This window comes from Wolffia australiana, chromosome 8 (assembly GCF_029677425.1).
Source record: "Wolffia australiana isolate 7733 chromosome 8, ASM2967742v1".
In the NCBI taxonomy this organism is placed as follows: Eukaryota; Viridiplantae; Streptophyta; class Magnoliopsida; order Alismatales; family Araceae; genus Wolffia; species Wolffia australiana.
This window is the reverse complement of record NC_135842.1, coordinates 14160587-14304765: the sequence shown is the minus strand read 5'-3', so window position 1 is coordinate 14304765 and position 144179 is coordinate 14160587. Positions and strand designations below refer to the sequence as shown.

At 41.6% G+C, this 144179-nt stretch overlaps 4 protein-coding genes across 5 annotated transcripts; 1 reads left to right on the top strand and 3 right to left on the bottom strand.

Annotated features, from left to right (window-relative positions):
• Positions 1–44154: 44154 nt before the first annotated feature.
• On the bottom strand, positions 44155–73449 carry AARE (acylaminoacyl-peptidase-like protein). Of its 2 annotated transcripts, XM_078580341.1 has the most exons (18): positions 73216–73449; positions 69831–69995; positions 69397–69706; positions 69104–69322; positions 68621–68860; positions 68453–68530; positions 61421–61559; positions 60805–60956; positions 60647–60729; positions 60412–60533; positions 60247–60322; positions 58922–59126; positions 49508–49568; positions 49311–49433; positions 45425–45622; positions 45136–45204; positions 44815–44891; positions 44155–44400 (listed from the first exon to the last, which is right to left on the bottom strand). In XM_078580341.1, exons 1-18 carry the CDS (start codon positions 73346–73348, stop codon positions 44337–44339), a joined length of 2514 nt encoding a protein of 837 aa, XP_078436467.1. In that variant the 5' UTR covers positions 73349–73449; the 3' UTR covers positions 44155–44336. The 2 variants fall into 2 exon arrangements, with proteins under 2 accessions (XP_078436467.1, XP_078436469.1); XM_078580343.1 differs by lacking the exon at positions 73216–73449 and having other exon boundaries at positions 69856–69991.
• A 19934-nt stretch (positions 73450–93383) lies between these two features.
• On the bottom strand, positions 93384–100561 carry LOC144706448 (light-inducible protein CPRF2-like). The gene is made up of 6 exons (XM_078579403.1): positions 100118–100561; positions 97615–97711; positions 96529–96721; positions 95208–95283; positions 94991–95116; positions 93384–93926 (listed from the first exon to the last, which is right to left on the bottom strand). The coding sequence occupies exons 1-6, from the start codon at positions 100472–100474 to the stop codon at positions 93570–93572; spliced, it is 1206 nt and encodes a 401-aa protein (XP_078435529.1). The 5' UTR covers positions 100475–100561; the 3' UTR covers positions 93384–93569.
• A 19926-nt stretch (positions 100562–120487) lies between these two features.
• On the bottom strand, positions 120488–125474 carry IAA16 (indoleacetic acid-induced protein 16). Its single transcript, XM_078579979.1, has 4 exons — positions 124599–125474; positions 123464–123717; positions 122320–122470; positions 120488–120807 (listed from the first exon to the last, which is right to left on the bottom strand). Exons 1-4 carry the CDS (start codon positions 124841–124843, stop codon positions 120705–120707), a joined length of 753 nt encoding a protein of 250 aa, XP_078436105.1. The 5' UTR covers positions 124844–125474; the 3' UTR covers positions 120488–120704.
• A 12157-nt stretch (positions 125475–137631) lies between these two features.
• LOC144706855 (auxin-responsive protein IAA31-like) lies at positions 137632–139577 on the top strand. Its single transcript, XM_078579917.1, has 4 exons — positions 137632–137876; positions 137949–138014; positions 138097–138390; positions 139408–139577. The coding sequence occupies exons 1-4, from the start codon at positions 137647–137649 to the stop codon at positions 139481–139483; spliced, it is 666 nt and encodes a 221-aa protein (XP_078436043.1). The 5' UTR covers positions 137632–137646; the 3' UTR covers positions 139484–139577.
• Positions 139578–144179: the final 4602 nt, after the last annotated feature.

Genomic DNA, 144179 nt, shown 5'->3' with positions numbered 1-144179 from the left:
AAATTTTAAACCTATTTCACTGGCCAAGGAATAATAGAATTGAATCTGTTTCTAAGTCTGAGTTTATAAAGCTCTTTACCTAACACATTTTATGCTATCAAAAGATGCATTATCCTTTCAATTCTACGATATGGATATTGTGAACCGCACTAATTGGCGTAAATCAAGAGGGTTGGGATTTAATATTTATAAAAGGACGATAAATAGATAGTATTGTTAACCAATCTTCTGGAATGGCAGAAGGAAACTTGATCATACAATAAAAGTCTATTAGTGATCATCCATTTGAACCATGGGATCAGAATATGTGACAAAGATAATATGTATATGAAAATACTTCCACGGTGATAATCTCCCAACTAAGTGTGCAAGCCAAACAAAAAGATAAATTTGCATTTCATTTAATTCACACCAAACCGTGAATTTTGTGTTTTTGCACCCAATTGAAGATAATAACTCACCTTAGTAGTTAGTGTTTTAATGCCCACTTAAACGAAGGATTATTGATCCCTTTAAAAACTTAAAGTCAATGTAAAAAGATAGTGTATACATAATGTTTGATGGCTTCTTGCTTGCGATCTACAACATCAAGACAAGACCAATATAATATTAAAGGGAACTCTCAATCTCTGCGTCACTCTGTGTTTTTGTCTATCTTTCTCGCTCTTCCTGTCTCACTCTGTCCTAGTCGCTTGCACGGTTACGCTCCGTCGGAAAGAGACAATTTTGCATATCAAATAAACACAATTCATTTGTTGGATAATTCCCATATCAAATAAAGACATTTAATTTGGCCAGTGAAATGATTCCATTAATCTCATAGATATGAATTTTTAGATCGGTAGAATTATTCAATTCCTTCGTCAAGGATACAACATAGGTAGAGAGTTATAATTCTTTCACACGTTACTTAAGGAAACTATGTATCATTTATGACACTTGATAAATATTGTTTAGGAAATTCCAGAGAATTATTTGGTTTATTTTTTAAGTTTCCAAAGGTTTTGATAAGTTTCCAAATATTGTTTAGGAAAAAATTTTGTGCTCTAGTCGGTAAAGTAACACTAAAAAATATTCTGAAGGAAAAATATTGAGTCATATTAATGGGAAGAATAGGTCGGTCATTAATGTTTTAACGTCCACTTAAATGAAGAATTATTGCTTCCTTTGAAAACTTTAAATCAAAGGCAAAACATATTGTATAGATAATGTTTGATGGCTTCTTGGTTATGATCTACCACATATAGACAAGACTAATATAATATAAGAGGAAACTGAATGAGACCTTGCCTCTCTCTCTCTCAATCGCTCTGTCCCTCTTTGTTTTTGTCTATCTTTCTCACTATCTCTCTATGTTTCTTGCTCTCCCTCTCTCTCTCTCTCTCAATATCTCTCCCTCTCGCTTGCAGGTTGACTCTCTGTGGGAAGAGATGAAGAGATTGCAAACAAATCATTTTGATAATCGGCATATTAATCCTCTGTAACTGAGGAATGGATTGCTTATCATCTTCAAAATAAACATACTAATTATTTCTCTTACTGCTTCTGATACAAATACATTGTCGGCCAAAAGCTATGACGCTATTGATTCAGAAGCGAGAACTCTGAATATACAGGTCTCCTTCACCGCATCTCTTTGCTGCAGGTAGCGTGGAGGCGCGTTGGCTTAATAAAACTCTCCAACCTACAAAGATTGACAACGCAGTGAGAAAAATAATTTTATGCAAATTCGCAACAGAAAGAAGTACCACATATTGAATGAACAATGAAGCAGCCAGCCAAACACGCAAAATCGGAGTAAAGAGCTCACGCTATACCCTCAAACTCTAAATCCTTGGATTAAAGGCCATAGAAGGGCGCATTGCTTCATGCTACGCACTAAAGCCGGCAGGATTTCCAGGAAAATGACATGTCTGCTATTGCGCTGGTGTTTGATGATTGATCTGCCGTAGAAAAGTGCCAGGAAAGATGTTCGCGAGATGAATGCTCCATTGCCGGCATCAAAGTTTGCAATCGGATGTGCGGCATCCCTAATTTGGAAAAAAATAAACATTTGTAAGCAGGCGCATAACAGAAACTAAACCAGATGAATTTCTCTGAAGAACACGACGAGGAACAGAGACGAAATGAATATTACCGTAACAGCATAAACATTAAATATTAGTATTGGACAACATACGTGCACGCGTCGAGGTCGAATGGTGGGCAAGAACCAGTTGGAAAAGGCCTCTGCTCCAAAGCTTTCAAAAGGCCACTGTCGTTGGTATGGTGATGCCAGGAAGCTGAATCTTTACAACGGAGCTCTTGGCTCATGTCAGAATTCCCAGGAAATCCCACACCGTTGTTTGAGCTGCGTGCATGTTTTGTTTTACAAGAGAAGTGAGTGTCCAGACACTTTGAGATCAGAATAAAGGTGGAAGAAGGATGAAAAAAGAGAGGAAGATGAGGTTCAGCGGAGGACATGCGAATTACGAGTCAGGATTACCTGTTGGGCTCGAGCTCCGGAGGCGTGTGAGATCCCGCGGGGTCGGTGTTGGATTCAAGAGGCGAAGAATGTTCTGTCATTTCTGGGAGAAGTACTACAGGTTCCTCCTCCGTGAACGTTGCAAGGAGAGCCGCACTGCTTGTGAAATAAGACCGAGTTAACAAATTATGATAATGAAAGAAAAAACATGACACGCTGAATCAAGCAAATATTTTAAAACAAGAAAACGGAAATTCACAAGAACAACATAGACAGAGAAAGAGAAAGATAAAGAAAGCTTACAAATCCTCGTCCATGTCGTCCGGTGGGCCATCATCAGAGCTTTGATGCTCTACATTCCCGTCTGGCATATCTGCTGCGGTTGAGCCTGCTGAAGGCAGTTCGGACTTGAGAATGCTGCCCTCACCACCATAAAAGACGGCAAGGATGTCCGGGCTGCGACCCACAGAAATGAAAAGAAAACGGAATTATCGTGTGCCGTCGTTTCTATAGCTGAAAAGAAAACCCATTAAGCAACTCAGGAAAAATGGTTTAAAGTCAGGGGCTCACATTTGTTCCGCCAGAGCTTCAGGAACGATGGTGGACGTTCGGGCAGAGAAATTACCCTGCACGTGAAAAACAAGTCAATAAAACATCAGCTGTGCGATCGCAATACATAGTGAAAATCTCTCTCGATACGGGACGTAATGTCCTTAAAAAATACTTTAAAATCGCGGCACCATCCTTCCAGTAGCAGCTCTTTCGTGACATGAAGTCACTCACCTGGGTGGCCTCCTTGAGTTGTTGGATCAGATGACAGATGATACCCAGGGATCCGGTGACGGGAAACCTGGATCGGATCTCCGCTTCGTATGAGAGCGACAGAGCGCAGACGGAACGGACAGCCGGGTCCTGTTTTTCGAGGATCTTGCTGGTGTTGGCCACCCCAAAAATGTCGTGCACTCTCGCAAACTTCTGAGGATCCTCTGCAGGAAGTAGGGAGCGAGCAGGCACTCCTCTGTGCACTTCCTTTTCTGGAGTTTGCAACCAGCGCACGCTCCCGCTCTGGATCGCTTCATTCTTTTCTGGAGTTTCAAACAACGCCTCTTTGCGGCTCGCTCTCCTCTCTCCTTCTGTCTTCCTCTTAATGTTCAGGGGGACGCTCTATCGAGTTGTATATTAGCCATAGAAAGAGCGAAAGTCAGCAGAATCTGACAAACGTCACCGTTGTCCCGATCTCTCGCTCTCTATTTTCTCTCCTCTCTCTCCCTTTCCGTTTCTCTGTCTCCTCTCTTTATTCTCGCTATCTATTCTCTCTCCGCCCGCTCTCCTCAGGCTCGCTCAATTAACGACAGAAAGAGAGTGAGAGAGAGCGAATGTCAGCGGAATCTGAGGAAAGTCAGCTCTGTTCCCATCCGTTTCGCGAGTTCGTTTGGTTCGTTTTAGTATCCCATCTCTCCTTTTTTCTCGCTATCTTTCCTGTCCTCTCTAGTTTCTTTTCTGATATTTTTATTCTCTCCATCCCTCCCTCTCGCTTTCTTCCGCACCCTCCCGCACTGTCCTTATTTCCGTCGTCGTTCTCTCTCCGTCTCGTTCTCTTTCTCTCTCTATATTTTCTCTTTATTTTCTCTCTCGCTCTCAATCTCCTCTCCTTATTCTGTACCTCGCTCTCTATCTCCTCTCCTTATTCTCTCCCTCGCTCTCCATCTCTACTCCGTATTCTCTCTCTCCTCTCCTTATTTCCTCTCTCGTTCTCTCTCTGTGTCCCTCACCCTCGCTTTCTATCTTCTCTCCTTACTCTTTCTCCCTCTCTCTTTTTCTATCTCCTATCTTTATTCTTTGTCCCCCTATGTCTATTTCCTCTCCATATTTTCTGTCGCGCTCTCCATGTCCTTTCGTTGCTCTATCTCACTCCCTCTATCTTCTCTCCTTGCTCTCTAATCCGCTCTATATCTCCCTCCTTAGTGTCTCCTTGTCATACACACACAAACAGTTTATTCTCTTCTTTTTAATGCCTCACTTTGTCCCTTTGCTCGCTCTCTCGCTCTCTCTCTCTCCCTCTCTCTCTCTCTCTCTCTCTCTCTCTCTCTCTCTCTCTCTCTCTCTCTCTCTCTCTCTCTCTCTCTCTCTCTCTCTCTTCACTCCTTACTCTCTCACTCGCTCTCTATCTCTTTCCTTTGTGTCTCCCCGTCATAGATACACATACATTCTTTTATCATCTTATTCTTTCCTTACTGTGCCCTTCGCTCTCTCTCTCTCTCTCTCTCTCTCTCTCTCTCTCTCTCTCTCTCTCTCTCTCTCTTTCTACTCCTCTCTGTCTCTTCTCTCCTTACTCTCTCACTCGCTCTCTATCTCTCTCCTTAGTGTCTCCCCGTCATAGATACACATACATTCTATTATCATCTTATTCTTTCCTTATTTCCTCTCTCGTTCTCTCTCTCTGACCCGGTCTCTCGCTGTGTATCTTCTCTCCTTATTCTCTCTCCCTCTCTATCTGTTTCCTCTCAATTTTCTCTGTCATGCTCTCTATCTCCTCTGTCGCACTATCTCTCTCTCTATCTTCTATACTTACTCTCTTACCCGCGCCGTATCTATCTCCTTCGCCTCTCCTCCTACACACAGATACAGTTTCTTTTCTTCTTATTCTCTCCTAAGTCTATCTCTCACCTTATTCTTTCCACACTGTATCGCTCTCGCTCTCTCGCTCTCTCTCTCTATATCTATATATCTCTATCAATCTTCTCTCCCTACTTTCTCACTCGCTCTCTATCTCTCTCCTTAATTTTCCTCTTATTATTCTGTTTTCTCTCTCTCTCTCTCTCTCTCCTTACTCTCTCACTCGCTCTCTATCTTTCTCCTTCGTGTCCCCCGTCGTACACACACCTACAGTTTCTTCTCTTCCTATTCTTTCCTCACTCACTCCCTCTCTCGCTTTCTCTCTCTCTCTCTCTCTCTCTCTCTCTCTCTCTCTTTCTCTTTGTCCGCTCCTCACTCTCTCACTCGCTCTCTATCTCTCTCATTAGTGTCCCCCTCATGTACACAGATACAGTTTGTTCTGTTCTTATTCTTTCGTCATTCCTCTCTCACTATTTATCTCTCTGTCTCTCTCTCTCCCTATCTCTCCCTCGCTCTCTCTCTCTCTGTATCTGGTCTCCGTCTGTCTGTCGGCCTATTTCTCTCAGTCTCTTGGTCCGTTAGTCTCTCTCTCTCTCTCTCTCTCTCTCTCTCTCTCTCTCTCTCTCTCTCTCTCTCTCTCTCTCTCTCTCTCTCTCTCTCTCTCTCTCTCTCTCTCTCTCTCTCTCTCTGTATCTGGTCTCCGTCTGTCTGTCGGCCTATTTCTCTCAGTCTCTTGGTCCGTCAGTCTCTCTCTCTCTCTTTCTGTCTGCCTTTCTCTCTCTTTCTCTCCCTCGGTCTGTCTGTCTCGCTCTCTCCCTCTTTCTCCCTCTCCATTTCTCTGTCTTCTTTTTTTTTTCTCTCTTATTATCAAGCATCATTTTTTAGATTATTTCCTTGCATTCCGCTTAAGAATGACAACTGAAGATCTGTAGGTGATGCTTCCAATGTTATACACACATATTATACGTCTATCAAGTGGGGTTTTGTGATCTATGTTTTATAAAATTTCAAATATCTTTAAGAAATTATTAATCTGTGTAAATTTTGAATTATCTATATTTAATAAATCTCTGGTATTTGTGCCGAAGAACTCAAGCCTACAACTTATCGATATTTTGATGACTTTTAAAGAAATGTAAAGGTTTCGTGTTGACTCTGTTTTCTTATAGTAGAGCTTCCACTTTCTCCATTTTTATTTCAGGCAATAGCGTTATATGGCTTTAAATGAATTTATGTTCAATCGGATATCAATTTCTTCAACTGTCTTCCCACTTAATTTGAATGTCACTGATGGCATGCATCAATTTTTTTTCTTTAATAACCTCCATTGGTAGGTGAAAAGTATAATTTGAACGTCGTGGGGCGTTAATATCTTGCAGTCGATGTGATGGAGAGCGCCCAACCGATATCAACGAATTGTCATCGGAACCATTCTCACCGTCATTAGCATCTCCGCCAGTTCGTGTCCAGCTCGACGACACGACAAAGCACCCCTGAAGACGCCCGTGTTTAAATACCCCAGGTAGAACGCGTGCGTGCGTGGTCCTGTTTTAATTTATTTTTGTTCGTGCAGTTTGATGTTTCGTGTTCGTGACGATGAGTTCAGCGTAATCGCCGTGACGCATCCGTATCATCGCGTTTTTATGTGTCGTTTTATTTCAAAATGGTTTAAGCTTCCCTATGTTTTGCATTTTAAGTGCTATAAAGGGTCCTTATTGGGCCACTTATGTGAACCTTGTATTGGGCCCATCATGGCCCTATATAAGGCCATGATGGGCACGTTCACAGGCAGATCTAAAAGTTGTGTGTTACAGATATTTTCCGTCCGGGTCTCATCAAAGAGAAGATGGAGAGATGGAGAGGAGGAAGAAAAAGAAGAAAGAAAGAAGTAGAAGGGGATGAGAGCAGGATGGCGCAAGAAGGCGCGCTACCCGTTGTTGATGGTGGCCTTATCTGCCATCATGCGTGCGATCTGTCACGACGGTGATAGTGCACGGCGATTACTGCACCGTGTCGCGTGGGTTCTGTTTTCTCGCGCCGCGTGCGAGAGTGGGAAGATACAACAGATCGTCTTCGCCACTCGATCGCTGTGAAAACCCACGGAGCATTCTAGCCTATCGTCCGACAGCGGCCTGACTGAAGGGCCTGAACCGCCGAGCGGCCGTCAACCCACGCGGTATCCACGGTCAACATTCCATCGGCATTCTCGCGCAGACGCACCTTTTGGATGTCATAACCGCCGGCGAACATCGACTCGATCGTTGGGAAGCTGTTGAGCGACGAGTCTCGCCCGTCGCCTACGACCCCCAGCGCTCAACGTAACTGCACGCGGCCGACCGTGGCACCACCAGTGCGATGTCCTAAGCATGCAAAACTTATTACCGTGTGGTCCCATGCTGCTGTCGACGTATCAGTAGTCCTATCTGGTTCTCACTGGATCCCACGTGTGGCATTGCTGGCCAAGACATTGTTGTGTTGATGCGCACACCGGCCTGTGTAACGCACTAGTCCACGACCGACACACTCACCCAATATTATCGCTTTAGTTGTGCTGATTGTTGTCCGAGGTTATCTCTTCTGCCGGCACCAGTGTTAAGCTTGTATTCGTGATGTGTCACCCTGCGCCAACTGGTCGCCATCGACACCACAAGGTTGACGCTTGACCAACTACGCCCGCACTACACCTGTTCGGCTGAGTGTTACATCCCATCGCGACCTTCACTGGTCCTAAATCCCCGTGCCACCTCGCTACCTGACGGCCGTCGCACTGATTCGCCATCCCCCTTCCCCCCCCCCCCTCACAACAGGCCTCCGTATGCCCCTCGCAACTCCTACCTGACTCTGTCCGCACCAACTCATTGACTGGTCACTCTGCCAGGCATAGCCGATCGCTTGAGTCGCCTCCCCGTACGTCACTTCCAAACTCTTACTCGCCACCCATCAGAGCTCTGCTTCTGCGCCGCATCACCGTCGCCAGTTGAGACGTATTTGTGCCCATCAACGACGCGCTTCCACCCTCCTACCCGCACTGGCCTCGTGCACCGACGGATTCTCCGACGACGCACACCGCCACCGACGCAGTGCGCTCTCCTTTGCTCGTCCGTCTTGTTACTTTCTTTCATATATTTTCGACTATACTCCAGCGTGCTCGGGTTAGAAATAGGTGAGACTTTATAGAGAAAGTCACATCACGAGTGATATCCTATGTACGGGCCGAGAGCCCGCCCTTACAAGCGAATCCCTACGAAATTAGTCCGTTCGGCACTGTAGTCGCCGTCGTCCCTCCGACGAGGGTCAGAAGGTCACCGTCACCTTCAACAGCCATCCACTCGGATCTCAAGACTCGGCTAACTTCCCGAGTGAGGCCCGCACATACATCCACTTAGGATTCACGTCGTCACGTAGTTTTAGTCTCCTTGGTGAATTACCGGTTAGACGAAGTCATTGACGACGTCCAACATCAAGATGTGTGCCATGAAATATTTGAGTTGCGTGAATATTCACCGTGTGACATGAGAGTGAGCTAGTTATTACCGTCGAGGGCAAGTTTTCTTCTCTTATAAACCTTTACACATTGTATCACAATCTTAATAAATCAAAAGGTAACGATGGTTTACATAGGAAACAGGTTGGGTCCAAATATATTGTTGACCGATGTGTTTGACTCGTATCAGTTATTTTAAGATACAAAAATATGAATTTGACTCCTTCAAAGTTGTTGAAATAATCTAATCTCAGAAATTCTTGCTGAAACCAGTTCCATGTTTGCTTCGTTGCATCATCGCTCTCTATTCAGAAACTTTCCTGCGTTATTTTGTGTTCTTGGTCTTAAATTTGGGGATTTACAATAAGATAACCACATGATAGAATTTAAGGTATTTTTCTGTGATATTTGTTTATTCTTGCCAAATAATAGTCAATTAAATATGGGATTTCATATAGGACTTTAAATGTAGGACTGAGAGAACGATTAAATTTTAAACCTATTTCACTGGCCAAGGAATAATAGAATTGAATCTGTTTCTAAGTCTGAGTTTATAAAGCTCTTTACCTAACACATTTTATGCTATCAAAAGATGCATTATCCTTTCAATTCTACGATATGGATATTGTGAACCGCACTAATTGGCGTAAATCAAGAGGGTTGGGATTTAATATTTATAAAAGGACGATAAATAGATAGTATTGTTAACCAATCTTCTGGAATGGCAGAAGGAAACTTGATCATACAATAAAAGTCTATTAGTGATCATCCATTTGAACCATGGGATCAGAATATGTGACAAAGATAATATGTATATGAAAATACTTCCACTTGGTGATAATCTCCCAACTAAGTGTGCAAGCCAAACAAAAAGATAAATTTGCATTTCATTTAATTCACACCAAACCGTGAATTTTGTGTTTTTGCACCCAATTGAAGATAATAACTCACCTTAGTAGTTAGTGTTTTAATGCCCACTTAAACGAAGGATTATTGATCCCTTTAAAAACTTAAAGTCAATGTAAAAAGATAGTGTATACATAATGTTTGATGGCTTCTTGCTTGCGATCTACAACATCAAGACAAGACCAATGTAATATAAAAGGAACTCTCAATCTCTCGTCACTCTGTGTTTTTGTCTATCTTTCTCGCTCTTCCTGTCTCACTCTGTCCTAGTCGCTTGCAGTTACGCTCCGTCGGAAAGAGACAATTTTGCATATCAAATAAACACAATTCATTTGTTGGATAATTCCCATATCAAATAAAGACATTTAATTTGGCCAGTGAAATGATTCCATTAATCTCATAGATATGAATTTTTTTAGATCGGTAGAATTATTCAATTCCTTAGTCAAGGATACAACATAGGTAGAGAGTTATAATTTTTTCACACGTTACTTAAGGAAACTATGTATCATTTATGACACTTGATAAATATTGTTTAGGAAATTCCAGAGAATTATTTGGTTTATTTTTTAAGTTTCCAAAGGTTTTGATAAGTTTCCAAATATTGTTTAGGAAAAAATTTTGTGCTCTAGTCGGTAAAGTAACACTAAAAAATATTCTGAAGGAAAAATATTGAGTCATATTAATGGGAAGAATAGGTCGGTCATTAATGTTTTAACGTCCACTTAAATGAAGAATTATTGCTTCCTTTGAAAACTTTAAATCAAAGGCAAAACATATTGTATAGATAATGTTTGATGGCTTCTTGGTTATGATCTACCACATATAGACAAGACTAATATAATATAAGAGGAAACTGAATGAGACCTTGCCTCTCTCTCTCTCAATCGCTCTGTCCCTCTTTGTTTTTGTCTATCTTTCTCACTATCTCTCTATGTTTCTTGCTCTCCCTCTCTCTCTCTCTCTCTCAATATCTCTCCCTCTCGCTTGCAGGTTGACTCTCTGTGGGAAGAGATGAAGAGATTGCAAACAAATCATTTTGATAATCGGCATATTAATCCTCTGTAACTGAGGAATGGATTGCTTATCATCTTCAAAATAAACATACTAATTATTTCTCTTACTGCTTCTGATACAAATACATTGTCGGCCAAAAGCTATGACGCTATTGATTCAGAAGCGAGAACTATGAATATACAGGTCTCCTTCACCGCATCTCTTTGCTGCAGGTAGCGTGGAGGCGCGTTGGCTTAATAAAAACTCTCCAACCTACAAAGATTGACAACGCAGTGAGAAAAAATAATTTTTATGCAAATTCGCAACAGAAAGAAGTACCACATATTGAATGAACAATGAAGCAGCCAGCCAAACACGCAAAATCGGAGTAAAGAGCTCACGCTATACCCTCAAACTCTAAATCCTTGGATTAAAGGCCATAGAAGGGGCGCATTGCTTCATGCTACGCACTAAAGCCGGCAGGATTTCCAGGAAAATGACATGTCTGCTATTGCGCTGGTGTTTGATGATTGATCTGCCGTAGAAAAAGTGCCAGGAAAGATGTTCGGCGAGATGAATGCTCCATTGCCGGCATCAAAGTTTGCAATCGGATGTGCGGCATCCCTAATTTGGAAAAAAATAAACATTTGTAAGCAGGCGCATAACAGAAACTAAACCAGATGAATTTCTCTGAAGAACACGACGAGGAACAGACGAAATGAATATTACCGTAACAGCATAAACATTAAATATTAGTATTGGACAACATACGTGCACGCGTCGAGGTCGAATGGTGGGCAAGAACCAGTTGGAAAAGGCCTCTGCTCCAAAGCTTTCAACAGGCCACTGTCGTTGGTATGGTGATGCCAGGAAGCTGAATCTTTACAACGGAGCTCTTGGCTCATGTCAGAATTCCCAGGAAATCCCACACCGTTGTTTGAGCTGCGTGCATGTTTTGTTTTACAAGAGAAGTGAGTGTCCAGACACTTTGAGATCAGAATAAAGGTGGAAGAAGGATGAAAAAAGAGAGGAAGATGAGGTTCAGCGGAGGACATGCGAATTACGAGTCAGGATTACCTGTTGGGCTCGAGCTCCGGAGGCGTGTGAGATCCCGCGGGGTCGGTGTTGGATTCAAGAGGCGAAGAATGTTCTGTCATTTCTGGGAGAAGTACTACAGGTTCCTCCTCCGTGAACGTTGCAAGGAGAGCCGCACTGCTTGTGAAATAAGACCGAGTTAACAAATTATGATAATGAAAGAAAAAACATGACACGCTGAATCAAGCAAATATTTTAAAACAAGAAAACGGAAATTAACAAGAACAACATAGACAGAGAAAGAGAAAGATAAAGAAAGCTTACAAATCCTCGTCCATGTCGTCCGGTGGGCCATCATCAGAGCTTTGATGCTCTACATTCCCGGCTGGCGTATCTGCTGCGGTTGAGCCTGCTGAAGGCAGTTCGGACTTGAGAATGCTGCCCTCACCACCATAAAGACGGCAAGGATGTCCGGGCTGCGACCCACAGAAATGAAAAGAAAACGGAATTATCGTGTGCCGTCGTTTCTATAGCTGAAAAGAAAACCCATTAAGCAACTCAGGAAAAATGGTTTAAAGTCAGGGGCTCACATTTGTTCCGCCAGAGCTTCAGGAACGATGGTGGACGTTCGGGCAGAGAAATTACCCTGCACGTGAAAAACAAGTCAATAAAACATCAGCTGTGCGATCGCAATACATAGTGAAAATCTCTCGATACGGGACGTAATGTCCTTAAAAAATACTTTAAAATCGCGGCACCATCCTTCCAGTAGCAGCTCTTTCGTGACATGAAGTCACTCACCTGGGTGGCCTCCTTCAGTTGTTGGATCAGATGACAGATGATACCCAGGGATCCGGTGACGGGAAACCTGGATCGGATCTCCGCTTCGTATGAGAGCGACAGAGCGCAGACGGAACGGACAGCCGGGTCCTGTTTTCGAGGATCTTGCTGGTGTTGGCCACCCCAAAATGTCGTGCACTCTCGCAAACTTCTGAGGATCCTCTGCAGGGAAGTAGGGAGCGAGCAGGCACTCCTCTGTGCACTTCCTTTTCTGGAGTTTGCAACCAGCGCACGCTCCCGCTCTGGATCGCTTCATTCTTTTTCTGGAGTTTCAAACAACGCCTCTTTGCGGCTCGCTCTCCTCTCTCCTTCTGTCTTCCTCTTAATGTTCAGGGGGACGCTCTATCGAGTTGTATATTAGCCATAGAAAGAGCGAAAGTCAGCAGAATCTGACAAACGTCACCGTTGTCCCGATCTCTCGCTCTCTATTTTCTCTCCTCTCTCTCCCTTTCCGTTTCTCTGTCTCCTCTCTTTATTCTCGCTATCTATTCTCTCTCCGCCCGCTCTCCTCAGGCTCGCTCAATTAACGACAGAAAGAGAGTGAGAGAGAGCGAATGTCAGCGGAATCTGAGGAAAGTCAGCTCTGTTCCCATCCGTTTCGCGAGTTCGTTTGGTTCGTTTTAGTATCCCATCTCTCCTTTTTTCTCGCTATCTTTCCTGTCCTCTCTAGTTTCTTTTCTGATATTTTTATTCTCTCCATCCCTCCCTCTCGCTTTCTTCCGCACCCTCCCGCACTGTCCTTATTTCCGTCGTCGTTCTCTCTCCGTCTCGTTCTCTTTCTCTCTCTATATTTTCTCTTTATTTTCTCTCTCGCTCTCAATCTCCTCTCCTTATTCTGTACCTCGCTCTCTATCTCCTCTCCTTATTCTCTCCCTCGCTCTCCATCTCTACTCCGTATTCTCTCTCTCCTCTCCTTATTTCCTCTCTCGTTCTCTCTCTGTGTCCCTCACCCTCGCTTTCTATCTTCTCTCCTTACTCTTTCTCCCTCTCTCTTTTCTATCTCCTATCTTTATTCTTTGTCCCCTATGTCTATTTCCTCTCCATATTTTCTGTCGCTCTCCATGTCCTTTCGTTGCTCTATCTCACTCCCTCTATCTTCTCTCCTTGCTCTCTAATCCGCACTATATCTCCTCCTTAGTGTCTCCTTGTCATACACACACAAACAGTTTATTCTCTTCTTTTAATGCCTCACTTTGTCCCTTTGCTCGCTCTCTCGCTCTCTCTCTCTCTCTCTCTCCCTCTCTCTCTCTCGCGCTCTCTCTCTCTCTCTCTCTCGCTCTCTCTCGCGCACCCTCTCTCTCTCTCTCGCTCTCTCTCTCTCTCTCTCTCTCTCTCTCTCTCTCTCTCTCTCTTCCTCCTTACTCTCTCACTGCTCTCTATCTCTTTCCTTAGTGTCTCCCCATCATAGATACACATACATTCTCTTATCATCTTATTCTTTCCTTACTGTGCCCTTCGCTCTCTCTCTCTCTCTCTCTCTCTCTCTCTCTCTCTTTCTCCTCCTCTCTGTGTCTTCTCTCCTTTCTCTCTCTCTCTCTCTCTCTCTCTCTCTTTTTTGTCTCCCCGTCATAGATACACATACATTCTATTATCATCTTATTCTTTCCTTATTTCCTCTCTCGTTCTCTCTCTCTGACCCGGTCTCTCGCTGTGTATCTTCTCTCCTTATTCTCTCTCCCTCTCTATCTGTTTCCTCTCAATTTTCTCTGTCATGCTCTCTATCTCCTCTGTCGCACTATCTCTCTCTCTATCTTCTATACTTACTCTCTTACCCGCGCCGTATCTATCTCCTTCGCCTCTCCTCCTACACACAGATACAGTTTCTTTTCTTCTTATTCTCTCCTAAGTCTATCTCTCACCTTATTCTTTCCACACTGTATCGCTCTCGCTCTCTCGCTCTCTCTCTCTATATCTATATATCTCTATCAATCTTCTCTCCCTACTTTCTCACTCGCTCTCTATCTCTCTCCTTAATTTTCCTCTTATTATTCTGTTTTCTCTCTCTCTCTTTCTCTCCTTACTCTCTCACTCGCTCTCTATCTTTCTCCTTCGTGTCCCCTGTCGTACACACACCTACAGTTTCTTCTCTTCCTATTCTTTCCTCCCTCCCTCCCTCGCTCTCTCTCTCTCTCTCTCTCTCTATCTCTCTCTGTCTGTCTCTCTTTCTCTTTGTCCGCTCCTCACTCTCTCACTCGCTCTCTATCTCTCTCATTAGTGTCCCCCTCATGTACACAGATACAGTTTGTTCTGTTCTTATTCTTTCGTCATTCCTCTCTCACTATTTATCTCTCTGTCTCTCTCTCTCCCTATCTCTCCCTCGCTCTCTCTCTCTCTGTATCTGGTCTCCGTCTGTCTGTCGGCCTATTTCTCTCAGTCTCTTGGTCCGTCAGTCTCTCTCTCTCTCTCTCTCTCTCTCTCTCTCTCTCTCTCTCTCTCTCTCTCTCTCTCTCTCTCTCTCTCTCTCTCTCTCTGTATCTGGTCTCCGTCTGTCTGTCGGCCTATTTCTCTCAGTCTCTTGGTCCGTCAGTCTCTCTCTCTCTCTTTCTGTCTGCCTTTCTCTCTCTTTCTCTCCCTCGGTCTGTCTGTCTCGCTCTCTCCCTCTTTCTCCCTCTCCATTTCTCTGTCTTCTTTTTTTTTTCTCTCTTATTATCAAGCATCATTTTTTAGATTATTTCCTTGCATTCCGCTTAAGAATGACAACTGAAGATCTGTAGGTGATGCTTCCAATGTTATACACACATATTATACGTCTATCAAGTGGGGTTTTGTGATCTATGTTTTATAAAATTTCAAATATCTTTAAGAAATTATTAATCTGTGTAAATTTTGAATTATCTATATTTAATAAATCTCTGGTATTTGTGCCGAAGAACTCAAGCCTACAACTTATCGATATTTTGATGACTTTTAAAGAAATGTAAAGGTTTCGTGTTGACTCTGTTTTCTTATAGTAGAGCTTCCACTTTCTCCATTTTTATTTCACGCAATAGCGTTATATGGCTTTAAATGAATTTATGTTCAATCGGATATCAATTTCTTCAACTGTCTTCCCACTTAATTTGAATGTCACTGATGGCATGCATCAATTTTTTTTTCTTTAATAACCTCCATTGGTAGGTGAAAAGTATAATTTGAACGTCGTGGGACGTTAATATATTGCAGTAGATGTGATGGAGAGCGCCCAAACGATATCAACGAATTGTCATCGGAACCATTCTCACCGTCATTAGCATCTCCGCCAGTTCGTGTCCAGCTCGACGACACGACAAAGCACCACTGAAGACGCCCGTGTTTAAATACCCCAGGTAGAGCACGTGCGTACACGTGGTCCTGTTTTAATTTATTTTTTGTTCGTGCAGTTTGATGTTTCGTGTTCGTGACGATGAGTTCCGCGTAATCGTCGTGACGCATCCGTATCATCGCGTTTTTATGTGTCGTTTTATTTCAAAATGGTTTAAGCTTCCCCTATGTTTTTGCATTTTAAGTGCTATAAAAAGGGGGTCCCTTATTGGGCCACTTATGTGAACCTTGTATTGGGCCCATCATGGCCCTATATAAGGCCATGATGGGCACGTTCACAGGCAGATCTAAAAGTTGTGTGTTACAGATATTTTCCGTCCGGGTCTCATCAAAGAGAAGATGGAGAGATGGAGAGGAGGAAGAAAAAGAAGAAAGAAAGAAGTAGAAGGGGATGAGAGCAGGATGGCGCAAGAAGGCGCCGCTACCCCGTTGTTGATGGTGGCCTTATCTGCCATCATGCGTGCGATCTGTACGACGGTGATAGTGCACGGCGATTACTGCACCGTGTCGCGTGGGTTCTGTTTTCTACGCGCACGTACGAGTGGGAAGATACAACAGATCGTCTTCGCCACTCGATCGCTGTGAAAACCCACGGAGCATTCTAGCCTATCGTCCCGACAGCGGCCTGACTGAAGGGCCTGAACCACTTCGAGCGGCCGTCAACCCACGGTATCCACCGGTCAACATTCCATCGGCATTCTCGCGCAGACGCACCTTTTTGGATGTCATAACCGCCGACGAACATCGACTCCCGATCGTTGGGAAGCTGTTGAACGACGAGTCTCGCCCGTCGCCTACGACCCCCAGCGCTCAACGTAACTGCACGCGGCCGACCGTGGCACCACCAGTGCGATGTCCTAAGCATGCAAAACTTATTACCGTGTGGTCCCATGCTGCTGTCGACGTATCAGTAGTCCTATCTGGTTCTCACTGGATCCCACGTGTGGCATTGCTGGCCAAGACATTGTTGTGTTGATGCGCACACCGGCCTGTGTAACGCACTAGTCCACGACCGACACACTCACCCAATATTATCGCTTTAGTTGTGCTGATTGTTGTCCGAGGTTATCTCTTCTGCCGGCACCAGTGTTAAGCTTGTATTCGTGATGTGTCACCCTGCGCCAACTGGTCGCCATCGACACCACAAGGTTGACGCTTGACCAACTACGCCCGCACTACACCTGTTCGGCTGAGTGTTACATCCCATCGCGACCTTCACTGGTCCTAAATCCCCGTGCCACCTCGCTACCTGACGGCCGTCGCACTGATTCGCCATCCCCCTTCCCCCCCCCCCTCACAACAGGCCTCCGTATGCCCCTCGCAACTCCTACCTGACTCTGTCCGCACCAACTCATTGACTGGTCACTCTGCCAGGCATAGCCGATCGCTTGAGTCGCCTCCCCGTACGTCACTTCCAAACTCTTACTCGCCACCCATCAGAGCTCTGCTTCTGCGCCGCATCACCGTCGCCAGTTGAGACGTATTTGTGCCCATCAACGACGCGCTTCCACCCTCCTACCCGCACTGGCCTCGTGCACCGACGGATTCTCCGACGACGCACACCGCCACCGACGAGGTACGTCGCTCTCCTTTGCTCGTCCGTCTTGTTACTTTCTTTCATATATTTTCGACTATACTCCAGCGTGCTCGGGTTAGAAATAGGTGAGACTTTATAGAGAAAGTCACATCACGAGTGATATCCTATGTACGGGCCGAGAGCCCGCCTGGCGTAATCCTCACGAAATTAGTCCGTTCGCACTGTAGTCGCCGTCGCCCCTCCGACGAGGGTCAGAAGGTCACCGTCACCTTCAACAGCCATCCACTCGGATCTCAAAACTCGGCGAACTTCCCCCGAGTCGAGGCCCGCACATACATCCACTTAGGATTCACGTCGTCACGTAGTTTTAGTCTCCTTGGTGAATTACCGGTTAGACGAAGTCATTGACGACGTCCAACATCGAGATGTGTGCCATGAAATATTTGAGTTGCGTGAATATTCACCGTGTGACATGAGAGTGAGCTAGTTATTACCGTCGAGGGCAAGTTTTTCTTCTCTTATAAACCTTTACACATTGTATCACAATCTTAATAAATCCAAAAGGTAACGATGGTTTACATAGGAAACAGGTTGGGTCCAAATATATTGTTGACCGATGTGTTTGACTCGTATCAGTTATTTTAAGATACAAAAATATGAATTTGACTCCTTCAAAGTTGTTGAAATAATCTAATCTCAGAAATTCTTGCTGAAACCAGTTCCATGTTTGCTTTCGTTGCATCATCGCTCTCTATTCAGAAACTTTCCTGCGTTATTTTGTGTTCTTGGTCTTAAATTTGGGGGGATTTACAATAAGATAACCACATGATAGAATTTAAGGTATTTTTCTGTGATATTTGTTTATTCTTGCCAAATAATAGTCAATTAAATATGGATTTCATATAGGACTTTAAATGTAGGACTGAGAGAACGATTAAATTTTAAACCTATTTCACTGGCCAAGGAATAATAGAATTGAATCTGTTTCTAAGTCTGAGTTTATAAAGCTCTTTACCTAACACATTTTATGCTATCAAAAGATGCATTATCCTTTCAATTCTACGATATGGATATTGTGAACCGCACTAATTGGCGTAAATCAAGAGGTTGGGATTTAATATTTATAAAAGGACGATAAATAGATAGTATTGTTAACCAATCTTCTGGAATGGCAGAAGGAAACTTGATCATACAATAAAAGTCTATTAGTGATCATCCATTTGAACCATGGGATCAGAATATGTGACAAAGATAATATGTATATGAAAATACTTCCACGCGTGATAATCTCCCAACTAAGTGTGCAAGCCAAACAAAAAGATAAATTTGCATTTCATTTAATTCACACCAAACCGTGAATTTTGTGTTTTTGCACCCAATTGAAGATAATAACTCACCTTAGTAGTTAGTGTTTTAATGCCCACTTAAACGAAGGATTATTGATCCCTTTAAAAACTTAAAGTCAATGTAAAAGATAGTGTATACATAATGTTTGATGGCTTCTTGCTTGCGATCTACAACATCAAGACAAGACCAATGTAATATAAAGGAACTCTCAATCTCTGCGTCACTCTGTGTTTTTGTCTATCTTTCTCGCTCTTCCTGTCTCACTCTGTCCTAGTCGCTTGCACGTTACGCTCCGTTGGAAAGAGACAATTTTGCATATCAAATAAACACAATTCATTTGTTGGATAATTCCCATATCAAATAAAGACATTTAATTTGGCCAGTGAAATGATTCCATTAATCTCATAGATATGAATTTTTTTAGATCGGTATAATTATTCAATTCCTTAGTCAAGGATACAACATAGGTAGAGAGTTATAATTTTTCACACGTTACTTAAGGAAACTATGTATCATTTATGACACTTGATAAATATTGTTTAGGAAATTCCAGAGAATTATTTGGTTTATTTTTAAGTTTCCAAAGGTTTTGATAAGTTTCCAAATATTGTTTAGGAAAAATTTTGTGCTCTAGTCGGTAAAGTAACACTAAAAAATATTCTGAAGGAAAAATATTGAGTCATATTAATGGGAAGAATAGGTCGGTCATTAATGTTTTAACGTCCACTTAAATGAAGAATTATTGCTTCCTTTGAAAACTTTAAATCAAAGGCAAAACATATTGTATAGATAATGTTTGATGGCTTCTTGGTTATGATCTACCACATATAGACAAGACTAATATAATATAAGAGGAAACTGAATGAGACCTTGCCTCTCTCTCTCTCAATCGCTCTGTCCCTCTTTGTTTTTGTCTATCTTTCTCACTATCTCTCTATGTTTCTTGCTCTCCCTCTCTCTCTCTCTCTCTCAATATCTCTCCCTCTCGCTTGCAGGTTGACTCTCTGTGGGAAGAGATGAAGAGATTGCAAACAAATCATTTTGATAATCGGCATATTAATCCTCTGTAACTGAGGAATGGATTGCTTATCATCTTCAAAATAAACATACTAATTATTTCTCTTACTGCTTCTGATACAAATACATTGTCGGCCAAAAGCTATGACGCTATTGATTCAGAAGCGAGAACTACGAATATACAGGTCTCCTTCACCGCATCTCTTTGCTGCAGGTAGCGTGGAGGCGCGTTGGCTTAATAAAAACTCTCCAACCTACAAAGATTGACAACGCAGTGAGAAAAAATAATTTTTATGCAAATTCGCAACAGAAAGAAGTACCACATATTGAATGAACAATGAAGCAGCCAGCCAAACACGCAAAATCGGAGTAAAGAGCTCACGCTATACCCTCAAACTCTAAATCCTTGGATTAAAGGCCATAGAAGGCGCTGCATTGCTTCATGCTACGCATTAAAGCCGGCAGGATTTCCAGGAAAATGACATGTCTGCTATTGCGCTGGTGTTTGATGATTGATCTGCCGTAGAAAAAGTGCCAGGAAAGATGTTCGGCGAGATGAATGCTCCATTGCCGGCATCAAAGTTTGCAATTGGATGTGCGGCATCCCTAATTTGGAAAAAAATAAACATTTGTAAGCAGGCGCATAACAGAAACTAAACCAGATGAATTTCTCTGAAGAACACGACGAGGAACAGAGACGAAATGAATATTACCGTAACAGCATAAACATTAAATATTAGTATTGGACAACATACGTGCACGCGTCGAGGTCGAATGGTGGGCAAGAACCAGTTGGAAAAGGCCTCTGCTCCAAAGCTTTCAACAGGCCACTGTCGTTGGTATGGTGATGCCAGGAAGCTGAATCTTTACAACGGAGCTCTTGGCTCATGTCAGAATTCCCAGGAAATCCCACACCGTTGTTTGAGCTGCGTGCATGTTTTGTTTTACAAGAGAAGTGAGTGTCCAGACACTTTGAGATCAGAATAAAGGTGGAAGAAGGATGAAAAAAGAGAGGAAGATGAGGTTCAGCGGAGGACATGCGAATTACGAGTCAGGATTACCTGTTGGGCTCGAGCTCCGAGGCGTGTGAGATCCCGCGGGGTCGGTGTTGGATTCAAGAGGCGAAGAATGTTCTGTCATTTCTGGGAGAAGTACTACAGGTTCCTCCTCCGTGAACGTTGCAAGGAGAGCCGCACTGCTTGTGAAATAAGACCGAGTTAACAAATTATGATAATGAAAGAAAAACATGACACGCTGGATCAAGCAAATATTTTAAAACAAGAAAACGAAATTAACAAGAACAACATAGACAGAGAAAGAGAAAGATAAAGAAAGCTTACAAATCCTCGTCCATGTCGTCCGGTGGGCCATCATCAGAGCTTTGATGCTCTACATTCCCGGCTGGCGTGTCTGCTGCGGTTGAGCCTGCTGAAGGCAGTTCGGGCTTGAGAATGCTGCCCTCACCACCATAAAGACGGCAAGGATGTCCGGGCTGCGACCCACAGAAATGAAAAGAAAACGGAATTATCGTGTGCCGTCGTTTCTATAGCTGAAAAGAAAACCCATTAAGCAACTCAGGAAAAATGGTTTAAAGTCAGGGGCTCACATTTGTTCCGCCAGAGCTTCAGGAACGATGGTGGACGTTCGGGCAGAGAAATTACCCTGCACGTGAAAAACAAGTCAATAAAACATCAGCTGTGCGATCGCAATACATAGTGAGAATCTCTCGATACGGGACGTCATGTCCTTAAAAAATACTTTAAAATCGCGGCACCATCCTTCCAGTAGCAGCTCTTTCGTGACATGAAGTCACTCACCTGGGTGGCCTCCTTCAGTTGTTGGATCAGATGACAGATGATACCCAGGGATCCGGTGACGGGAAACCTGGATCGGATCTCCGCTTCGTATGAGAGCGACAGAGCGCAGACGGAACGGACAGCCGGGTCCTGTTTTTCGAGGATCTTGCTGGTGTTGGCCACCCCAAAAATGTCGTGCACTCTCGCAAACTTCTGAGGATCCTCTGCAGGGAAGTAGGGAGCGAGCAGGCACTCCTCTGTGCACTTCCTTTTCTGGAGTTTGCAACCAGCGCACGCTCCCGCTCTGGATCGCTTCATTCTTTTTCTGGAGTTTCAAACAACGCCTCTTTGCGGCTCGCTCTCCTCTCTCCTTCTGTCTTCCTCTTAATGTTCAGGGGGACGCTCTATCGAGTTGTATATTAGCCATAGAAAGAGCGAAAGTCAGCAGAATCTGACAAACGTCACCGTTGTCCCGATCTCTCGCTCTCTATTTTCTCTCCTCTCTCTCCCTTTCCGTTTCTCTGTCTCCTCTCTTTATTCTCGCTATCTATTCTCTCCGCCCGCTCTCCTCAGGCTCGCTCAATTAACGACAGAAAGAGAGTGAGAGAGAGCGAATGTCAGCGGAATCTGAGGAAAGTCAGCTCTGTTCCCATCCGTTTCGCGAGTTCGTTTGGTTCGTTTTAGTATCCCATCTCTCCTTTTTTCTCGCTATCTTTCCTGTCCTCTCTAGTTTCTTTTCTGATATTTTTATTCTCTCCATCCCTCCCTCTCGCTTTCTTCCACCCTCCTGCACTGTCCTTATTTCCGTCGTCGTTCTCTCTCCGTCTCGTTCTCTTTCTCTCTCTATATTTTCTCTTTATTTTCTCTCTCGCTCTCAATCTCCTCTCCTTATTCTGTACCTCGCTCTCTATCTCCTCTCCTTATTCTCTCCCTCGCTCTCCATCTCTACTCCGTATTCTCTCTCTCCTCTCCTTATTTCCTCTCTCGTTCTCTCTCTGTGTCCCTCACCCTCGCTTTCTATCTTCTCTCCTTACTCTTTCTCCCTCTCTCTTTTTCTATCTCCTATCTTTATTCTTTGTCCCCCTATGTCTATTTCCTCTCCATATTTTCTGTCGCGCTCTCCATGTCCTTTCGTTGCTCTATCTCACTCCCTCTATCTTCTCTCCTTGCTCTCTAATCCGCTCTATATCTCCCTCCTTAGTGTCTCCTTGTCATACACACACAAACAGTTTATTCTCTTCTTTTTAATGCCTCACTTTGTCCCTTCGCTCGCTCTCTCGCTCTCTCTCTCTCTCTCTCTCTCTCTCTCTCTCTCTCTCTCTCTCTCTCTCTCTCTCTCTCTCTCTCTCTCTCTCTCTCTCTCTCTCTCTCTCTCTCTCTCTCTCTTCACTCCTTACTCTCTCTCTCTCTCTCTCTCTCTTTCTTTTCTTTCTCCCCCTCATATATACACATACATTCTCTTATTTTCTTTTTTTTTCCTTACTTCCCCTCTCGCTCTCTCTCTCTCTCTCTCTCTCTCTCTCTCTCTTTCTACTCCTCTCTGTCTCTTCTCTCCTTACTCTCTCACTCGCTCTCTATCTCTCTCCTTAGTGTCTCCCCGTCATAGATACACATACATTCTATTATCATCTTATTCTTTCCTTATTTCCTCTCTCGTTCTCTCTCTCTGACCCGGTCTCTCGCTGTGTATCTTCTCTCCTTATTCTCTCTCCCTCTCTATCTGTTTCCTCTCAATTTTCTCTGTCATGCTCTCTATCTCCTCTGTCGCACTATCTCTCTCTCTATCTTCTATACTTACTCTCTTACCCGCGCCGTATCTATCTCCTTCGCCTCTCCTCCTACACACAGATACAGTTTCTTTTCTTCTTATTCTCTCCTAAGTCTATCTCTCACCTTATTCTTTCCACACTGTATCGCTCTCGCTCTCTCGCTCTCTCTCTCTCTATATCTATATATCTCTATCAATCTTCTCTCCCTACTCTCTCACTCGCTCTCTATCTCTCTCCTTAATTTTCCTCTTATTATTCTGTTTTCTCTCTCTCTCTCTCTCTCTCCTTACTCTCTCACTCGCTCTCTATCTTTCTCCTTCGTGTCCCCCGTCGTACACACACCTACAGTTTCTTCTCTTCCTATTCTTTCCTCACTCACTCCCTCTCTCGCTTTCTCTCTCTCTCTATCTCTCTCTGTCTGTCTCTCTTTCTCTTTGTCCGCTCCTCACTCTCTCACTCGCTCTCTATCTCTCTCATTAGTGTCCCCCTCATGTACACAGATACAGTTTGTTCTGTTCTTATTCTTTCGTCATTCCTCTCTCACTATTTATCTCTCTGTCTCTCTCTCTCCCTATCTCTCCCTCGCTCTCTCTCTCTGTATCTGGTCTCCGTCTGTCTGTCGGCCTATTTCTCTCAGTCTCTTGGTCCGTTAGTCTCTCTCTCTCTCTCTCTCTCTCTCTCTCTCTCTCTCTCTCTCTCTCTCTCTCTGTCTGTCGGCCTATTTCTCTCAGTCTCTTGGTCCGTCAGTCTCTCTCTCTCTCTTTCTGTCTGCCTTTCTCTCTCTTTCTCTCCCTCGGTCTGTCTGTCTCTCTCTCCCTCTTTCTCCTCTCCATTTCTCTGTCTTCTTTTTTTTTTCTCTCTTATTATCAAGCATCATTTTTTAGATTATTTCCTTGCATTCCGCTTAAGAATGACAACTGAAGATCTGTAGGTGATGCTTCCAATGTTATACACACATATTATACGTCTATCAAGTGGGGTTTTGTGATCTATGTTTTATAAAATTTCAAATATCTTTAAGAAATTATTAATCTGTGTAAATTTTGAATTATCTATATTTAATAAATCTCTGGTATTTGTGCCGAAGAACTCAAGCCTACAACTTATCGATATTTTGATGACTTTTAAAGAAATGTAAAGGTTTCGTGTTGACTCTGTTTTCTTATAGTAGAGCTTCCACTTTCTCCATTTTTATTTCAGGCAATAGCGTTATATGGCTTTAAATGAATTTATGTTCAATCGGATATCAATTTCTTCAACTGTCTTCCCACTTAATTTGAATGTCACTGATGGCATGCATCAATTTTTTTTCTTTAATAACCTCCATTGGTAGGTGAAAAGTATAATTTGAACGTCGTGGGGCGTTGATATATTGCAGTAGATGTGATGGAGAGCCCAAACGATATCAACGAATTGTCATCGAACCATTCTCACCGTCATTAGCATCTCCGCCAGTTCGTGTCCAGCTCGGCGACACGACAAAGCACCACTGAAGACGCCCGTGTTTAAATACCCCAGGTAGAGCACGTGCGTACGTGGTCCTGTTTTAATTTATTTTTTGTTCGTGCAGTTTGATGTTTCGTGTTCGTGACGATGAGTTCCGCGTAATCGTCGTGACGCATCCGTATCATCGCGTTTTTATGTGTCGTTTTATTTCAAAATGGTTTAAGCTTCCCCTATGTTTTTGCATTTTAAGTGCTATAAAAAGGGGGTCCCTTATTGGGCCACTTATGTGAACCTTGTATTGGGCCCATCATGGCCCTATATAAGGCCATGATGGGCACGTTCACAGGCAGATCTAAAAGTTGTGTGTTACAGATATTTTCCGTCCGGGTCTCATCAAAGAGACGATGGAGAGATGGAGAGGAGGAAGAAAAAGAAGAAAGAAAGAAGTAGAAGGGGATGAGAGCAGGATGGCGCAAGAAGGCGCCGCTACCCCGTTGTTGATGGTGGCCTTATCTGCCATCATGCGTGCGATCTGTACGACGGTGATAGTGCACGGCGATTACTGCACCGTGTCGCGTGGGTTCTGTTTTCTACGCGCACGTACGAGAGTGGGAAGATACAACAGATCGTCTTCGCCACTCGATCGCTGTGAAAACCCACGGAGCATTCTAGCCTATCGTCCCGACAGCGGCCTGACTGAAGGGCCTGAACCACTTCGAGGAACGGCCGTCAACCCACGCGGTATCCACCGGTCAACATTCCATCGGCATTCTCGCGCAGACGCACCTTTTTGGATGTCATAACCGCCGACGAACATCGACTCCCGATCGTTGGGAAGCTGTTGAACGACGAGTCTCGCCCGTCGCCTACGACCCCCAGCGCTCAACGTAACTGCACGCGGCCGACCGTGGCACCACCAGTGCGATGTCCTAAGCATGCAAAACTTATTACCGTGTGGTCCCATGCTGCTGTCGACGTATCAGTAGTCCTATCTGGTTCTCACTGGATCCCACGTGTGGCATTGCTGGCCAAGACATTGTTGTGTTGATGCGCACACCGGCCTGTGTAACGCACTAGTCCACGACCGACACACTCACCCAATATTATCGCTTTAGTTGTGCTGATTGTTGTCCGAGGTTATCTCTTCTGCCGGCACCAGTGTTAAGCTTGTATTCGTGATGTGTCACCCTGCGCCAACTGGTCGCCATCGACACCACAAGGTTGACGCTTGACCAACTACGCCCGCACTACACCTGTTCGGCTGAGTGTTACATCCCATCGCGACCTTCACTAATCCTAAATCCCCGTGCCACCTCGCTACCTGACGGCCGTCGCACTGATTCGCCATCCCCCTTCCCCCCCCCCCTCACAACAGGCCTCCGTATGCCCCTCGCAACTCCTACCTGACTCTGTCCGCACCAACTCATTGACTGGTCACTCTGCCAGGCATAGCCGATCGCTTGAGTCGCCTCCCCGTACGTCACTTCCAAACTCTTACTCGCCACCCATCAGAGCTCTGCTTCTGCGCCGCATCACCGTCGCCAGTTGAGACGTATTTGTGCCCATCAACGACGCGCTTCCACCCTCCTACCCGCACTGGCCTCGTGCACCGACGGATTCTCCGACGACGCACACCGCCACCGACGAGGTACGTCGCTCTCCTTTGCTCGTCCGTCTTGTTACTTTCTTTCATATATTTTCGACTATACTCCAGCGTGCTCGGGTTAGAAATAGGTGAGACTTTATAGAGAAAGTCACATCACGAGTGATATCCTATGCGGGCGAGAGCCCGCCTGGCGAATCCTCACGAAATTAGTCCGTTCGGCACTGTAGTCGCCGTCCCTCCGACGAGGGTCAGAAGGTCACCGTCACCTTCAACAGCCATCCACTCGGATCTCAAAACTCGCGAACTTCCCCGAGTCGAGGCCGCGCATACATCCACTTAGGATTCACGCGTCGCCACGTAGTTTTAGTCTCCTTGGTGAATTACCGGTTAGACGAAGTCATTGACGGCGCCCAACATCGAGATGTGTGCCATGAAATATTTGAGTTGCGTGAATATTCACCGTGTGACATGAGAGTGAGCTAGTTATTACCGTCGAGGGCAAGTTTTTCTTCTCTTATAAACCTTTACACATTGTATCACAATCTTAATAAATCCAAAAGGTAACGATGGTTTACATAGGAAACAGGTTGGGTCCAAATATATTGTTGACCGATGTGTTTGACTCGTATCAGTTATTTTAAGATACAAAAATATGAATTTGACTCCTTCAAAGTTGTTGAAATAATCTAATCTCAGAAATTCTTGCTGAAACCAGTTCCATGTTTGCTTTCGTTGCATCATCGCTCTCTATTCAGAAACTTTCCTGCGTTATTTTGTGTTCTTGGTCTTAAATTTGGGGGGATTTACAATAAGATAACCACATGATAGAATTTAAGGTATTTTTCTGTGATATTTGTTTATTCTTGCCAAATAATAGTCAATTAAATATGCGGATTTCATATAGGACTTTAAATGTAGGACTGAGAGAACGATTAAATTTTAAACCTATTTCACTGGCCAAGGAATAATAGAATTGAATCTGTTTCTAAGTCTGAGTTTATAAAGCTCTTTACCTAACACATTTTATGCTATCAAAAGATGCATTATCCTTTCAATTCTACGATATGGATATTGTGAACCGCACTAATTGGCGTAAATCAAGAGGGTTGGGATTTAATATTTATAAAAGGACGATAAATAGATAGTATTGTTAACCAATCTTCTGGAATGGCAGAAGGAAACTTGATCATACAATAAAAGTCTATTAGTGATCATCCATTTGAACCATGGGATCAGAATATGTGACAAAGATAATATGTATATGAAAATACTTCCACGGTGATAATCTCCCAACTAAGTGTGCAAGCCAAACAAAAAGATAAATTTGCATTTCATTTAATTCACACCAAACCGTGAATTTTGTGTTTTTGCACCCAATTGAAGATAATAACTCACCTTAGTAGTTAGTGTTTTAATGCCCACTTAAACGAAGGATTATTGATCCCTTTAAAACTTAAAGTCAATGTAAAAAGATAGTGTATACATAATGTTTGATGGCTTCTTGCTTGCGATCTACAACATCAAGACAAGACCAATGTAATATAAAAGGGAACTCTCAATCTCTGCGTCACTCTGTGTTTTTGTCTATCTTTCTCGCTCTTCCTGTCTCACTCTGTCCTAGTCGCTGCACGGTTACGCTCCGTCGGAAAGAGACAATTTTGCATATCAAATAAACACAATTCATTTGTTGGATAATTCCCATATCAAATAAAGACATTTAATTTGGCCAGTGAAATGATTCCATTAATCTCATAGATATGAATTTTTTAGATCGGTAGAATTATTCAATTCCTTAGTCAAGGATACAACATAGGTAGAGAGTTATAATTTTTCACACGTTACTTAAGGAAACTATGTATCATTTATGACACTTGATAAATATTGTTTAGGAAATTCCAGAGAATTATTTGGTTTATTTTTAAGTTTCCAAAGGTTTTGATAAGTTTCCAAATATTGTTTAGGAAAAATTTTGTGCTCTAGTCGGTAAAGTAACACTAAAAATATTCTGAAGGAAAAATATTGAGTCATATTAATGGGAAGAATAGGTCGGTCATTAATGTTTTAACGCCCACTTAAATGAAGAATTATTGCTTCCTTTGAAAACTTTAAATCAAAGGCAAAACATATTGTATAGATAATGTTTGATGGCTTCTTGGTTATGATCTACCACATATAGACAAGACTAATATAATATAAGAGGAAACTGAATGAGACCTTGCCTCTCTCTCTCTCAATCGCTCTGTCCCTCTTTGTTTTTGTCTATCTTTCTCACTATCTCTCTATGTTTCTTGCTCTCCCTCTCTCTCTCTCTCTCTCAATATCTCTCCCTCTCGCTTGCAGGTTGACTCTCTGTGGGAAGAGATGAAGAGATTGCAAACAAATCATTTTGATAATCGGCATATTAATCCTCTGTAACTGAGGAATGGATTGCTTATCATCTTCAAAATAAACATACTAATTATTTCTCTTACTGCTTCTGATACAAATACATTGTCGGCCAAAAGCTATGACGCTATTGATTCAGAAGCGAGAACTATGAATATACAGGTCTCCTTCACCGCATCTCTTTGCTGCAGGTAGCGTGGAGGCGCGTTGGCTTAATAAAAACTCTCCAACCTACAAAGATTGACAACGCAGTGAGAAAAAATAATTTTTATGCAAATTCGCAACAGAAAGAAGTACCACATATTGAATGAACAATGAAGCAGCCAGCCAAACACGCAAAATCGGAGTAAAGAGCTCACGCTATACCCTCAAACTCTAAATCCTTGGATTAAAGGCCATAGAAGGGGCGCCGCATTGCTTCATGCTACGCATTAAAGCCGGCAGGATTTCCAGGAAAATGACATGTCTGCTATTGCGCTGGTGTTTGATGATTGATCTGCCGTAGAAAAAGTGCCAGGAAAGATGTTCGGCGAGATGAATGCTCCATTGCCGGCATCAAAGTTTGCAATTGGATGTGCGGCATCCCTAATTTGGAAAAAAATAAACATTTGTAAGCAGGCATAACAGAAACTAAACCAGATGAATTTCTCTGAAGAACACGACGAGGAACAGAGACGAAATGAATATTACCGTAACAGCATAAACATTAAATATTAGTATTGGACAACATACGTGCACGCGTCGAGGTCGAATGGTGGGCAAGAACCAGTTGGAAAAGGCCTCTGCTCCAAAGCTTTCAACAGGCCACTGTCGTTGGTATGGTGATGCCAGGAAGCTGAATCTTTACAACGGAGCTCTTGGCTCATGTCAGAATTCCCAGGAAATCCCACACCGTTGTTTGAGCTGCGTGCATGTTTTGTTTTACAAGAGAAGTGAGTGTCCAGACACTTTGAGATCAGAATAAAGGTGGAAGAAGGATGAAAAAAGAGAGGAAGATGAGGTTCAGCGGAGGACATGCGAATTACGAGTCAGGATTACCTGTTGGGCTCGAGCTCCGGAGGCGTGTGAGATCCCGCGGGGTCGGTGTTGGATTCAAGAGGCGAAGAATGTTCTGTCATTTCTGGGAGAAGTACTACAGGTTCCTCCTCCGTGAACGTTGCAAGGAGAGCCGCACTGCTTGTGAAATAAGACCGAGTTAACAAATTATGATAATGAAAGAAAAAACATGACACGCTGGATCAAGCAAATATTTTAAAACAAGAAAACGGAAATTAACAAGAACAACATAGACAGAGAAAGAGAAAGATAAAGAAAGCTTACAAATCCTCGTCCATGTCGTCCGGTGGGCCATCATCAGAGCTTTGATGCTCTACATTCCCGGCTGGCGTATCTGCTGCGGTTGAGCCTGCTGAAGGCAGTTCGGACTTGAGAATGCTGCCCTCACCACCATAAAAGACGGCAAGGATGTCCGGGCTGCGACCCACAGAAATGAAAAGAAAACGGAATTATCGTGTGCCGTCGTTTCTATAGCTGAAAAGAAAACCCATTAAGCAACTCAGGAAAAATGGTTTAAAGTCAGGGGCTCACATTTGTTCCGCCAGAGCTTCAGGAACGATGGTGGACGTTCGGGCAGAGAAATTACCCTGCACGTGAAAAACAAGTCAATAAAACATCAGCTGTGCGATCGCAATACATAGTGAAAATCTCTCTCGATACGGGACGTAATGTCCTTAAAAAATACTTTAAAATCGCGGCACCATCCTTCCAGTAGCAGCTCTTTCGTGACATGAAGTCACTCACCTGGGTGGCCTCCTTCAGTTGTTGGATCAGATGACAGATGATACCCAGGGATCCGGTGACGGGAAACCTGGATCGGATCTCCGCTTCGTATGAGAGCGACAGAGCGCAGACGGAACGGACAGCCGGGTCCTGTTTTTCGAGGATCTTGCTGGTGTTGGCCACCCCAAAAATGTCGTGCACTCTCGCAAACTTCTGAGGATCCTCTGCAGGAAGTAGGAGCGAGCAGGCACTCCTCTGTGCACTTCCTTTTCTGGAGTTTGCAACCAGCGCACGCTCCCGCTCTGGATCGCTTCATTCTTTTTCTGGAGTTTCAAACAACGCCTCTTTGCGGCTCGCTCTCCTCTCTCCTTCTGTCTTCCTCTTAATGTTCAGGGGGACGCTCTATCGAGTTGTATATTAGCCATAGAAAGAGCGAAAGTCAGCAGAATCTGACAAACGTCACCGTTGTCCCGATCTCTCGCTCTCTATTTTCTCTCCTCTCTCCCTTTCCGTTTCTCTGTCTCCTCTCTTTATTCTCGCTATCTATTCTCTCTCCGCCCGCTCTCCTCAGGCTCGCTCAATTAACGACAGAAAGAGAGTGAGAGAGAGCGAATGTCAGCGGAATCTGAGGAAAGTCAGCTCTGTTCCCATCCGTTTCGCGAGTTCGTTTGGTTCGTTTTAGTATCCCATCTCTCCTTTTTTCTCGCTATCTTTCCTGTCCTCTCTAGTTTCTTTTCTGATATTTTTATTCTCTCCATCCCTCCCTCTCGCTTTCTTCCGCACCCTCCCGCACTGTCCTTATTTCCGTCGTCGTTCTCTCTCCGTCTCGTTCTCTTTCTCTCTCTATATTTTCTCTTTATTTTCTCTCTCGCTCTCAATCTCCTCTCCTTATTCTGTACCTCGCTCTCTATCTCCTCTCCTTATTCTCTCCCTCGCTCTCCATCTCTACTCCGTATTCTCTCTCTCCTCTCCTTATTTCCTCTCTCGTTCTCTCTCTGTGTCCCTCACCCTCGCTTTCTATCTTCTCTCCTTACTCTTTCTCCCTCTCTCTTTTTCTATCTCCTATCTTTATTCTTTGTCCCCCTATGTCTATTTCCTCTCCATATTTTCTGTCGCGCTCTCCATGTCCTTTCGTTGCTCTATCTCACTCCCTCTATCTTCTCTCCTTGCTCTCTAATCCGCTCTATATCTCCCTCCTTAGTGTCTCCTTGTCATACACACACAAACAGTTTATTCTCTTCTTTTTAATGCCTCACTTTGTCCCTTTGCTCGCTCTCTCGCTCTCTCTCTCTCCCTCTCTCTCTCTCTCTCTCTCTCTCTCTCTCTCTCTCTCTCTCTCTCTCTCTCTCTCTCTCGCTCTCTCTCTCTCTCTCTCTCGCTCTCTCTCGCTCTCTCTCTCTCTCTCTCTCTCTCTCTCTCTTCACTCCTTACTCTCTCACTCGCTCTCTATCTCTTTCCTTTGTGTCTCCCCGTCATAGATACACATACATTCTTTTATCATCTTATTCTTTCCTTACTGTGCCCTTCGCTCTCTCTCTCTCTCTCTCTCTCTCTCTCTCTCTCTCTTTCTACTCCTCTCTGTCTCTTCTCTCCTTACTCTCTCACTCGCTCTCTATCTCTCTCCTTAGTGTCTCCCCGTCATAGATACACATACATTCTATTATCATCTTATTCTTTCCTTATTTCCTCTCTCGTTCTCTCTCTCTGACCCGGTCTCTCGCTGTGTATCTTCTCTCCTTATTCTCTCTCCCTCTCTATCTGTTTCCTCTCAATTTTCTCTGTCATGCTCTCTATCTCCTCTGTCGCACTATCTCTCTCTCTATCTTCTATACTTACTCTCTTACCCGCGCCGTATCTATCTCCTTCGCCTCTCCTCCTACACACAGATACAGTTTCTTTTCTTCTTATTCTCTCCTAAGTCTATCTCTCACCTTATTCTTTCCACACTGTATCGCTCTCGCTCTCTCGCTCTCTCTCTCTATATCTATATATCTCTATCAATCTTCTCTCCCTACTTTCTCACTCGCTCTCTATCTCTCTCCTTAATTTTCCTCTTATTATTCTGTTTTCTCTCTCTCTCTCTCTCTCCTTACTCTCTCACTCGCTCTCTATCTTTCTCCTTCGTGTCCCCCGTCGTACACACACCTACAGTTTCTTCTCTTCCTATTCTTTCCTCACTCACTCCCTCTCTCGCTTTCTCTCTCTCTCTCTCTCTCTATCTCTCTCTGTCTGTCTCTCTTTCTCTTTGTCCGCTCCTCACTCTCTCACTCGCTCTCTATCTCTCTCATTAGTGTCCCCCTCATGTACACAGATACAGTTTGTTCTGTTCTTATTCTTTCGTCATTCCTCTCTCACTATTTATCTCTCTGTCTCTCTCTCTCCCTATCTCTCCCTCGCTCTCTCTCTCTCTGTATCTGGTCTCCGTCTGTCTGTCGGCCTATTTCTCTCAGTCTCTTGGTCCGTTAGTCTCTCTCTCTCTCTCTCTCTCTCTCTCTCTCTCTCTCTCTCTCTCTCTCTCTCTCTCTCTCTCTCTCTCTCTCTCTCTCTCTGTATCTGGTCTCCGTCTGTCTGTCGGCCTATTTCTCTCAGTCTCTTGGTCCGTCAGTCTCTCTCTCTCTCTTTCTGTCTGCCTTTCTCTCTCTTTCTCTCCCTCGGTCTGTCTGTCTCGCTCTCTCCCTCTTTCTCCCTCTCCATTTCTCTGTCTTCTTTTTTTTTTCTCTCTTATTATCAAGCATGATTTTTTAGATTATTTCCTTGCATTCCGCTTAAGAATGACAACTGAAGATCTGTAGGTGATGCTTCCAATGTTATACACACATATTATACGTCTATCAAGTGGGGTTTTGTGATCTATGTTTTATAAAATTTCAAATATCTTTAAGAAATTATTAATCTGTGTAAATTTTGAATTATCTATATTTAATAAATCTCTGGTATTTGTGCCGAAGAACTCAAGCCTACAACTTATCGATATTTTGATGACTTTTAAAGAAATGTAAAGGTTTCGTGTTGACTCTGTTTTCTTATAGTAGAGCTTCCACTTTCTCCATTTTTATTTCACGCAATAGCGTTATATGGCTTTAAATGAATTTATGTTCAATCGGATATCAATTTCTTCAACTGTCTTCCCACTTAATTTGAATGTCACTGATGGCATGCATCAATTTTTTTTCTTTAATAACCTCCATTGGTAGGTGAAAAGTATAATTTGAACGTCGTGGGACGTTAATATATTGCAGTAGATGTGATGGAGCGCCAAACGATATCAACGCATTGTCATCGGAACCATTCTCACCGTCATTAGCATCTCCGCCAGTTCGTGTCCAGCTCGACGACACGACAAAGCACCACTGAAGACGCCCGTGTTTAAATACCCCAGGTAGAGCACGTGCGTACACGTGGTCCTGTTTTAATTTATTTTTTGTTCGTGCAGTTTGATGTTTCGTGTTCGTGACGATGAGTTCCGCGTAATCGTCGTGACGCATCCGTATCATCGCGTTTTTATGTGTCGTTTTATTTCAAAATGGTTTAAGCTTCCCCTATGTTTTTGCATTTTAAGTGCTATAAAAAGGGGGTCCCTTATTGGGCCACTTATGTGAACCTTGTATTGGGCCCATCATGGCCCTATATAAGGCCATGATGGGCACGTTCACAGGCAGATCTAAAAGTTGTGTGTTACAGATATTTTCCGTCCGGGTCTCATCAAAGAGACGATGGAGAGATGGAGAGGAGGAAGAAAAAGAAGAAAGAAAGAAGTAGAAGGGGATGAGAGCAGGATGGCGCAAGAAGGCGCCGCTACCCCGTTGTTGATGGTGGCCTTATCTGCCATCATGCGTGCGATCTGTACGACGGTGATAGTGCACGGCGATTACTGCACCGTGTCGCGTGGGTTCTGTTTTCTACGCGCACGTACGAGTGGGAAGATACAACAGATCGTCTTCGCCACTCGATCGCTGTGAAAACCCACGGAGCATTCTAGCCTATCGTCCCGACAGCGGCCTGACTGAAGGGCCTGAACCACTTCGAGGAACGGCCGTCAACCCACGCGGTATCCACCGGTCAACATTCCATCGGCATTCTCGCGCAGACGCACCTTTTTGGATGTCATAACCGCCGACGAACATCGACTCCCGATCGTTGGGAAGCTGTTGAACGACGAGTCTCGCCCGTCGCCTACGACCCCCAGCGCTCAACGTAACTGCACGCGGCCGACCGTGGCACCACCAGTGCGATGTCCTAAGCATGCAAAACTTATTACCGTGTGGTCCCATGCTGCTGTCGACGTATCAGTAGTCCTATCTGGTTCTCACTGGATCCCACGTGTGGCATTGCTGGCCAAGACATTGTTGTGTTGATGCGCACACCGGCCTGTGTAACGCACTAGTCCACGACCGACACACTCACCCAATATTATCGCTTTAGTTGTGCTGATTGTTGTCCGAGGTTATCTCTTCTGCCGGCACCAGTGTTAAGCTTGTATTCGTGATGTGTCACCCTGCGCCAACTGGTCGCCATCGACACCACAAGGTTGACGCTGACCAACTACGCCGCACTACACCTGTTCGCTGAGTGTTACATCCCATCGCGACCTTCACTAATCCTAAATCCCGTGCCACCTCGCTACCTGACGGCCGCACTGATTCGCCATCCCCTTCCCCTCACAACAGGCCTCCGTATGCCCCTCGCAACTCCTACCTGACTCTGTCCGCACCAACTCATTGACTGGTCACTCTGCCAGGCATAGCCGATCGCTTGAGTCGCCTCCCCGTACGTCACTTCCAAACTCTTACTCGCCACCCATCAGAGCTCTGCTTCTGCGCCGCATCACCGTCGCCAGTTGAGACGTATTTGTGCCCATCAACGACGCGCTTCCACCCTCCTACCCGCACTGGCCTCGTGCACCGACGGATTCTCCGACGACGCACACCGCCACCGACGAGGTACGTCGCTCTCCTTTGCTCGTCCGTCTTGTTACTTTCTTTCATATATTTTCGACTATACTCCAGCGTGCTCGGGTTAGAAATAGGTGAGACTTTATAGAGAAAGTCACATCACGAGTGATATCCTATGTACGGGCCGAGAGCCCGCCCTTACAAGCGAATCCCTACGAAATTAGTCCGTTCGGCACTGTAGTCGCCGTCGTCCCTCCGACGAGGGTCAGAAGGTCACCGTCACCTTCAACAGCCATCCACTCGGATCTCAAAACTCGGCGAACTTCCCCCGAGTCGAGGCCCGCACATACATCCACTTAGGATTCACGTCGTCACGTAGTTTTAGTCTCCTTGGTGAATTACCGGTTAGACGAAGTCATTGACGACGTCCAACATCGAGATGTGTGCCATGAAATATTTGAGTTGCGTGAATATTCACCGTGTGACATGAGAGTGAGCTAGTTATTACCGTCGAGGGCAAGTTTTTCTTCTCTTATAAACCTTTACACATTGTATCACAATCTTAATAAATCCAAAAGGTAACGATGGTTTACATAGGAAACAGGTTGGGTCCAAATATATTGTTGACCGATGTGTTTGAATCGTATCAGTTATTTTAAGATACAAAAATATGAATTTGACTCCTTCAAAGTTGTTGAAATAATCTAATCTCAGAAATTCTTGCTGAAACCAGTTCCATGTTTGCTTTCGTTGCATCATCGCTCTTTATTCAGAAACTTTCCTCGTTATTTTGTGTTCTTGGTCTTAAATTTGGGGGATTTACAATAAGATAACCACATGATAGAATTTAAGGTATTTTTCTGTGATATTTGTTTATTCTTGCCAAATAATAGTCAATTAAATATGGATTTCATATAGGACTTTAAATGTAGGACTGAGAGAACGATTAAATTTTAAACCTATTTCACTGGCCAAGGAATAATAGAATTGAATCTGTTTCTAAGTCTGAGTTTATAAAGCTCTTTACCTAACACATTTTATGCTATCAAAAGATGCATTATTCTTTCAATTCTACGATATGGATATTGTGAACCGCACTAATTGGCGTAAATCAAGAGGGTTGGGATTTAATATTTATAAAAGGACGATAAATAGATAGTATTGTTAACCAATCTTCTGGAATGGCAGAAGGAAACTTGATCATACAATAAAAGTCTATTAGTGATCATCCATTTGAACCATGGGATCAGAATATGTGACAAAGATAATATGTATATGAAAATACTTCCACGCGGTGATAATCTCCCAACTAAGTGTGCAAGCCAAACAAAAAAGATAAATTTGCATTTCATTTAATTCACACCAAACCGTGAATTTTGTGTTTTTTGCACCCAATTGAAGATAATAACTCACCTTAGTAGTTAGTGTTTTAATGCCCACTTAAACGAAGGATTATTGATCCCTTTAAAAACTTAAAGTCAATGTAAAAAGATAGTGTATACATAATGTTTGATGGCTTCTTGCTTGCGATCTACAACATCAAGACAAGACCAATGTAATATAAAAGGGAACTCTCAATCTCTGCGTCACTCTGTGTTTTTGTCTATCTTTCTCGCTCTTCCTGTCTCACTCTGTCCTAGTCGCTTGCACGGTTACGCTCCGTCGGAAAGAGACAATTTTGCATATCAAATAAACACAATTCATTTGTTGGATAATTCCCATATCAAATAAAGACATTTAATTTGGCCAGTGAAATGATTCCATTAATCTCATAGATATGAATTTTTTTAGATCGGTAGAATTATTCAATTCCTTAGTCAAGGATACAACATAGGTAGAGAGTTATAATTTTTTCACACGTTACTTAAGGAAACTATGTATCATTTATGACACTTGATAAATATTGTTTAGGAAATTCCAGAGAATTATTTGGTTTATTTTTTAAGTTTCCAAAGGTTTTGATAAGTTTCCAAATATTGTTTAGGAAAAAATTTTGTGCTCTAGTCGGTAAAGTAACACTAAAAAATATTCTGAAGGAAAAATATTGAGTCATATTAATGGGAAGAATAGGTCGGTCATTAATGTTTTAACGTCCACTTAAATGAAGAATTATTGCTTCCTTTGAAAACTTTAAATCAAAGGCAAAACATATTGTATAGATAATGTTTGATGGCTTCTTGGTTATGATCTACCACATATAGACAAGACTAATATAATATAAGAGGAAACTGAATGAGACCTTGCCTCTCTCTCAATCGCTCTGTCCCTCTTTGTTTTTGTCTATCTTTCTCACTATCTCTCTATGTTTCTTGCTCTCCCTCTCTCTCTCTCTCTCAATATCTCTCCCTCTCGCTTGCAGGTTGACTCTCTGTGGGAAGAGATGAAGAGATTGCAAACAAATCATTTTGATAATCGGCATATTAATCCTCTGTAACTGAGGAATGGATTGCTTATCATCTTCAAAATAAACATACTAATTATTTCTCTTACTGCTTCTGATACAAATACATTGTCGGCCAAAAGCTATGACGCTATTGATTCAGAAGCGAGAACTACGAATATACAGGTCTCCTTCACCGCATCTCTTTGCTGCAGGTAGCGTGGAGGCGCGTTGGCTTAATAAAAACTCTCCAACCTACAAAGATTGACAACGCAGTGAGAAAAAATAATTTTTATGCAAATTCGCAACAGAAAGAAGTACCACATATTGAATGAACAATGAAGCAGCCAGCCAAACACGCAAAATCGGAGTAAAGAGCTCACGCTATACCCTCAAACTCTAAATCCTTGGATTAAAGGCCATAGAAGGGGCGCCGCATTGCTTCATGCTACGCATTAAAGCCGGCAGGATTTCCAGGAAAATGACATGTCTGCTATTGCGCTGGTGTTTGATGATTGATCTGCCGTAGAAAAAGTGCCAGGAAAGATGTTCGGCGAGATGAATGCTCCATTGCCGGCATCAAAGTTTGCAATCGGATGTGCGGCATCCCTAATTTGGAAAAAAATAAACATTTGTAAGCAGGCGCATAACAGAAACTAAACCAGATGAATTTCTCTGAAGAACACGACGAGGAACAGAGACGAAATGAATATTACCGTAACAGCATAAACATTAAATATTAGTATTGGACAACATACGTGCACGCGTCGAGGTCGAATGGTGGGCAAGAACCAGTTGGAAAAGGCCTCTGCTCCAAAGCTTTCAACAGGCCACTGTCGTTGGTATGGTGATGCCAGGAAGCTGAATCTTTACAACGGAGCTCTTGGCTCATGTCAGAATTCCCAGGAAATCCCACACCGTTGTTTGAGCTGCGTGCATGTTTTGTTTTACAAGAGAAGTGAGTGTCCAGACACTTTGAGATCAGAATAAAGGTGGAAGAAGGATGAAAAAAGAGAGGAAGATGAGGTTCAGCGGAGGACATGCGAATTACGAGTCAGGATTACCTGTTGGGCTCGAGCTCCGGAGGCGTGTGAGATCCCGCGGGGTCGGTGTTGGATTCAAGAGGCGAAGAATGTTCTGTCATTTCTGGGAGAAGTACTACAGGTTCCTCCTCCGTGAACGTTGCAAGGAGAGCCGCACTGCTTGTGAAATAAGACCGAGTTAACAAATTATGATAATGAAAGAAGAAACATGACACGCTGGATCAAGCAAATATTTTAAAACAAGAAAACGGAAATTAACAAGAACAACATAGACAGAGAAAGAGAAAGATAAAGAAAGCTTACAAATCCTCGTCCATGTCGTCCGGTGGGCCATCATCAGAGCTTTGATGCTCTACATTCCCGGCTGGCGTATCTGCTGCGGTTGAGCCTGCTGAAGGCAGTTCGGACTTGAGAATGCTGCCCTCACCACCATAAAAGACGGCAAGGATGTCCGGGCTGCGACCCACAGAAATGAAAAGAAAACGGAATTATCGTGTGCCGTCGTTTCTATAGCTGAAAAGAAAACCCATTAAGCAACTCAGGAAAAATGGTTTAAAGTCAGGGGCTCACATTTGTTCCGCCAGAGCTTCAGGAACGATGGTGGACGTTCGGGCAGAGAAATTACCCTGCACGTGAAAAACAAGTCAATAAAACATCAGCTGTGCGATCGCAATACATAGTAAAAATCTCTCTCGATACGGGACGTAATGTCCTTAAAAAATACTTAAAAATCGCGGCACCATCCTTCCAGTAGCAGCTCTTTCGTGACATGAAGTCACTCACCTTGGTGGCCTCCTTGAGTTGTTGGATCAGATGACAGATGATACCCAGGGATCCGGTGACGGAAACCTGGATCGGATCTCCGCTTCGTATGAGAGCGACAGAGCGCAGACGGAACGGACAGCCGGGTCCTGTTTTCGAGGATCTTGCTGGTGTTGGCCACCCCAAAAATGTCGTGCACTCTCGCAAACTTCTGAGGATCCTCTGCAGGAAGTAGGAGCGAGCAGGCACTCCTCTGTGCACTTCCTTTTCTGGAGTTTGCAACCAGCGCACGCTCCCGCTCTGGATCGCTTCATTCTTTTTCTGGAGTTTCAAACAACGCCTCTTTGCGGCTCGCTCTCCTCTCTCCTTCTGTCTTCCTCTTAATGTTCAGGGGGACGCTCTATCGAGTTGTATATTAGCCATAGAAAGAGCGAAAGTCAGCAGAATCTGACAAACGTCACCGTTGTCCCGATCTCTCGCTCTCTATTTTCTCTCCTCTCTCTCCCTTTCCGTTTCTCTGTCTCCTCTCTTTATTCTCGCTATCTATTCTCTCTCCGCCCGCTCTCCTCAGGCTCGCTCAATTAACGACAGAAAGAGAGTGAGAGAGAGCGAATGTCAGCGGAATCTGAGGAAAGTCAGCTCTGTTCCCATCCGTTTCGCGAGTTCGTTTGGTTCGTTTTAGTATCCCATCTCTCCTTTTTTCTCGCTATCTTTCCTGTCCTCTCTAGTTTCTTTTCTGATATTTTTATTCTCCCCATCCCTCCCTCTCGCTTTCTTCCGCACCCTCCCGCACTGTCCTTATTTCCGTCGTCGTTCTCTCTCCGTCTCGTTCTCTTTCTCTCTCTATTTTTTCTCTTTATTTTCTCTCTCGCTCTCAATCTCCTCTCCTTATTCTGTACCTCGCTCTCTATCTCCTCTCCTTATTCTCTCCCTCGCTCTCCATCTCTACTCCGTATTCTCTCTCTCTCTCACTCTCTACCTATCTATCTATCTATCTATCTATCTATCTCCTTTCCGTATTCTCTCTCTCTCGCTCTCTATCTATCTATCTATCTCCTTTCTGTATTTTCTCTCTCTCACTCTCTGTCTATCTATCTATCTCCTTTCCGTATTCTCTCTCTTTTTCTCTATCTATCTCCCTCTCTCGCTCTCTTTCTCTCTCTCTCGCTCTATCTTTCCTCCTTAATCTCTCTATCTCGTTCTCCATCTCTCTCCTTCGTATATCTTTATCGGTTATTCGTTTATTATTATCCTTTTTTCGCTCTCTTTCTCTTCTCTAATTTTCCTATCCCTCTCCCCGTCTTATAATCTATCATCGTTTTCTAGAAATTAAGTATTTGCCTCTTGCTTAAGAATGACAGCTGAGGACCTTGTAGATGATGCTTTCAATCTTAGGAACTACTTCTTACATATCGACACATATTATATACATCATTCATCTATGAAGTAGGATTTCGTAATCTATATTTGATAAGATTGGAATTATCTTAAAGGAATTATTAATATTTATAAAGTTTGAATAATCTCTATTGGATAAAGCTGTGCTCTTCGTGCTGCAGACCTCAGGTCTAAGTTTTTCGATGTTTTTATGACTCTGCAAGAAATGTAAAAATTTCGGTCGACTGTGTTTCTTTGTAGTAGGGTTTCGACTTGTCTTCATTAATACTTTCAATAATTTATTTAAAGGGCTTTAGATGAATGTATTTTCAATTCAGATTTCTATTTTTCTAACTGTCGTCCCAGTTAAGTTCTATGTCACCGATGACATGCATCAAAAAAATTTCTAATAACCTCCATTGATAGGTAAGAAGTATAATTTTGAACCTCATGTGGCATTAAGATATTAAACTAGATATGGGCCGTGTAATATTTGAACTGTGAATATTCACCATTTGATGAGAGAGTGAGCGGGTAATTACTGTCGAGGACTAGTAATTCTTCTATTACAAACCTTTACACTGAGTATCACGATCTAAATACAACACAAAAAAGATAGTAATGATGGTGTATGAAGGAAGCAGGTTGGGTCTAAAAATATGGATTACCACTATGTTTGGCTCATATCAATTATTCAAAGATAAAAAATATATGAATTTGACCCATTTCTTGACCTTGAAGTCATTTGATTTGATGAACTCTTGCTGAAATCACTTCAAAGTTCACGTTCATTTCATCGTCGCTTTTTCTCCAGAAATTTTTCAACAATATTTTGTGATACTGTCCTTAAATTCGGGTGAAATTAAAATAAGATAATTACTGATAGGCATTTAAGGTATTTTCCTCTTATCAATGATTTATCCTTTTTTTAAAATGACCATCAATCGAATATCCTGATTTCAGATATGAGTTTAGACATAGCTATGATGGAATGATTAATTGTTTAACATATTTCAATGACAAAAGCATAATAGAATTGCATCGTTGTGAAAGTCTGAGATTTTAAAGCTCTTTAAATAACACCTTTTCTCTTATAAAAATTTTCATCGTTATGCAAATCATATGAACCGGATCATGTGAACCAAACTTATTGGCGTGCATGAAGAGGTTCGGACTTTAATATTTAAAAAATGATGATAAATAGAAAGTAAAATTAAAGATCTTCCGGAAAAACTAAAGGGAGATGTATCATAAAATATAACTTTTCTTTTACCTGCATTGATTACTCGAGAATTTCATAAAATCAGGTAACGCCACGGGTATTAAGGTAGAAGTCCACTAGTCATCATTCTTGTGAACCATTGCCTTAGAATATGTACCAAAATAATATGTATTCAAAAATACTTTCATATGAAAGATAAATCTCCCAAGTAACTGTGCAAGCAACAAAAAATTAAAAATTTGCATTTCATTTAGTTCACATAAAACCTATGTATTAGATTGTGTGCAAATAAAATAATATAATAACTCACCTTAGTTAATATCAAAATATATTATTAGATCCATCTTTATATAAATGAATTTGCATGTTTCTCACTTATGATGCTTGATTAAGATATTAAGTGGTTTAAGAGCTTTATTGCAAAAATAAAAAGGCAAAATATAATGATATTTACGAACTAAAAGCATGTGAGAAGACACTTACTTGTCCTTTCGAGTGTGGAACTGGAGTTACTCCTTGACAATTGATATAAAGACAACGGCCAAAGAATTCTTCTTGTTTTCTCCAACTTGGGTTTCTTTATATTTTCAAGTATCATGTGATTACAGAGTTAATTAATGAATCTACCATGTATTCATCACCATGACCACAAAATTTGAATTATCATTAAGTTGTGAACAAGGAACTGCTTATTCAGACAAATAAATCACTAAATGAACACTCTGTAATAAAACATTTACAATATGTTCATGGATTTTTAAGTTTCACATGTAAAAAAATATAGGGACAGATGCATAATACTTAGCGAAGCGTAGGTGACATGAATATCATCCATAGGTGCTAAAAGATTTTTTTCATACCAAGAAAATATGTAGATATCAACGCAAAAGTGAAGCCGATCAATGTAATTTAACATAAGAGTTATGTGTCAGGATATAATTCATTCAAATAGATGGAGATTTCATTTTTGAGTTTTCAATACTAATCCAGGAGGCCTAGAGGGAGGGGGCCTCCCACACATATAGAAATACAATAAACTAATGTTGCTTTTTTATCTTGTTTTTCTTGCTTTCTAAATTTTGGTTTCAACTTGATTTCAACAAACTCTCCATCCAAACGCATCCTATTGGTTCTAAAGTGATTTTGCATTTTATGGACTCTGGATCCTCCGGGTGGAATCTTAGCTTCCCAAATATAAAAAGTATTTTATTTTAATTATTTTTTGCGTCACTGAAAACATTGGCTATTGTTTTACCGTTTATAGGCTTGTTGAGACCCTACAATTAAAACCTCAGATTCATACTAGAACCGTGATAATTCATCAATCAAAAAATCATCTGTGTGAGAGAATAGAGAGGAGGGAATAAAGAGAGAGAGTATGTGTGTGATATATATATAGAGAGTAGAAACAGAGAGGGAGAGGGAGAGACTGTAAGAAGAGGGAGTAGAGAGAGTAGAAAGAGAGACGGAGAGACTGTCAGAAGAGAGTGGAGAGTAGAAAGAGAGAGGGAGAGACTGTGTGAGAAGAGAGAGTAGAGAGTAGAAAGAGAGAGAGAGAGAGAGAGAGAGACAGAGAGACAGAGAGAGACAGAGAGATTGTGTGAGGAGAGAGTTGAGAGAGTATAAAGAGAGAGGAAGAGACTGTGAGAAGAGAGAGTAGAAAGAGAGAGAGAGAGAGAGAGAGAGAGAGAGACTGTGTGAGAAAGAGAGAGTAGAGATAATAGAAAGAGAAAGGGAGAGACTGTGTGAGAAGAGAGAGTAGAGAGAGTAGAAAGAGAGAGGGAGAGACTGTGTGGGAAGAGAGTAGAAAGAGAGAGGGAGAGACTGTGTGAGAAGAGAGAGTAGAAAGAGAGAGGAAGAGACTGTGTGAGAAGAGAGAGTAGAGAGAGTAGAAAGAGAGAGGGAGAGACTGTGAGAGGAGAGAGTAGAGAGTAGAAAGAGAGGGAGAGACTGTGTGAAAAGAGAGAGTAGAGATAGTAGAAAGAGAAAGGGAGAGACTGTGTGAGAACAGAGAGTAGAGAGAGTAGAAAGAGAGAGGGAGAGACTGTGTGATAAGAGAGAGTAGAGAGTAGAAAGAGAGGGACAGAGAGAGAGGGAGGGACTGAGTGTGTGAGAGAGAATATAGAGAGTATAGAGAGGGGGGAGGGGAGAAAGATTTGGTGAGCAGAGAAATTTATTTGGACCTTAAGATCCAAACGTTAGAACATAAGACTGGAGGGAGAAGATAGACTTCCACGAACAATGCAAAAAATAATCATATTACAATTCATAAGGAAAGAAGCTGTAAAGTCGTTGAAGTTTTTGGTTTAAGTTCTAGGCTGTTTCATCCCCATATGTTCACTGACAGAATTTCTTGAACCAAACACCAATATTAAGAAAGCTCTCGAAATCAGATTGTGGCCTGCAAGGGAAATTCAAAGGAAACAAATAAATGATTCATATTGCAGTGGTTAATATAAGAATAACTTAGACAAGTCATAAAAAAATTCACCAAAAATCTTTTAAACAGGAATGAGAGTAGTTGGCTGAAGAATTCCTTGCAAAAATATGGGATTTAAGATGAGACAATTACAGAGGAGGAACTTGTCGAATTTTCCTCAACTCAGATTAAAACTTTTATAGGGGAGGAACTTAATTTTGTGCTGGTTAATATAAGAATAACTTAGTCAACAAGTAATGAAAACATTCACCATAAATCTTTAAAAAATGGCATGAGAGCAGTCGGCCAGAGAATTCCTAGGGAAGTTGGGAAATTACAAATGAGACAAATAAAGAGCAAGGGTCGAATTTTCTTAAAAAAAAGGGGAGTAATGACCTGTCGATTGAATGGATGTCATTTGGGAATACAATCACTTTAACTTCAGCTCCTCTTTCCTTCAGGGCACGTGCATACTGCCGGGAATAATAGCATAAGAAAGACAAGCCCAAAAAATAAAAAAAAACGTACCCATCGATATGTTTAAAACTATTTTGGGAATGTTTTCTTAAGAAAACAAATACATGAAATGTTAGCTAAACATGATCAAACAAGAGCAAGAAAATACACCAAAAGCAGGGAAAGAAATATGTGGCCCCTGAAAATAATAAATGAGAAAAGTATACAAAGAGGTAGGATAGTTTGGGATGACATTCAAACCTGCAAACCATTGTTAACTGGAACTCGAAGATCCTTTGCTCCTAGAAGAAAAATAATAGGAGTCTTTACCTGAAAAAAAATTTCAAAATCAATAGACATAAAGCACATCGACAGTTTTATTCCACTATACTATATTTCTTCCTGTAACACGCTTCTAGATCACTTAAATCTTAATGCTGCAGTTTTTTTGTCTCAAATTTCACTTAAAAAATCTTATAAAGTGTGGAATTAAGGCTCAAAATTTCCAACCCTGTTAATGAAAAGTGAAGAAGTTCTCAAAAGATAATACCTTGGATATATGAGAAATAGGAGATTTTGAGTACATGTCACCAAGCTGATTAATGGAGGGAGCCTCTGTGATGTATGCTTTGCCATCTTTGCCATATGTCTCCACATAACACCAGTCAGGGATGTCCGAAGTCCCAACCATCGAAGAGATGTTGCAAACAGGGTTTCTCACAGCAGCAGCCACGAATCTATCTGGAGCCTAGATTAAAAAAAACCAGAAAAAAGTATTAGGAAAGAAGAATATGCTGCCTTCAAACTATTTTCTCGATAAATGTCCATAAAGTTCTTTTTCCAAAACACAATATACAAAAGAACTAATTTATGTTGAAGAACCACATCCTGCCACTGTTATTCGCTATTGCTTTTAGCACAGTTGGTAAGCGCTTGCATCTTAATATGGTCTCATATCCTCCTCGATGCCCTGGCCAGCACAGTTTGATGTGGTTTCCAAGCCAGAGTTGCAGATTTAAATACGAGAAGAAACACAATATACACTTGGCAATAAATAGGCCAGTTGCAGGTGTTGGGGTGTGTGGAAAAAAAATTCTTGCGTACGAGAAAAATTAGCGCCCATGCTATTAACTATAGATTTTAGCAAAGTTGGTTAGCTCTTGAATCTCAATAATTGCTAAATAGAGTGGAGATCCAGAAGTTCACATTATTGTGGGTTCTAATTTTCAGTTTATGTCAATACCTTTGGCATGAGTTCGGGAATCACAGTACATGTCACTCAAGAAATCAGGCATGCTTTTGATAGGATCCTGATGGGGTTCCAGTCTGGCATGATGTGATTTTCTGCAAAATGCAACTTTGATCCGTAATTGAGGACTGATGACAGAGATGGATAGAAAAGAGAAATAATGGCTGCAAGGGTGTCACCAAGGTAAGAGAGAAATGGCAGAGTGGGCATCGTTGAGGGAGAACAGAAGAGTGACTGAATGGACTTTGCCAGGATAGGTAGCCAAAAGGAAACAGCTACTTCAGTGTTTCTTCTTCGCTGTCCATCTAAAGGAAGGCTGCCCTATTTAAAGGGATATATTGAATCTAAAATACCCAAAATACCCCCATAAAGGAGTCAAGGATTGAGCCATAAATGAGTAGGCCCATACAGAAGATTAATACAGTTCTCTCAAGGACATAAGAAAAACAGGAAACATCCTAGACAGGAAGTCCTATACATCCAGACACACCCTTGAAAACAGGGGTCTGCCGGGAAATCCTCCTCCGTAAAGTCACCCTATAAATAAGTCACCCTCTGTCAAGAAGCGTCATAACCATTTTTCTACCTGAAGCCATCAGGGCATCTGAGGCTGCCAGAGATCATCCTCGCACAGCAGAGATCAGGCAGTGCTGCTTGGCTTCTGTTACGATCCCAATGGAGATCTTAAGAAATCAGGAAATGGGACAAGGGAGAGAGGGGAGAAAGGGAGAGATGGAAGAGATAAGAGAGAAGAAGAGAGCGATAGGTGAACAAACCCTCAAGAACCTCCAAATCGGAAGTTCTTGCCCCCACAAAAGCCGGATACAGCTACTCGTGCCAAGAAACAACAAAGTGATCATTCATCAAAAGAACCTCTAGTGACCTTACATGGGGGTATTTATAACCTTACGATCTTCCATAATCAGTTAACTTATCAGGACTCTAACCCTCTCGCTTTATATCTACATGGTTTGACATTAACCCTACTATCTCTCCTTCATCTCCCCTATCATTTCTATTGTTCTAGAGGCTACTAAACTACCGATCTACCGAATTGTATCTTTTCTTACTGAATTTCTCTATTCCATTGGAGATCTCCATCAATGTACCAGAGACTCGTTAAGAGAATTACTTTTTCTTGTCTGGGACAGCTTCTGAGCTATCCATAGCGGTCTCAGGTTTACTCAGCTGGTATTTATGAACAAGTCACTTATGTGAATAGACTTGAGTACAGCTCAGAAGCTAACTAAACTTCCTACGCATTCTTTCTCTTCCACTAGTTACAGCATAAAAGTATAGCTCCACTCAAAGGAACCATTCCTCAGGGTTTCCATCCAAGGACAGTGATCTTACTTTTTTGTCGAGTCTCTAGGTGGGTCGTAGTATCAGATAGGCCATTACGTCATATACTAGCTTCATGTCTGGTTCACTGAAGCCATTGTCAAAGACATCCTTTGAGTCCTTAACAACTGACCATTTGATGTCAGTTGCGAGGACCACAGAACACTCTTTGGAAGTACTGATCAATTTACAGAAAACCAGCCTGTGTAATGGAAGTGTGCCCATCTGCCCCCCAAATCCGACGGCATATATGGGCCCCACAGGAGCTCTTCGTAGAATATTCAGCAATCTCACAGGGGCCCCTGTGGGAGTCCTAAGATGGCCCTTTCAATGTCTTGAGAGGTGCCCATGATGAGCTTTGCTGGGAGCCTAGCTTGGATGGTCTTGGTAAGGCCCTTGCTTGGCAGCCCAATTCTATGGCACATATGGCCCTTATTATAGGCCCCACAGGAGCCCTTTGTAGAATCTTCAGCAATCTCAAAGACCCTGGAGGGAGTCCTAAGAGAGCCCCCGAAATGTCTTGAGAGGTGCCCATGAAGAGCCTTGTTGGTATGCTCCCTCAGATCTTAGAGGTAAGAGAACAAATCTTGCACAATGACTTCAAGAAGTTATCGGACAACAATGAAATTGAATCCAAGAATTGAAGAACGGAGTTCTTCAGGAGTATAGTGCAGATGAAGAAACAATATGAAGGACTGGATCGGACAGTTGTCCTCTGGAAAAGGAGGAACTTCCTTAGCCAGCCAAGCAGGAATGCAAGAATCTCTGGAACTCCTCTCCAAGAAATGCCTGCTGTAATTTCTGATGATCCCGCTTGATTCCCCCTCAATTATAATGTCGACAACAATGATGTCAGTGGTATCTCGTGCACGGCTCTGCACAAGCAGTCTTGGTTTGTTTCTTCCATTGCACGTAATTGTGTGGAAGAGTCATATCAGACCCCTGAAGGAGTCCCAAGAGGGCCCCTTGAATGTCTTGAGAGGTGCCGATGAAGATCCTTGTTGGGAGCCTAACTTTGATTGTCTTGGTTAGGCTCTAGGGAACTTCTTCCATCAAGGCCCATCCCCTCTCCAGAAGTCCTTTCCTGCGTCAGATTTATTTCATTTTATAGTGTCTCCTGATCCCTTCTTCCCCCATGATGAATAATTAAACGCCTCTACATCTTATATGTCGTCCTTAGGAGAGGGCCACATCTATATGAAGGCAAACTATCCTCCTTGCAAATGACCAGGACACCCCTGAGGCAGATTGGGGATCGTAACAATGATCCATACGGGCCCCCTTGGACTCTAATTCTAACTTGCACTCTAGTTTGATAAAAAGGGAAGAACTATTTACTGATACCCCGATTAGAAAGGGAATGCAGATGGTTTCGTTTGGAAGAGTTTAAGGAAGATCACCCAAAATCGGTGACCCTCCCAAATAAGGAGGGGTTGTTCCTTCAGAAAAATAACTCAAGCAGCAATTGAATGTCACGGAGAACACAAGTGCACAAACCTTTTTGCCCTGAATGGGCTCTTTGATCTGGTTTCAATCTTACCAATTGATAATGCACATAGTAAACTGCGATTTGACTAACTGTTTTTCTTGTAAGGCAATAAAAAAGTGAACTATCAGGATCTGAAATTTAGTACTTGTGGAATAACATAAATAAATGCATTAAGATAAGAACATTGGCACAACATATGTGAACTTCATCAAATAATTTAGCATCACGTTACCAAAACGACTTAAACATGTGCCATTTTTCCTTGTATGCTCACTGAATTATATTGAACAAATGATAGATGAAATAGGATCACAGCAAATAAAAATTCGACACCAGTGTATCTGAATGGAATCCAACCTGGCCAATTAAATGAGTTGTAAGAAAACCACCATGTGAACCCCCAAGAACAGCTATTTTTGATGGATCAGCAAGTTTCTTCTCAATAACATGATCGATAGCTTTGATCACATCTCCAACATCCTGCAACATCATTGAGGTAAAAATCCAAATAAAATATGCTTCATGTCAACTGTCAAGGAAGGGCAGGTAGAAACCTGCAAACCAATCTTTCCGGGAAGAGATTGCAAAGCTTCCTCCCCAAAGCCCAAGGAACCCCTGCAAGAAATGAAGAATTGAGTTCTTATGCTCCTGAATTGTAAAGTGCGATTGACGAATTCCAAATATGTCTCTTCGAGAATTTATCAAAGGATCAATATCCACCAAAGAATGCACATGAATAACAGAGTTCAGAAAAAAGTGCAAGAACAAATGTTCGGAAGAGGACGACAGAAAGATAAAGGCCAATGAATAGAGTCCAAATGACTTTTTTCCCGCTGGATCTGAGAGCATCTGTCTGATTCCACCTGCAAGTTGCATGGCCAAATTCTGAAAATAACTTCTCAACCCTTGCCTACTCAACCCATTCTACTTATAGTGTCCAGCTCCTGCGAAAAAGAATTTCAATTCTCATGTGGCAGAAATATCATACATGTGTGATGGCACTTCATTCTCTTGCTTCCTTGATAAGCCAGCCATAGTATTTTTCATATGTATCTTAAAGAGTGCATGGAAAAAAATCAAAAACTTATGAACGACATCAATTCCAGGGTGTAAGCCAGATGCAAAATTTTTGTGATGCATTTTTTTTTTAAAATAGGTATGATAATGAAATCAACTAAGAAAGGAAACCCGTGAAGAAGACCCATGTCGTCAGCAGACGAAATTGAGAAAAAGCTATTGACATTACCGATGTTGGACAAAATTTAGGCTGCTACAATATTCAGGCAACAACTATTCAAGGATAAGTCCAAATGTGATTGTCATTTAATTACAAAACCTCAAAATTATGCACCAGAAGTATGTGTCATGATACCAATGTTAACCTAGACAAGGAGAAGACTGAAAAATAAGAAGAGTTGCCAGAAAGAATGGAAAGGGAAATAACCCCACTCACATGTGGGAACAGGTGACAGTTAAAGAAAGAAAGCACATGTGATTTCCCACTGAAAGGGAAGTATATGATACAACCCTAATGGGGCATATCGTCTTCCAAGTAAAGTTGAGATCTGATTTCAAAACAAAATCTGTTTTCAACCAAAAAACAATGATCCAGTGACTGGGTAGTTTGGGGAGATGAGAGCAGAAGAGTAGGTGTTCTGGGTTTTGAGAAGAGGACTGGAATGATCAAAGAACGATAGTAGCTTGCTGGTGAAAGGAAATAAGACCCCGTTCTTCAGGAGGGTGCTTCCCTGCTTAACGACAGAATCAAGACTTGGTTACAAAGAGAAAACGAGATAGGTAATTGGGGGACGACTCATGTCTGCATTTTTTGCCGCATCCCTCAAAGGAAGGAAGGGCTTAAGTAGTCCCAAAGTTGGGAGGTGATGTCTCGATAATGGGCTGGACCTTGCCCATGGTTTGTGGGCTTCCATCATTTGTTGATCTTCCCAAAATATATCACTATATATAATGTATATCCAGATCAAGGAGATCAAGGAGTTCGCAATATCCTTACATGGAAGATCGGAAACAGTTAGAAGAAGTAGCTGAGGTCAACCACTTAACAATTTAGCCACCCTTAATTGAAGATAACCTCTTCACAAATCACGTTTCACTAAGTTCAGCAATGGGACTAGTACAGCATAGCACTACGGGTCAAGAGGCAAGCCATTTGGTGTGGATATATTAATCCTTGTTGATAGCAGGGCTACTCATAATTTCATATGCAAAAGGTGCCATAAAGCATGTATCTTTATCTAGACGTGAACTACATAATGATAGATTTGTGATGGGAAATGGTCACTGTCAAGCCCTAGGTTTAGGGTTTGGCGAGGAAGGAGGAAGAGAAAAAGATAATGACATAAGGATTAAGAGTGTACATAAGAGGGTATATATACCCTAAGAGAGAGAGAGAGTGATACTAGGGCTAATGGGCTTATAGAACAGGGCCCATTAGCCCATAGGGAATAGTATCTCACTAACACCCCCCCCGCAAGCGAAGTATGGATGTCGTCCATGCCGAGCTTGGACACTGCACGCTGGAGAAGTGGTCGAGAAAGTCCCTTGGTGAGGACATCTACGGCCTGATCAGCTGAGACAACAAAGTCCAGATCAAAGATCCCCTCGTCCATGCGCTCCTTAAAGAAGTAGCAGTGGAGTTCCATGTGCTTGATCCGGCCCTGCTGACCAGGGTTCTTGGCCAGAGCAATTGCGACTTGTTGTCGCAGTAGAAGTGGATCGGGCCAGAATACTCCACACGAAGATTGTGGAGGATCCCGTAAATCCACTGGCCTTCAGAGGCCCCATCGGCAAGGGCTCGGTACTCGACTTCAGCACTGGAGCGGGACACTTTGTCCTGCTTGCTGCTCTTCCAACTGACGAGGCTGCCGAAGACAAATGTGCAGTACCCCGTGGTAGAACAACAGTCCACAATCGAGCCGGCAAAGTCCGCGTAAGTGTAGACCTTCACGGTCCGTTCCATACTCCGAGGGAAGAGCAAACCTTTCCCGGGGCAGCCCTTTAGGTACGCGAGTACCCGGTTGGCAGCCTGGCGATGGATCTCCCGCGGAGAGTGCATGAACTGACTGAGGAGGTTGACGGCGAAGCTGATATCTGGCCGAGTGTGCGTCAAGTAGAGGAGTTTCCCCACCACCTGCTGGTACTGATAGGCGTTCACCGGGGCGGAGTCCTCCCCCTTACCCAACTTCACGTTAGGATCAATGGAGTACTCACCGGCGCACACTCGGTCATGCCTGTCAAGGCCAGTAAGTCGACGGCATACTTCTGCTGCGACACAAAGATCCCCCGGGGGGAGTATGCCACCTCAAGGCCGAGGAAGTAGCGAAGAGGCCCGAGGGCCTTGATCTCAAACTCCTTGGCCAACGCAGAGCTGAGGCGGCTGGCCTCGGCAGAATCGGACCCCGTAATGAGAATGTCGTCGACGTACACGGCCAGAATAGAGACACCAGCAGGACTGTGACGGAAGAATAGGGAGGCATCCCCATTGCTTTGAGTGTAACCCTCGGCCTTCATGACCGAAGAGAACCGGCCGAACCACATCCGCGGTGACTGCTTCAGTCCATAAAGGGACTTCCGCAGTCGGCAGACGGTACCCGGGGGGCCGAGGGTATACCCGGGAGGCTGCTGCATATACACCTCCTCCGTCAAATCACCATGTAGAAAGGCGTTCTTCACATCGAACTGCCGGATCATCCACTGGAAATGAGCCGCAAGTGCCAAGAGAAGACGGACTGTCTCCATCTTCGCCACAGGAGAGAACGTCTCGAAGTAGTGCACGCCATAAGACTGAGTGAACCCCCGAGCCACAAGGCGAGATGCTTCTTGGCATGTGGGTACCATCCGCATGATGCTTCTTGGCATGTATCCACTTACAATCCACTGCCCTCTTGCAAGGAGGGAGGGGAACGACATCCCACGTGTGATTCTTGAGCAAGGACTGCATCTCCTCATCCATCGCCGCTTTCCAATGAGGAGAAGCGATAGCATCGGCTAGGCGGCGGGGAATGGGATCTGACTCAATGCGAGTAAGAAACAGCCGGTAGAGAGTACTCAGCCGGTCGAAGGAGATATAGTGAGATAAGGGTAGAGGGGTGTGCGAGTGCACTGGCGAACCCCTTTTCGAAGGGCGATAGGCCATCCCAACTGAGCATCGTCATCAGCAGGCGGGTGGGATGGATCGTCCGATGAAGGAGCGGAAGCAAGATGGGGAAGTGTCACAGGGAGGAGAGGATGACTCCCTGGGAGTGGAAGGGGACTCACCGGGGGAAGGAGATGATGCACCGGGAGAAGAAGTGTCAGAAGGAGGTGGCAAGGGTGCCGGAAGCGAAAGTGGAGAAGTGGAAGCTAACTCCAAAGACCCCTCAGGGGAGGACACGGGAGCAGACGAAGAAGTTCGGGGAGATGGATCCGGAGAGGTAGATGACGACGGGAGAGTAGTGGTCTCCACAAACGGGAAGGGTTCCAAGGAAGGAGTCGAGGAAACCTCATCCAACGGAAGGCGGGACGAGGTAGAGCCACCGAAATAAGACTCATGCTCGGCAAAGGTGACGTTTGCCGAGATGAAGAACCGCCGAGACGGGGGATGATAGCAATGATACCCTTTCTGGAGGAAGGCGTACCCCACAAAGACGCACCGAAGGGCCCGAGCATCGAGCTTCGTGCGAGATGGAGCCGTGTCGTGAACATACGCTGTGCAGCCGAAGACGCGAGGTAGAAGTCCAGTCCGCAACGATAGATGGGGAAAAGCCGCGTTCATCCGATCCAAGGGGCTGCTGAACCCGAGGGGCTGGGAGGGGATACGGTTGACGAGATGGGTACTCGTCAAAATCGCCTCACCCCAATAAGCCCACGGGACACTGTAATTCAGCAGAAGCATACGAGCTGTCGACGTGACATACCCGATCCGACGTTCTGCCATACCGTTCTGTTCAGGCGTAGCCACACAAGAGGACTCGTGTAGAATCCCATGATCCGCGAAGTACGCGGCCAAATCAGCATTAAAGAAGTCCCGGGCGTTATCGGAGCTGAAACGCTGGATACCCCGGCCAAACTGTGTGTGAACCATGGCGCAGAAATGGCGAACTGTCGATGTGACCTCGGACTTCGCAGTCAGCAAATATACCCAGGTGTAGCGGGTGGCCTCGTCAACAAAAGTCTGAAAGTAGCGGTGGCCCTTTAGGCTGACCTGCGGGGCTGGTCCCCAAACGTCACTGTGGATGCGAAACAGCGGAGTCGATGAGTGAGACGTGGACGGAGAGAAAGATGAACGACGATGCTTGGCCAGCTGGTAAGCGTCACACACAATCGTCTGAAGGTCCAATCCGGTACACATCGAAGGAAAGAGACGCTGTAAAATGGAAAAGGGCGGGTGACCCAGCCGCTGGTGAGCCAACTGAAGACGTCCTCTGCGCTGCTCATCGACCGACCGGAGGTGGCGATGCACCAGAAAGCACTGAGAGCCACGCGCATCGTCCAACAACAGCAGCCCGTTCTCCCGCCTAATCGGCGTAGTCCGGCCCACCTTGTCAGACAGAAACATCCCGTCAGGCTGAAGGTGAAATGAACACGAAAGTGCATCAACCAGACGCTGAGGAGACATAAGTATAGCTCGCAGGTCGGGGACATGAAGGACGTTGCGGACCACACCGAGGCCATCTACAAAGACTGCCCCAATACCGGCCACACGCAGACGTCCACCACCAGCTGTGAGGACTGTACGGCTCACACTATGCCTCTGGTAGGATACAAATCGGTCATTGAACGGGGTCATATGTTCGGTTGCCCCCGAATCAAGAACCCAGGTCGTATCCGACACGAGAGGCGAGTGAAGAGCCGTATGACCACAATACCACTGATCAGACGGAAAAGAATGAGACGCACCGAACCCGCCGAAATGTGCCGTTGATTGGGTCGGAGTCTGCATGGCAGCCATCTGGTCGCGGAGACGGGCCAAATCTGCCTGGAGCTGCTCTAGAGTCGTAGTAGAACTGGTGCTGGTGGACGATGAAGACGTGGACTGGGCGACCATAGCTTTACCTTCCGCGGCCTCCTTCTTTCGGTTGTCGTATTGGCGCTTCTTACACCACTTACGGAGATGTCCAGGCTTGCTGCAGTATGAGCAAACCATCCCGGAGGCAGCCGGCTCCGCAGTGGAGGCAGGGTTTGGAGAGGGAGGCAGAGTGAGAAGGGCTGTCTAGTCACGAGACGCCTCCGATGGGAGAGTTCCAAGGATCTGAAAGTGGCTCTCCTCCTCCTGGAGTTCCTTCACCAGATTATCAATCGTGGGAAGTCCTTCCTTGCGGTGTAGGGCACGTCGACGAGTGTCATCGTACTCCTTGTTGAGGCCGTTGAGGAACCCCAGAAGGCGAAGGCGAAGGACGTTCTGGAACGTCTTGCACGTCGGATCATCGGTCGGCAAATAGTAGTCCACCTCGTCCCAAAGTTTCTTGTGCTCTAAGGCATAGTCCGAGATGGACATCGCTCCCTGGCGAAGGTTGCTGGCCTTTGCCACCAGCATAAAGAGATGCCAATTGTCCTCCTCTCGTCCACAAAATGTGTTCGCCTGGTCCCAAAACCCTTTCACTGTCAAGCGACGAGGGAAGCGTTCACGGAACGAGGGAGCCAGGGTGTTCGTGTAGAGCCATCCGAGGACAAAATGTTCTTTGGCTTCCCACGCAGCATAGTGCGGATGGGTCGGTAGACGAGGATCCTCTGTACAATGCTTGAACAGTTGGCGGGCTTTGAGAGTAGTTTCGACAAAATGACGCCACTGGAGCATATTCAGACCCTGGAGACACGTCGAGTCGGGGACCAAGGGCAGTGGATGAGTGACCTTGTGTGACAACGGTTCCTTTTGGAACTGCATCCGTGATGCCCCTGGACATCAGCGAAGGCATGAATGCCGGCTGACGTGTCTGACCAGTGGAGTGGAGGTCAACACCCTGGATCCAACATCGGAACAGCTGGGTTGCGGTGGCAGCTAGCTGTGGTGGAGGCTGCGGCTGGCTGCGGCAGAGGCTGCGGCCGGGAGGCTGCGGCTGGCTGCGGCGGAGGCTGCGGCTGGCTGCGGCAGATGCTGCGGCTGGTTGCAGCTGGCTGCGGCGGAGGCTGCAGCTTGCTGCGGCTGGTCCGCGGCTGGCTGCGGCTGAGGCTGCGGCCGCCTGTGGCTGACGCTGCGGCTTGCTGCGGCTGGCTGCGGCTGGTCCGCGGCTGGCTGCGGCTGGTCCGCGGCTGGCTGCGGCTGTCGCTGCGGCTGGCTGCAGCTGAAGTCTCCGGTAGCTCCGCGGGCTGGCTGCGGCTAGTCCTGCACAGGGTCGATGATCTGGCCAAACCTAGGGTTTGGCTGGTTTGTCGACCTGGCTGCGATCTGGCTGCGGCTGATCCGTCGGTCACACTCCGGGTTCGCTAGACAGCGAGAGGGTGATGTCAAACCCTAGGTTGAGGAGCTCTAGAGCTCTGATACCATGTCAAGCCCTAGGTTTAGGGTTTGGCGAGGAAGGAGGAAGAGAAGAAGATAATGACATAAGGATTAAGAGTGTACATAGGAGGGTATATATACCCTAAGAGAGAGAGAGTGATACTAGGGCTAATGGGCTTATAGAACAGGGCCCATTAGCCCATAGGGAATAGTATCTCACTAACAGTCACACTGTCCACAGTGCAACTGTCCAATATTTCTTGCATCCTGAGTCAAAGTAGCACAGATATAGTTTTTGGGGTTCAGTGGTTGAGAACACAAGGATCCGTGCATTTACATTAGGATTGATTCATCATGAAGTTCCAGTTGAATGACACAGCTTATTTTCTCAACGTAGATCAAAGTATGACTAAGGCTGGAATTCCACTCAGGAAGAGCAAGTAACCCACAGGTAGGAGTGGCCTACTAATGAATACTTTTAAAACTTTCTCACTTCCCACAGGTGGGCTACGGCATACTTGTAACTGGTACTTAAACCAGTCCCTCAACGAGCAATGAAGCATCTTTTCTGTCAAACCCTGACAAGATAGATGAGGTACTGGGCTGTGCTGGAGGAGAGTTCAATTTCTGACAATACCACTGAAGGTATTGTTCTCCAGAGCTGTAGGAAGATGAGGAAACAAGCGATTATACATAAATCACTGGTGGTTACACCGACTGGTGGAGATCTGGATTATGCCGCATTCCTAGATGCCTTCCCAGAGTCCTCAGCCATAGACTTTAGGAGCTACCAAGTACCACAAAATGATGGATGGAATGCCCTGCTCTCAGAGTAGGACCCAAAGATAGAACAGAAGATCAAAGCTTTTTGTGCCCTCATGGAATATCTATGAAATCAATTGGATGAATGAAACATCCGATGCATTAGATAGCACCAAGATGCAGCGGACAATTAAAGGAGACATGATGGAATAAGGAACCAACAATGACAGAGCAAAGTGGAGATGTTGATGCCATCACTGCACTTACTGTCACTTACAGGTTCCGACTCCTTCACAATAGCTTCTATACCGAGTCTTGGTATTCTATTATGCACGAGCAAATATGATCGGACCCTCAACTGGGTTTACCATAAGAGGGAGATAGATCCAGGTAGAGTTGGTCCAGCTGAAGGGGGCAACATGCAAGGCCCAGTTCAGAGAGACTCATGCCAGGTATACCACACTAACAGAGTTCACTGGCTCAAAGGACAGGCGCCCCTAAGTAGGGATTGAATACAATCAGCGAATGCTGACAGGTAGCAGTCTTCCAAATCTTCTTCCTCACTCCTCATTCCTCTCTCTGTTTTCCCAGATCCCTCATTCCCTTTGATAGCACTCCCCCTTGTTAACATCTTTCAGGTGGCGAACCCAGCGGGGGAGATCTAGGCATAGTGGCTGGCTTTTCTCTCGCACATTCCCTCCGAATTTCCTTCTTCTCCCTTCCAAATCAAGACATCAGAGTTCTTGCATTATCAATTGGGGTTGCACCAAAAGACAAGAGACAAATAAATTTTCCCTCAATTCATTCACTAGGGTGGGAACCATAACAAAATTTTAACCATAATTTGTTAATTATGAATATGTCCAGCATCAAAGCCCATTAAATAAGAAATTTAAAAGATAAACAAGAACACCGAGAAAAAAAAAGATACACAAGAATAATAAGATTGAATAATTTATTCTCCTCAAGTTTAGTCAGTTCTTTAAGGATTTTAGTGATATGCTCTTCCAGAATATAGAGATGCTGAAATGGTAAAGTGTCGGGATGGAGTTCTGTGCGTAGGAAATTGTGAATGAGCACAACCGAAATTCCTCAATCAGAAGAATAACTGTATAGAGAATATAGGTGGCACAGAGAGGAAACAAAAGGATGAAGAAACAAAAGCAGACACGATGTCCAATCAACGTCTCCTGGTTGCACAAGAATCCCGTGATCTCCCCATTTCTGACCGCAATCAAACTGAAATGTTGAGTCATCCGTTGCCCAAACCTTTTGGTCTTATTTATAGGCTTCCGTGTTTAGCTTTCCTTAAAGATACAATGTCACGTGTGGCTTCAGTTTCACATGCATGTCTCTCCTCTTGTGAAGCATGGTGTCACCGCCTGTGCTTGTTTGTATGATATGCTTGTGATGGGACCTTATCACTTAAATTTGGAGCACAGATATCTAAGCTATCATCTCTGTCCTATCTTTTCTCTCTTTTTTTTGTACATCTCCTTTCTCCGGGAACTGTTTTCTTTGTAGACTAAAAATTTTGCGTAGAAAAAAAACAGCGACAGAGTGTAATCATCAAACACAACCTTTGCCATTACAACAGGAAGAGCTCAGCCATAAAAAAGTAATTCTACATTAAATTTGATGAAGACATATAGCCTGAAACATGCTCCTTTATTCCAAAAGGATCATTTATCATAGCTTTGCTACAGTTTAAAAATATCAAACGAGTTTGTTAACACTGAAAAATATGAAGATCAGATAAGGAAAGGCTAACCTGTAATTTACGATAAGCAAATTGAATCCCAGATAGGCAAGAAAAGCATGAGACTTGGAATAGCTGGTCAGTGAGACAGAATGCGGACCACCATGAACGATCACAATTAATGGGTTCAGTGAGTCATTGTTCAGGCCTTCTTGGAACATCTGCGCTGAAGATCTCGTGGAGGCTACAAAAATAGCTTCCATTGGCATCTGTGCACCTGCAGTGAATGGTAAGAAAAACTTAATGTTTCAGACGATAAGAAAATAAGCAAGTGGGATGCAGAAAATAATAAAATGATAGAATACGTGTTCAGATGTGTTGTAAAGCTATACTATTAATTGGCACCTCAATCCCTGATGTGATCCTGATCAAGATCCTATTCGAACGTGTCTGATTTGTCATAAATGAGAAATTAGATCCCTGATTAAGGACCCATCAAGAAGAAATTAGAAACATCAGGAGAGGAAAAAGAAATGCCACCCACCCTAGTAATACCCTTGCTGGAAACAGAGATAGAGAGAGAAGGAGACAGATGCCAGAGGTAAGATCTTCACTGGGACAAGAAGATAGAATTGATGCAAATTCTGCAGGAAAGACAGTCTGCGGGAGGCTAGAGAGGGAGAAGAGATGACGGCAATTGGAAGAGAGAAGGGAAACCATTTCTTCAAGTCCATTATTTGCCGACTCCCAAAATTAGAGGTTACATTTGTTTAAAGGGACAAGTAGAAGAAGGATAGGGAGAACTATGTTACGCTCCTGAAGACCTTAGAGGTGAGAGAATGAATCTTGCACAATGACTTCAAGAAGTTACCAAACAACGGTGAACTCAGATCCAAAAATAGAAAGATGGAGTTCTTGAGGAAGAATATGCGGAAGAAGAAACAACACGACGGACCGGATCAGTCAGTCGTCCTCTTGGAAGGGAGGATTTCCCTTAGCCAGCCAAGCAAGAACGCAAGAAACTCCAGAAGCTCCTCTCCAAGAAAAGCCCGGAACAACTTATGGTACTCCCACATTATTCCCCCTCTTTGTTTATAATATCGAGCACCCTGTTGTCAGTCGTCTCGTATGTGGTTCCACAAGAGTGGCCCCGGCTCTTTACTTCTGTCTCATGTAAGAGCGTGGAAGAGTCGTATCAAACAACCCTAAAAGATGAAAAGTATCTGTAAGGCAAATATGCCCCCTACCAGGCTTAGAATATGCAAATACCCCTAATTACAATGGGGAATGTATCAATCCTACAGTAATCAACATAAAAAGATTGAACAAGTTGAAATAATAAGTGGGCATGACCAACTTCAAATTTTTAAGCCACAGGAGGCTATAGTCCTACGAACCTCTTGAAAGACACTCCGAGCTGCCAACAGGTATCGTCATTATGCTAAAATGATGCGTGGAGATCATCTCGTCAACCTGAGAGGAATAAAAAAAATAGAGGATATTATCTCGACTGGCAATAAGGCGCCAGAAGTGAAGTCATTCAGAAAAGAGTATTCCACAACCTTTGAAGAATAGTTTGAGAATGGCCCAGAGATGTCCTGCCAATTCCAGACAACATTTCCCTGGGTGACATCACCAGGACGACCGTACTTGATTTTTGGAGGCTCAATAGGACTGCTACATACTTAATGAGAAGAAAGATTCAAAACGTCAATACCACTTTCTCTTCTGCAGTCTTTTTTCCATAAGATAGTTTTCTATTTAAGATATGAAATTGGATCCAAAAAGGAACTATACCAGCTAGAATGCTGTCACCATCAACTGCAAGGGCATTCCATGAACAGGGGGAATCCACAGGACTGATGTTTAATATCTTGTGACTATGCAAAACATAAAAGATCATTAGTTGTCTTGATTCATTAGCTATATACGCTGGTAGACATTTTGCAGCTTACCTCAGAATGTCGACAGAAACAATAGCTTGCTTGCTACCCCAGAACGAACATAAAACCAAAGTTTGACCATCTGGAAGCCACGGGTGGCTAAGGAAGAATGGACAGTATAATCCAGGGAAGCAACCCTCCTCTGAATGCGTCACAACAGGGATCTGAAATGACACTAAGCCTAATAAATAAAAAATATAAATTTAAACCAAAACAAGCAACTAGACGCATTAAATACCCCAAATATTATTACATCAACAATAAAGATATAAAACAAGTGCATTAGTTATCCAAAGAACATAAATAAAACGATGACAAAGGCATTTATGAATAGAAAGGGTTGATGGGCATTGAGGTCCTTACCATTGAGGTCCAATTAGATGAAAAAGGTCAATACTTTTGAGAGAACTAGAAAATGTGTAAGAAATGGGCATTGAAATATTTGCATAAGTTTCAAGGAGGAAAAAAATTGTAGGGAATTTGATAAGAGGAAAACCAATAACCTAATGGAGTGTTATTTGAGATTGATGTAAAGGGCAACCAATTACATGATTTACTCAAATTACAAGACATGAAACAAAGTAAGCACATGGCTAAAAATCGCCATTGCTGGGATGCAAGTATTTACCACATCTACAATATTTCCTGATGAAGTCAGTTTCCCATCCGCACGCCAATCCATTCTATGAAGTGAATTAGTTGCAGAATGGGCACCACTGTCAACTGCAGATTTTGCAGAGAGAAAAACGAGGTATTTCCCATCTGGACTGCATCAAACGAACCTTTTTAATAAAATCAGTGCCATAAACTCTAAGAGCGAGCGGTATAATGACCATGCAGTGAAATTTAAGCGGTGATTGAAATAAATATGCTGGTAAGAAGAATACAAAGAACATGTGTATCACAAAAACCCTGAAACGTACAACATGTTGCTTTATCTTTTTCCAATGACAAGAGTCATAAGCCCCAATCATAAAGTCAGCTTAACTTTATAAAGGGCGGAACAAATCATAAATCCTAAATATAACTCTGATTAATTGGAAAGAAAATACAATTCACAAGGCACAGAGAAGGCATCGTACAACTGTTGTCCTACGCTATAGCCATCATATCATAAGTATTTGACAATTAAACAATGAAAAAGGAACATGAAGGATAAGTTCCTCAGCTGACCAATAGAAAAATGCGTTCAGTTCCTTGCACTAGAGGTTTAGAATCCTTTCCGAAAGGTAGGAAGCCGATTGGATCAAGTTATTCTACTAAATTAGTTGCAATTATAATAAAAGGGAATAGTTCAAAAGAGAAAAACGCTTTTGGAAAATAAGTAAAATGTGAGATATTAAACATGATGTTTCTTAACAAATGGCATCAGACTGCAACAGGCATTGGATTATATGGGTCAAAAAAGTTCCAACCCAGATGTAAAACTCTGGAATGATAGAACCACAATTTCCAGATATTCCGCAAGAGGATGTATCCAGATACATCTGCAGCACGCACTTTATGCACAAAAGGCGATGAAAACTGCAACCATTTATTCTTTGAAAGCCCCTTCACCTGCTCGGTTTGGTCCACCCAAGCACAGCTGGCAGTGAATGCGACATCAAAGGAGCTCTTCTAGGAGTTCATACAGAGAGGTGGCCTTGGAAGCAGGAAGAGGGGGGCCGAGCAAAGACAGTTCTCTGGGCAATATGGCTACACCTCAATGAGGTGGTATTTAGAGGGCGCAAGGTTTCCATGGACGGACTTGCCCACGAGATCCAGGGCCTCATGGTGTTATGGTTCCCTTGAGGTGTAAACAGATAGGGGAAGGGTTGGCCATGTATGAAAAGAGCTGTAGGGCTCTTCACATGTTCCTTTGAGTGGTTACCGCTTTGTTGGGTGACTGCCTTAAATCATCTTTCAAAAAAAACCACTATTTTCACAAATGCATTAGAAACAATATTTTTTCCCTTATCTGGAACATTCCAGTAGCTCTCAGAGTTAAGGTACCACTATGAGGCAAAGAGTAGGACACAAATGTGGAACAAAGAACCTATGCCAAATCCTCTGTACTAGAGAACAGGAAGTGTGATATCATAAATTGGTAACAATGGTAATTGACAAATTGAGTAGACTCTCTTGAAGCAATAATGAACAGGGAGAAGATGGAGTAGAGGAAGAGAAAAGAAGAGACAGAGGAAGAGAAAAATACTCAGTTTTTTCATTTCTCATATATGTATATATACAGGCCGGTTAACGGCTAATTTGAACATTCGTAACGGCTTGTAAAACTAGCCGTTATGGGCCCGATTTAAAAATCGGACAGTGGGCCCCACCGAGCTTAGTCCAAAATATCTTATTATTCGACACTCCCCCTCAAGTGCAGGAATGTATACTAGTCATTCCAAGCTTGGACACCAGATATTGCATATGTTTAATTGGTAAGCCCTTGGTGAAGATGTCTGCACACTGCTCCTCAGAGTTGACGTGTTCTGTCCTGAGAATTCCTTGTTCCAGATGATCTTGTATATAAAATCTATCAATGTTCACGTGCTTCATTCGATCGTGATAAACTGGGTCATGAGCAATGCTGATGGCAGACTTGTTGTCGCAGCGGATAATAAGTGGTGTCAAATATGTAATCTTCAAGTCATCAAGTAGGCTTTTGATCCACATTGCTTCATCTATACCCTTTGACATTGCTCTGAACTCAGCTTCAGTACTTGACTTCGCGACTACACTCTGTTTTTTACGTGTCCATGAGACTAGATTTCCTCCAAGGAATGTACAATATCCCGTAGTAGATCTGTAATCAAGACGAGACCCAGCAAAGTCAGAATCGGTGTATAGAAGAAGATCTAACTTACCTGTTTTTCTGTATGTAATGCCCAGCCCAGGGGTTCCCTTCAAGTACCTGAGAATTCTGTTAACTGCCTGAAAATGAGAATTACTAGGTGAATGCATAAATTGACTAAGTACATTTACTGCATAGCATATGTCAGGTCGTGTATGTGAGAGATATAATAGTTTTCCCACAATGCTTTGGTAAGAACTAATTTCGACCTTAGGGTCATCCTCACTAATAGTTAATTTGTGATTGACTTCTATTGGAGTTTCACTTGCACGACAATTTATATGTTTAGTTTCTTTCAGAATATCTAGAATATATTTCTGTTGTGTCATTATTATCCCTTTACTCGATCTTGCAAACTCTATGCCTAGGAAATACTTTAGAGGTCCTAATTGTTTAACCTGAAAATCCTTGTTTAAACGTTTTTCAAGATTCTCAATTTCTCTAAGATTGTTTCCAGTAATGATAATGTCATCCACATATACTAATAAAATTGTAATCATTCTGTCATTTTGAAGTTTAAAGAACATAGTATGTTCCCCATTACTTTGGCTATAGCCAAGGCTCTTCATGGCTTGGGCAAACTTTCCAAACCAAGCCCTGGGTGACTGTTTCAACCCATACAAGGCCTTGCGTAGTCGACATGCCTTACCTTGACTCAGTTGGTCCTCATATCCAGGAGGAATATCCATATAAATTTCTTCCTTTAGATCTCCATTAAGAAAGGCATTTTTTATATCATACTGATTTAGTGGCCAGTCTAAATTTACTGCTAATGAAATAAGGATTCTAATGGTATTAATTTTTGCAACTGGAGCAAAGGTTTCTTGATAGTCAATTCCATGTCTGTGTATACCCTCTGGCTACCAAGCGTGCCTTATACCTATCTAGACTTCCGTCAGGCTTACACTTTATCGTGTATACCCATCTACAGCCCACTGATTTTTTGTCTCTTGGTCGATTAACTATTTCCCATGTATTATTCTGTAGTAGTGCCCTCATTTCCTCATCCATAGCCTCCTTCCATCTAATGTTCTTCATGGCCTCAATTGGAGATTTCGGTATTTGAATGTCTTGTATTGTAGTAAGAAATGCTTTATATTCAGGTGAGACCTGTTTAAAGTTCAAGTAATTTACCATTGAATATGGTACAGGTTTCACACAAGCTCGTTTTTCCTTCCTTAGGGCTATGGGCCAATCTGTCCCACCGTTATCGGTTTCGATTTCAGTGATTGTGTCTTTTACTCCCCCTTCACTCAAATCCACAGGGTCTGTCGATTTTTCCTTCTTCCTCTGATAGTATTTGGGATATGGGGTCAATTGGTGTATCCCTTCCAGCTCGCCTGTCGTGACTTCTGTTTCATTTGGTTGATTCAGATCCGTAGGTTCGGTTTCATTTGTCTCAGTAAAAGAAGTATCAAATTCCTGTTCTGGTAATCTACATTCTACACGTGACTCTTGGTTGGTGTCCATATTTGGTGTTGGTGTCACTTCACTAGTGAGTAACCGAGTTACATCTTTATGAGCTTCAGTACCATGCGGTTTGTAGTAGAAGGATGTCTCATCAAATACTACATCTTTGGATACAATGTACTTTCGGGTAATTGGATGATATAACTTGTATCCCTTTTGAGTAACGGAATATCCAATAAACATGCATTTCAGACCTTTTGTTGATAGCTTATTCTGTTTATGTGTATGATTGTATACGTAGGCAACACATCCAAATATTTTAACAGGTAATCCTGTCTTTAATCGCACATTTGGATAGCGCAATTCCACTAAATCAAGGGGGCTTCTAAAATCAAGGACCCTTGAAGGAAGTCTATTCACTAAGTGTGTAGCTGTCATGATTGCAAATCCCCATAAGTTTGCTGGGACATTTCCCTGCACTAGTCGGGTTCTTCCCTTGTCCACTATATCACCAATTTTCCTTTCAGCGACTCCATTTTGTTGTGGAGTATAAGGACATGAAGTTTCATGTCTTATGCCTTCAGTGGTAACAAATTCTAGTAATCCATTGTCTAGGAAATCTCTGGCATTGTCTGTCCTAAGTCCTTGTACTGAGTCACCAAATTGTCTTTTGATCAAAGCACATAATCCCTTGATATTTTGAGTCACTTCGTGTTTGTGTTTCTGAAGAAACACCCAGGTATATCTGCTATAGTCATCTACACATACCAGGAAATACTTGAATCCTAGTATATCCTGTTGTGGAGAGGGTCCCCAAACATCGCAGTGAATTATTTGGAAAGGTTTAGTTGAATTAGATTTACTCGGTGGATAAGTAGTGCGTTTGAACTTTCCCAATTGACAAGCTTCACATATCAAATTTTCCACCAAAAAGTTTTTGAATAAGTGAGGATACATGTGTTTTAAGAGATAGAAAGATGGATGACCCATCCTTTGATGAATTTCCATGAGTGACTCCTTTGATGTAGCAGTAGCTACCGTTCTCGTTTGGTCTCCTCCTAAGGATCCATGTTTTTTGCATGGAAGGCAGTAGAGTCCTTGTTGGACTTTAGCTAGTCCAATCCTCCACCCGAGTTCCTTATGACACAAATAAGCATCCAGATTATTAAACAGAACATTATACTCGTTTATCTTAGCTAACTGTTGTACGGAGATTAAATTTACAAACAGCTTTGGAACATGCAAAACATTTTGGAGTTTACAAATGGGATGTATGTTCAAATTGCCTATTCCCACTACTGGAAGTAGTGTGCCATCAGCAGTTTGTACATGCTTCCCAGGAGTGATTTTTTCATATATCATGAAGGATTCCTTCCTAGATGACATATGATCCGTCGCTCCTGAATCTAGGATCCAGGCAGTTGTTAGATCCTTAGTAAACAAAGGTATTTTTGTCAAAAATCATTGTTACCAGTATTGGCCATTGAGGTGGAGCCGATGACAGACCCATAGTGGATGATCGTCTTCAAATTTTGAAGTTCCTCCATCACTTTCTGGAGGTCCTGCATTGCGGGAAGAGTATTACCAGAATTTTGCTCCTGCTGTGCTAGATGTGCTCTTGCAATGTGAGGAGGCTTTCCATGTAGTTTCCAGCATTTTTCTTTGGTATGTCATCTCTTTTTGCAGTAGTTACAAAATATATCCTCCTTGTTAGTTTTTTCTTGATCACCCTTCTGCTGGATCTGACCTTTTGTTATATAAGCTGTACTCTCAATAGCTCCTTTAACAGAATTTAAACGACTTTCTTCTTGCATCACCTTGGACTCAGCCTCGTCGTATGAAGGTTCATCTTCTCGATTGTAGAGCTGACTCCTGATCAGTTCGAATTCTGGTCTAAGGCCATTAAGGAATTGACAGAGACGATTAGTTGCCTCATGGGCTCTAGCCACTGGGTCAGTGGAGGGTGAACGACAATGATCCAGCTCATTGTGAATATCTCTCAGTTTATTAGAATAGGTAAGCACATCCATGTCTCCTTGCTTGAGAGTATATGACTGGACGATGAGAGTGATTATCTTCGTCTTGTCATTCTTCTTCAAATGATTTCTATGGATGGCCTGCCATAAAGCTTTAGAGGTTGCATATGAAGTGTACCTTGTGAGCTGCTCCGAAGAGAGAGAATCAAGCATCCAGCCAAATACGAATTCCTCCTCCATGGTCCATCTCTGGAAGTCTGGATGATTTTCGTCTGGACGATCTTCAGTCAAGAGGTGTAGGAGATTACGAGGCTTCAAGGCAGCTTTGATTGTTCTCTCCCACAGAAGGAGATTGTGGCCATTGAAAATATTGCACTTTGCAAGCACCGGGAGATGCGTCAGCCATCGATCAGGAACAATTAACTGATGCCCGGATGATGTAGACGATACAGCCGGAGCCTGGATCTTCATTGACTCCTCAGACATAATGCCTTGTAATCGAGATCCTCCCGTAGGATGACCCTAGCTTTTGCAGATCGAGATCCTCCCGTAGGATGATCTAATTGTAGCAAAACTTGAAGTAAAAGAGATCAAGCCCGCTCTGATACCATGACAAATTGAGTAGACTCTCTTGAAGCAATAATGAACAGGGAGAAGATGGAGTAGAGGAAGAGAAAAATAGTCAGTTTTTTCATTTCTCATATATGTATATATACAGGCCAGTTAACGGCTAATTTGAACATTCGTAACGGCTAGTAAAACTAGCCGTTATGGGCCCGATTTAAAAATCAGACAGTGGGCCCCACCGAGCTTAGTCCAAAATATCTTATTATTCAACAGTAATTTGTGTTGAAATAGCTTTATTTCTATTATGTTCCACTCTCCCTCTCTCTCTTTCATGTCTTTCTCTCTATATGTATCTTGTTGAAGAGAACCCTAAATAAGCTATTTGATTTTTCGATATTTTCTCTCTCCTCAGGGCTTCCTCTCTCCTTGGAGCTTCTTCACTTTGGTGCCATCAAATCTTAAAGAAATGCTCCTATCCTTGGAGCTTCAACCAACTTGTCAGATCTGCAGATGACTCCCAGCATAATGAACAGCATTTGTAGATTTTTCCAATTTGTAATCCACCAGAACAGTGACAAAAATGAGAAATACCTTGCTTCACACAGTCATGAGCCGTGTCATTTTGTAACAGAACAGTCGTTCCTCATTTTTAGTTTCTTTATTTTGATTCTGCCGTACCTGGTATTTAAACCAGCCTTTCTTTGTCATTAGAATGACAATGCATGCTTTCTACAAACCCTAGCGTCATAATTAGTTAAAACAATAAGAAGAACCTAACTCCTTGAATCCATATCAAATGATGGCATTAAATTCAAAGGGAAGAATTTAAGTTGAAGAAATGGAGAATCAAACAACATGTTGAGACGGATACCTGAATCGAGGAAAGAAAGCACTATTAGTTCCACCAGTTAATTGGATTGCCTCCACTGTGCGACTGACATCATTGGTTCTAAAATATTTTAAAAAGTTCCGACTCAATAATGAGGAAAGTTTTTGACTTGAAAATGAACAAAAGTAGAATCACATAAAATGAACCTACTCGGTCAATTTCTGGGCCATCGATTCTGGTACTGGAGCCTTGACAGCAAATAGGGCACATGGCCTATTGGAGCAGTACTTCATACCAAGTTTCCTTGAAGAAGATCCAATCGTACAATCTTCAGAGGTCCACCCAACAAAAACAAGATATTTCTCGAGGGTATCTGAAGAATATGGGGCCCACACAACTTGACCTGTGCTGATTGATTCATCTATTCCCTTGACAGCTCGAACTTCTCCACTACAAATAAAATGTTAAGAAAAAGGTTCAATCAATTCGAGAGTGAGCATTTAAAACTAATTCATGGGTGCTTGGTTTGGGGACTGTACGCCCCATCCCGAGCTGCCGGATGCTGGATGGGATGTGATAAGAATGGGATGACGACAGGACAAGACATGAATCCAGGCACACGAATCAATGTGTCCTCATCCCATCCTAGGAAATGGCAAACCCCACATGGGTAAAGAAAAGTAACTAGAAAACCTTGAAACATCAAGCACAAATAGAGCAGGCTTTTGTTTTCCAGGATAAGTTTCTCCCCAGTCCTCTTCAAGTGCCCCTTGTCCTTTCCAGCTATTACAGTCGTCAGAGTTTCCTTCTATTTTGAAACCTAAATGATTGAAGGTTGGTCTTTGCTTAATTGGCTCCTCTGCAACATAAGCAATCATATCCTCTTCCTGGTTCCATGAAATACCTTCAAACCTAGAGCAAAGGCACCCAGTTTGTGAAAAACTCGAGAAATTATTCAAACTTACACATTAATGGAGAGTGATTACCATCCATCAACATAAACAGATCCATGAATAGTCCGAGGAATCCGCCATTCCTTCTCCAACTGAGAAGAGCACCAAATTTCCAATGATGTTGGCAAATCGTTCTCCTTGTTCCGAATAACTAGTAGTTTTGATCCAGACGGTGATGGAACAAAGGCAGATGCACCAGACATCTCAACTGGAAAAGGTGACCAGTTGGAGCCCACATCTGAGTTTGACTTAATGGATATGTGAGATGACAAGATGAATGTCCTTTTTTTGTTCTCTAAGAGGTTCGGTTGCCCAATCAAAAACATAGCCCAAGTATCGTCACCTAAGTGAAAAATGTTCAGAGTAAATATTCAGTACAACAATTAATGAAATTTCTCCGATCAAATAATACAAAACGGTTTAAGGAAACTTTGTAAAGTAACAAAAGAAATCCATCGCGACGGTACCATCACTTGACTTAAAGGTCCATGCCTTGTCAATGGTCGGAATCTCTGTAAACTCTTTGAGAAGCTTAGCCTGGGAAGCATATTCCTCTAGACTGGTTTCTTCAACTCCTAGCGGTATCTTCTTAGGAGATGAAGATCTAGTAACTTGCATAATTGCTGAAGTAAGTGGCCTGAAAAATAGTTTACCAAGGCAATGAAATCATCTTACTTTGATAAACAATATAAGTCTAAAGAGAGGGGCTCAGAAAGGAACATAGTGTAATTAAGAGAAAGAGATATGGAAAGAGAGACAAAGGGAGAGAGAATGTGAACAAAGAGAAAGAAGGAGAGAGAGATTAAAAGAAAGAGAATCTGATACAGAGGCAAAGAGAGAAAGATTAGTGCCGATCTTGAGAATAGTACAAAATTGTACGACTGCCGACTACACCACAAAATTGTACAACATCCTTTAAAAAAGAAATATGTAAGAACTCTCATCAATAAATGGTAAAACATGGGTAGACTTCTTAAAAAACCTGTGTAATTCCCTCCTGATCAATATCTTTCATTTCTTTTTGATGTTTCTCAATGACTGAGACACCTTTAATTGAGTCCTTCAGATGCAATTCACCCAGAATTCAAGCCAGTTATTAATTTCTTTCAAAACCCATTAATGTCCCTCCAGGAGATCTGTGTTTTACTTATCTTGGACAGTTTTTTTTTTTCCAAAAAAGAGTCTCCATAATCCAGTCTAAGGCCAGAAACTATCATTCGAAAGCATGTATTTATCATCCCGAAACTGACAGGAACTGAGAGAAGAACCCATGACGCAGAGAAAAATACCAGAGAAAACAGCAAAACCAAGGACAGAGAGCGTCAATGTCTTTAAGAAGAGAGTTGCAAAACTATCTAAAAGGTCTAATCTCCATCTAAAAACGTAAATAAATCTCAAAAAAGGGTAAAGATATTTAAGAAGTGAAAAGAGCAAAACCAGGGACGGAGAGAGTAAGTACATTTAAAAGAGAGTTACAAAACTACCTTTAAGGTCTAATTTCCATCTAAAAACGTAAATGAATCTCAAAAAAAGGTAAAGATATTTAAGAAGTGAAAAGAACAAAACCAGGGACAGAGAGAGTAAGTACATTTAAAAGAGAGTTACAAAACTACCTTTAAGGTCTAATTTCCATCTAAAAACGTAAATGAATCTCAAAAAAAGGTAAAGATATTTAAGAAGTGAAAAGAGCAAAACCAGGGACAGAGAGAGTAAGTACATTTAAAAGAGAGTTACAAAACTACCTTTAAGGTCTAATTTCCATCTAAAAACGTAAATGAATCTCAAAAAAAGGTAAAGATATTTAAGAAGTGAAAAGAACAAAACCAGGGACAGAGAGAGTAAGTACATTTAAAAGAGAGTTAAAAAACTACCTTTAAGGTCTAATTTCCATCTAAAAACGTAAATGAATCTCAAAAAAGGGTAAAGATATTTAAGAAGTGAAAAGAGCAAAACCAGGGACAGAGAGAGTAAGTACATTTAAAAGAGAGTTACAAAACTACCTTTAAGGTCTAATTTCCATCTAAAAACGTAAATGAATCTCAAAAAAAGGTAAAGATATTTAAGAAGTGAAAAGAACAAAACCAGGGACAGAGAGAGTAAGTACATTTAAAAGAGAGTTAAAAAACTACCTTTAAGGTCTAATTTCCATCTAAAAACGTAAATAAATCTCAAAAAAGGGTAAAGATATTTAAGAAGTGAAAAGAGCAAAACCAGGGACAGAGAGAGTAAGTACATTTAAAAGAGAGTTACAAAACTACCTTTAAGGTCTAATTTCCATCTAAAAACGTAAATGAATCTCAAAAAAAGGTAAAGATATTTAAGAAGTGAAAAGAACAAAACCAGGGACAGAGAGAGTAAGTACATTTAAAAGAGAGTTAAAAAACTACCTTTAAGGTCTAATTTCCATCTAAAAACGTAAATGAATCTCAAAAAAAGGTAAAGATATTTAAGAAGTGAAAAGAACAAAACCAGGGACAGAGAGAGTAAGTACATTTAAAAGAGAGTTAAAAAACTACCTTTAAGGTCTAATTTCCATCTAAAAACGTAAATGAATCTCAAAAAAAGGTAAAGATATTTAAGAAGTGAAAAGAACAAAACCAGGGACAGAGAGAGTAAGTACATTTAAAAGAGAGTTACAAAACTACCTTTAAGGTCTAATTTCCATCTAAAAACGTAAATAAATCTCAAAAAAGGGTAAAGATATTTAAGAAGTGAAAAGAGCAAAACCAGGGACGGAGAGAGTAAGTACATTTAAAAGAGAGTTACAAAACTACCTTTAAGGTCTAATTTCCATCTAAAAACGTAAATGAATCTCAAAAAAAGGTAAAGATATTTAAGAAGTGAAAAGAACAAAACCAGGGACAGAGAGAGTAAGTACATTTAAAAGAGAGTTACAAAACTACCTTTAAGGTCTAATTTCCATCTAAAAACGTAAATAAATCTCAAAAAAAGGTAAAGATATTTAAGAAGTGAAAAGAGCAAAACCAGGGACGGAGAGAGTAAGTACATTTAAAAGAGAGTTACAAAACTACCTTTAAGGTCTAATTTCCATCTAAAAACGTAAATGAATCTCAAAAAAAGGTAAAGATATTTAAGAAGTGAAAAGAACAAAACCAGGGACAGAGAGAGTAAGTACATTTAAAAGAGAGTTACAAAACTACCTTTAAGGTCTAATTTCCATCTAAAAACGTAAATAAATCTCAAAAAAGGGTAAAGATATTTAAGAAGTGAAAAGAGCAAAACCAGGGACAGAGAGAGTAAGTACATTTAAAAGAGAGTTACAAAACTACCTTTAAGGTCTAATTTCCATCTAAAAACGTAAATGAATCTCAAAAAAAGGTAAAGATATTTAAGAAGTGAAAAGAACAAAACCAGGGACAGAGAGAGTAAGTACATTTAAAAGAGAGTTAAAAAACTACCTTTAAGGTCTAATTTCCATCTAAAAACGTAAATGAATCTCAAAAAAGGGTAAAGATATTTAAGAAGTGAAAAGAGCAAAACCAGGGACAGAGAGAGTAAGTACATTTAAAAGAGAGTTACAAAACTACCTTTAAGGTCTAATTTCCATCTAAAAACGTAAATGAATCTCAAAAATGGGTAAAGATATTTAAGAAGTGAAAAGAACAAAACCAGGGACAGAGAGAGTAGGTACATTTAACAAGAGAGTTACAAAACTACCTTTAAGGTCTAATTTCCATCTAAAAAAGTAAATAAATCTCACCAAAGGAACCGTTTGGGGTCCCTGAACTCTCCCATGACAGAAAACAGCAAACCCAATAACAGAGAGTGAATGTATTTTACAAGAGATGAACAGATGAATCGAAAGATGCAGCGAAGATGAGGAGGTAGAAGATTGCCTTGAACGTTGCGGAAGACGATTAAAGATTCCGAAGAGAGCTGCAGAGGGAAAACGGCGAGAACCCAAGAACAGTGAAGATTGCAAGTGGAGAAATGGACGGGACTCCACTCCCTTGATCAACCGCATGTGTCTCCTCTCTCCTCATCTCCTCTCCACTATCTTTATAATATCACGCTCGATGACAGACGCCGGATGACGGTTACGGACGGCCGGGACGAGACAGAACTGCACTTAGATCAGTCATCCCTCACAGAGTCTGTAGTTTCGTTCCGTTTATGGGTTTGGCTACCCTCGTCTCCCCAACATTAGCTTAGGTAAGGCTCGGGGACGGACGACGGTTAAGGACGGGTTTGGACCGAGACGACATTTTTGTCCGTCATCCCTCATGAGTCTGAAGTTTCGTTCCATTTATGGGTTTGGCTCCCCTCGTCTCCCCAACATTAGCTTAGGTAAGGCTCGGGGACGGACGACGGTTAATGACGGGTTTGGACCGGGACGACATTTTTGTCCGTCATCCCTCATGAGTCTGAAGTTTCGTTCCATTTATGGGTTTGGCTCCCCTCGTCTCCCCAACATTAGCTTAGGTAAGGCTCGGGGACGGACGACGGTTAATGACGGGTTTGGACCGGGACGACATTTTTGTCCGTCATCCCTCATGAGTCTGAAGTTTCGTTCCATTTATGGGTTTGGCTCCCCTCGTCTCCCCAACATTAGCTTAGGTAAGGCTCGGGGACGGACGACGGTTAAGGATGGGTTTGGACCGAGACGACATTTTTGTCCGTCATCCCTCATGAGTCTGAAGTTTCGTTCCATTTATGGGTTTGGCTCCCCTAGTCTCCCCAACATTAGCTTAGGTAAGGCTCGGGGACGGACGACGGTTAAGGACGGGTTTGGACCGAGACAACATTTTTGTCCGTCATCCCTCATGAGTCTGAAGTTTCGTTCCATTTATGGGTTTGGCTCCCCTCGTCTCCCCAACATTAGCTTAGGTAAGGTTGGGGACGGACGACGGATGATGGTTAAGGATGGTTGGGCCAGGTGGACATTTTGGTCAGTCATCCCTGGTAGAGTCTGCAGTTTCCTCTGGGTATGTATCTTGCCTCCCCACAGCTATATTCTACGAGGCTCAGGGAGGGACAACAGATGACAGTTAGATAAGGTCGGGTCAGGACAGGAATTTGGTCAGTCATCCCTTACAAAGTTTGAAGTTTCCTTACGTGTATGGATCTCGTTTCCCCTCGTCAACCCTCATAGAGTCTGAAGTTTTGTTACATGTATTGGGGATGGACGACGCAAAAAGATTCAGGATGGTCAGGATGCGACGGCATTTTGGTCAGTCATCCTTCATAGAGGCTGAAGTTTTAGTTTGTGTAGGCCATGGGTCCAGGTCCAATTAGTCTGACTTCTCCATTGTCTCTAGAAAAAAAATGTATTGCAACTCTCTTGTCATTTCAAAGTATTGCACAAATGAAGGATTATACATATATGATAGGAAATGATGGTAAAGGTCCCATGAAAGAGTTTAAATAGTAGTATGTATCTTATAGAGCATGAGGTGTAGATAGGCACCCTAGTGGGTGAAAATTAACATATCAATTAATTTAAATTAATTCTTAGTTAATTAATTTGTATGTTGATATTGGTAAGTAATAAGGTTGGCTAATAATAGTTATTGGGCCATTAAAATTATTAACTAGAATAATACATGGGCCCATAGAACAACACACAAAAGATTATAAGGGCATATGTGGATATGATTTAAAATAAAAATTTAAATTTTTAAAAAATAGTTAAGTATAAATAGGGGAGGACCACCCAGTTTGGCACCTAGGCCAGCCACACCTGGGTCACCCCCTTTCTTCCTTCTCATTTTCCCCATTCATCTAAGAAGAGTGTCTTCTTGGTGAAAGGATCTATAAGAGCTTCAATAAGAGTTCGAGAAGAAGTGGAGATCCAAGACCACCTTGATTGCGTGGATACTTCTAGAAGTCGGACACATGTACGGCTTCAAAAAACTCTCTAAGGGAAAAACACAACGGCGGAACAAGTTTCCCACAATGTGCACTTCATGTGTTGATTTTTGAGATTGATTTGGTATCGACCTCAGCTTCCATTGTATAGAAAATAATGTTACTATCCCTCTATCAAAGCACATAACCCAACAAAGGAGGCTTAGGAATTTCATCCCTCTTATCCATCGTTTAGGTCTTGATCTTTCAAGGAGTATCAAGCCCTAAGTACTTTCACACCCTCATTCATCTCTCAAGTTACATAAATCTTGAGGATAAGGTTTAGGTAAGATTGAATTCTCTCTGTAATTTTCACACCCTCCATATTGTTAAGCATCATAAATCGCAATTCATATTTCAGATTTTACATGTCCTCCTTGCAGATTGACCCCATTATCATCTTATACTTTCCAAATTTTGAAAAAATGGAAATTTAAAAAAAAAAATTCATAAGATTTGAACATGGAATATATGTAACCTCCCTCACCGCAACACCTGGAAACCCTAACTAATGAATAAGGTTTGGACAAAAGAAATCAACTTCTCAAAAACAAGTCCCCATGATTTTGTAGGTTTACATGATGGGTCACTCATAATAAGTGGGCACATAATATGACATGATGTATGGCTTTGTTAGGACACTTACACTAATACATAAACATAAAAGACAGAAATAAAAAAAATTAAAAATAGGCTTCCACGGCTAACTCCCTCGTCAAGTTGGTGCATAGATACTCTTGATGCTCAACTTGTTGAGGAGCCGGTGGAAGAGCATTACTAGTACCACTTTAATAAGTACATCAGCCACTTGATCAATATACTTCCCATACTTCAACTTAAGATTTTTATCACCTATTTTCTCCCAAATAATATGCTTGTCAATTTTGATATGCTACATCTTGTCATGCTGCACCAGATTATGCACAATGTCAATTGACCTTGGTATCACAATATAAGAGAGTTGATCCCCCCATAATCACTCCAATCTCCTTCAGAAATTTTCTAATTCAAGTAGCTTCACAAATACCTTATGCTACTAATCTATACTCTGCTTTAGCACTGGATGTTGTTTTTTACTTTACATGTGATTAGGTTTCCCCCTAGTAATGAAAAGTTATCCATTGAGGATCTATAGCCCACTACATTGTATATCTTCAGAAGGTTTCCTCCACCCCATTGAAGAAGAGTTTATGGCTTGGGGTCTCTTTCAAATATGCGAGAAATTTCAAGGCTGCTTGCCTATGTGTCTCTCGGGGACAATGCATGAACTGACTCAAATGCCAAACAGCAACAGCAACGTTTGGAAGAGTATGATTTAGGTAGATGATTCTATTGATTAATCTCTGATAATGCTCTTTTTTCACTGGTGGGTCTTCGTTGTTCAATCCCAACTTCACTTTTGGGTCTATTGGAAGAGGAGATGGTTTAAGGTTGACCATCTTCAATAACATACTTGTGTTGGGAAATGAATATACCGATCTTAGAATAGGCCACTTATATGCTTAGAAAGTATCTCTGCCTTTCCAATAACTTTATATCAAACTCATCGGAAAACCTGGCAATGAGTTGCTGATTTCCTTGTTCATCATCACATGTAACAATGATATCATCTACATACACGAGGATGATAGAAAATTTCCCCATTTCTAAGTATTTTTGAAATAAAGTATGATATGAATTCCTTTGAAAACAGCCCATCCTTTTGATATTGCAGGAGCATTCTCCAAGGTGATTGTTTGAGACCATACATGGCCTTCTTTATTTAGATCCATCTTAAGTACCATGGGGGCAGTTGCATAGAAATTTTGTCTTTAAGATCTCTGTGAAGAAAGGCATTCTTCACATCATACTAGTAAAAGTTCCACTCCACACTTGCAACTAAAGCTATTAGAATCTGCACAATTTTAAGCTTGGAAACTGGTATGAATGTTTCTCCATAGTTTATATCATAGGATTGTGTGTTGTGTATCCCTTTGCTACAAGTGTGGCTTTATATCATTCTAGAGATCCATCTACTCAATATTAAACACTCACCTGCATCCCATGGGTTTTTTTATCTTGTGGTGTAGGCATAACTTTGCTGGTATTATCCCTTCCCAAATCTTCTATTTCCTCATTCATGGCTCTCTACCAACTTTTGTATTTAATTTCACATTTCAAGGTATTTTTTATTATAACTGAACTTAGCCCTGTTACGAATTACTAAAAGAGTAACATCCTGATATGTCATAAAATTAGAAATGGGGTATGTTCCCTTTAGATTGCAGGATAATTTTCCTTTCTGGAATGCAATAGGCCACCCACCATGCTCTGCTTCTCTAGCATCATCTGATGAAGTTTCACCTTTCAGTTCTTTTCCTCTGTTTTCACAAGCTTCAACTATGGAACTGTCGGGCTGCAGCGACACCTTGTGGTCATCTTGTGCATGTTCTGTGAGTTGACTAGAACTTATCTTGATGTTATACTATTTTCAGGTTGTATGAATAGACGTGGAGCATCATATATAATTAGACATGGCACTGTTGCTTTAGAAACACTATCACCAGGGCTTTTCTAGGAAGATAAATACTTTGCTTCATGGAATGTGACATCAGAGTAAATAAAGAACTTTCTTGTCAGAGGGAGGAAGCATTTGTAACCTTTTTGAGTTTGAGAATAGCCTACAAGCACACACTTCAATACTCTTGAGCTGAATTTTTCATCCTCGTGGTGCACATGTATGATTGATGTCCATCCAAATACTCTAGGGGTAAGACCTGTCTTCAACACATTGGATGGGAAGAATTGTATCATCAGATTAATGGGATTTTCATAATTATATGCCTTGGATGGTAACCAATTTATAATATGAGTAGACATCAATAAAACTTCTCCCCATAAATATTTCAGCTCCTATTGATGTAAGATTACAATACCTTGTGACCTATCTTCCTTTTTGCTACCCCCATTTTTTTGGGATGTGTTTATGTATGAAGATACATCTACAATATCTCATGAGTTAAAATATCCAAACAAGGTTTGATTAAAAGGTCACAGGCATTATCCCTCCTAAAACGCTTCACAGCTGTTCCAAACTGAGTCTTCACTATCATGAGAAATTTTTGAACCACTTATGTCACTTCTGATTCCACCTTGCGTAGGTGGACCTATGTCAACCTCACACATCCACAAAGACCATCCTTTTATGCATAGGTGGACCTACATCCACAAAGATGACAAACCATCTGGAACTATCATTATGTTGTTACTTTTGGACCCCAGATATCATAGTGGACTAGAGTGAAGGGAAATATATTATGTTCACTTCTCCCTATAAAGACCATTCTGTGCCACAAACTGACATGCATCACAAAGGGTCCGATTGATTACAAAGTTCACATTATCAGAGAATAACTTTCCCAACACTTCAAAAGAAGGATGGCCCAAACAAAGATGTCATAATTTCATTTGTTCTAGATGTTGGCAACGTTGTTCCACACCAGCACATCATTGAACCACCATTCCAACACTATGAACATCACCAACTTACAAGAGTATGCTCCTTGCTTTATAATCTAAAGTATTTAAGTTTCTCACCTTCTCAAACATGAAACACCCATGATGAGTTAGATTTAAGATCCAATTAATATTTCTAACAAACTTCTAGGGAGATATGGGTTGGGAATTAAGATCAGGTATAAGAAGAACATTTCTAATCAGTCCCAAGTCTTTAAATTTAACATCACCAATCCTTGTTACCTGAAAGATCTCTCCTCGTGCTGTAACAACTTGTCTCTCCTTTGTATGGAATATATGAACAAAATTATGAATGATATGGCGTCATATGATCAGTTGCACAAGTATCTAGTATCGAGTAATTTTCAGCAAACACAAATGTACAGGTGAATACGATTGTACATATTTTTCCATGGATGCATAGCTAATCATGCTCTTCAACGTTTCAAACTCCTTGCGAGATATGAATTTTTCATTAACTGCTTTGGGTGCCTCTATCTATGGCTCTCCTTGTTCAGCTCCTTATGCATTGGTGACATGAGCATGCACTGGCCTGGGTTGGACTTCCATGCAAATCCCAATAAATCTCTTTAGTATGGCACTACCTCCCAAAGTGAGTGCATAACACATTGCATTTGTGTTGTTGTATGCCCTCTAGAATTTCAATTACAAGGCCTTTCTACCACCACCTTCACGCCCATCAGGTTGAGGCTTCATATTTTTTTATTCGACCATAAGTCCAGAGTTTGTTTCCTCAGTAATAAGTTGAACTAAATTCTCTTCTTCAAGCCTAATATGAATAGCTTCCTCAATATTAAGTACCCTTTCATGATTTAAAACTTGATTTTTCAAAGTCTAAACTTGATTAAGTACCCTTTCATAATTAGGCCCAAAATGTATTCCACCAGTAAAAGTCATACCATTGAATTAAATATAACTTCATGATATAATGTCTATCAGATTTTTGGTCTATAAAGCATGTGAAATTTATACTGTAAAATGTCAAAAAACACATGATGAGCCAATCAATGCAGGAGATATAATTTCCACAGTAAAAAAAGCTGTCTTAAAATGTGTCTTATTGAATGCATAGTATTTGTTACGTCAATCTGCAATTACATTTAATTTTTTTTAAAAATCCAACTAAGTCAGTTGGTTTAAAATATGTTCACCAAGTTTATGAAAAAAAAATTATAAAGGGATAAAGATAAAAATATAGAAACATTTTATGGAGCGAAAAGCTTTTATGGAGGCATTCATTAGTACTATTATGGTTTAATAATATTTGAAAAGTTATTCTTTGAAGCTATATACAAAATATTTACTACATAATTAATCATTTACTTATTTATATGAATCTGCTGGTCCTCATTAATTTAAATGAAAAATTAATTTAGACTTCATCCAACTAGTGTAAAAGGCAATTTACAACTTTAAGACATTGAATCTGCAAAAGTATAGTAGTGAAAAAGTTCTAACCCAACAGACCAAAGTGTCTTGCTTACCATTAGTCTTTATCTAGACAATCTATGGAATCATCATAGGTATGGAGATATTGTATCCAGTGTCAAACTTGCCTGCTTATAATTGATAATTCCTTTGTCAACGTAGAAGAGGCATTAAAAGGCTTAGCTTATTGAGCAAACGCATAGGAAGTCCATTTATAATGCCTCAAGCTTCAGGTATTGGTACCAGAAATTTTGATTCAACCAATTGAGTGGTTCTACCCTGAAGACACATGCATCATAGAGGTATTTATTAACCTCTCTAGTTGGCATCTTCCTTGTCTTATGTGTAGGTCCATGAGGCCTTCACATAATATTTGAGAATTGACTAGGTTTTATACCAAAGGATTGAAAGTGTGTACTTGAGGCCCATGGTGCTTCAAGGGAGGATTTATCTTGGCAGGATTGCACACTTTTTTTCTAGGAACTAATCAGATACAATGGCTTCTCTCAAATATATGCATTTTCTTCAAGAGAGATGTTATGAAGCTTCTTTACATGTGGTCCAACACCATTTTCATTGGCTAAAGAGAATCTTGATTTAAAAATACCATATACTCTCCTGACTTAATCATCATTATGCTGTATGCTTAAAAGAGGATTTGCATTAGATGACTTATCAATAATTGGTCTACACTATTTTTCTTCTCAGTATTTTCCATGCATGACACCAATAGTAGACCAAAATATCTATCAAACCCACTCTTCTAATGTAATTGTTGATAACATGCATGATGGCGAGCAGAAACCAGAGTTCCTAGAGACGTCTTCGGAGATGCCGACATCATCATCAGCACAACTGCCGGTTCACGTTCAACTCGACCGGCATGCAAAGACGACTGTGAAGGCGCCCGGGTTCAAATACCTCGGGTGAAAGCGCATTCATATTTGTTCGAGTCTTCTTAATTTCATTCTGTTTCCTCGTATCCGTCCATCGCTTTTCGGTTTACGTCCGTGTTTTCTTGTGCGTGTGCCCCTTTTAATGTCGTTCTGTGGTGGGAAGGGAGCCTTGCCAATTGGACCCCCTACCCCTTATGTTCCGTTTTTTCTTTTCATTTTGTTGTAATGGGGGCCCATCCTATAAGCCCCCCCTCCCTTGATGGATCATTCTCCACCCCTCCCTCTCTTATGGTCCTCCTAGGGCCCACTTACTTCCCCTTTATAAGTAAAGAAGGGCGCCGTAGGGAAGTTGGACTTGTTTTTTTAGTGTTGAAATTGTTTTAGAAAGAACATGTCCCCCCCCCCACCCTCCCCTTGAAGGAAGAAGAGGAGGAGGTCGAGAAGCCAGGGAGGAGGCGTCCAAGACTAAGTGCCATTGGAGTGGATCGTCCCCTTTCCCAACGTGAAGGGTCGCTAGCTCTAACGCGGGTCGAGACTGCCCCTCCCCGGTCGCCGGCTGATCTCGGTCGTCGTACGCCAACTATGGTGTCGTACGCCATTGGCAAACCGGTCAACCCCTTTCGACTGTGATAGAACGTTTCTCCTCCCAGGGGAAACCGCACCTCGAGGTCTTGGGGTTGACACTGTCCTCAGGCTCCGTGGGTGCCATTACCAGATTTCAGGGTGGACGGTTCTTGGGTGAATCCGCTACTGCTGGAGTTGCACTGCAGCGATCAATGGACTCTCGGGTGAATCCGCCTCCGCAATTACGAAGACTGAGCCCGGAAACATGTTGACCTCGCAAAGGGGGGGGGGGAGGTGGACAGGCTCGTTCCCCCTCTTTGAGGTATTGGTGCAACCGATAGCCCTGATTGCAGAGTGTCGGCCAGCAACTACCCATCGGCCCTGCGCGTCGCATGTCTGGCCACAGCACGGGTCACTGCCTGGGCGACCCCCGAACCAGGTGCGCCGCCCGGAGGCCCCCCAGGCCATGCGACTCAAGGCACCACCATTGTCAGGTGTCGTCGCCCCATAATCGGTTGAGCCCGCATCTCGCCAGTCAAGCGATTCCCCTTGCCGGAGTCACCTCGGCATGAATGCCCCTCACCTAGCCTCGCCTCCAACTCCACCTCATGCCTACAATGACTCTCCGCCGCCTGGTGAGTCCCGCTGGATCATCCCGGTCGGTCCCCTCGCTCCACACCGGCCACCAGCAGCACCACCCACTGTCGACGTAGAATTCCCCAACGAGCACTTGCTGACAAGGTATGTTGCCCCCTGCTGGCCAGTTATCTTACCTTCTGTAGTTTATTTTTGGTTGCCTCCACCACGCTCGGGCTAGGTAGGTGAGAGAAGAGATGAGCATAAAGTACGATAAGTGAGCGTCTTTACCGGGACGGACCCGTCCGTTACGCGCGGGCCCCTACGGATTGATTACGTTCGATGCTGTAGTCACTTTCGTCTCCTCTGACAAGACTCGAGAGTCCACCAACACCGTCGCCCGGTGACCCCTTCGGAGCTTGGAGCTCGACATCTCCATCAAGTCGGGGCCTGCAAGTACGACACATATGATGCATTCATTTGCATCGTAGTTACATAAACCCGTTTAGGGTTTATCTATCCGTTGGACAGCGACATCGTTGACGTCTAACATCACCATCTTGGTGGTAAAGACCATCGTCTCGGTACCAACCGGACGACGTCCTAGACGCCATTCGTCATCAGTGCATTTTTAGTAGCTTAATCTGACCATAATTACATTTTTATTTGCATTAAATTAATTATATATGCATGTTATGAAGCTTAAAATGATTAGATTTTTTAGAATAATATTCTGAATTTATGCATTTTTATATTTTTTTGGGATTTTTCTGCTATCAGATTCTGAAAGAGCTAAATTTTTTGAGTCAGAATATAATATTTTTGGAATTTTTGACATTGAATTCATAAAGATATGAATTTTCTAAATCAAAATATAAATTTATTTGTATTTTTAGGCCTTTATTTTATAAAATATTATATTAAAAACATACTTTAGCGCCTTTATTTTTAGGACCCAGCTACACGGGCAACCGATTGCCCCAAAGGAATCTTGGGCAACCGGGACACGTGGAAAAAAAACCACGTGTCTTCCAAGGATTGGACGTAATCCCCTCTCTCTCTCTCTAAAAACCAACCGGTTGCCTCATTTTTTTTGGCGCTCTTCTTTCGCACTCTCTCACCCATTTCATTTTCATGTATTCTCTCTCTCTTCCCGGCGATTCTCCGGCTTCCGGAAAGCCCCGCCACCAGTCACTGCTGCCGCCGCCACCGGCCTCCGCTCGTATGCGCCAGCCGTACGCGTAGCTACCCTGTTCGTGTCCGGCAGCTGTAACCCATCCCGCATCTGTGCGCGCCTGGAGCCTACCCTAGCCCAGCCGCGCGACCCTCTTGCGCGCGCGCCCTGCCGACCGGCATCCGCGCGGCCCCCTCGTGCACATCCTGGTGTCCGGCGCCCGCGCGGCCATCTCTCGTGCCCATCTGCGCGACCCAACTGCGCGCGCGCCTGGTCATTCAGCGCCGTGCAGCATCCTTGCGGCCTCTCCGCGCGGCCCTCCCGCGCGCGCCCTGCCGTAAGGCACCCACGCTGCCCCACGCTGCCGCCCCGACCATCAACGCCGAGACACGGCTACTAGGCTAGGCGATGACGGACCGGTAGAAGAAGAAGAAGAGGAAGATACGGTAGAAGAAGAATCAGGAATTGAAGTCCTGCTTGAGTTCAAGAAGAATGGCCGTGTGATTTGGAGAGACAACATCGACTGTGAACTTGAAATTACCACTGAAATTGTATCGCGGTTGAGAGGAATCCCGTCAACGTACTTCTGGAATTCTCTTGTTCTTAGTTCTAAGTTTATTTGGCATCGAAGAGAAGTTGATCAAAAACTAGAAGAAGCCTTGTGCCAAAGCGTTTTTGGGAGTTTTATTTTTCGATTTCTTCAACGAGACTCCGATCAATGCCGTTGTGATTCCCCTGATCTAGATCGTCACCAGATGTCGTAATCGATGAGAGCTTACACTGAATCTTCTCCATCTATTGCCGGCCTTAATGGGGCATCAGAACCAACTGACGTTGATCTAAATTGACCCTAAATTTATTCCCGTTGATCGCTGGTGTGCCCATTCCCTTCTTCGTTCCGCTCCGGTTGCGGAACGCCAATATTGGTCCAAGTTTGTTTTCCTCTCAAATCTGTTCCGCACGTTTTCTTCCTCGATATTGGGTTGCATCAGAAACCTCTGCTGTGGCAAATGATCGGCTCCTTACTTGATCAACACCAACAACGTGGTTCTTCTGGCCTGATCGGGTTGGGCTCCTTCATACGAAAGTTGTCGCAGATTAAGAAATATGAAGAGAATATTTACTATTCATGAGCAATTGACGATTCTACGAGGCTTTCCGGAAGCCGGAGAATCGCCGGGAAGAGAGAGAGAATATAGAAAAATGAAATGGGCGAGAGAGAGCGCGAAAGAAGAGCGCCAAAAAAAATGAGGCAACCGGTTGGTTTTTAGAGAGAGAGAGAGAGGGGATTACGTCCAATCCTTGGAAGACATGTGGTTTTTTTTCCACGTGTCCCGGTTGCCCAAGATCCCTTTGGGGCAGCCGGTTGCCCGTGTAGCAGGGTCCTTATTTTTATGACAGCACGTGTCGCCATTCAATGAATCAAACGGCAACCAACCAGAGCTAGGGATAATTATTGGTAACAACCAATAATTAAGCCAAGTAAATGATTGGATCAGCGAATCATTTAATGAACCGATTATGACATCTCGATCAATGATGCCATAATTGCATTTAGTACTAACGAATACTGTTTTGGTTTTTCTGATACAGGCTGGCATGGCCCAATAAAAAAAAAGGGCACACTTTTTTTGCAATAAATGCAATGCACGGACCCAAATGAAGACGATTAAAAAATTCGTTACTTTTCTCTCTTTCCTTGGAATGGTAAAATATTTTGGTGCTCGTTGAGCTTCTACCAAACATGTGGCACCCCATGTAAATGCGGTGCTTGTGTACATGTGGTGCACATGTGTCAGCCCCTAGTTGGATTAAAAGGAGAAGGAGGTGACCTGGCATGCCCTAACGCAGCACTACAACAGCTGCGAGATAAATATTAAATAATATACTTAAATAATATGTTATTATTCTTTTATGTTGTGTTTTTCCTTAGGGTGACACGTGGCACGACGAGAGTCGTCGATCATGGATAACAAGGAAGATTCTCCACTAATGATCGTATTACATTCTAGGAAAAGATAAAACCCTAACCGAATGATGTGACGATGCTGATGAGGACAAAGAGAGAGAAATCTTTGGATTAATTCAACGGCTAGGAATCGTCAAACTTCTAGGCTTCATAACCAATGATGCAAAAATTGGTTTAAGTTGAAATTTTAAGGGTTACTTCGTCTTTCTCTCCTCTATTCATTCATATTATTAGATCTATAAATTGACCCCAATGTTTGTAAAAAAAACTGCTTGAAGCTCACTTCCTCCTAGATAGGCAGATTGAAACAAAGTGAAGTTTTGAAGGTCCATCATGAGTTTTGTGGTGTCTCTAGTTGTCATGTGGTCAAATCTCGAGCTAGGAACAATGCTCCGAGTGAACACGTGATGTCCTTAGTGCATGGTTTGGAACACGGAGTAGTCTTCGATTGTGTAGCAGAAGTCTTGAGCAACAACAGTAAAATGCTTGGAGGTTACGGAGAGAGGGTGGGGACTCATCCCCGTACATGAATTGGGTCATTGCATTATATATCAGAATATATTACATTGTAGTCGTAGCCATTACATGAGGGAAGACTAGTGATGATACTGAAGTAACAAGATGAGGCGTCGCGCGACTGGATAATGTCACTCCTGCGCCTTGAGGCCCGTAGCCCCACGAATGCACCTGCTGGCACTGCCGTGACACACTTGTCCCCGAGCTGGGTTTTCCACGCCCATGCACCTCAGCACTCAACACCCTCGCAAGTCCATCATAGCCTTGATGCTCCACGCGCCACCAGCATCCATGCTGACACCATCTTGCGCGGTCCATTTAGATGCCACCATGCTCAGTGCCTCAAGCTGGGCAACGCACTCCCCGCAGCCGACTCGGCGCTCTGTGTGCCAGTGTCGTAGTCTCATGACGGGATGTCTCCTGCCCCGTGCCCCGTACATGCAGTGCGCGCGGTGTGCACGCATCATCCCTACAACACATGACACCCACTCCTTGGCGGCATGTGTGCCTAGCACGTGCGCAACCTGCCCTGATCTGTCGTGCTTGCGCATTGACAAGCACGAGCACCAAAAGGGCATTGGCTTTAAAGATCAAGGTCGGGTGTCACCACCCATGATGCGTGTGGTGTTCAGGTTTAAGGACTTGATCCCCTTTGAGTACATAGACATGTCCTCACAATAAGCACACAGGTCTCTACGCAGGAAATGTCGTCCACTTTGGGGCCTTACACTAGTGCTGAGAGAGGTTCAATATGCAAGTGGGGAGGTTGATCTACATCAGGAAGGCGCATTGATCCCCCAGAATATAGGGATCTAAGGTTAGCCTTTTGCCTTATATTGAGTCTTCTCCATCACACTTAGGCAGTGCATTCATCATCATCACCCATCACCTATATCTATTAGCATCACCCATCCACCTTCATCATCATCATCCATAATCACCCCTATCTAACATTCACTATTATCCACTATGTGTCTCATCCAACACCATTATGATCTCACCATCTATCTTTATCCTTCCCTTTTAGAACATATATATCACTATCTCTCCATTTCAACCATCGATCTACCTTACTTTCACTACCTTTGTCACCACATCCACTACTGTCTACATCATTACCACCGCCGTCGTCATGATCCCATCTCCTCTCTCCATCCTTATCTATCATAAACCCTAACTTATAAAACCCTAATTAATCGCCTCTTATCATTCATTCTCCTCGTCTCATGCCACAATTCATATCCACCTCGACCCTCTCATCTTGCTCAATGATCTACTACTAGTACTAACACAATACTTGTCTATCTTCTTAAATTCCTCCTACCTCTACTGTAATCATTATCATTACCTACTCACTACCATGTACGCTATACGTAACTCTTCTCATCTTCTCAAAATTCACCCGATCAAGAAAGTTCCTTCCCTAACATATGTTCCCTGTGGAGGTGACCTTACTCATCACTAGTGATAACACACTAAATTCGGTCTTTATTTCATGTTATTAGCACAATTTTATGTATTTAACGAGCTTAAAATGGGCTTGTTATCATATATTTACATGAAAATATTGTTTTCAAGTGATTTCTGATTTTTCCCTTATTTTCTGTTAATTCTATAAATTTTAAATGATTTATTGGAGCTCGAAATAACTATTTTTGAATGAAAATGGCAAGTTAAATATTTAATTTCGAGATTTATCGGTATGGGGATGAATCAGTGAATTTTCTAGAATTTTTTACAAATTTTTAGGATTTTTTTTAGATTTATTTGAAGAGGAAATGCATTTATTCTAAGAAAAAAAGATATATTTATAAGAAAAAAAAAGTATTAACATCATTTTTGAACTTTGAAGGGCCTTTTTGCAAAGTTTTGTTGCAAAAAGACCCTCAAAACAGCTCTCGGTCGTGACTGCAGGCGTAAAGATGTGATTTAAAAAGTTTCAGGGTTTTATTGCAAATTGTTTATTAATTGTTTTAATGTTTTAGAAAAAAAAGCGGAGGAGAGAATGCGGGAAGGACATATACACAAATATTTCAGGGCGGCGTCCACTCGTGATTTCGCATTTTATAAAGGGCTTCGCCGAAAAAAAAAGGCCAAAGAGTCTTTCGTGTGCGACGTGGCGCTATCGTGGCCGTCGGATTTTATAAAGGGCTTGAAGAGGGGTTGGCTCCGGCAGGTAAGTTCACCGCCCGCACGGCGCGTACGACGCGCACGCACGGGCGGTGATGTGGCGCTTGTGGATTCGTCCGCGCAGTAAAGATGCCGTGCGCCATGTGCATGCCATATTTATACGCATAATCTATTTTTACCTTCTTTTGTTGATTTTCATTTTTCGCCAGGAGGTACGTGGCGCAACGAGAAGACGCCCGCCTGGAGAAGTTGAAACGTCGCTACCAATGAAAAAGCGACACGTCAGCGAGCGGTTAAATGGAGAAAAAAATTAAATAAATGATTTAATCCAATGGCTAATATTGGTTTAAATTCATTTATTCATAACTTTCAATCCAGAAGTCCGATTGAGATGATTTTTTTATGGATTTTCTCGTCTTGATCCAACCTACATTGATAGATAAACTTGAATTACTAAATGGGGGTAAAATGGTAATTTTTTCCATCTTACCTAGGTATAAAAGCCAAATTTCGAGAGGAGGGGGTCATTCTTGATGGTTCTCTATCACTGCTTCAAGACAGAGAGGAGCCCCGGCCTGGATCAACCTGTTTGGTACATCTTCCTTCATTGTATTTGAATTTTGGTGCATTTTGAATGAAATTAGTTCAATTTCTTGTTTGTTCTTCTTGATTCTGATCTGAACTTCTAAATCGCTTGGCTTGAGCGGCACTTACAAGCCCTGATTAGGATTGAGAGGAGAAATTGAGGGATTTAACTAGGCATCCAACTGCATTCCCAAAGAAAAACTCTAAAAAAATTAACTTTGAATTCTAGGGTATTAAAACTTTAGTTTCTTTTATCTCTATCACATAGTGTTGTAGTCAGTTCTGAATTATTTAATCTACAAAACAAACAAACCAAGTAAAAAACCTTCTTCTTAAGTCCCTCTAAAGTGAATTCCTTGATCTTCTTCTTTGGATGAACTAATTCAACTTAGAGTCCCCTAAATTCTTCTACTCTTCTCATCTACTCTACCTTCCTCTCTCAATATTCTTTCCAATTAGGTTAAATTGCTCCTCATTGAAGATTAAGAGGTCCTAATTATAGAAAATCATCGAATTGAACTCCTTACTAGCCTCCCTTGGACGATACCTCCACTCATCATGTGCATCTTAAGTGAGATTTTATAAATTTTATTGTATAAGCTAAAATTTACAACGACAAGGGCTAAAAACTGCATAATTTTTACCCCTATTTTTGGCTTATCAACTAGCTAACTAAATTATTTAGAAGTATAGGTTCCTAAATATTATTGATTAAACTCAATTTCATAACCATGTAAATTTACCCTAATTTTGAGTTTATCTATTATGTAGTCATCATTTTTCATGTTCAATAAATCAATGACCATTTGGTTGACAACTTCACTCTCTAATGAAGCTCTTGTTGTTATGTTCACTATCAAATTCCATGATGTCTCGCAGTATGGTTCATTTGTTGAAGTCAAAGAAAAAATTCTACACACTAAAGCATGTATTGACTGAACTTTTGTGTTATCATCTTTATTGCATTTATTGTATTCCTAAGAGGATGAATTGGTTTGCCAAGTGATAGAGGGGAGGTGGCACATCAGCTTGGATACTGGCTTATAATATCTTCCTCTTTTATCAATGTCAAATATCTTGATTCCATCTTCCACAATAATTTTATACACATGCAATGCATGACATATGGTGTTTTGCATTGTACTAACAATTTCATCATATTAAAAATAAGGCTATATTTTCTGCTGGGAATTGATGTACTTGATGTACTTGATGAACTTGATACAAGCTAAACTACCAAGTGGAATATTGAATTGAAGATGAATATGAAAATTTAAAGCATAAATTAAACTCAGAACAACACCTTTGCACGTACCAAATATGTGATTTATTGGTTCCTGAATGAGTATCTTCAAGCCATTCATATGTTGGACCTCAAGACGTATCCACATGATATTTAAAGTGCTTGATCTCCTCTTCATCCTCTTGAACTTTGTAACTGAAATCATATTTACTCACAATCTTGTCTCAACAAAAGCAGAACTTGAAAAGAGTAAGAGAAGAGAAGGGAGGGAAATCAAGAATTACTCACATGTACATCAAATAATGGGTACCCCTTTTATCATAGTCTTTAGGATAATTTCATAAAAAACCCTAAGAATTTTTTTCTAAAAGTCCTCGTCATTAAGAGGATTTCATAAAAGTCTCGAAAAAGATATTCTATCCACCAATGTTAGGAAATATTCTATGTATAAGCCTCTAGGCGCACGTATCAGGTTAGCTAACAAATCTAATCAGCCAATAACCTTTTTTGACCAATCTTATCAAATAACTATACAACATATAGATAAGTTATTCACAGATGGATTGAGTTGCCAGCTCATGGGGTGAGGAACTAATACATCATGTTGTAGAAGATAAAATGAGTATGGCTACTCTTTAATGGAACCTTTTGTTGTCATCAGTTAAGAGTGTATGTATAATCATCATCTACGTGAGATTATCAAATAACTTAGATTATGATTAATGGTTAACCTAACTGGTCATTCTAGTTAGCACTAATTGTACCAAAATCATCAGATAACTCTAATATTTCCACTACCCCAAACAGATTTAACTACATCTTCTTTCTTTAGTCAATCTCGTCTTGAGAAGCGAAATACCATTTATTGATATGCATCAATATTCAAATTGACTATTCTCCCATGTCACAACATTGTCTATTGGAAAACATCTTGACTCTTCCCTGATGATGGTAGCAAGATGACATGTTAAAAAAGTTATGAAATTAACCTCTTCAAGTCTACTATGATGAAGAGGGTGATTGGCCAATCTATTATTAATATTAACCAATTGAATCCATACGTTGTGCTCTCATTTAGGACCCCTAAATAATTTAATCTGCAGTTGTCTTTTTGTGTGAGGATCATGTCCAACATCCATTTATGACATGCATGCAAGGAGTCATCATCCTGATCTTGCCAATGGAACTTTTTTAAGGGTTTCCATTGACTATTTTTGCATCCGGTTTTGTCTTTCTCTTCTCGTGTTCATTTTGGGTAGTAAACATTCATATTGACACTCAATATTTTCCTATTGAAATATATAGTCTTTTTATCAAACATTATCATCTAATGTTGGAGAGTTTTGATGAACTCACCTTTCACTGTTATTTCTTACATGGTATGGAGACCCCATCAAAAAAAAATGATGTGGATAAAATTCTACAAGAGCTACACATATGGGGCTCTCAAAAAATGGAAATTTAGTTTATCATAAATGCAGAACATGGAAGTATGATATGATATTGATATCTCAATTTTTCTTGATGTTTCACTTTGGTATTCCATTGACAGAGAGAATTGTAAATAATAATAAAATTGAGTTCATTAGGCGTAATTTCATACGCTAATTTTAGTTTATCTCTAACATGAGGGTACCTAATATGGTATTGGTTTTTAATGTAGGAACAAAATGAAGCTGTATGGAGAAATATTACCCAACATTGAAGTGATTGGTGCAGTGACTAAAATAAGATCATATAAGAAAAATGTGGATGGATGTTTATGTAATAAAGAGTATTTTGAAATATATTTTATGTAATGGCAAGATCAATCACTAAAGATGAGTGAAAATAAATCTCAAGTCTCTAGTTCTAAGGTGTACCGAAATTCAACATTAACATATATCTTTTCAGCGGAAAAATCAATGTTAAGTAAGTCTGATGTTACATGAACAATATTTTTATATTCAAGATATAAAGCTGATTGCGCTTTTATTTATCTTTTAGTATTGTTTTTTATTTCGACAGATACGTCAAACAGTCAGCTCTTAATGCTCAACGTCTCCATCTTACATATTTTTATTTTGTGTCTGTCTGAGTTGATGGATAATGAAAAAAAACATAAATATAATGCTGATGAACAGAGTCCTGATCTGGTGTAGCGTTGTCCCCTGTCCCCCAATCTCCATACTCTTCCAGACAGCCAAACAAAGCATACAAAATCTTTCTTTGGTGGGCCTATCCACAACCGTTTGGTGCACATAAGGAGAATCTAAATCAGATAGAGAGAGAGAGAGAGAGAGATTACATAAATGGTTTACTCGTCTAAGAAGGGTAAACTGTGAATGAAAAATAACCCATGGTTCTATTTCTTCAAGAGGCAGAAGAAGAAAAATAATGATGATAAAAATGAATGACAAAGAGAGAGAGACAGTAATGACAAAAAATAATAAGAAGAATGTCTTACTTTATTGCAAACTTAATGACTGTTCTCTAAGATCTTGTAATACAGAGTTAGAAGTCACACTCGAAGTATTCATCTCATAATATCATCAGTAAGAACCTATTGAATTGTTATGTGAATTTTTTTCATCAGTAATTAATATTGCAATCAATATTTCCATTAGCCATTAACTTGGCTAATTGTGCCGGCATGACAGCAGAAGTTGGACTAGGTAGTTTCATCCTTTACGAAGTTGAATAAATTGCATCTCTGGAAACAAGCTGGATAGAATAAGCAATTCTCATTAACTTAGTTTTTGAAATGAAGAAAAAATCATATTTTAGGGTTTTATTTTGATAACATGATACACGCAAGTTAAAATTTACTGATTGTACATCCATATGAGAATTAAAATATTTTATGGCATGAATAATATTTTCAGTGATAGAAAAAGTTCACAGTTATGGTTTATAAATTCACATAAAGATTAGGATTATCAGGGACATATCCCGTCACTTTTATAAACCACCACATAAACCAAGCAGTCCAATATAGGACCACAACAGCTTGTTCTTTAATCATAGGCTGAACCAAGAGAAAGCTTCACTCCTCACCACTCTCTTGAACATAGGGACACCAACTGCACTGTTTTGATGCTGCTGGTCAACTCAAAAGCGTTCTGCAGCAATCCTCCAGTAACTTTATAAATTTTATGAATTTTATAAGATTTTTTTCCACTTCTTTCTATGAGAATATTTTCCTAAGGTGCCAACCTTGTGCTTAACCACAACCTTGTGCATAACTCTATTCTCGTTAGAGAAATGTAACCTGAGTTTAAAGTCAAACTTTTATGGATGAGCTTAATAACCCAGTGACTTGACCTGTTTGGCTATTGGGGATAAAGTTAAACTTTGGCCCAGTTAAAGGTCTTCTAGTTCAAAAGATATTTACTTTTTGTTTAAGGTCATAAACCAATAACATATTTTTATTTATTTGTTGTTTCGTATTTCTTCTGTGTGTTAGAATGACCAGGAAAACAGAAAGAAAATTATATAAAAAGGCTAATGACCGTATGAGAAAAAGTCACCCCATTTGCTTTTCAGCCTAAACAGGGGAAATGGACAGCAAGAATATGTACAATATACAAATACAACTCATTTTAACAAAATCAAATCACAAGTACCCAGCCATTCTCCCAAGGAAAATTAATGGAAAATGGCTACATTATTCAAGAAAAAAGGGAAAAAAATAAAAATAAATAGAGCATTCCCTGGATTCAATAAACCACAGATGAGGATATCAACACATATTTTCGATTTCTACTTGCTGCTACTCCGATGGATTTTGGGATCCCAATTGCTACCATCCCACTGAACAGAGCCAGGTGGGCGCGAGGCAGCCCCTTGAATACTAGTCTGAAGATGAATTAGATCCGAATGTTCAGTCAAGTGGTTGATATGAGAGGAATGTGGATTGAGGCCCGGTTCCGGAAGCCCCTTCAACGGTACTTGCTCGAAGGGATGAGGATCATTCTGTGATTGGATGGAGGATTCAGATGCTGCTGTTGTTGGATTTTCGGCAATAAGGGGTATGATCAGAGAGGATAAATCTCCCATGTTTGGATACAACGGATTCAATCCTGTGACCCTTTTAACTGTATCCTCTGCCATCTTTACCTGCATGGGAAAGAAAGAAGACCTATATCATAAATATTTATTAATTGGACGCATGTTCCTGAGGGATGTATGAGTATATGTAGACTTTTGGAGGATGATCATAAGAGAGAGAAGAGGCAGAGAGACGGCCTAGCTCCCTGTCTCGGTAGCAAGGGAGAACACCCTAGAAAATAGTGGAATTGCCCATGTTTTACTTCTTTCTTTATGCCTTAAACAGGCAGATAGAGAAATACACCTTTACACCGAACCCCCTAAAAGTTAGGGAGTGACATTTACTACCTGAAGAATTTATGATGCTTTGGGTGATTCAGTTAAATTTGTCTTCAACATGCGTTGAGTTTGGGTCTGGGGACGATGACCAATTTGTCATCATCATCAATGTGTACCTTGCATGAGTGAGGATGTTGATGACGAATTCAACGGTCAGATATCTATGATATATTCATTAATAGATGATGATTAAATGATCTATTTTCACTTGGAAGCCGATGGATGATGAAGCAGACATCGATGGCTCTTGGAAACCAGATGACGGTGGTGAAGACAATGACTAAGATGGCTCCTAAAAAAATTATGACGATGATGATTCATCAATTGATAGATGAGGGCGACTAAGAATATGGCGACTCTTGGAAACTGAACGATGATGATGACGACGATCATTCCTCATAAACATAGTCATCGCGGAGACCGAATCCTAGTTGTCATTTATGCATATTCAACTTATTTTTCACCGTTAAAAACCAGTAGATTACTCATGGAAAGATAAACGCGTCAACTGGCAAACCATTCAGCTAAGCGAAGTATGCATAACTCGCTATATTAAAAACTTATAACCATAAACAAATTTTACATAAAAATTAACGCCAAAATGATTTAAGGATACAATCAAAGACTAAAGAATCTCGCCAAGTCATCCGGGGAGAGATTTATAGGTTTCAATGACAAGAAAAACTGGAAAAACTTGAACTATTTTTTTCTTTTTTTCTATTTTTTGTTAGGAATGCTCCGCTTATTGTTAAACGACGAAACAAATATGCAGAATCGAATATCACATTTAATACCTTAGCTCGCCATGTTTCTACGTCAGCTTTTAGGATCCTATTATTGACAGCAGCTTCATTGAACTTCTGGTTTATATCCGTGAGACGCTTCAGAAGAGTAGAATTTTCCACCCTTAGCTGCGATACCTATCCAAAACAAGAAGATTTACAAAGAATCTCAGGTGGACTCTTGTATAATTAACTTGGATGATTGGAGAGATAAGGATAATAAAGAAACCTGGGTCTCAAGCTCCTTCAAATGCTCTTGCTTTCTCCTCCTAGATCGTCTTGCTGACTCACGATTTGATAGCATTCTGAGAATTCTCAACTAAGTAAAAATACTGCTGAATAACTGTTAACAACATACAAATGCATATGATTTTAATTGCATCGACCTTATTGATGATTGCCTGGAAAAGGAGTACTTTAAGAAGATGTACAACTCACGAGAGAGTAAATAGTTATACATTAGATACGAAAAAGGCAAATCACAAGAATGATTAAGCAGACTTACTGATCCATGTATTTAACTCAAACTCATTATCTCTTCTTCATTTTTCATCTGAAAAAATGGACTGCTTGACAATATTTGTTCTTTCCAATCCATCAAAATATGCACCTTTTCATGCCGCATTACAACATATTACCAGAAAAAGGGGATTAATAGTATCTAATATCACAAACGTGTTTATGAAAACGATTTAGATGACTTTCTGAAAGAGACTGATACGATCCCTAACCCCTCTCAGGGGCCTTTTTGTCATTTTCCCCAAGAGTAGATCCCTTTATGTACTTGTAGCCCTCCCCTTGAACCATAATGACAGAAGTCAGGATCTCAATGAATTGGCTTAAATATCCATCCGGCCCCGTAACATCGTTAGTTCTATCTTTCCCTCTCAATTTCACCCCTTATACCCATCGAAAATCATTCCCAATGGAGACCTACCCCTGGTGTCTATCAGAAAGCTAACCGTAGATTATGCAGATGCTCAGATTTTTTAAGACTGTCAATGTGCTTTAGGAAAACAAAAAAAAAAATTTAAAATACCATGCAATTCAACTGATTTGTCAAAAAACAGAGCAAACACTGCATGAGCAAAATAATATGATGCACGGCGGAATAGGCAATTAATCACTTGAAGTATTAAAAAAAAACTACCCACACTAGGTAGAGATAATTTATATAAGAAGCTCAATAATCTTAAAACATACCACATTATGTGAGCAAAATAAATCATAATTCAATCGATTTGCTTCATAAGACATTCAAGCCCATGCAAGGAGTGATAGATAATAAATAATAAATGTCATACTCCTGAATTTGAAATAGAACGATAAGGCTTCCTGACAACATCTGAATTGCAATTTACACTAACCAGTCAGATCGGAATAATATTCCTACTCCTTTTACACTTCTGAAACTACACAACATCTACTATTCAAGGACTTTGCAAAAGGTTTTCGGCTCAGACTTTTCCTCGGAAATGAAATACTGGCAAAGATTGAGATTTGAAATGTAGCAGTGCAAGAATGCTTTTTTCAATCAGAATAATGATTACCTCCTAACGCGTTTCACATCCCCTGGGATCATATTTTCCGTTATTTCTGTATCTCCTTCAAGTTCTTCATCATCTGATTGCTCTCTTGACGAGCCACTGGTAGTTGGACGAGTACAATTAGTGTTCATCGCAGCGAATGCAGAAATGCTGACGTAATGTCCACCATTAGAACTCTGTATACTCGAACCAGGTTCTGATTCATTAACAAGTGTTTGAGTCAACAAATAACATTCTCATTATAACCTAGTAACTTCCAATTTTTATCACGCCAGTTCAATAAAATATTCTTAAAGCAAATCATACTAAGGAAATATTAAAATAAGATAACTGAAAGCAATAGTGAGAACGGACGTCAGTTTTGACCACTGCAAGAATATTGAAGCAGTATTTCCTTCAAATTTTGATCGTAAAATTTCAATAGCCATGTCAAAAAAATATGATTCCACACCTCTTGTAAGTTAATGAGGCGATGTCGTACTTTGGTCACTTATCTGCATAAAGCGTAGCAAATTAGATGCTAGAGAGTCAACACCGACTGTTGGTTGCTACATAATTCCCAATGGCACAGTTATCTAGGATATCTGGATCCATACTGAGCTAAGTCGAGGAACATAAATTTTCCTCTGTCAACAGCATCTGGATCTCATTAAAGCTTAGTTATCGAAATCATAATCCGGGTATGTAGGCATGGAATATCATAATCCAGGTAATATTCCTCATAAAAAATCATAATCCGGGAATAATGTCATAGAAAATAGCATGCTGATGCTGTTGTCAACTGTCAATGTTGATGCTGTTGTCAACTGTCAATGTCGAATGTTCAGGCCCCCTCGTCAACGTCATCGTCATCCACCAAAAAATTTCCAGCATGCAAAAGAAGTTTCATGGAAGTAAATAAAAGTAAGACAAGATTCAGCACCGCATGAAAAGAATTTGACAATCCAAAAATTAAAAAATTATTTGAAATGTACATAGCTAAGCTACAAAGGATTATTATTCGTACTGAATTTTTTCTCAGATGAGGAAATCTATTTCTTTTAGACATTTACGGACAATTCTCATCGGGAAGTCTGATCAAGGACTTACCTTTACATGGAGCTTGATTTCCTATCTCTGGTCCATCTGATACCACGGATCTTTGGTCAGAGGAAGTCCCAGATGCTGGAATTTTAGTACCAGACGCCTATTTTCAAAAATATAAGCACTTTTAGATTATCCTGATAAAGTATTACTGCTCATTTTTCAAATGAAAAAAAACTTAAGTTACACCACAATCGAAACCTTAACCTCCAACATTCCTTATTTTCTGGATTACAGTTCGACACCCGAAACCTCAGCATTCAACATTCACAACACAAGGACACATTTAACCATACATCGATAAAGTTAATTTATAATTAAAAGAAATCCAGTCAAACAGTGGGGCCATGAGTTCTGCCCTTCTCTTCTCTCTCTGTACTCCCCTTTTCACTCTCTCGTCTCTCCCTCTTTTCTCTCTCTCTCTCTCTCTACTCTACTCTTTTTTCTCTCTTTCTTTCTCTCCCTCTTTTCTCTCTCTTTATCTCACTTTTTTCCTCTGTCCCTCTTTTCTCTCTCTTTCTCTCACTTTTTTCCTCTCTCCCTCTCTGTCCCTCCCTCTTTTCTCTCTCTTTCTCTCCCTCTTTTCTCTCTCTCTCTTTCTCTCCCTCTTTTCTCTCTCTCTCTCTTTCTCTCCCTCTTTTTTCTCTCTCTCTCTTTTCTCTCTTTCCTTCTCTCTCTCTCTTTCTCTCTCTCTTTCTCTCCCTCTTTTCTCCTTGTTTGCTCCCTCTTTTCTCTTTCTCTCTTCTCTCCCTCTTTTGTCTCTCTTTGCTCCCTCTTCCCTCTTTCTCTCTTCTCTCCCTCTTTTGTTCCTCTTTGATCCCTGTTTTCTCTTTCTCTCTTCTCTCCTCTCTCCTCTTTTGTTTCTCGACTCACCCCTTTTCTCTCTCTCTTCTCTCCCTCTTTTCTCTCTCTCTACTCTCCCTCTTTTCTCTCTCCTCTCCCTCTTTTCTCTCTTTCCCTTCTCCCCTCTTTTTTCCTCTCTTTCTCTCTACTCTCCCTTTTTCTCACTCTCTTCTCTCCCTCTTTTCGCTCTCCCTTCTCCCTCTTTTTTTCCTCTCTCTCCCTTCTCTCCCTCTTTTCTCTCTACTCTCCCCATTCTCTCTCTCCTCTCTCTCTTTTCTCTCGCTCTCTACTCTCCCTTTTCTCTCTCTTCTCTCCCACGTCTATCTCTCTCTACTTCCCCTTTTTCTGTCTCTTCTCTCCCAGTTTCTCTCTCTACTCTTCCCTTCTCTCTCCCTCTTTTCTCTCTCTATTCTCCCCTTCTCTCTCTCTTCTGTCCCTCTTTTCTCCTTTTCTCGTTTCTATTCCCTTTTCTCTCTCTCTTCTCTCCCTCTTTTCTCCTTTTCTCGCTTCTATTCCCTTTTCTCTCTCTCTCATCTCCCTCTTTTCTCCTTTTCTTTCGTTTCTTTTCCCTTTTCTCTCTCTCTTCCCTCCCTCTTTTCTTCTTCTTTTCTCTCGCTTCTCTTCCCTGTTCTCTCTCTCTTCTCTCCCTCTTTTCCCTCTCTCTTATCTCCCTCTTTTCCCTCTCGCTTATCACCCTTTTTCTCTGTCTTGTCTCCCTCTTTTCTCCTCTCTGTCCTGTCTCCTCCTTTTCTGTCCCTCTTTTCTCTCCCTTATCTCCCCTTTTTCTCTCTCTGTCCTCTTTCCCTCTTTTCTCCTTCTCTTCTCTCCCCTTTTCCCTCTCTCTTCTCTTCCATTTTCTCTCTCTCCTCTCTCCCCGTTTCTCTCTGTATCATTCTCTTTCTTTTCTCTCCCCTTCTCTCTCTCTATCACTCTCTCTCCTCTCCCCCTCTCTCTCTATCATTCTCTTTCTTTTCTCTCCCCTTTCTCTCTCTATCACTCTCTCTCTCCTCTCCCCCTCTCTCTCTATCACTCTCTTTCTTTTCTCTCCCCTTTCTCTCTCTATCTCTCTCTCTCTCCTCTCCCCCTCTCTCTCTCACTCTCTTTCTTTTCTCTCCCCTTCTCTCTCTCTCCTCTCCCCCTCTCTCTCTATCACTCTCTTTCTTTTTTCTCCCCTTCTGTCTCTCTATCACTCTCCCTCTCTTCTAACTCCGTTTGTATCTCTCTCCTTCTCTCTTTCTTCTCTACCTTTCTATTTCTCTCTTCTTTCCCCATCTCTCTCTCTCTCCTCTCCCTTTTCCATTTCTCTCTTCTCTTGCCTTCTCTCCCTTTTCTATATATCTCTCTCTCATCTCTGTGCAGCAGAATAGGTTCAATCAATAGTAGAGAAAAATCTTCAGAAAAAAAATAGCAAACTTAAAAAAAAAATCATAAGGCCATGCATGTCACCCCATTCCTCAGGTACTTGCCATGAGCTTAATCAAAACAACAAACCACGCTAAGATCAAAGGAAAAAAATGACATACAAATCAGAAATTCTTATCCGATGATAACCAGAGCACCAGCCTAGGAGTCAATTATACGAACAGAAATCCATCGACCCACAAAATTAAGAAAAACAATCGATCATCAAAACGCCAAAAAGAATACTTGAAGGCCGATTACGAACCCGGGAAAGAGACGCGGCGGCCGAGCAGGCAAGATTAAGCTGGTTCTGAAGATAATCAGAGCAGCTGACTTCAGAGACGAGATTCCTCTTCTGGGTTTCGTCCTTGTCCTTGGCAGGATTCATGGGACGAACTGGGGAAGCTGAAGATGGCTTGAGATGAGCAATTTGGGCGTGAGAAGGGGAAATTGGAGATGGGTCTTCGGCAGAAGCCTCTTGAAGGAACATCTGGAAAGCCCACTCGGAATGGCTCCGGCTCATCAATTTCTTGCTGGAAGAAGTGCCCGCCGTTGGAGGTGAAGAGGAAGACGATGCCCACACGGACTCTGACATATCTTCCACGGGGAAAGCCCCCTCCATCTCTCTCTTTCTCTCTCCTCTCTCTTCTCTTTTTCTCTCTGTTTCTCTCTCTAGGAGAGAGGTTCTCAGCCTCAGGGAGTCTGGTGAGGAGAGAAAAGCACCGGTCTTTGGACTTGGTCCATGTCGACTTTGTCCAGAGTTTTGACTTGTCTATTCCTCTAATTTACAAATGTCTTTGGGTTTTTTGTCATTGCAAATTGGGTCTCTCTCTCTCTCTCTCTCTCTCTCTCTCTCTCTCTCTCTCTCTCTCTCTCTCTCTCTCTCTCTCTCTCTCTCTCTCTCTCTCTCTCTCTCTCTCTCTCTCTCTCTCTCTCTCTCTCTCTCTCTCTCTCTCTCTCTCTCTCTCTCTCTCTCTCTCTATCTCTCTCTCTCTCTCTATCTATCTATCTATCTATCTCTCTCTCTCTATCTATCTATCTATCTATCTCTCTATCGCTGTCTCCCTCTCTCTCTCTCCCTCTATCTCTCTCTCTCTATCTATCTATCTATCTCTCTATCGCTCTCCCTCTCTCTCTCTCCCTCTATCTCTCTCTATCTCTCTCTTCTTTCTCTCTCTCTCTATCTCTCTCTATCTATCTATCTCTCTCTTTCTCTCTCTCTCTATCTCTCTATCTATCTATCTTTCTCTATCTATCTATCTATCTCTCTATCTCTCTCTATCTATCTATCTCTCTCTTTCTCTCTCTCTATCTCTCTCTGTCTATCTATCTATCTCTCTCTTTCTCTCTCTCTCTATCTCTCTCTATCTATCTATCTATCTATCTATCTATCTCTCTCTCTCTCTCTCTATCTATCTATCTCTCTCTATCTCTCTCTATCTCTCTCTCTATCTGTCAATCTATCTCTCTCTATCTATCTATATCTCTATCTATCTCTCTCTATCTTTTTATCCATCCGTCCATCTATCTATCTATATCTAGCTATATGTCTGTTTCACTAACTATGTTTGTTCTTTGTGCTTGAACTATTATGTGTTTGTTTGTCTATCTTTCTGTATGAGTATTTGTTTATATGTATCTTTGCTTGTATGTCTCTCTATATGTCTACCTATCTATGTATTCATGCATATGTTTATATCCATTACTTATACATCTTGGTATTAGTTGTATCTATTCATAACCCAGTTTATGCGATCGCCCTAGGAGATCCATTGGCATGGGTGCTTTTCGTGTTCTTACCTATCTCAAGCATCCTCTTGGACATGGCCTTCTCTTCTTGTGGCACAATCATCTTCATGTGGAGGTCTAGTCTGGCTCCAGCTATGCTCACGATCACGATGATCAGAAATTTTTCTCTGGGCACTGCACATTGGTTGGTGGGAACTTTGTTACCTAGTGGAGTCAAAAGCGACAAGTCATCTCTCTCTTGAGCACCTAAGAAAAATATTGAGATATATTGAAAAATATTGACATCATGCTTCCTCTGAAATGCTTTGGGCACGTGCATTTCTGCATGAGCTTAGTTTTCCAGTAAAAGGTGCCATGGCCATATACTAGGATAACCCAGCTAACATTTTATTTTTAACAATCCTTCCTTCCATGAATGTAACAAGCACATAGAGATTGATTGTCATACAATGCTGATGGAAATATGTGTGGACGGCAAGCCAATCACATTCTATATCTCATTCCATAATCATTAATAGAACATATTCATAATAATGGACATATGATGCTTATAATGAAGTTTATGAATACATGATCTGACTTAGTGAATTATGATGATATCCTAATACAGAGATCACTAGTCTTTAAGCATGGGTTCTAAATATTCCTACATGAAGGATATTTGACAAAGACATCAAAGTATCCAGATAGAATAGCATTATCTAGCCTCCCTCATATGATGAGTATACCCGTTCTCATAGACATTAGTGTGGAGTAGTGATTGCCCGTGCGATATCTGATATCGAACAACTGATATCTGATGTCCGGTAGAAATCGAGATGGTTTCTGATATCGGATATCAACATCGGATATCAGGACAGATATCGTGAGGCTTCGGACATGGAAGATGCCGGTATTGGATATTGAATATGATATCCGCATATCGAATATCGTTATCCGGGTATCAAATATCATTATCCAGGTATCGCATATCAAAATTTATATCGAAAAACTGTATCGGGATAACAGTATCTTACATCCAGATATCGGTTAAAATGAAGAGAACTATTGTCCCATATGAAAAAATTAAAAAGGTTGGTAGTATAAATAGCTTTGGTCAGATAGTTTTTTGAAAATTCCATGTGGTATACCAAATGCCTGACCATTTAAAAGTATGGGTACACAATCTACTTCGTTGTGACCCATTTTGTATTGGGCCATACTAAGTGTGATATCATAAGAGAAATGTAAATTATGTGAGAAGAGAAGCCCCTAGTGAGCCTAAGTAAGTGGGCCATTGGCCCACCTCTCTCTCTCTCTCTCTCTCTCTCTCTCTCTCTCTCTCTCTCTCTCTCTCTCTCTCTCTCTCTCTCTCTCTCTCTCTCTCTCTCTCTCTCTCTCTCTCTCTCTCTCTCTCTCTCCCTCTCTCTCTCTCTCCCTCTCTCTCTCTCCCTCTCTCTCTCTCCCTCTCTCTCTCTCTCTCCCTCTCTCTCTCTCCCTCTCTCTCTCCCTCTCTCTCTCCCTCTCTCTCTCTCTCTCTCACTCCCTTTATGTATCTCTTGTTCTTTCTATTCTAAACCTAACGTGGTCACATCATCTATCTTACTGCACTCTCTCTCTTCCTTCACTCCTTATCTTTTTCTCTCTAAGATCCTTCTCAACCCTTACAGTTCTACATGGTATCAGAGCTATGGCCTCGACCAGCTCTTCTCCTCTCATTGCAGGCGGCGATCTCCTCGTCCTTCTAAGTCATTCTTCTCAGCCGGCGAATGACCTTCTTCTCAGCCGGCAGACAACCTCATCTTCTCAGTCATCGGGTTTATTCTCAGCCTATAGAATCTTCTTCAACGCAGGCGTTGGTCGGAAAACTGGGCGATCTCTGCAGTCTCTCGGTCTCTCTGGTCATCAGTCGACAACGTCCTCCCCGATCTCCCGGAAGATCTTGCCGTCGAAGTGGTTTCTTCTTGATCTAGACAGCAGACATGCTCTTCTATTTTGTCGGCGTTCTTATTCTGTCGGCGTCTTCAATCTTCTATCAGCGTTCTTATTATTCTCACTCTGCCGGTGTTCAAGATCATCCACGGGGATCTTTATTCTGCCGGTATCATTAGTGCTTATGCACCTCCGCACATCGAACGAGGACTCACTCCATCGCGATTCTTCTTGCAGTGTCTTCTCCTCTTCTTCATCATCTTCAGTGATATCTACGCGTCGTATTCTCACTTGCGATGGATTACTCTTCTGACCATCTGGTGCCCCCTCATATGCCTGCACAAGGGAGCACTATACCTGTTAATCCATTCATCTCAATTGCACGCCATGTGTTCCATCTTCTCTAGACGGGGCTCGAACCACATCACTTGGTCTCCGGATGTATGGACCGAAGAGTAATATTGCCTCTACTATTGACATCTTGAGAAGAAATTTAAACTTCAAGGTTCAGAGGGTTCTCTCGAGACGGTGTATGCTACTCTCTGCGGATACGACTCTCGACCACAGGTCTACCAGCCATACACTCTGGATCTCGCGGAGCAAAGACGTTATCGTGAGGAGTTTCAGGTATCCATATCCCTAAACTCTATCCCTACGACCATCAGTATGCAGATTCGTGGCTCTATTTTGAGTGGTACGACTCTTCCCTCTCTAGCTGAAGTATTTAATGCGGCCCAACACGTGGACAGCCTCACTCCCATCAAGGGACCTTATTCGTCCACTCCTCTCGCATCATCTGACTCCTCGGCACTACTTACGTCTGCTCCTACTATTCTGGCCACTACCAGGAGAAGCTTTGGCAATTCTCAACCGTCAAGTGATCGTACTTATGATCATCATCGCAGCAAAGATACAGGTGCTCCCTGCATTCATTGTTCTCAACTGACACACTCATCTGCTCGATGCTATAAGAAGTGGGGCTATCCGTCGGACATCCTTGTCATGTCCCCTCTTCGTTGGCTCCTCCACTGGTGCCGCCTTCACGGTTTTCGCAACCCTCCTCCTCTATCCTAGCTACCCCATCTTTTATGGCGAATACTTCACCTGGTGGTCCACCAACCAACTTTGCCGCCCTTAACACTACTACATGTGGTCACTCTACCTCTGGTCAAGGTACTATCTCTCACTCTTCGGGGTCTTGGAGTATTGACTCTGGGGCCTCACGTCATGTCACGGGTGACGACACTATCCTTTTTCACCTTGCCACACTTGCTCACCTTGAATTCGTATTTGTTGTGGGTGGACGATCTCGTTCGGTCACTGGCAAAGGCACTAAATCTCCTACATCTCAGCTTCTGCTTCATGATGTTCTCTATATTCCAAGCTTTCCAATCAATCTTATCTCCATTAGTATTTTGACTGAAGCGCTTTCATGCTCCATGACATTTTTGCCCTATCATTGTGTGTTTTAAGACTTGAGGACCTACACAGAGATTGGTTTGGGCGGTAAGACTCAGGTGGCATTTATGAGCTCATCTCCCCTTTCCCATTCTTCTTCCTCTCTTGAATGGCACCGTCGCGTCAGCCATCCTGGTATCACCAAGCTCCTCCAAGCTCTTCCTTGTGTGACAGTTAAGGATTTTGTTTTTGAGTCATGTCAGATGGGAAAACATCATCGTGCTACCTTTCAGAACTCTTAATCAATTAGTATGAAACCTTTTGATTTAGTGCATTGTGATCTTTGGGGACCCTCACGCGTTCCCTCTACACTTGGTTTTATCTATTATATGGTTCTTATTGATGATTACTCACGCATGTCATGGGTCTATCTTTTGATCGACCGCACCGATGCTCTTCCGATGATCCTTCAGTTTCTTCAGGAGATTTCGAATCAATACTCGTGTACTCCGAAGATCATCCATACGGACAATGTCGCGAAAATTGTTCAACGTGAATTTCAAGATTTGTGCGCCGTGATTGGTATTATTCATCAGACATCGTGTCCACATACCTCTCAATAGAATGGCATAGCTGAGGGGAAGCATCGTCATTTTCTGGACATGACCCAGACGATCCTATATGAGATGAATGTCCCACATGAGTTTTGGGCGGATGTTATCATGACCTCGACATTCCTTATCAAACGCCTTCCTTCCACACCTCTTGGTGGTGATGTCCTGCTTCATCGACTTCATCCCGAGAGAGAGCTATTTCCCTTAACGCCTCGTATATTTGGGTGTGTGGCCTTTGCTCATGACCACTCGGCCACTAAATCTAAACTTGCACCACAGGCGACCAAGGGGATGTTTGTTGGCTATTCTCGCACGCAGAAGGGATACCGAATCTACCTTCCCGAGAGTCGAAAATATATTATCTCGACCAATGTTACATTTCATGAGTCGACCCCTTTCTTTCCCACAAATTCATCCTCTTGGGAGCACTGGGGATCTTCTCCTCCTGATTCCTCAAGCGACCCGGTCACTCTCTCTCTTACTCCTGACCTACCTCTTTGATTACCCTCTGCTCCTCTACCGGCTTTACTCCCACTCCCTGAACCTACTATCACCTCTCTACCATCCCAACATCTTCCTCTCCTTTTGGCTCCTAGCTCATCGCCCTCCGAGCTCCCTGCTGAAGCCCAATCTGTGTCCTCCTCAAGTTTGCATTCCGATGATCTTCATCTTCCAATCGTGCTTCGGAAAGGTACATGCTCCTGCACTCTTCATCCATACTCTAATGTACTCTCGTACACCAGACTTTCTGCTCCTTATCAGGCATTTGCAGTGGCCTTGGCTGCAGAGTTTATTCCTCAATCTCATGAGGCTGCTTTATTGATTCCTCACTGGAAAGTTGCTACGGATGAAGAGTATTCAGCTCTTGTTCGTCGAGGTACGTGGGAGCTTGTCGGTCGACCAGCTACTACTAGTGTCGTCAGCTGTCGCTGAATGTTCACCCTCAAATATCATCCTAATGGCTCTATTTATCGCTACAAAGCACGATTGGTCGCTTGGTGCTTCTCGTAAGTTCACGGCATTAACTATGAGGAAACCTTCTCCCTAGTGGTTCGACTTAATTCCATCCATATACTTTTTTCCATGGAAGTCAACCATGACTGGAAATCGCACCAATTTGATGTCTTTAATGCCTTTTTATATGGAGACCTCTCTGAGTGCGTTTATATGGAGCAACATCCTAGCTATTCGGTTGAGGGGGAACATGATAAGGTATGGCTTCTTCATCGTGCTCTTTATGGCCTCAAACAGAGTCCACGGGTGTGATTTGAGAAGTTCAATGACCTCATCTTGATGTGTGGACTGGTGACTTGTGACGTGGAGCCCACCGTCTTTCACAAGACTACCTCGCCTGGATGTATTATTCTCGCTGTTGATGTAGATGACATGATCATCACGGGCAGTGATCATGCGGGCATTTAGCATGTCAAGACATTCCTGCATCAGCATCTTGATATTCGCGACTTAGGGGAACCTAAGTATTTCCATGACATTGTCGGAAGTGGGAGATCGACCCCTCACTATCCCATCTCTCGCCATCTCTCTTCTTTCTTTCTTCCTTTTTCCCTCTTTATCTTCTTTTCTTTTGTTTCTTTATGTTTAACTTGAAATGGGCCTTTACTTAAGTCCTTTCTCCTTCCTGGGCCCATATGCTGTAATTACTTATGACCCATTATCGACCTAGGTCTTTTTCTATCTCCTCGATTCTGGAACCTTCTGAAAACCCTAAATAGGGTCCTCGATGTAACTTTTCAAGAAAAAAAATGAAATGGAAGTTCTTCTTCTCCTTCTCCACTGAGATTTTTAGCATGGTATCAGAGCGCCGGGTTGGGCCAAATCCGGACCTGTAGCAGGACGAGCGGGAGCAACGGCGTCGACTGCTGCTGCTGAAGGTAGGTCGCAGATCTGCTGCCGACCAGGGAGATTTTTCGGACAGGCTGCGGTCGATTTCAGCGATCGAAGCTGATTGAGGAGATGTTCGAGTGCTGTTTGATAAAGGAGCGACAGTCAGGTGTGTTTGTTCTTTAAGGTTTTGGTATGGCTAGTAAGGGTTCTGAAAACCCTAGAAGTAGTAAAGGTGAAGAAGAAGAGATGGAAGAAGGCAGTGGGAGCACTGTACTGATTCCCCCAGTGTCTGAGTCCCTTAAATTTGATGGGAAGAATTTTGAGTGTTGGGGCCAACTGGTTGAATTGACCCTAAGCTTGAGAGGATTGGAGAATCATCTGGATAAAGAGATGAAACCCTTTGATCCGAATTATGAAAAGTGGAGAAGGGATGATAGACTTGCTCTTGTGTATCTCTTAGGTAGCATGAAACACGATCAGCTACCTAAGATGAGATATATGAAGACAGCATTTCAGGTTTGGTCATTCTTGAAGAAAAGTGCCCCCAAGAAGAGCACCACATATCGGAGTTGTGAGTTAACTCACCGCATATGGACCCTCCGTCAGGGGGAGAGGTCAGTTTCTGATTATTATGAAGAGTTACAATCTCTGTGGATGGAATTGGACCATCTCAGACCTGTTAAAGAATCAAGTGAGTGGGAATATATCCATAAGGACAGGTTATTCAAGTTTCTTTTAGGTCTGAACAGTGAATATGATGCATTAAGGAGCCAAATTCTCAATCGGGAGAAAGTTCCAAGTCTGGAGGAGGCAGTTCAGATTGTGTTGGACGAAGAATCGCTGCGTGGCTTTGGATCAGAGGAAAGAAATGGAGATGGAGTTGGACTGTTGGCCAACACCAAAAACAGAAAGGTACAAAGTGATGAAAAGGGACTTGGGCACAGAAGAAATCAAGATTCAGGAGAAAGATCAGAATGGAGAGGACCTAGAAGACTCAACGTGGAATGTAATTATTGTGGAAGAAAGGGGCATGTTGAAGAGAAATGCTGGAAGAAGCATGGAAGACCCAAATTCGAGAAGGCATATGTAGCAAAAGGAGAAGAATCGGATCAAGAAGAATGTCACAAAGATGAAGAAGAAAAAAGGGAAAAGAATAATGAAGAAGTAATTCTGGCCTTGAAGAAGAAATTGAAGAACTGAAAGGGAAGATCAGTTTTACCTCATTTTCAGGAACCGGTGAGTCCTTTATTCATTTGACTTTAGTTAATGATGACTGGATCCTTGACACAGGGGCCACAGATCACATGACCCCAAACAAAAGTAAGTTCCATATAAGTATTGCCCAGGATATAAAGTTGTTTACACTGCAGGGGGGGAAATCCTATCTGTCTCAGGTTATGGTGAAATTAAGTTTGGAAATCTGGGGTTTATGAAAAATGTATTACATGTCCCAGGATTGAAGGCTCAACTAATTTGTCCCCAAAAACTAGTAAAACATGTAAATTGTGGGTTTTATCTTGATTCTGACGGAAGTTTTCTATTTGATAAGAGAGCAAGGAGGATTTTGGTTTCTGAAGGGAAGAATGGATTGCTGCGAATTGGGGACATGGTTGGAGCGGCATTACAAGTGGAAGGAGATGAAGTACGGGATGATGCAGAAGCATTGGAGCAAGTGAGACTGTGGCATTGTAGGCTTGGACATCTATCTTTTGAATCCTTGTGGGAAATGTTTCCAAACATTGGGAAGTCTAGTTTGAGATCTAAATTTAGATGTGAAACCTGCCAACTGGCAAAACATAAGAGATCATCATATAATGGGAAAAGTGAGAGAAAGAAACGGCCCTTTTTACTGGTTCATTGTGATGTGTGGGGGCCATCTGCTACTGTATCTATTAATGGAGGAAAGTGGTTCATAGTGTTTGTAGATGATTGTACTCGAGCGACATGGGTATACTCATTAAAGTCTAAATCAGAAGTAACACAAGTAGTAAAAGACTATATAAGGATGGTTGAAAGACAGTTTGAGACCAAGGTTAAAATTTTCAGATCGGATAATGCTAAAGATTTTTTCAACAGAATATTATCAGAGTTCTTTAAGGAAAAGGGGATAGTACATCAATCATCATGTGCATATACTCCTGAACAAAATGGGGTAGCAGAAAGGAAAATTGGGTACATCATGTCTATGACAAGAGCATTACTAATTCATAACAATGTGCCTAAATATCAATGGAGTGAAGCTATAAGTACTGCCGTACATATCATCAATAGACTACCCTCACATGTACTGGGAGAAAGAAGCTCAGTAGATCTACTGGAGTCATTTTTTTCCAAATCTGTCCTTCAGAACAGGACTTCAACCAAGAGTATTTGGTTGTACTGCATTTGTTCATGAAGAGAGGCCTAGAGATAAATTCAGTCCGAGATCTATGAAATCTGTATTTGTTGGATATTCTCAAACTCAGAAAGGATATAAGTGTTACCACCCCCCTAGTAGGCGATTTGTTGTCTCCGCGAATGTAACCTTTCATGAGGATGAGAGATATTTCAAGATTCAGGAAAATTCAGCAAGTATTAAGAACAATGAAGAATCTCAACAGGATTATCTACCTGCACATGGATGGTTTAAGAAAACTGATTTGGAACCAATAGAGAAGGAACTGGAAGAACAAGGAGAGCTTGAGGAAATGGGAGAATTAGAAAGACATGAAGTTGACGATGACGCAAGGGAAAGTGAAGACATTACTGCTGACGTTAGTCTTCAGGAACAGGAAATGCAAATTGAGGGACCTTCAACAGAAAATGACCAGAGAGGAAAAGGACAAGGGACAGAGGAATCTAGAGTGATGGACTACACAGATCCTATAGCATTGAGGAAGGGAAGAAGAGCCTGTGTAAAACCAGGACGTTACTCCTTGGCAAACTTCCTGGAGTATCAAGGGATTAGTGAGGAATACCAGGGTTTCCTCTCATTGATCCAAGGGGGGGAAGTTCCACGGAGTTGGAGAGAAGCACAGAAGGAAAGGAGATGGAAGAAAGCCATGGACGAGGAAATGGAGGCCCTACTAAAGAATGATACGTGGGATCTAGTAGAACTTCCCAAAGGAAAGAAGACAGTCGGCTGCAAGTGGGTTTATACAGAGAAATATAATTCGGACACTGGACAAGAAAAAGCTAAAGCACGACTAGTTGCTAAGGGCTACACGCAAGAATATGGTATAGACTATGAAGAGACCTTTGCTCTAGTGGCAAAGCTTAACACAGTAAGAGTATTAATAGCCCTAGCTGCCAACTTTGATTGGGAAATGCAACAGTATGACGTAAAGAATGCCTTCCTTCATGGAGACCTAGAAGAAGAAGTTTACATGGAATTGCCGCCAGGTTACTATGAGGAGGATAAGAATAAAGTTTGTAAGCTGAAGAAAAGTCTGTATGGACTGAAACAGTCCCCAAGGGCTTGGTTTGAGAAATTCTCCAAAGCAGTAATAGACATGGGCTATCATCAGTGCTATAATGATCACGCACTATTTGTCAAGAAGGATAAATTGGGCAAAGTATCAATTTTGTTAGTCTATGTGGATGATATAATTATTACAGGTGATGATGAGGACGCAAACCAGGCATTGAGCAAGAAACTAGCTACTAAATTTGAGATCAAATCACTGGGACGACTGAGATACTTTCTGGGCATAGAAGTTGCATATTCAAGCGATGGAATATTTATTTTGCAGCATAAGTATACCCTGGACTTACTGAAGGAAACGGGGATGAGTGATTGTAAGCCCTCTGTTACTCCGATGGATCCAAATACAAGACTGAAGTTGGATGATCAGGACCCACCGGTGAATCAAGGGAGGTACCAAAGACTGATAGGAAGACTCATCTATCTGAATCATACGAGGCCAGACATTGCTTATGCTGTGGGAGTTCTCAGTCAGTTTATGCACAGTCCAAGGGAGTCTCATTGGCAAGCTGGGCAAAGAGTTTTAGCATATCTAAAAGCTACACCAGGACATGGACTGTTCTTCAAGAAGCATGGGGGAACGAAACTGGAGGTTTATACAGATGCTGACCTTGGAGGCTCGTTGGTCGACAGGAGTTTGACATCAGCATATTGTGCTTTCTTGGGGGGAAATCTTGTAACCTGGAGAAGCAAAAAACAGAAGGAGATTGCTCTCTCTAGCGCAGAAGCTGAATTCAGAGCGCTCTTGAAAGGAATCTGCGAAGCCGTGTGGTTACGGAATCTCCTCGTTGAACTTGGTTGTCCTAGCAAAGGGCCTGCAGAAATGAAGAGTGACAGCAGTGCTGCTATTGCAATCTGTCTAAACCCAGTGCACCATGACAGGACGAAGCACTTTGGAATCAACAGGCATTTCATAAGGAGGAAGGTGGACAATGGCATAATACAGCTAGAACATGTACGATCAGCTGAGCAGCGGGCCAACATCTTGACCAAAGGCGTTTCGAGCACTCTCCTGAGACGGGTGACCAGCAAGCTGGGCATTAGAAACATCTTTGCACCAGCTTGAGGGGGGTGTCGGAAGTGGGAGATCGACCCCTCACTATCCCATCTCTCGCCATCTCTCTTCTTTCTTTCTTCCTTTTTCCCTCTTTATCTTCTTTTCTTTTGTTTCTTTATGTTTAACTTGAAATGGGCCTTTACTTAAGTCCTTTCTCCTTCTTGGGCCCATATGCTGTAATTACTTATGACCCATTATCGGCCTAGGTCTTTTTCTCTCTCCTCGATTTTGGAACCTTCTGAAAACCCTAAATAGGGTCCTCGATGTAACTTTTCAAGAAAAAAAATGAAATGGAAGTTCTTCTTCTCCTTCTCCACTGAGATTTTTAGCAGACATCAAATTTTGCATCTCGACCAGGCGCTATTGTTGTTAATCAATGCAAGTATATACTTGATATTTTGCAAGAAGCCTGTTTATCTAGATGCAAGTGCATCCCTGATAGATAGCAAGCCTCAGCTTTGGAGTAATACGTCTCCATTTTATACCGATCCTAAACAGTATTGGCATCTGGTTGGGAAGCTTATCTATGCTACGCTGACTCGGCCTGACATCACCTTCAATGTAAATGCTTTGAGCCAGTTTATGCATGCCCCTTGCGAGGTTTTTTGGGAGGCTACGCTACGTCTGCTTGCATATCTTAAATATGCTCCAGGATGAGGACTTATATTTCAACCTCATGGTCATGTACAGGTCGTCGGCTACTCCAATGATGGGTTTGCTGAAGATTGTCAAGACTATAAGTTTACGACTGGCTACTGCATGTATGTGGGTGGTAATCTGGTCACAAGCAATCTGTCCCATCCCATCGGTATCTTGTGCCGAGGCAGAATATTGAGCAATGGTCGAGACGTCTTTCGAGATGCTATGGGTACGTTACTTCTTATGTGAACTTGGTTTTCCGGTTAAAGGAGCTATGGGAATGATGTGTGACAACCAAGCGGCCATGTTCATTGCCAACAACCAAACCTTTTCCATGTGTACCAAGCATATTGAAATCAACCGCCATGTGATTCGTCACTGTATCGTTGCAGGACTTATTTCCACATTAAATGTAGCATCTGCAGATCAACTTGCAGATATATTTACTAAAGGGTTGAGTGTGACGTCCTACAATACCTTCTCATGCAAGCATGGCCTATATGGCATCTATGCTCCAGCTTGAGGGGGAATGTGAGAAGAGAAGCCCCTTGTGGGCCAATGTAAGAGGGCCATTGGCCCAACTCTCTCTCTCCTTCTCTATATGTATCTCTCGTTGTTTCTGTTATAAACCTAACGTGGTCACATCATCTATCTTACGGTGCTCTCTCTCTTCCTTCTCTCCTTATTCTCCTTTTCTCTCTACGATACATCTCAACCCTTACAGTTCTACAAACTAAAACCTTTTGAAAATCATAAAATAATCATTGAAACAGTATATTGACTTTCAGAAGCATCGTTACGTATGAAAAAATATTTAAAACATAATTCAAATTTTTTATCTGATATCCAAAAAATCATTATCTGATATCGTTATCCAACCTTTAAGACCAGGACAACTGTCGAATCGAAACGGATAATGGTATCAGATACCAGTACTGTAGAATTCGAATTACGATATCTTCATCAGGATATCGGATATCAGAAAACCCATTTCGAGATCCAATTCAGCATCTGTCTCGACATCGTCATCCGATATCGAAGTTGGGATGGGCAAACTCTAGTATGGAGACACTATTGATCGCTAGTGGGTGCTCTTTAGTGGAAAGAGTTCACTATGGTAAAAATCCCTGAATGGTATTATACCAAACTGTCAATCAGGTTGATTCACGTCACGAATGTGCAAGTGGTCCACACTATTGTGGATAGACATTTGTATTTTGACTATGACGTATGAGTTTCTAATCATGTGATTATATATAGTCTTAGTTTAGGCGCATCAAGAAGTTCATAAAGACTATTGAGTGATCAAGATGGGATCATCCACCTTGGATATAAGAGGTGATAGCTCAAGGAAGACGATGTGATGAAGTCCTTCGCTAAGGTAGTAAAATATCGGAGAAGAGTTCTCCGATGATTTTTAAATGCATCAATACTAACTAGGATGACCAATTAGGGTTTGACAGTTGAAGATATCCCAACTCATCCTAGGAATGTCAAGTGGATGAGGGACTATACGTACACGATAAATGTTGACGAACAGGTTCTGTGAGTGAGTCGATACACAATCCTTTTTATCTTCTAGAGCACGAGGTATAGCTTGGCCCCCCACGTTTTGGAGACTCAATCTATTGATTGGGCTAAATTACTCTAATTTTAATTAATTGATATGATAATCTAACTGATTAATATGGAAGACTAATAAAGGTTATAGGGACGCTCGATTTGCTAACAAGACTGATACATGGCCCTAGAGGGTCACACGCAAATGGTCTTTTGGACGTCAGAAGATATAGTTAAATTTTGGGTATTTTTTATGAGAAATACCCACAGTATAAATGGGGGAAGGCCTTGAAAAAAATTTGCCCATACCAGAATTTTTCATGGGCCTTCCCTTATTCTCCCTTCTCCATTTCCTAAGTGATCTGCAATGGCGTAATGACGGCACTAGAGGTTGAATGGGCTCGTAAACATGAAGGAGAAGATTCAACGTGGCAAGGATCACATGGATAGATCTAGAGGTTGCACTTATGATGAGCTTGACATGTTTCACTAGAGGATCTAAGAAATTACGGATGTGATGCGCACACATGTGATTCGTTTCATGGTTTTAACAATTTCATTAAAATTCTGTTTTCCACTGCATGGAACGTTGTGCTCCTCTAGATCAAGGCCTACATAACCCAAAAATGTTGACATCAGGTTCTTCATGGCCTCATCACTACACATTTGCATCATCCCACCAGCTAGCGAACATTCTTACAAAAGGGCTAATCATGACTTCCTATGACTCCCTTTCTTGCAAGCTGGGCTCCAAGTTGGGGGGGAGCGTGAGTGTATGTGCGCCAAAGATAACATCAAATTAGATCAATAAAATTATGCTTTTAGCCCATTTTTTATATTTTCACTAGCACTATTTACCAATGAAGGATAAAATGTGAAATTTATCATTTATTTTCCTAATATCTATTTTTATATTTTTATTAATTTTTTAGACTAACCCCACTTGACTCTTTGAAGTCAAGTGGATTCCTCACTTCTTCTTGGAGTTTTATTTGGTAAACATGACTTAGGTAAATAAAATGATGAATTTGAGATACAAATGGGAGGAAAGTAGAAATCTAATAGATAATAAGAGGAGGCCCAATACACAAGAAGCCCATTCTTACCTCCTTAAAGATCAGGTCAACTAAAGGCAAGATTTGTGGAACTAACCCACAATTTGAATTTAAAAGGTCTATTTAGAAATCTGCAAAGGAGGGCACGTGGGTCAAGGTTGGAAATCAAGAAATCCTAGCCCCCCAATCCCTTGCAATTAAATCCAATTTCTGGGAGAGTTAGGGCACTTATATTTTTTCTATTCTCCCCTCTCTTTGTATCTCATCTTGGATTCTGCTCCCAATTTGTTGTTGAAGGCATAGTGCATCAGATTTCTTTGATCCATTCTTATTCTACTAGAGTGTGGGAGAGAGAGTTCAAGGGTGATCAAGATTCTTGGAAAAAGAGCACCACTTGGCCATTGGGGGAAGTGACAACAAGGTTCGTGTGGCCTCATGAATGTTTGAATTTTCTCACCATTTTTGCAAGGTAATTCCGTAGGATATCGCAGACTATAAGCTTTCCAATGCATCAAACCGCTCTAGAAAATTTCTCGTCTAGCAAAAGGTATAGCATTTTTTGTCGACTAGTTTATTTTGCAATTTCACCGCAGGAAGTGGGGCCTAAGGTTCTATTTCTCCTTAATGTTTATTTCTTGTACTAAAAATATCCAATTTTTTTTAAAAAAGCATAATAAATTAATATATTACATGATGAAAAACTAGTTAAAATTAGCTCAGAATAATTCTAAAATGATTAAGATAATAAATGAATTTATTTCAGTTTAAAAAATAATTTTGGGAAATTTATGGAAATTAATAACTACAAATCCTAATTAATTCTAATTTAAATACCACATCCAGTGCTTTGGCAGCACTAGTGAGGGCTGATGATGGTGAACATGATTGAGGTGGAGAAGATAAAATAAATAATGCAGTTGTTTGTGATGGAGCTGGTGGCAGGTATGTATCAGCAAGCAACGGAGTAGGGGCAAGGCATGATGATTTTACATAAGAGATGGAGGTGAATACATGTGATGCATGACAACTAGGGGAAAGACGACTGTGGGAATAGGTTGGATATCGGCGGGGCAGGATACAGGACAGGTTTGGATGGATTGGATAAAACAGACCACATAATCCACACGATCGAATTCGAAACTTTAAACCGATGAAATACTAGTGGTGCAGCCCCGTTCCTCGTCGAGGGAGGGAGTACTGTCTTCAACCACCACGACGATGCCGAAGCACCAAATCGAATGCTCGAATTCACGTCCGCAAGAAATCTCACGAAAGGGGGAATTTTGAGGAAAGAAAGAGATATTCAAAATCAAATCTGACGACGGTGGACGAATTCTCGAGGAATACTGGACGGAGAACGCTCGACACCAAAGAGTTCGGGAGTACCTCTGCACCGGGGTGCGTCATGAGGCTGCGAGAAATTTGGGTCATGACGTGAATGGGCGATTCAGACGTTGTAAGGCCCACTGGACAAAATATATGGACGTTCTGGGCGTTGAGCAGCCCTGGCAATGAGACGGTCGGTTTAAGCCTGGTTGCTCAATGGCCGGAGTGCTTGGGCATGGGGCGTCATTGGCGAGACGATTGATGTGCGCTTCAAGAGGGTGTCGCGGATCCAACTGCGCTATTAGTTGGCGGGGGGTCAAGGGGGGAGTCGCCCCCTTGCGGGGTTCGAGGCAGCGCCCCGAAACCTAAACGGTATGCGCTGCGGTAAGAAGCTTCGAGGGTGTCCGGAAGCGCGGCAAGTTGCTTCGAGGGCGTCTGGAGGCGCGGGCGGCTGAGCACGTGGCGTGCGGGGGCAGTCGGGCGCGCGGCGTGCACGTGCGCTTGCGTGCGCAAGCGCCGGCGGGCGCTGGCGTGCACTGGCACCGGTGAGCGCTGGCCTGCGCTGGCGCCGGCCGTTGCGGGTGGTCGGCGCTAGGGCGTGGGCGGCCCAGAATGGGCGGCTTGCATGGGCGTTGGTGCTGGTGACCCTGTGCGGGTGGCCGGCGCTAGGGCACGGGGCACGGGCTGCCTTGAGCGGACGGCCTGCGCTAGCGCTGGCGCGAGTGGCCTTGAGAGGGTCGCTTATGCTGGCGCTGGCGCTGGCGGTAGTGGGTGGACGGCGGCTACTGGACGCCCTTGGGCGGGTGGCTGGAGTCACGTGGCCGAACCCTAGGGCAAACGGACCAAGAAGAAGAGGGGGATGGCGAGAGAGAGAGAGAGAGAGAGAGTGAGGGAGAGAGGGAGAGAGGGGTGACGAAGGAAGAAGAGAGGGAAGAGCAGGCGGGAGGCCGGCAACAACGACGATGGCGGCGACAGTGGCGGTTGGGAGGAGACGGGATAGGGGAGGCTGGGAAATCCTCCAAGAAGAGTTAAAACAAACTCAATTCTTGAATAATGACTGCCTAACTGTTTCTTGAAACAATGGCCTATACATATAGGCCTTGAAGGAAAGACAAAATACAGTTAAAAGAAATAAAAATAAAGACGAGCGACGTGACGAGCGGCGTGGTTTCATGTCACATCAAGGTGCAGTTCTGGATCTGCCTTTGGCGATGTGTCAGGGCGCGCGAAGGGGTGTGCGTGGGTGGAGACATGCTTGACGCTGGCTCGTTGATTTGATCCGGTGACGATGGCGGCATGTCTTCAGCGATCGTGTTGACTTCAGATGACGGCGGTGACGCGTCCGGTGTCGCTGTGTTGACGTCGTCGCCACCAACATGCCAACAAGTGGAGTTGGATATAATGTGCGCTATTGTAAAAACTGGGGCTATCAGTGATGATAACCTAAGAAAAAAGAAGAAGACATGAGCTGGAAAAGATGAAGATCACTCTAAGCTTGTCTTCATGTGCCCAATGATCTGAGTGGTGCTTTCTCTTCACGAGTCTTGATATGAATGTCACCCATTCAATCCTTTGCTCTTCAAAAACAATGATGCACACAAACAAGATTTTGAATGAACAAATAACTATGCTAAACATAATTAGTAATAAAATCCAAGGGTCTTTTTACAAGGTAGGGAGGGGAGGGGTTTATATTCATAAATGCAGAATTGTGGATGGATGGAGGCGGTAAGATCGAACTATCCTCCAAATTTTAGCTCAGACTTCTAGATCATTAGATATCAATGTTATATATCTTCTATTGAATTTGGAGCAATCTGAGTGATGTAATTTTCTATATCCTCTATCCGTGTAGTCAATTGCCAACATTTTGGAGGGCATGGAAAAGTAAAAAAATCATTAAATAAATTCAAATTAATATTTTGACGTATAAAATTATTTATTTACGAATTTAATGTCATAAAACTCCATAAAAATATCATATAATTCATAAAAATTTGAATATCATTTTCAAACTACAATAAACCCTAAAAATAAATAAATAATTTTTTTTGAATCGTACACTTATATTTTATGTAATTAATGTCATAAAATACCATAAACTCAAGAAACATCAGTGCAATAAATCATTAGATTTAATAAGATGCATTTATGATCGTTTCAATGAAAATAAGCACATAAAATGCATGTAATTACTACTAATATTACATATGTTTATGATTATAAATATCCTTATTATCCTTATCATTTTATGATATTTATTATTTTTTAAAATACATCTTCTCAACGTGTAATTACCATATTATAAGGCATTAAATCCCATAATATATTTTCTTTTTGTATATGGGCCTTGCTCATCAGCAAATAGTCATTCTTTTACTTGTCACATTTATTGATTCTTTTTGTATATAAAATTTTATTGATTAAATTAAAGAGTGAACACCCCAAATTTGAGTTCATCATGTACTCCAGATTTTTTAGTACAGACCAGAATGTTATTTGTTGGAATGAGCCCCAAACCTAGTAATGGCCCGAGGACATTAAGGTGTAGGAAAATAGTCTATTGTATGAACTTGACCTTAACTTTGTGATCATTTTACCCTTTAGGGATGGCTTCTACCCCTATAGACATATAATGCATGTCAACATGAATACACAACACCTATCTCTTATAAGATAAAAAGTATCCCATTAAATCATTAAGCCAAAGACCAAAGTATGTAATTGAATGATCGGTAAAAGTCAGAGTGACCCCGAAGTTCAAATTCTATTGTATAGAATACTTCAGTAAATTTTTTACCTTTATCTCATTGTATATCTCTATGTACTTTATCTCATTGTTGAACAAGATTTTTCAGCAGTTACATGGAGATAAAGTTGTCTATCAAAAAGATACTCCGAAGGCTTTGTGATAAGTATCTTATTTGCTAAAGATGACCCTTGCAATCCATGAGGCCTACTTAAATATCATCATCTATGGAGACACTATAAATTTTTATGGGGGCATCTCAATGAGTCTTCTGTCCTGTTACAGGTACAGAGACAACATTTACCAAGTCCAAACAATTGTTGACTCCCAGATCCACTGGTCTGCTATATTCACCCCGGCCAACAAGAACAATTTTTAGACATGAAATATGATCCCAGGTACTTAAGAGACTCAAAAATATTCAATCAAGAAGGTGGTAATACCCTTGTGTAGTTCCCCAACAGCGTAGAGTTTGGAAAGCTCATACCCACAGAGGACTCAACAAATCTCATGTTTAGGATGCAGTACTATTTCTATCAATTAGTTGAGAACCTGATTAGAAGTGAGTGGAGCAGGCTTGCGCTAGTTTGTTTGCTACAAAAGTTTTGGGGTAAAAAATATGCTGAGTCCTATCCAGCTTTGCATCGCTAATACTCATGACTTATATTGTAGTCTTTCACTCCCGTTCATAAAGTCACACGCCATGCCAACGCAGCATTTAGTTTCATAAAAGGGTCCCATTACTTCTATATTTTCTTCAAATACAAGTGTGTTTAAATGTTGTCTTCTTAGCTTGGGATCCATCTTATGAAGGCAAAGAAACTGAAACTAGACCCTGAGGTCCAACAGGAGTGTTTACTGCAGTAATGTGAAAAAAAGAACTGAATTTTCCATTCCCATTATCACGCCAACTAGCTTTTTGATTCTTGTGAATATATAATAGTATTAGAGTTGGGAAGCGCATTCATCACTCACGTAGTACCCCACTAGACAAGGCACATGGCTTGTTCCTCCCATTTTCAGTCCTGTCGGTATGCAGTGCTATCCTCATTGCCTCACACTAGAATACTGTTCTTAGACAGAGCGAGAGAGAGAATTTTGCAAGTCTTCAGGCAAACGAGGGAAGTTCTTGCTTTCCACTGTGGGCGTGAGAGAGTTCGCAATTCAGACAAATGTGGGAAGTTCCTGCATTCCTCTGTAAGTAATAGAGAGAGAGGGGGGCATTTACTACTATTTTGGCCCTTCCCCAATGCGAAAAAAAACCCATCAAGAAGGGAAGATAGAGAGGTTATTTAGTTCAACGAATAATATACTCCAACTTAAATACAATTAACTCAAATATACGTATTTATATATCTGAGATGGATCCTTAGCAACCAAGAAATTGTTGGTGGTCATGGTGGGGGTGCTTCCTTGCTCCCTCGGTCTGAGTTCTTGCTGCCAGGAACTGAACAAGAAACTTAAATTTCGTTCCAAGATCGTTCCTTTATCGCTTCCGCTGGGTAGAGAACGAGACAGAATGATTGGCGAGACCGACGGCTTCAGATCTCCGCATTATCCTGAGTCGTTTGCAGGAGCTAATAAACATCCTGTACCCATCCCCACCCGGTTAAAACACCGTTTTATGGAAGCAGATCAAAGCTGGGAAACGTAGGGGGGAGAAAAAAAAACAAGGAGAGAAGGAGAGAGAGGGGAGAAGGGAAGTGGGTTGGGAGAGAACAGGAGAGAGAAAGGGAAAGAGAGCAAAGAAAATACAGAGAGAGAGAGAAACACAGGGAGAACTAGAGAGATGGAGCGAGAGAAAGAGAGGAAAACAATACGGAGAGAGAGGGTAGAGAGTAAAAACACATGGATAGCTAGAGAGAGGGAAAGAGATAAAAAGACACAGGAAAAGAGAGAGAAAAGACACGGAGAACTGGAGAGGAGAAAGGAAAAGAAGAAAAAAAACATGAAGAGGGTAGAGAGTAAAAACACATGGATAACTCGAGAGAGGGAAAGAGGGAAAGAGAGCAAAAAAAAAGGAGAGAGAGGTAGTTTAGAGAAATACACGGAGAACTAGAGAGGGAAAGAGAGCAAAAAAATGGAAAGAGAGGAAGAAGAGAGAAATACACGGAGAACAAGATTGAGGGAAAGAGAGAAACAATCGGACATAGATAAAGAGGGAAAGAGAGAGAAACACACGGACATAGAGAGGGAAAGAGAGAAAAACATATGGACATAGAGAGAGGGAAAGAGAGAAAGAAACACACGGGGTGGGAGAGAAAGGCACCATCTATCTGTCCATCTATCTATCTATATATCTGTTCATCTATCTATCTGTCCATCCATATATCTGTCCATCTATCTATCTATCTATATATATATATGTCCATCTATCTGTCCATCCATATATCTGTCTATCTATCTATCTGTCTATATATATCTATTTATCTATCTGTCCGTCCATATATTTTTCCATCAATCTCTCTATCTGCCCATCCATATATCTTTACATCCATCTCTCTATCTGTCCATCTATCTCTCTATCGGTCCATCCATATATCTTTCCATCTATCTATCTATCTGTCCATCCATATATCTTTCCATCTATCTCTTTATTTGTCCATCCATATATCTTTCCATCTCTCTACTTGTCCATCAATATATCTTTCCATCTATCTCTCTATCTGTCCATCCATATATCCTTCCATCTATCTCTTTTTTTGTCCATCCATATATCTTTCATCTCTCTACTTGTCCATCCATATATCTTTCCATCTATCCATCCATATATCTTTCCATCCATCTCTCTATGTGTCCATCCATATATCTTTCCATCTATCTCTCTATCTGTCCATCCATATATCTTTCCATCCATCTCTCTATCTGTCCATCCATATATCTTTCCATCTATCTCTCTATCAGTCCATCCATATATCTTTCCATCTATCTCTCTATCAGTCCATCCATATATCTTTCCATCTATCTCTCTATCTGTCCGTACATATATATCTTTCCATCTACCTCTCTATCTGTCCATCCATATATCTATCTGTCCATCTATCTATCTATCTATCTCACCCACTAAACTCATGATAGAAGGGACATTGGAGGAAACATACTTCCAGGGGACATCGCCGACGAGCATCCAGTCGCCGTCCTTGTCCTCGTAAGTGGGAACGTAATCTGATCCCGTGAGAAGCTCCATCGTCTTCTTCCTCTCCGTTGTGACATCCTTCCACTCACCCGGCCTGACGTCATCCCTTCTATTTTCTGCCAAAAAAAATTTACAGATCAGTGATGTCCAATGGAAAGAAAATATTAAGAAAAGCCAGGAGATTCTACCCAAAAAAGAATAAGTTGAAACATCGCGTATTACTGCAGTCAATAGAAAATTGTTCTACTATTACGGCAACCCAGTAGAAAGGGAAATTATTCTACCTTTTTCTCAAGTGCAGACATACTTTTCCTACATTTTCACGGACCCTTGGTTTTTTCCTTCTTTATAAGGAAAATAATTCTCAGAAAAGAAGACAAATAGGAACAGTAAAATGGGTAAATTGTCCTACGTTTAACTCACGTACAGGAACAGTTTCACATTTTCACGGCCTCTCTGATTTTTTCCCAGAAAAGGAAAGGAATACACATACAAGAAGACAAATAGCAGACAAATAAGGTTGATTCTTCTCTCTCTTGCCGCTTACTCACTGTTTCTGTTCTTTTCTTATTTCCAACACTTGGCGAGAAATCCAGACAAGGAGACAAACTCGGTGGAATCATGCCTTCTTTGTCTGCCTCTCTCTCTCTCTCGAAATAATTTAACAATATATTCATTCTATCTACCTCTCTCTCTCCATCTATCTGTCTATCTCTCTTTCCATCTCTCTCTAAATAATTTTAAAATATATTCATTCTATCTACTTCTTTCTCTCCATCGCTCTCTATATAAATAATTTAAATATCATTTCATTCTATCAACCTCTCTCTCTCTCCATATATCTCTCTTTCCATCAATCTCTCCCTCTCCCTGTCTATCGTTCTATCTACCTCTCTCTCCATCTATCCATCTATCTCTATCTATCTATCTATCTTTCTCTTTATCTATCATTCTATCTACCTCTCTATCTGACATTATCTCTACCTCTACATATATAATATCTATCAATTTATCGATCATTCTATCCAGCTCTCTATATATCATTCTTTCTCTCTCTAAAACATATGACTCGGAAGGAAACGAGAGAAGATGAAAAGTAAGAACGTTACCAGGGTTAGAGAAGGAGCCAAACAGCAAATGGAGCGCCGATGAGAGCTCCTCGTAAGTGCGATAATTCTTGAGATCAACTTTGCGCATGTACGGGGCGCCGTCCATGCTGACCTTGACAAGCGCCGTCGGTAGAATCGAAGGCGGAGGAGCCTCCACGTCTTCGTTATTCTTCCTGGTGCCGCCTTTGGCCGTGTGTGCGGACAGGATGTTCTTCCTGAACGATCTGACCGGCGGCCACCCCACCACCTCACCCCTGCCACCGTCATTCAACTTCAGATCAATCCATGTCATACAACCCATATCTCTCTCTCTAGACATGCATTTATATCTCTCTCTATCTCTCTTTCTAACCCTGCATAACAAAGATGCAGACAGGAGAAGCACCCAGAATCCCCAAATCAAATGGAAATATAGAGATACATATAAATATATAGAGTGACATAAAGAACTGTAAGTAAACAGTGGTTTAGATTAGTCAAGAAATTAGAGAGGAGAGAGACGTCAAGGAAACTGTTTCCCTAACCCTCAGAATCGCCATTCGCCAGTAGAAAGAGAGAAGACGTTAGAGAGAAAAGAGAGACCAAGAACCCTGTTCTGTCGGATATTCTCCTCTCCAGAACCGCTGTCACTGCATGAATAGTTGGACTCAGATGAATAGTTAGACAAATTTAGAGAGACTCATTGAATTATTGTCCTTTGATAAACCCAAGAGTATTGAAAGATTGACGAGATGGAGTGGAGAAAAGAGGAGGGCCAGAGTCAATTTCCCGGACCTTTTCTCTTTCAAGATCTACGAGGAGAGAGAGAAAGAGAGAGCTCAACTCTCATATCTCTAGAGTTATGGCAAGGGGGCTGCAACTTCCCCACTCCATCAGCTACCATTCTCTCCGGAATTTCCAACCTCTCCTAGAAAGAGAGATAAAGAGAGATCCAAACTCTCATCTCTCTAGACGTTTCTCATTTTCAAGAACTACAAAGTGAGAGATGTAAGGAGATGTAAAGAAAGCAGCAACTTCCCCACTTCTCATTTTCTCATGCTCACCAGAGTTTTCAATCTCTCCTTTGAAAGTGAGAAAATAAGAAAGTGTAAGAGATGAATCAAGGGAGAGAAAGCGAGAGAGGAAACAAACTCACCTTGGTGCAGAGGGCATATCAGTGTTCTTTGCGGCCAAGTTATTCATTTTCTCTTCAGCAGAGGAGGCGGCGGAGCCGCTTCTATCATCCGCGGCCGAGAACTGGAGCTTCAGACCGATGGTCTCGGAGAAGACTCTCTTGCCGGCTCCTCTTCCTGCCTTCATTTCTGCCCCCGGGATACCCAACCTGAGCTCCGTCTCCACGACCGCCATCGTCATCTCCCTCGCTCTCCCCATCTCTTCCATTATTTAAGCACAATGTCAATCCGCAGTGAAATCTACGGAAAGATATTTGGATTAAGAAAGAAATAGAGAATGGATGAGAGAAAGCGATACAGAGGGAGCGAGAGTGAAAGAGAGAGGATGAAGGAAAGGGAAGCCGAGAGCGAAAGGGATAACGAAAGTGAGAGGGGAAAGTTACGGAAAGGGAGTAAAAGATAAAGAGAGAGAGCGAGAGAAATGGGGAGACAACGAGCGAGAAAGAAAGAACGAAAGAATGAAGGAAAGAGAGGGAGACGGAAAGCGAGCGTGAAAGAAAGAGTGAGAGAAAGAGGGAGAGAGAAAGAGAGGACGAGAGGGTGCAAGAGAAAGATAAAGAGAAAAAGAGCGAGTGAGAGAGAGAAAAATAAAGAGGGAGGGAGAGAGAAAAATTGAAAGAGAGAATAAAAGGGCACGTAGAGAGAAGAGAGAGAGAGAGAAAGAGAAGGAGAGAAAGAGGGGGAGGCAAAGGGAGAGATGAAGAGGGAAAGGGTAAGAGAAAGAGAGATAGGGTACAGATATAGGGAGAGGAAGAGAAAGAGAAAGAGAGATAGGGTAAAGATAGAGGGAGAGGGTGAGAGAGAGAGGAAAGAGGGAGAGGAAGAGGAAGCGCGAAAGATAGAAATTGTAAGATGGAAATTGAGAGAGAGAGAGACAGAGAGAGATGGAAACTGAAAAGAAGAAAGAGGGAGACAGAAAGAGAAAGAGAGCGATTGCCTCAGAGAGAGGGTAGATTTGGATATTGATGGAAGCGTGTCGGAAGATGAGTAGGACGAAGTAGACTCGCAGTAGAGGATGACGTGGATTACGTCAAGCAGGGATGGCAAGGGTCTGCGATGACGGCGAGCTTACGAATGATTACGCAGTCGAAAAGGCCTCGCCTTCATAAGTCAGACGGGGACCCCGCAACGCTGCAAACTCGGATAACCTTCTTTGCAGTATCTTCCGTCCATCCTCTCCTGCTTAATTTTGAATCCTCCGCTAACACTTTCTCTTTCCATCTCTTCCAAATCTCTCTATTTTCTACCCTCTCCGAGCCCTTAGTGTACTCTGCCTCTCATCTCTGATAGACCCAACATGGAATGGAATATGAACTCTCTTATTAGTAACACCTTGATTAGTTTCGCTATCTTCCGTTCCCAGTTAATTCTCTGTTCTGTCTCCTTCTATCTCTCCCTCCAGCTTCACTCCAATCCTCTCATGTATCTCTTTCATCTCTATCTCACTCTTTCTTTCTCCCTCTCTCCTCTAGATTTCTATCTATCTTTCGTTGTCCTCCAACTCTCTCTCACTCCTCTCTCTTCCACTTTTTCTATCATCTGTCATCGCCGACTCTTTCTCTCCTCCACCTCTACTTATGTTACTCTCCATCAACTCTCTCTCTCTATCTCACCCTATCTGTCTTCCATTCTCAGTCTCTATCAGTCTATCTGATCTTCCCCCCCCCCTTTCCCTCCCTCTCACGCAATGTCCCCCTCCTCTCAGTCTCTCACTACTAGACATGGTTTGAAACGAACAAAAATTTTGCACAAGAGAACCGCACTGGGCCTTGTTTTTTGCTCTGTTCTTTTTCTTTTTCAAAAACAAACAAAATTCGTACATTGGCACAAAATTAGACTAAAATTTGTCTTTGTTCTGTTCGAAAACCAATAGAACAGGACGACCATCGACCATGACTACTCATTACTGTCTCTCTAACTTCTTCTCTCTCTTCCATCTCTCCCTAACTTCTTTATTCAATTCCATCTCTCTCTAACTTCTTCCTTCACTTGCGTCTCTCTCCCTCCCTAGAAGGGGAATGGAAAGAGACCGGAGCTAGGGTCAACGCATTCTCCACATGACAGCAAGTACTGCCAGGCCACCAGTCACTTCCCTAACATCCACCCTCTTAAATGCGGAGTTATGCAACCCAATTAGATGATAACTTTTGGGATTGCGCAATCTGGAACCTACCTTATCGTTGACTAATTAATTAGGGAAGATCAGCATCCTCTTCTTTCTATGCGTTGATTTTTCTCTGTTCCCCCAGAACCCTTATTGGGATCCAGGACCATCTAGAGCAACCTGAGAGTCTGAGACCCAGAACCCTTATTTCATGATTTCGCATGAAAACCTCATAAGTTTTGGGTTTTGGGTCTGATATTATAAACAGTAGGCTTTTGTTTATTATTCGAAAATGGGCAGAGTTTGATGAAGTAACAAAGTAAGAGGATACTCAGAAGCTTTGGCAACTGGAATGTGAAAGCCAGGGAACAGTTACATACATTATATAGAATTGAAATACCTCCAAGAGTCAAACTAATGGAATTAAGGTTCTGGATCCGGGGTTGCTCCAGAAGATCCTAGCTCTGAATTTGGTTTCTGGGTTGACAGGGAACAAATAAACGCGGAAAACAAAGGAAAGACGCTCATATTCATGTTGCATTTATCAACGATAAATTTGGTACCGGGTGGAGCAATCCCAATGGTTTAAATACCTCCAAATCGGCCAAGTTTCTTACATTTTAAACTTTGAAAATACCTCTAAGAACCAAACCCATGAAAGAGGGGTTCTGGGTCCCAGGTTGCAAGTTTGTTACTTCATCAAACTTTTCCCAGTTTTGCAGTAGAAATTAGTTATATTCTAGTAAGACAATCAGACCCAAAACCCTAAACTTATGAGGTTTTTGTTCGAAGTCGATTTCCGATCTTGATCATGTCTCAAAGTTGAAGTGTTACAGCCTCATCTTCTAGCAATTTCAATCTAGATAACATTCAAGGTTTAAATCCTAAACACAAGCCATTTTGATGATTAGATGAGAACTTATTTTGTTTGTTTACATAGCAATGCCTAATTAGGTCAGGTATAGATCTGCGTGTTAAGAAACGTGAGATGCCAATATGAGATCTAGAAGAGAGGAGTAGAGAAGAATAGAGAAGGGCATCTCACGATCTTCAATCAAATGGCATTCACGCTGGATCAATACAGAACCAAACAGAAGGTAGATAGAGATTAGAGGATGGACAGGGCGACGGGCGGAGCCACTGCCCTGGGAGACATAATAGAAAGAAAAGCCTCATTGAACAAATGCATTACAGGGTATTTATATCCGTCAATATGACCGTTGAGTGGTTGATGCACTGCCGACCGTTGTCCATCCTCTGTGCAAATAGCAGCAGTAGCCGTTGAAGCCCTCTCTTGAAATGTCGGAAGCAACGGTCGTCCAGTCTTTGAGCGAAGCCAACCCTTGCTTCCTTATCAGCTGAATCTTCAAAGCGTCTCTTAAACAAATACTTACAGGGAGATCAAACGCTTACCCTTTTCAGACATTCGTGTGGATCAACGAAAACCACATTTTCTATGCTAACAGTATGCTATGTTGTCATTTAACATAGTCTTATCATTAGCTTAAATAGAGCTTTCAGCCCAATCCATTGGCTAAATATTATTTATTTCACTTTCGTAGACCTACGTAACAATAAAATAGTCATACCAGACTTCTAAAAAGTTGACTACGAAGCTAAGAGATAAATTTTTATTTTGCAACACTAGAATGAGACGACATACCCGGCGCACATATAATTTTTTTTGATATCCAACATCATTATTTTATCAGGCTATTTATTTTTGGTAAATCTTGACATTTTATTTAAAATGACTGCCGGTGCTGGATCTTATCCATGTTTTTCCCCAGCATTTTTTAAAATCAGGTCCCTGTAGCTACGACTTCGAATCTTTAAATATGGAAAGGAATATAGGTCGTAGTTGAAATCATTACAACGTGGAATAACTATTACTAGCTTTGGTCTTAATGATCTAAGATTTTTCTAATCTTAGACCATTAAGACAATGGTGAATTGTCTCCAGTTATCCTCTAGAGAGAGACATGGGAATGGAGAATAATGCAGTAGTTTTATAGAGAGAAGGAGACAGAATTAGAGGGCACGTGTGCTCTGTCTGGGCTTTTGGGGGAGAAAGTAGAAAGGAGAGAGTGTGTTTTAGGGGACATGACATGCCAGGTCAAAGTAGGATTGCGAAGTGACAGGGATGGGGATGATGATATTTGTCTGATCTCTCTAGTGTAGTTAATTTTTTAAGGGTTGGCGGAAGACAAATAAATAACACAAACCATTCATTTTGGCCAACTTGGCAGAGAGTCCAGTCCTGTACAAAATATACTTGGAATAAACTTCAGACAAATGGGGTAATCTGGTCGTCGGTCCCAGAAAGAACTTGGTTTTCTTTAATTTTAGTGGAAAATAACAAGCGTCATGAACGGGGAGGATTGAAATAAATGCAATGCATAATGGGTCAAGCTGGAGAGAGGCTGCTGGACATGATGGTATTCATCTGATCTCTCTTCCTGAATTCGATTTTCTAAAGTTGGCTGGAAGGTAATAAATAACAATTAATACTCATTTTGGGCAACTACGAAGAGAGGCTGATCATCCAGGAGACGAGTAAAATACTTGACATATCTGGACATATCTCCGGAAACGTATAGTGTATTAGTCTGAAAATAATGGGCATAGTTTACTTTTCACTTTGTCAAAATTGGAAGAGAAATATATTTTAAAAGTTTAGTTCAAAGGCAAATGAGTAACCCATTTGAAATAAATTCAAAACAAAATAGGTGACTATACTGATCTAATCTCTTAGTTCGATTTTCTAAAAGTTTGTTTGAATCTAATGAATAACACTCAATACCCATTTGGGCCAACTTGGGAAAGATAGTTATTCGTCTAGGAGGAGAGTAATAACCTATTTCCAGAAACTTTAGGGCAAGATGGAAGGTGACAGGAGATGAGAGAAACAGAGAAAGTGAGAGACAATCTTAATGACTGACTAACCACGTCAACTAATTATGACAAATGACGTGTGAGGGGCCAGTGGTGGGCTGGTGGCCTCGTGGTCAATCAACATATATATTTAAACATTCTCTACGGGCTATCAATAAGATATTTAGTCCCTTTGTCTGACTTTTATTCCGGTAGTTCTTTCTTTCTCTATCTATCTATCGATCGATCTATCTATCTATCGATCGATCTATCTATCTATCGATCGATCTATCTATCTATCGATCGATCTATCTATCTATCTATCTATCTATTTATCTATTTATCTATCTATCTATCTATCTATCGATCGATCTATCTATCTATCGATCGATCTATCTATCTATCGATCTATCTATCAATCTATCTCTCTCTTGGTCTATCTATCTTCCTCTCACTCTCTTTCCCTCGTTCTATCTATCTATATCTCTCTCGCTCTATCTATCTATTCATCTCTCTCTCACTCTCTCTTTCCCTCGCTCTATCTGCCTATCTTTCTCTTTCTTTCACTCTCTCTCTCTCGCTGTATTAATCTATATATTTGTCTCTATCTATCTATCTATCTATCTTGCTCTATCTATCAATCTATCTCTCTCTCACTCTTTGTCTGTCTATCTCTTTCGACGCGCTATTTATCTCTTCCTCCCTCTCACTCTTTGTCTGTCTATCTCTTTCGACGCGCTATATATCTCTTGCTCCCTCTCATTCTGTCTGTCTATCTCTTTCGCGCTCTATTTATCTCTTCCTCTCTCTCACTCTGTCTGTCTATCTCTTTCGCGCTCTATTTATCTCATCCTCTCTCTCACTCTGTCTCTCTATCTCTTTTGCGCTCATCTATCTCTTCCTCCCTCTCACTCTTTCTCTCCATCTCTTTCGCGCTCTATTTATCTCTTCCACTCTCTCACTCTATATCTCTCTATCTGTCTCACTCGATTTGTCTATCTCTCTATCGCTCTATCCTTCTCTCTCTATCTCTCTCGTTCTATCTCTCTCTCTCTCTCTATCTCTCTCTCTCTCCCTTTATCTCTCTCTTTCGCTCTCCTTCTCTATCTAACTCTTCATCTCTCTCAATCTGTCTCTCTATCTGTTTCACTCGATATATCTATCTCTATATCTGTGTCTCTCTCTCTCTTTCTCTTTATCTATCTATCTCTCTCTCTATCTCTTTGTCTCTCAATTTTTCGCTCTCTCTCTCGGTACTGGTCTTTCCTCCTGTCGGCTTATCTCATGCCATCTTACTTCGCGCCTGCGCCAACCTGTCCGAAGAGCACAACTTGAAGAAGACAAAGAAGCCACCTCGAGAGAGATAAGATTCGTAGATCGAACGACTGGCGTTGTCACAAGTGTTCTGTCCTTGCGAAAGTGAGCTTCTCTCTAGGCCGCACATGCTATTCCAAGCGACAAACTCACGTGTTCTTTCATTGGATGATTGGATCTCTTGATGGCATAAAATGAATCCTCTTGTTATCTCTTGTGAGATAGACTGCGTTTGCCGTACAAGAGATATGTGAGAATTCATTAGGTTTGTGTTTTAGAGAGGGAAACTGGGATACTAAATGAGAGAGAGAGAGAGAGTTTTGGATGAGGGAGAACTGAAGATCGTGCTTCCATTGGCTCTATTAATGGCCGGTTTTTTTATATGACAAGAATCTTCTTGGTGCTAGACCTTTGCAGGCTCATGTGAGAAAAATTGATTTTCCGATGCAGGAGAGAGAAAGAGATAGAGAGAGAGAGAGAGAACGGAAGCTGGTGTAGTAGGCAAAAGAGAGATTTTTTTATGAGTAAAAAGGAAGTTTGACAAATGAATTTTGCATTCCTGTAGCTGGCTTTGTCTGATCAATTTCCAGATCGTTTAAAGAGAAAGAGGATGATAAATCAGGAATGCTTATGAGCAATATTAGAATCATCAATTGAGTACTATTGAAAGATATGGAAGGTTGTCATGCTCATGAATTTGGACTAAATGGCAGTTAAAAGTTCATTTGTAACATGTGTGATTTTTAATCATGCAGCATAGTTGCACGATCGATGCCATACTTGTCAATTATCTTGTTTTGGTTAGTCTGACATTGAGAGATGAGGATATCTTTGAGAGTATGTGAGAGTGAGAGAGAGAAATAACTGCAGCCAACTGCAAAATAAAAGAGATCCAAGAGGGTTGACATTGCCAAGCATAGACCTAACAGTGTGTAAAGAGCAGAATGAAATTGGTAGAAGTGTCGCAAATTTTTTGAATAAGTGTGCTAGTTCTAGTTGTAGATAGAGTCTAAAAATAGAGACCAGGGCACATTGGAAGGTTGCAAATGAAAGAGTAATTAGGATTTAAGTTTTTTTTATCAATTAGGAAGGCTAGGAAACCTTATTATCTGACTTCTAATAAGTGTTCATAAAAATTTCACACCTTGGTGCATGATTAAAGTTCATAAGAATTCTATGGCCATGGTGGTCAAGAATGATTTTTAAATGGGTGCATGATTGATGGCACTCTTATCGATTGTCTCGTATTGGCTGGAATCTAAGGAACCTACATGAAGATCCATTAGGTGTGTGCCTTGGAAAGAGAGAAAGAAGGGTTTAACATAGTTCCTCTGGAATTACTGAGGTTGGTTATCATTAAACATATTTACATGAACACAGTATATTTTAGTAAGACTCCAATTAGAAAGATGTTGATCCGTTAGGTGTGTGTATGATAGAAAGATAGAGTTTACTAATGAAGAGATAGATTGGAGGGTCAAGAGTGTTAGGTCTCGACTTCTAAGGGCATATTGTAAAACTTTACTGATATTAATGAGATCAGCATTCATGCAGCACACTTTCCATGATCTATGTTATGCTTCTCAATTATCTTCTTTTATGTAAGACTAAAAGAGAGAAATATCATGATGCATTATGTGCCACTATGAAAGGGAGTAAATAATATTTAAATATTAAATAGTTGGGAGAGGGATAAGATTGTTGGCATGATCATGCCTAGGCAGGAAAGATCAAAATTTAAATTTCATGTGAGATTCTAGCCTAGCATTCACGTTACATTTTTTGCTTGATCAACTGAATAGTTACTAAAGAAAGAGAGATGATGATGATGATATATTAGGTGTGAAAGAGATATTCAACTAGGGAAGCAATAGAGTAGGGACATATGAGGTATTGGCATCGTCGGACCTATGTATTGAATGACATATTAATAGTTCATCAAATTAGGTGAGTGTGATAGCCATGCAGCATGTATTTCATAAGTGGGTTACTTTTCAAAATATATTCTTTCACATCAATTTAAAGAGAGAAGGATGAAGATCTAATGATTTTTTTGTGTTGAGAGAGAGAGGAAGTGTTTCCTCGGTCTTTGTAAGTGTCATATGAGATGGTCTTCCAAATGCTTTGAATGGGAAAGGTACACTGGTCAGATATTCTATTACCTCTTAATTTGATAGAGAGAAGTAAAACATCAGCCGTGAGTATGAAAGAGAAATTATAAAAATAGTTTTACTGATGTGAGATAGACAGAGAGGGTTGGCAAATAATAACACCATTTAAAGCTCAGCTGAAATCAGTGAACTTATTGTCACACAGCATGCATACCATGATCCATGACATCCTTCGAAATGCCTGATCTTCGAATCTGTGAACCCTACATTCTTATGATTGAAATATTTTATTTACTTCGCGAAATCATTCCAAGTATTATCATAATTTTATATTGTCCACAAATGAAAACAAAACGTGAGGATATTAAATAGCAAGGTTTAAATGAAATCAGGCATCTCCATGATCCATTTAAGATCAATTATCTGCAAATTATATCGAATCATTATTCCATTTTGTGTCATATTAAATAGAGCATACTTAGCATTGTCGTGCTATTATTTTAATGCCAAAAGTGACTGCTGAGGAAGCGACACGGTCTAATTTAATACATCGATGATAGAAAGATGATGGCTAATAAACGCAGGCCAGCCGTGGGTGCACGCATAATCATATGGTAATTAAGGCAGACACGTGTCTATAGTCTACACGGTTTCTCTCTCTCTCTCTCTCTTCTCTGTCTCTCTTTCTCTCTCACAAACACAAAAACACAATTTAGGCGAATGATTGTTCGCTGAGGCCAATATGGTCCACAAAACTCCTCTCTTTCTCTGTCTCTTTCTCTGTCTTTCTCTATCTCCTCTATTCCTCTCTCTCTATTTCTCTATCTCTCTCTCTCTCTCTTTCTCTATCTTTCTCTCTTTCTGTATCTTTCTCTCTATTTCTTTTTCTCTCTCTCTTTTTCTATCTCTCTTTCTATATATCTCTCTCTATTTCTCTATCTCTCTCTCTCCGTATTTCGATGTCTCTCTCTCTCTTACTCTATCTCTCTCACTCTCTCTATCTTTCCCTCTATCTCTCTCTCTCTCTTTCTCTCTATCTCTCTATTTCGATCTCTCTCTCTCACACTCTCTCTCTTTCCCTCTATCTCTCTTTCTCTTTCTCTTTATCTCTCTCTCTCTGTCTCTCTATTTCGATCTCTCTCTCTTTCTATCTCTCTATTTCGATCTCTCTCTCTTTCTCTCTTTCTCTCTATCTCTATATTTCGATCGTTCTATCTCTCTTTCTCTCTATTTTGATCTTTCTCTTTCTCTTTCTCTCTATCTCTCTCTCTATTTCTCGATCTCTCTCTCTATTTTGATCTCTCTCTTTTTCTCTCTATCTCTCTATTTCGATTTCTCTCTCTTTCTCTCTATCTCTCTATTTCGATCTCTCTCTCTTTCTCTCTATCTCTCTATTTCGATCTCTCTCTCTTTCTCTCTTTCTCTCTATTTCGATCTCTCTCTCTTTCTCTCTATCTCTATATTTCGATCGGTCTATCTCTCTTTCTCTCTATTTTGATCTTTCTCTTTCTCTCTATCTCTCTCTCTCTATTTCTCGATCTCTCTCTCTACTTCGATCTCTCTGTTTTTCTCTCTATCTCTCTATTTCGATTTCTCACTCTTTCTCTCTATCTCTCTATTTCGATCTCTCTCTCTTTCTCTCTATCTCTATATTTCGATCTTTCTCTCTCTCTTTCTCTCTATCGCTCTCTCTATTTCTCGATCTCTCTCTCTATTTCGTTCTCTCTCTCTCTTTCTCTCGATCTCTCTCTGTATTTCTCTATCTCTCTCTATTTCGTTCTCTCTCTCTATTTCTCTATCTCTCTCTTTCGTTATCTTTCTCTCTATCTCTCTCTATTTCTCTACTTCTCTATCTCTCTCTCTCTCTATTTTTCTATTTCTGTATCTCTCTCCCTCTTTCTCTCTATCTCTCTCTGTATTTCTCTCTTTCTCTCTATCTCTACATTTCGATCTATCTCTCTCTCTTTCTCTCTATCTCTCTCTTTCTCTCTATCTCTCTCTATTTCTATATCTCTCTCTTTCGTTATCTTTCTCTCTATTTCTCTATTTCTCTCTCTCTCTTTCTCTCTCTATTTCTATATCTCTCTCTTTCGTTATCTCTCCCTCTATCTCTCTCTCTCTATTTCTCTATCTCTCTCTCTTTCTCTTTATCTCTCTCGCTATTTCTTTATCTGTCTTTCTGTCTCTCTCTCTTTCTCTCTATCTCTCTCTCTATTTCTCTATCTCTCTATCTCTCTCTATGTCTCTTTCTCTATTTCTCTATCTCTCTTTCTCTCTCTCTCTTTCTCTCTATCTCTTTCTCTCTATTTCTCTATCTCTTTCTCTATCTCTCTTCTCTCTATTTCTCTATCTCTTTCTCTATTTCTTTCTCTCTCTATTTCTCTATCTCTAATTCTCTATGACTCTATTTCTCTATCTCTCTTTCTCTCTCTCTATCTCTTTCTCTATTTCTCTATCTTTCTTTCTCTCTCTCTCTCTCTCTCTATTTCTCTATCTCTTTCTCTATCTCTCTTTCTCTCTATTTCTTTCTCTCTCTATTTCTCTATCTCTAATTCTCTATGACTCTATTTCTCTATCTCTCTTTCTCTCTCTCTATCTCTTTCTCTATTTCTCTATCTTCCTTTCTCTCTCTCTCTCTCTTTCTCATTCTCTCTCTCTCTCTCTCTCTCTCTCTCTCTCTCTCTCTCTTTCTCTATCTCGCTCTCGCTATCTCGGTTTCTCTATCTCATCTCTATCTCCCTCTATAACTCTCTCTCTCTCTCTCAAACATGGACACACAACTTAGACGAATAACTGAAGACACTCCACATGCTGTATGCCCGCGTCTGAGCCTACGGAGATAGAGACAGAGATCATTGGAGAGAGAGAGAGAGAGAGAGAGAATGAGATGGAATTAGAGGTATACAAGTGGAGATAGCTGCGGGGATGGTGATAGAGAGGAGGATATTTCTTCACTTAGAGGAATGTTAAATTTACAGAGGATGAGACGGATGTAAAATATGCTTAGAGATAGAAGAGGAAGATAGTCCTTAGAGAGAGAGTGTGTTAAATATACAGAAAGATCAGATGAGGGTAATTGATTGGAAGATAGAGGATGGGTAAGAGAATATGAATTAGAGATGATGGATGAGAAAACATGAAAGGATGAGGAAAGCGATAAATGATAGAGAGTGGGTGCAAGAACATGTGGATAGAAGCGAGAGATATATGAGGAGCCTAGTTGGTAGGTGAGAGAAAATGAAGAGACTAAGTTTTATGATTGTACAGAGAAAGTGAGGAGATGATAAAAGATAGATATGAAGATGATGTCAAAGTAAATGAAAGTGTCTACACACTGAATTGTCAATGGGTGTCTCTGCACTCTTTTCCTTTAATTGCCAAAGGCCACTGAACTTACTTTCATAAGATAATGCCCTATAAAGTAGGATATATTAACTGAATCTATGTATGAATGAAATATTGTATGAAGGTACCTATCTAATTGTATCCCTCTACATATTTCTGTTTTTATATCCATCTCTGTATGTATCTGGCACAGTGATGTATGCATGTGTATCTATAGAAATATATATTACCGTTTGGAGCTCATCAAACTCAAAAGTCTGATCAAAATTAAGATCTGGTCAAACTCAAACTTAACAAATGAGAAAAAAGATCATCAAATCACGTAACACGAAATCTAATCCCCAGTCTATAGAAATACATATTACATTATGGACCTCATCAAACTCAAAAGTCTAATCAAAATTATGATCTGGTCAAACTCAAACTTAACAACTGAAAAAAAAATGATCATCAAATCACCTTGCACGAAATCTAATCCCCCATATCCTCTTGCTTCGTATATCGAGCCGTCACGAACAGAACAAGTGTCAGCATTCAAGACGTACCCACTTGGTCATCGGCACATCAAATCACCTCCTGAAGAACGATCATCCATCCAATTATCTGTCTATGTATGCGTGTGTATCTATATAAATATATATATTAAAGTTTGGATCTCATCAATCTCAAAAGTCAGATCAAAATTAGGATCTGGCCAAACTCAAACTTTCATTGAAAAAAAAATACAAAATAAGAACATAAGAACCGAAGAAAAAATGATCATCAAATATCCTTATGGTCCATCTATGGAGCCATCACGAACCTCACAAGTGTCAGCGTTCGAGACAGACCCACTTGGTCCTCGGCACGTAAAATCACCTCCTGAAGAACGATCATCCATCCAATTATCTCTCTATGTATGCATGTGTAAATAAATATTGAAGTTTGGAGCTCATCAAAGTCAAAAGTCTGATCAAAATTAGGATCTGGCCAAACTCAAACTTTCATTGAAAAACAATATAACATAATAACATAAGCGAACAAAAATCCTTACGAGCCGTCACGAACCGCACAAGTGTCAGCGTTCAAGACGTACCCACTTGGTCCTCGGCACGTCAAATCACCTCCCGAAGAACCGATCTATCATCCATCCAATTATCTGTCTATGTACCAACTGGGTGGTCCATCTGCCAGTCTGGCTATCTCTCTCTCTAGCCATCCATGTATCTCTCTCTCTAGTCATCAATTTGTCCATATCCATACATCCAACCATCCATTCTCCACATGAACTGGGGGGGTACCAAGAGTTCGGGCCACTATTATATATCTGTCCCTCTCCTCGCCGACCAGAATCACTGTAAACTCTCCCACACCATCGCCATCGCCATCAAGCTCGACTCTGCCTCTCTAAACTCCTCTTCCTCTTCCTCTAATCAAGCAGAGATGGAGACGGAGCTGAGGCTTTGCCCGCCGGGGACGGAGGACAACTGCCGCAAAAGATCGTCGCCGGAGAAGTAATTTCCTTGATTTCTGTGCCGCAAGATTGGATTTTTTCGATTGAATTTTGGGGCAATTTATGTGGGTAGGGCGCAGATTGTGGGATGCCCGTCGGGATCGGAGGACGGCTGCCGCAAGAGATCGTCGTCGGAGAAGTAAGATTTTCGATTTTTTTCGCTCCAGATCGGATTCTGAGCTTGAATTTGGGGGTGATTTTGGGGGAGAATGTGTGGGTAGGGCTCAGATTGTGGGATGGCCGCCGATCCGGAGCTTCAGGAAGAGCCGGCTTCCGGAGAAGAAGACGGCGATGGAGAGCTTTGTGAAGGTTGGCATGGACGGCGCTCCTTACTTGAGGAAGATCGATCTTGGGGCTCACCATGGCTATTCGCATCTGCGGGATAGCTTGATTTCCATGTTCAGATGCTCTTCTTTAGGGTTTTCCGGGGAAGATGATGAAATCTGCCCTGAATTTGCGATCGCTTATGAGGACAAGGATGGGGATTTGATGCTCGCCGGTGATGTTCCGTGGGAGTAAGTGTCCGCTCGCTGATTCTGAATCTGTTTCTGTTTCAATTTACATGTTTTTTCATGTTCTTGGCGAGCGATTCGAATTCAAGAACGACTATGATGGGATCTTTCGTAGGGCTTGAACGATTGTAGCAGATTTCAACCTTTAATTCCGGTAGAACTTTTAGTTGATGCTGGTTGTAGAAGTTTTGGAAGGCGATTGAGGAAGATTTAGAAATCTATAAAACTTTGTAGAACGTTCTAGGAGGTTCTGGGTATTTATTTGTCGGTTGTTTTTTGGAATGTTGTATTATTTATAGATTCTGGAAGGTTGAGGAAGATCTAGATGTTTAGAAAGTCCTAAACTTGATACTTGATTCTGGTCGAAGAATTTAATAACGACTATGATGGACTCTATCGGTTCTCTCTCTCTTATAGGGCTAGAACAACTGTGTCAGATTCAACCTTTAAATCCTGTAGAACTTTTAGTTGATTTTTTTTAAGAAAAAAACTTTTGATGGATTCTGGTTGTAGAAGTTCCGGAAGGTGATTGAGGAAGATTTAGAAATCTTGAGAACTTTGTAGAACGTTCTAGGAGGTTCTGGGTATTTTTTGTAGGTTGTGGAAGGCTGAGGAAGATCTGGATGTCTGGAAATTCTTAAACTTGATACTTGATTCTGGTTGTTGAATGTTCAAGACAGATCTTGAAAGTTTTAAAATTGATAGTTGTGGATCGAATGGGTTGATTTGTAGAATGTTCTAGGAGGTTCTGGGTATTTTTTGTAGGTTGTGGACGGCTGAGGAAGATGTGGATGTCTGGAAATTCTTAAACTTGATACTTAATTCTGTTTATTGAATGTTCAAGACGGATCTTGAAAGTTCTAAAATTGATAGTTGTGGATCGAATGGGTTGAAGAGTTTTAGAAATATGTACAAGTCGATTAGAGAATTCTGAGAGATTATTTTTTAGCATTTAAAGCCGTTCATTTCTCTGCGCATAATTTTTTTTTGGTTCAAGCTCTTAATCCAATTTAAATGCAGGATGTTTGCGTCATCATGCAAAAGATTGAGGATAATGAGGCGGGCTGAAGTGCATGGAAGAAGTCCCAGTTCTTGAAGCCTCGAGCGCTCCTCTATATCCAAAAAAAAATCTTTCATGGTTTTTGTATTTTCTTCTGATCCAGGTATCTATAAATCTCAGGTTTCTGTTCTTCCCCGTTCTATAGTTTCTCCCTCGCCGTGGAAATTTCTACACCAGAAAAAAGAAATCTTTGTGAAAATTTTGTGGAATTTTTAGCAAAATGTGCGACTCTGTCAGAATTTTAAGACCAGGAACAAGTTTTGTGATCTGGGATTTGATCAAGCAATTTTCTGAGTGTTTCTGTCTCATTTCACACCGTTGTGTATAGAAAGATTATGACATGTTTGTTCTTTCCATTTCTGTTATTTCTCCAACATATTCTTCTCCAGAAGAAAATATCTAAGGAGAAAAATATGGAATTTTGGACAAATATGTTGGACTCTGTCAGAATTTGAATCTAGCTACAGTTTTGTGATCTGGGACAAGACGAGGGAAGTTTTTTGTGTTGTATAAAGGAATAATGACATATTTCTGAAATATTAAGTTTTGATTACTGGCATGGTTTAATGCGGTGAGTAAAATTTATCTGCAGATTCAACAACCAAATCTAAGTTTTCCCTTTTAATCATTTTTTGGCTAGTGATTAATGTGAAAGAGGTTTTCTTCAAAAAAAAATTGATGTGAAAGAGGTTGAACCAAAAGGGTGAGGATTAGGCATAAACTCTAAAAAATGTATAAACTGAAGCTATGGAGAACAGATGAGAAATGGCACAATGGAGAAGATGTGAGTGAGATCAGGGTTACTCTACCCAACCTGATGTCGAAACGACCCAAAATTGACCTGACCTGAAGTCAACATCCCAAAATTGACCTTACCCAAAGTCGACCCGGCCCAAAATTGACCTGACCCAAAGTCAATGCAAGCCTTAACCTATCCCTTTGATCTCTTCGGCTAAGTCTACCCACGAGACGGCTGACCCAAACCGGCGCAGGGTTGGGGTTAGGCAGTCAGGTCAGATCGTTCCAACCAATCCATGGTTTAGTAACCGGAGTTGACCAAAAGGGTAGGTCATATTAAGGAGTTTTACTCTCTACATCAGCTTGATATGTCAGCGGTTCAGCGCGACACATCTGCGGTATACACAAGATGTGGACCAATAGGAAACTTAATAAAGACTAGCTAGTAAGAAAAGAACACGGACCCCTCTTATACTCGTTATGAGATTAGATAGGATTCAATATAGGTTGAAACATTGATATATGATAAAACATAGATAGGATTTCACATAGTTATAGGAATAACACGTAGATAGGATCAACGGCTCAGATTAATCTTGATCTAACCATTACAAAATGTTATAATGGCTACGATCATAACAGAAATATATATGTTATAACTAAATACTTTCATATAAATATCAACACATGTAACCACAAAACTTGTGGGTTAATACAACGATCTTGATCTACATTTGTGTCTTCTTTCCCTCTTCTTCTTTTCTTCATTCTCCTTTCTTCTCCTTTCTACTGTCTGTTCTTTCATTTTGGGTTAAATCAATCGCGGAGATCAACCAATCTCAAGAGGTCAGATATTTAGGATTTAGGATGGACCAAATGAGAAATAGAGATAGAGAGAGACGGAGAGACACATAAAGATAAGGAGAAGAAAGTAAATAATAATGCAGTTCATCATTTTTTGAGTAAAAGTGATGCTCATTATTCTTCAAGTTAAAAAGAAATATAAATAACAAGTACAGAGAGCAGAATAAAAGAGGAACATCTAAAGATGAAGAATGAGAGTTAGGTATGCGAGGATTGAAGTCTAGAACCTGAGAGAATCTAACAACACTTGAACTAGACCTCACCCAAATATTTTATTAAAGAGCCAGCAATCAATTCTTAAGGGCCATATCCACCCTAGGGATCTCTGTGTTAAAATTGGTAATTACTGTTTTATGACAGTCTGAAGAATTACGGTCTGATGCATCACAATAAATGCATTTAAATCTTAAAAATATTTAATTTTAAAATTATATGAAATATTTTTAAGATAAATATATTGAAATAAATTTCATGAAATAATAGGAAAGTAAGTATCTAAATTTCAAATGAACAATTCAGAATCATTAATATAATTATAAATCATTAGAAGCTATTTAACGACACTATATAACCTTGGTACCTTACATAAAATGTGGGGTTTACTGGTTATGCATGTTATCAATAACAGATGCAAAAAATATTAGACGATATTTTTTTGTCAATGGAGTAAAATTCATTAGAATATGGTAATTATTACACAAATCAAGATGCTTCATTTTTAACAGCACATGTGAATGATGATGAATACCCTCATTAATGAATTTGGAGACATTTTAGCATGTGTGGTTAGCTTGTTGGCGAATACCATGCTATCAAGACTGTCAACATATGATGTATTTTATTAAATGCGAAAATGTCTTAATAAATAAATAATTCACAAGCCAACCACACAAATCCACCATGAGGTGCACAATCTAGGTCCAATTTTCAAACCTTAACTCAGACAAGCATCTTGTTTTAGAGCAACAAATATACTTACATTACATTAATATAAATAAATAGATAAACCAGCAAATGAATAATGTCATCCTACTTCAAAATAATGTAATATACTTTGAACTAATATTTTTGGTGTTTCTATCTCATCGACAAAATAATGTGGCATCTTTGTGAAAGATCTAATTCAATTGTAGACTTCAAATTTATCATGTTTTTTAATAATGACACGGGCAGAGTCAGGGAATGAAGCTTGAGAATACCAAAAAACTTTGTATGGGAAATTTTATCAATTTTATATAATCTACACACCATTTTGAAATAGCCTCCGGATAATCTCAATTTCAGTACTACAATTCCTCAAATGATGAGATTGGAGCCAATAAAAAAATATTAATATTGTGCTCTTGCTTGTTCCCGCCCACACACGTATGATCAGGAGGCTGGGCACAGGTTTTCGTTGTTTGTGCCGTGCTCCACGAGTGCTACCTACAGGGGTGCAAGGCCGCACACCGCAAACGCCAATGCATGGCGGATATAGCCATGGTGCGCAAAAGCGTCGAGATGGGTGCAGGGCACTTGGTGTGTCCCCACAGGTGGTGTTGCGGAGCATGAGTGCCAAGTCTTTGGGCACCGAGCACAAGGACACTGGCAAGGGCCAAAGTGGAAGAGGTGTCAGCGTGGGTACTAGAGACCTGTGTAGTGTCAAGGCTAGGCTCCGAGCATGGTGTATTATGGTGGAGATTTGGGCGTGTGGTACGATCGACCAGTGGGTGCACCTAGGGCCCACGGTCCATGGGCGTGTGGTGCCCCCAACCCAGGGGCACGCTCGGAGTGGCAGTGCCCACAGATATGTATGTGGCTTTGGCCCCCAAGTCGTTTGAGTGCTACTAGGCAATGATGCAGGTTGCATCTCGTCTCTACATTCCGGTATGGGCCTTGTGCCTGTGTAATGGTTATGGACTCTAATATACTCTTAAACATGTGCTAATAAAATACTTTGATGCTTTGCTGAGGTCCTAGGCCTACATCCATCAAATCCCCAAGTAATCTCACTCATTCCTTAGAGACTTCTGTTGTGTGAGAGAAGGCTTCTCTATGCTCTTGCCCATGCGTTGAGGCTGACGCATGTTCAATCCGACCATCGATCTTAGCTACAATTTTACCACTTGAAAATTATACATATATATGTACAAATGTAAATTTATAAATATGATGGATGGATGATGGATCATAATGCGTTCCCAACCATTGGGGAAATATCCATACCAAATGTATATACAGACATGTAAAATTATAGATACATAAATATGATGGATTGATGATGGATCATGATATGTCCCCCACTCTTGGGTATGTAATGACGAACAAATGGTTCTCCAAGATCAAATCTGACGCAAGCGAGTGAATGTAAGGTTCTCACATATGCCAAGTCATCATCTTCCCCTCGCCTTCGGATAGATAAATATTATATATACATGCACAAACATATATGAATATGACACCTGTCATTTATCTCTGAACCTTAGATAGAAATATATAGGTACATATATATATATTGATGGGCATATGTCATATCATCATATATCCCCAGCCTTGGATAAGTATAGATTAAACAAACATGTACAAATATCGATATATAAATATGGATGAATATTTTATCATTGTCTGCCCCCCAACTATATACAGGTACAAATATTTACTAACATGCTTCACGCCATCTATCATCTGTCCCTGAACCCCATATACATATATAGGTTCAAACATAGATCTATGAATATGATGGACTGATGATGAATCATCGTCTGGCTCCACCCTATGGATAAAATTATGTTATACTGACGTGTACAGATACAGACATATTACTATGGACGGATGACGGATCATCATTTACCCCATACCCTTGAATAAAAAAGTATTATACATACAAAATTAGATCTATAATTGTGACGGACCGGTGACAGATCAACATCACCTGCCACACCCTTGGATATATATATATATATATATATATATATATATATATATATATATATATATTATAGATGTGTACAATATAGATATAAATACGATGACGGGCCATCGTCAACTGCCCCTTACCCTTTGATAAATATATATTATACACACATATACAAATATAAATATATATATAACGTCACCTGTCATCCGTCCCAGACCTCACACCTATCTAAAG

Bases quoted from the DNA above. Each gene is read 5' to 3' on its own strand.
- AARE (XM_078580341.1), bottom strand. From the start codon at position 73,348: ATGCGGTTGATCAAGGGAGTGGAGTCCCGTCCATTTCTCCACTTGCAA. The intron at 68,531-68,620 runs GTAGGTTCATTT...AAAATATTTTAG, and splicing joins ATGGCCCAGAAATTGACCGA to AACCAATGATGTCAGTCGCA. The intron at 45,205-45,424 runs GTATTATCTTTT...ATTTTTTTTCAG, and splicing joins CTATTTCTCATATATCCAAG to GTAAAGACTCCTATTATTTT.
- LOC144706448 (XM_078579403.1), bottom strand. From the start codon at position 100,474: ATGGAGGGGGCTTTCCCCGTGGAAGATATGTCAGAGTCCGTGTGGGCA. The intron at 95,117-95,207 runs GTTTCTTTATTA...TGTTTTGGATAG, and splicing joins TGAAGGAGCTTGAGACCCAG to GTATCGCAGCTAAGGGTGGA. The intron at 93,927-94,990 runs GTATTAAATGTG...TTTCCCATGCAG, and splicing joins TAGAAACATGGCGAGCTAAG to GTAAAGATGGCAGAGGATAC.
- IAA16 (XM_078579979.1), bottom strand. From the start codon at position 124,843: ATGGAAGAGATGGGGAGAGCGAGGGAGATGACGATGGCGGTCGTGGAG. The intron at 122,471-123,463 runs GTAACGTTCTTA...TTTTTTTGGCAG, and splicing joins TGGCTCCTTCTCTAACCCTG to AAAATAGAAGGGATGACGTC. The intron at 120,808-122,319 runs GTATGTTTCCTC...GGATGGGTACAG, and splicing joins GTCGGCGATGTCCCCTGGAA to GATGTTTATTAGCTCCTGCA.
- LOC144706855 (XM_078579917.1), top strand. From the start codon at position 137,647: ATGAACTGGGGGGGTACCAAGAGTTCGGGCCACTATTATATATCTGTC. The intron at 138,015-138,096 runs GTAAGATTTTCG...ATGTGTGGGTAG, and splicing joins AAGAGATCGTCGTCGGAGAA to GGCTCAGATTGTGGGATGGC. The intron at 138,391-139,407 runs GTAAGTGTCCGC...ATTTAAATGCAG, and splicing joins GCCGGTGATGTTCCGTGGGA to GATGTTTGCGTCATCATGCA.